This window comes from Haliotis cracherodii, unplaced genomic scaffold, assembly GCF_022045235.1.
Source record: "Haliotis cracherodii isolate W230 unplaced genomic scaffold, xgHalCrac1.p SCAF_6, whole genome shotgun sequence".
In the NCBI taxonomy this organism is placed as follows: Eukaryota; Metazoa; Mollusca; class Gastropoda; order Lepetellida; family Haliotidae; genus Haliotis; species Haliotis cracherodii.
This window is the reverse complement of record NW_027266319.1, coordinates 51349151-51479113: the sequence shown is the minus strand read 5'-3', so window position 1 is coordinate 51479113 and position 129963 is coordinate 51349151. Positions and strand designations below refer to the sequence as shown.

The window sequence follows — 129963 nt, the reverse complement described above, 5'->3', positions numbered from 1 at the left end:
AACAGTGTGAATTACATTTTTCATATATCAAAATCATTTTTTTAACCTGTTATGTCTAGAATCTGACCGGGTTTAACTACAGTCAAGTTAATTATGTTAAGATGTGTTTGGTTGGAGTGTTATCGGTTTTCTTGTGTGTGTTTTTACTACTTTTCATTTTTTATTGACATGTTCTTCAAAGAAGATTTTTTAATGTTATAGAGACGTTTATATATGAATCAAACTAACCGAAATGTTTGGGAATACAAATGTAATGTAAATGAAAATTGATTCAGAATATGATTTTTGTTGTGTTTTTACTACATTTTTTCATACTTGATTTTCTGAATTTGATTTAAGGGGTGACTTCTTGTTGAAATATGGCTGGACTGCCTTTCAGTGTCGTAGTGAATACCTGCTGTAAAGCTGTTAGCTTATGTTAGCAAATAGATGTTTCATATAACTGATGTCAGCAAATAGATGTTTTATATAACTGATGTCAGCAAATAGATGTTTCATATAATTGACTTAACACACTTCACCAGGTGATGATAGAAAACATCCTCAGTTATCCAGGTATTATATCTCCATTCTATTAGGATACATACCCTGGACCCATTCACCATCTTCATCTCCCTTATCACTAACCACTGCTAACCTAGCACAGGATTTCTCTTGCTGATGACATCAACTCTCACTAACCTAGCACAGGACTTCTGTTGCTGATGACATCAACTCTCACTAACCTAGCACAGGACTTCTGTTACTGATGACATCAACTCTCACTTACTTAGCACAGGACTTCTGTTGCTGATGACATCAACTCTCACTAACATAGCACAGGACTTCTGTTACTGATGACATCAACTCTCACTTACTTAGCACAGGACTTCTGTTGCTGATGACATCAACTCTCACTAACCTAGCACAGGACTTCTGTTGCTGATGACATCAACTCTCACTAACCTAGCACAGGACTTCTGTTACTGATGACATCAACTCTTACTTACTTACAACAGGACTTCTGTTGCTGATGACATCAACTCTCACTAACCTAGCACAGGATTTCTGTTGCTGATGACATCAACTCTCACTAACCTAGCACAGGATTTCTGTTGCTTATGACATCAACTCTCACTAACGTAGCACAGGATTTCTGTTGTTGATGACACCAACTCTCACTAACGTAGCACAGGATTTCTCTTGCTGATGACATCAACTCTTGCTAACTTAGCACAGGATTTCTGTCGTTGATGACATCAACTCTCGCTAACTTAGCACAGGATTTCTCTTTCTGATGACATCAACTCTCGCTAACTAAGAACAGGGTTTCTGTTGTTGATGACATCAACTCTTGCTAACTTAGCACAGGATTTCTGTCGTTGATGACATCAACTCCCGCTAACTTAGCTCTGGATTTCTGTTGCTGATGACATCAACTCTTGCTAACTTAGCACAGGATTTCTGTTGCTGATGACATCAACTCTCGCTAACTAAGCACAGGATTTCTGTTGTTGATGACACCAACTCTCACTAACTTAGCACAGGATTTCTGTTGCTGATGACATCAACTCTCACTCACTTAGCACAGAAATTCTGTCGGTCATGAGATTGACATCTTGAACCAATGACCCATCTGAAAGACACTTTGCCATATTTAAAAAGTGTGACCTTGTACAAACATGCCCACCATACAATTAATCAATCAGAAGAATGATAATGATTGTTTCGCTTCAAGGGATGGGATGTCGTGTGGCTATCGGGCTTTCGCAGTTGGATTTGAAAAGGCATGTCACAAGTTGAGTCAACCACTTGGATTTGTTTCATCCATGACAGAACAGTAATTGTATTGCACGACTATTTGAAACATCACATCATTCAAACCAGACTCAAAGATATGCTGGCAAATGGGTCCAGTGCATTTATCATATAGAATGCAGATCGAGGATGAGATTACAAAGTGATTGGTCTGAGGATGATCATGCTTTTGTGCCATTGTAATGTCTATGAAACCACCATGGAATGCATCCTTTTTTATAATCCAACCCCAGGTATAGCCCCAAACCTCATCCTTGTCATGACAGGTGATAACACGCATCTGGCTTTACAAGATGGTTGATTTAGTGTCATCGTCATATCAAGCACTGGTTTGTCTGGTCCAGACTCATAGCTGGAATATTGCTGTCCGAAATGTTAAACAACAAACAAACAATCGGTAATATTCCAGCAATGAGACAACAGCCTGTGTATATTCTACTCAGGACAAGACAGATCAGTGTTGGACATTGTCAGCAAGGATCCACGCTGTGGAGGTAACATGACACTCTATGAACAAGTCACTGAGCCTGACCAGTTCCTCCAATGACCTACGGGGGCACGGGTGGCCCAGTCGTCTAAGGCGCCGCGATTCGCTGTGCAGAGTTGCGTCCCTTGGGCACGCCAGAAACCTATGATTGTGGGTTCAAATCCCAGTTCGTCCCAATTATGTTTCTAGGTTTGACAGCACTATACCCGTGCTCGTGAGTTTCACCGAAGTGGTAAATGTCTAAGACCTGCATCACTTCAGGCTTTCCTCCCACATTAAGCTGACACGCCGTGATATAACTGAAATAATGTTAAAAGCGGCGTTAAACCCAACTCACTCACACTCACTCCAATGACCTACATTGGTTACTGAGGACCTATTCTAACATGGAGTCCTTGTGATATAGCTAACATTGTTGCTGACTCTTACTCAAGGACGTTTAAGTCACTCACTCCACACTAATGTAGAGTTACATGGAAAGTGTCATTCTGTATTTTAGAATGTTACAGACATGCCCATCAATAACATGGACATTGAATGATATGGTTTATTTGCCTTCTTAGCTATCCAGTACTGAAAAAAGTATTTTGTGTAACCCAGATTAAATATTTTTGGAAATACGAGACTTTGAATTTTTTATATTAAGATAATAAACGTGTTACCAATGAAATAATTTGTGTCTTTCTTTCATAACATTCCAGAAGTAAAAGCTGTCCAGTGTTTCACGGCTCACAATTTTACACACTGCTATGTTCACACATAACCTCACAATTTTCTTTTATGTGTAGAGTGTGGTTAAAACCATTGTTGCGGTCGCCAAGCTTCTATTTCCAACTGGAGGTACGGGTGGCCCAGCCGTGCAGAGTCGCATCCCATGGGCACGCCAGAAACCTATGATTGTGGGTTCAAATTCCGGTTTGCCCCGATTATATTTCTAGGTTTGTCAGCACCATACCCGTGCTCGTGGGTACACCGAAGTGGTAAACGTCTGAGACCTGCATCACTTCGGGGTTTCTTCCCACATTAAGCTGACATGCCGTGATATAACTGGAATATTGTTAAAAGCGGAGTTAAAACCAACTCACTCACTCACTCACTCACTCACTCTATTTCCAACTGAAGATTCCAGGTCAGAATTTGTCTTCTGCAACCTATGCTTGTCGTAAGAGGTGACTAGCAGGATCAGGTGGTCAGGTTGGCTGACTTGGTTGACACATGTCATCGTATCCCAATTGCAAGGGTTGGTGCTCTTGATGTCAATCACTGGATTGTCTGGTCCAGATTTGATTATTTACATTTGCTGAGTGTGGCGTTCAACAACAAACAAGTAAACCATTTCCAACATCGGAGCCATAGAAAATAATTAAGTGTATTATATCTCTATTTAGATATGATTTTTTTATGAGGAAAGCTGTGCAGAGTTTCTGATAAATTCAAGGGACAAAACCCTTTCCACAGTCATAAGAAATCTCTGCTAAAACCATTGAGTCCATTGAGCAATTCTGACAATATCATAAGCATCTGTTTATGAATAACTATCAAGCTCTGATTATCCTGACCCACCGTTGCACATGTTACAAACACATGCAAAGGCAAGTCAAATGTTTACATGGATACAGATGGAGATAGAGACGTCACTTCTGAAAGGAATCAATAGAACCAGGGTTCCACAATGATAGAATGAAGATCGTATTATTTGATTTCATGTGTACATCATTATGAAATTGTGAATAGATAACTGAACAGAACTGTTAACATTAATGAAATGATAGAAGTGTCCTGTCTAGTTTTGCTCAGTATCTCTGTCAAACCTCATCAAGCATTTCTTAAAATGATATAGTCACACCACGGGTTATGGCTAAAATGGCCCAAAGGGAAAACAACGGATCTGGGAAATGGGACCCAGATAATAAATGTAAATATTCATACAATCTCTCAGGTGGCTTTTTGCAGCTTTATTTTTAACAAACAAGTTTATATGTGTGAACATTGCAAAAACTGTTTGCAAAATAGAATAGGTCTCTATTCTCACCTATATTTTGGCCAACATTTTAGTGTTTTCAGACTAGTTTGTACAGTCTCCCCCCACAACCACCAGTAGCTAAAGAGATGACGTAAATCCTGCTGGGGTATCATGCAGGAAGCAGAGGTACTCGAAGTCCCCATGATCCCCAGCTAGCTACTGGTGGCTATAGCCCCTGTTTTAAAACTGTATATATAATATTATGCTCAAATACGTTTCATAAATTGTTTCTAAATATAGTATGCACAAATATGTTTCAAAAATTGTTTCTAAATATAGTATGCCCAAATATGTTTCATAAATTGTTTTTAAATATAGTATGCTCAAATATGTTTCATAAATTGTTTTTAAATATAACTTTGCATTAATAACTCAATTGGGATTATATCAACTTGATCTCGTCGCTATATGGCTGAAATAATGCCGATGCGACGTTAAATCTTAATTCACCCAATCACTGACTGTACAAATTATGCTATACCTTCCTGCATGCTCAGACCATCTGACAGGCAGATTTGGCATGGCCTGTGTCGATTCCTTATATAGAAAGGAGCTCCTGGACATATAAAAGAAATACGGGGAAATACACCTTTGCACCACGCATCAACTAAATATAAAGAATGTATCAGCTTGTAGCTTCCGGTGTATTTGCTAAGGATACAGATGGCAATACAACTTTGCATTTAATACATGGCAGGCGATGTTCTTGGCAATCTGCCATCTGTCTTGAACTAATAGAACACCTATACAGAAAGGCACTAATAGAAATACCAGGAACACGAAAGGGCAGACAGTTCTGCATTTGGCAGCAAGTCGTCAGTGTGTCTTTATTTCAATGTCGCTTTGGACAGACAAGATGGACACATCAAAGGCAATATGGGACAGGCATCTCATTGCCTTCCAGTAAAGGGAACTTGCGTGGATCGATTTCCATGATATTAATCACTGGATTGTCTGGTCCAGACTCGATTATTTACAGACCGCCGTCATATAGCTGGAACATTGCTGGGCGCGGCGTTCAAAAACAAACCAAACAAACGAACCAGAAAAGGAAAATTGTACGGGAGGTGTTGATTTGCCATTGTCAGGGGTAAATGTTCTGGATAAATATACCAATACAGCTTTACATTATGTGAGTGAGTGAGTTGGGTTTAACGCCGCTTTTAACAGTATTTCAGTCATATCACGGCGTGTCAGCTTAATGTGGGAGGAAAGCCCGAAGTGATGCAGGTCTCAGACGTTACCACTTCGGTGAAACCCACGAGCACGGATATGGTGCTGACAAACCTAGAAACATAATCGGGGCGAACCGGGATTCGAACCCACAATCATAGGTTTCTGGCGTGCCTAAAGGAAGGCATCTCTGCACAGCGAATCTCGGCGCCTTAGACGAATGGGCCACCCGTGCCACCTTTGCAATATGTACATGCCAATCTATATTTCCACACGTGTAAGGTACCATTCGTCTGTCTTGAAAAAAATACTTATAAAGAACGGCGCACATACTAGTAACAATAAAGGCGAGAGAGCTCTGCAGTTGACAGCAAGATAGCAGTGTACTTATGTGTCCTTTTTGCTATTGTCATTGCGATTGATTTACGACAACCATTGTCTGAATGAACATTTAATTCCAAAGGCTAATTACCCTGGAGATGTGTGATAGTAGGGGGGTGCACACGATGGGGACGAACTAGAAGGCTATCTTGTCTGAAAGGTTCTGCATTGGGGCCTTGGAAGTCTGAGTTGTCATAGCGACTGATTAACGACACTACCGTTGTCATAGCGACTGATTTACGACACTATATGGATGACAGTTTCAACGGTGACTAATCACAGAAAACGAATGTATTAAAAATGTAGTGTATTCTAATATGTACTGTTGGGCTCAATATTTAGGTCTATATTTTCAGTATTCTTCTTAATGATGGGTCCGAATCCCGGACGGGACTCAACCCAAAAAAGGACTAGAATCTGTACTTTACTAAGAAAGTGTTATCCCAAATATAACATTAGTTACATTTGACAACCTTCTAAATGGCATCGTGTATTCATATACTTCTTAAGCTGAGCATTTTATATCCGAAAGCCCGGGAAAAAGCAAAACACACACACACACACACACACACACAGAGAGAAAAAGAGGGGGAGAGGGGGGGAGGGAAAGAGAGAGAGACACAGAGAGGGGGGGGGGGGGGGGGGGGGAGAGACTGTTAAATAGTCCCTGTAAAACTATGTATAGAAAAAAATTAGGATATGACTTGAATGAGAGTGAGTTGGGTTTAACGCCGAGAGAGATAGCTATATGAGGAGTTTCAAAGTAGATTATGAACATTAAAAGCAACACAAAGATCGCCAAACAAGGTCAATTCTTTGCATGCCTATGTCTTGAAATTCGACAGCCAAGTTTTCATTGCTAACGTTTGCCTCAGCACACATACCATAAGGAATACAAATGTAAAATGTAATGACTGCATCACTTGAACAATTCCCCTATATTTTGCACATTGTCTGCTCCGCTATCCCTCAAAAGCGCTCATATCCACCTTGGCACTTTTCAAGGGGATGTTCTTGATAGTAGAACGGAAGCGCTTGAAAACCTCAGATCTCTCGACATCCACTGGAAGCTCGTTCCATAGACCAGCCTATTTCCAGCGCTGCTGTTGTTCTATTGTAGTTCGAGCCTGGCTGTGTCCTCTGACATGTAGATATCAGTGCTCGTTAAGGTTGTGATACCTTTGGGAGTTCTTTGAGACACAAGGACGGTGGGGAAGCCTACTCGTGAAAGGGTTCGCTCGTCACGCCGAAGACCTGGGTTCGATTCCCAACATGGGTACAGTGTGTGAAGCCCATTTCTGGTGTCCCCCGCCGTGATATTGCTGGAATATTGCTAAATGCTTCGTAAAACAAAACTCACTCACTCAGTAAGACACAACAGCTGCAGTTGAACAATGACGTTCTTGTCAAAAACATACAATGTTACATTTATACCAGACAAGCGTGTATGTACTTGATTTCTTTGTATCTAGACGTCAAAATCGTTTGTGGAAATAATAGAATAATAATTGAATCCCACGTTCAGATGTAGCAGATGTCATCTTATAACACGTGTTGCCTTTCTGTCATGATGTCTTAATATTTATAATGTGAACCCTGTTATACATTGGTTAAAAAGCTGTCAGCAGTGTATACAAGCATTTATCCACAGAACACATTTATTAACATATACAATAAATCATAGATAAAGGAACCAAACTTGTAAATTCATTCCTCTGACACAGTGGTTGCTTTGTAAAACTGCTTTGGACTACACTATGTATTCATACAGACGTTAACATAACCGTCATGCTGTTGATATATAATCCCTTCTGTAATTATCTGGACAGCAAATTGGTTTTCCGAATATATGTATTGACGCTGTTCTATACACACGCACAAGATACAAAAGTAACACTTATCCAATGTTGCAACCATTAATTACGACGATAGAGAGAATTCTTCAAAGCTCCGAATAGTCAGAGATATATATAGAGAGAAAGAAGCTATATGAGGAGTTACAAAGTAGAGAGAGGGGGGGGAGAGAGAGAGAGAGAGAAAGAAGCTATATGAGGAGTTACAAAGTAGAGAGGGGGAGAGAGAGGGGGGCTAAATGAGGGGTTACAAAGTAGAGAGAGGGGGGGGAGAGAAAGAAGCTATATGAGGAGTTACAAAGTAGAGAGAGAGAGGGGAGAGGGGGGGGGGGGGGAGAGAGAGAGAGGCTATATGAGGAGTTACAAAGTACACACACAGAGAGAGAAGCTATATGAGGAGTTACAAAGTCGAGAGAGACTTATTCTTTATCAGCCTCATTATGTACGGTCCTTATTAGTGGTCGAAAACGTCGCATTTTCAACTTCCAAGAGTGCAGTTCGGTTGCATCTGGAAAAAGTCATTTTATGGCCAGACTGACTGTCACATGTCATGAGTTGCACGTGCATGGGCAAAACCTCTGGTTGCGTTCAGGCGTGTGTTTTGGGTAGCCTTTTTACCTTCAAGCTTTCACTTTTCATTGTGTTTAATAGTTTTCCATTTTCCCGGTTTCATTTTAGCATCCAATCAGTGTGACATTGGCACAAACAACAAGTTCTTCACTGTTAATCACATTGTCAACATACCCAGACCTATTGACCTATATATGCTTGTTGGCATATGTTCCTGTTTGATAGTTTGACACCCTACATACACAGGTGACCCTTCAACACTGAACTGAGCGAACTTCATAATCATGTATATACAATGAAACCCGGACACTCCTCTGAGTATTACCGACAAGTGAGATGAGGTGAAATGGGGTTTAACGTCGCGTCCAAGATTATTGCACTTATATAGCGACGTGCATGCACGTGTGTATGTGTGCATCTGTGTGTGTGTGTGGCTGCTTGTATTAGTCCGGACTGATGCCGATTTATAGTGCCAACACACTGAGATAGCATGCCGCAACTAAACACGAATACCCCACTCAGACACAGTATACTGACTCCGAGCCGACCAGTCCTTGTTTTAGCCCCTGAATGCCGAGCGCCAGACAGGGTAACAACAAGTTGGTTGGTTTGTTGTTTAACGCCGCACTCAGCAATATTCAAGCTATATGACAGCGGTCTGTAGTCTGGACCAAACAATCCAGTGATTAATATCATGAGCATCGATCCACTCAATTGGGATCGATGACATGCATCAACCAAGTCAGCGATTATGACCACCCGAAGCCATTAGTCGCCTTTTACGACAAGCATAGTTACCTTTTACGGCAAGCATGGGTTGCTGAAGACCTATTCTACCCCGGAACAAGTACCATCATTTAACGTCTTTTGGTATGACGCGGCCGGGGATCGAACCCCGGACCTTCCGCTCTCCGGGCGGACGCTCTACCACTAGACCACGGAGGCGGTCTTACAATAAGTAAGAAAGTAGGTAAATAAAATAAATAAAGACTGACAGACTTTTTGTTGTTTAACGCCGTACTCAGACAATCCATTGATTGACATCAATTGAGATACGATTACGTGCATCAACCAAGTCAGCGAGCCTGGCAATTCTTGTTGAAACCTTAAGAGAAATTAATTAAAATTTGAAGAGCTTTTTAAGCTAGTATAAACTCTGGAAATCGATTCTAATAATGGTCTACGTCACTTGTTTCTATATTGTATGCCTCACAGTATTTTTACCAGCACAAAAAATATCAACACTGCTCTCAGGTACATATTTAGAATGTGATAATTATCAACGAATAAACTGGCATTCACATGTTTGTAGCTATGGCAACTATACATTGAGTCTAACTGACAAAGTTATAAATATAACACACGTGAAGGATTCTATTGTTAGCTCACCAAGACAGAAGTAACGCGGAGCTGATACCATTGTTCTCTATCAATTGATCTTACGTTACATGTTATGACATAATATGTCCGTCTGGTTGGACTCGGGTAGGGTCGGAAGCGCCCGGGGAGAGGGGTAAAAATAAATTAGATGCATTTAAGTAAGATCCTACATGAAAATATTTATACTTCGCATCAAATAAGCTTCTATTTATCACTTTATCGTCATGATTACCAACTATGTTAAAAGCATTGCCACAATTGAAAAGAATATTTCATCGGCTACATAATTACACTATTTGGAGAATAAACACCCAGAAACAGCTAGGTATCTGAACTGCTTGAGAAATTACATGGCCAGTAGTCGGTTCATGTAACACAATTCAAGTTATTTGAACAACGATTGAACTTGATCTTTCATCCTTAGAGGTGAAATACAGTGCCTCTAGTTAGTGCGAATTGTAAAATGGCGTAACCTGTGTGTCTCTATATGGCTGAAAAAAAGCCTATGCGGCGTTAAATTGTAACTCACACACTCACTCGTACCCTTTGTACATGCCCCTGCATATCTATCCAATACAATATCGGAATGCAGAAAGCACAGTAAAATACGTATCCATATATACTTGCCAACTTTACACTTGGATTACGTGCAACGCGTTAAGTGAGTGAGTGAGTGAGTTGGGTTTAACGCCGCTTTTAACAGCATTCCAGTCATATATCGCGACGTGTCAGCTTAATGTGGGAGGAAAGCCCGAAGTGATGCAGGTCTCAGACGTTTACCACTTCGGTGAAACCCACGAGCACGGGAATGGTGCTGACAAACCTAGAAACATAATCGGGGCGAACCAGTATTCGAACCTATATGATCATAGGTTTCTGGCGTGCCGAAGGGACGCAACTCTGCACAGCGTATCGCGGCGCCTTAGACGACTGGGCCACCCGTGTCCCCAAAGCCAGAAGGAACACAATTGTCATTCTTGGTGCATCTCAAAAATAAATTCCAACATCCAGTGAAACCTCGGTTCAGACGGAACTGTTTACAAGGAATCCCTCCTGATTAACGATTCCTGGAAATGGAGAATTATTCCTGGGTGGTAGTGGGGGATAACAGGGTGGCGCGTACTATAAAATTATGTGTTTGTTTGTTTGTTTGTTTGTTGTTTAATGTCTCACTCAACAATATTCCAGCTATGTGACGGCGCTCTGTAAATAATCGAGTCTGGGCGAGGCAATCAAGTGATTGACATCATGAGCATCGATCTACGCAACTCGGATACGATGACATGCATCAACCACGTCGGGGAGCCTGACAACCCGATCACGTTAATCGCTTTTAACAAGCATAGTCTCCTTCTACAGCGAACCCGGATCTTCCAGGATTGAAGAGAATAAATGAGCAGATGGATATGTACACCGCTGCATCGCGGTACACCAGGCAAAACTAGACTTGCACAAGTCTCTAAGGCAATAATTAGTAGTTGAAATCATAATGTATCCCTATAAGAGACTGGCTTCCTTTAGGCTAAGGGCGAACCAGTGACTGATGGTGTGACTGCAGTGTTCAGCCATGAAATGCTGTGCACACTCAGTATATGTAGCTGTTGTAACCGCCCGAGCCCCTTTTTAATCGTCGGTTGGTTGGTTGTTTAACGCTGCACTCAGCAATATTCCAGCTATATAACGGCGATCTGTAAATAATCGAGTCTGTACCAGACAATCCAGTGATTGATATCATGAGCATCGATCCACGCAATTGGGATCGATGACCGTGCATCAACCAAATCAGCGAGCCTGACAACCCGATCCCGTGAAGCGCCTTTTACGACAAGCATAGTCCTCTTTTTGCTTGGTTGCTGAAGACCTATTCTACCCCGGATCTTCATGGGTCTTTTAAAAGTCGGAAAACATGACCCACGTACAGGAAGGCTTTTCTGATCTTGTAAGTTCTGTTTAACGCCGCTTTGAACAACATCCCAGCTACATCACGGCCTGTCAGCGTGATGATGGAGGAAAGCCCGACGTGATGCAGGTTTTAGGCATTTACCATTTTGACAAACCCACGAGCGCGGCATGGTGTTGACAAACCCAGAAACAGGGCAAATCTGGATCCGAACCCACGAAGATAGGTTTCTGGCAGCGTCGGGGACCCTACTCTGATCTAGAATAATGTGGTATTAATAACTGTGCACTCGGAGACAACGGAGAAAAGCTGGAACTTGAAAATAGGCGTTTCATTCTGCAGTTGACATTTTCACCGTAACCTTTTACAACACCGCATGGGTTCAGGTCGGTGTACTTGCCGGCCACCGTGCTGCACGCGTCATGTTAGCTGACGCAGTAAACGGACTATGCATTTGAATACACATAGGAAATACATAAGATCGTGTATGTTACTTCTTGATGTATGGGACCGACCATTTCATAATCGTGGGTTCATCGTGTGTGTGTGTCTAGGGGATGGGTGAGGTGGGTAGGTAGGAGGATGGGATTTTATCAAATGGTTTTACATGGTTTTGCTTCTGGAGCTGACAAATATCTAGTCTTGCATCCTCCCACCCACCGCACCCATACCTCCCGTAAATGAAATGGGCTGTCCCTTAGATTAAAATGAGGAAATAGGGTCAATATTCATTCTGATACATTCGTTGGCGGCCATACAATATTCATGCTTTGTACACGTGTCCAACACATGACTGAACACACAAAAGTACTTCATAGTACGTATTGGCCACACCAACTAAAAATTGAGAATATCCTATTTTCATTGAGATATACCTGCTGAATTAAGTACCTGGTTGGGAAAAATTACACATGTTAGTTAGTGGTAACACCTAATGACATAAAAGCTTCAAGCATGTGGCGAATCAATAGCTTGAATAACCGCCATGTCATTGCATAACAGCTGTCACTTCATTCCCCAACCCGTCTGCATCTGCAAACTTATATTTTGAGATTTCAGTATTTTGGGGGGGAAATTAAAGTTGAACCAAATTGTGCTCATCTTTAGCAGAGGGTGATCCAGGATTTAGGAAAGGGGGACGCGCACTATACCCATGTCACGAAGTAAACAACAACACATGACATTTAACATGAAGTGCCTGACGCTACGGGGGAGGGTGTCCCTCCGGCACCGCCGTCTATGCATGTATGTACTGCTTTAAAATGCACATGTCCATATATACACTGTATATTGAACCTTATTAATCAAACGTAGGTGTAGCTTGTAATGGCTGTCTGTTTCTTCAATTTAATTGTTTGTGAGGAATATATTTTAGAAATCAGTGCAAATAAAACAAATTATTGATTAACCGGCGTACAATTTCCTCAGCTTATAACAGCGAGAGTATAAAATTTATCCCGGCACTATTAACATAATAAATCATATACTGATTCGCGAGGCGAACAGATAGCATAAAATTGAAGCGACTTCGCTAAAATCGAATAGATCCGTCAGAGCGTCCACAATTCGACCGACGCAGGATGTCGCCCAGATGAGAGAACAAGTTGCATTGTGGGTCATCTAGAGGCGATCGATCTGTATGCTGTCAATATTTGCATAATAGCGCCTGTGAACTTGAAGTCGCCCGCATCCTACATTTGTATATCAATAGTGTAGTAGTGACTGTAGGAACACGAAAACAGCTTTGTTGATGAAGGTGTGAACGCTACAAACACCTCGTTGCATTGTATACCGCGGCTCACAGTTGTAAATGGATGGACTAGCATGGTCGACTGCACAGCAATAGCGATGTGAAATTGTTCTCGCTAGGGTCTCAGTGGATGTTCTTTCCAGGCGGGCACACGTTTATGTTCATAACCTGTAGGATAAACGTTTACAAAATAAACAAGGTACATTTTCACAACGACAGCTCTGAGGACAAGCGTTGTATTTGCCGGTAAGGACGCCTCACTCTGCAGCTGCCGTCAGCTGACCGGGCCTGGTTGACAGTGGATGTTGATGTCGTCGGTTGTCGTCATGGACCCTGCTCGAGTCTCGGAATACGAGACTGTAGGCAAACGTTGCACTGAACGGCTGCACCAGGGAGGTCAAGAAAGTATCAGGTACGTCAAACTGGGGTCTTTTTAAGCGATTTCAGCCATGTAAACAAATACCGGCTCGGTCCGCGCGCGGTACACTCGGTTTTGTACGTGCAAATCGTGCATTCTCAATGGAAACATGTCAAGCAGACGATCACACGCGTTGGCATGTGAAGAAACCTGAATAAGTGTTAAGGGATGCGGAACTATATTGTATTCGTGACTGGCGTAAAGTCACTTGTGAGGTTAATCTTATGCGAGCAACCAAAATATCCGATAAGATATGTCAAATACATTGTTAATGAGCAGAATATTTTACGTCAATCATTCATGTTCACATATAGATGTATATCGACCAAACCAGATCAATCGGAACTATAAACAAAGAAATGGCCTTTAATTTTAGGAAATATAACTCACGTCTTAATCCAAATGTTATTGATAATATACATGAGGTAATAGAAGTTGTAGACAAATATAAATACCAACATTGATTCTAAACTCGCATGGGATGCAAATACGGACTGCACGCACGCACGCACGCACGCACGCACGCACGCACACACACACACAAAGGGTCAACCGAGGTTGTATTTACTTAGTCTTCTAAGACATTTTAAATTGTCTAACGTCCATGTTTAATATAACATTTATTTTAAGTATTCTTACTTTCAACTTCACTAGCTGGTGGGAACCTGTCTGTTCGCAACAAAAACAAACTGTTCAAAATCTGTAACACAGCGAATAAAATCATTTGCATCTCGCTTCAGGACATCGGCAGTATTCATGAGCATCCAATAGTAAACAAAGCAAATAAAATATTAAGCGATATCGCCCATGTTTTACATTCGGAGTATCAACTTTTTCCTTCCGGTCGCGGACTACGATTGCCGATGTTGAGAACAAACATGGCTCGGAATTAATTCTTACCAGCTAGTATACCAGGTTTTATAATATGTTTGTCATAAATTATTGTTGATCATGTTATTATTTATTTGTTTGTGTGTTTATCAATAATCTGAGAACTTGTGAGATAATAAAGTGTCATTTTATCTATATACCCCGCACCTTTCTTAAGATGCATAACTGATAGCTATATGTGTTGAATTCATATCTACAGATTTTATATCTATAAAACTATATATATTTTCTTGACCGTATTTCCTATACTACAGGCGTTTGTAGTCTCATTTATACACAGTTACAGATGACACTGTTATAAAGATTAATTTAACCTATATACTATCAGTTAAAACTAATCTGTCTTTTTTTTCGGGTTTTAATAACCATTTATGCGTAAGCCCATATAAAGAAATAGTGTTTCTCATAACTGACTGTCCCAAACAATTGACTCGACCCTTACGTTTTTGGTTTAATATTTTGACACACTAAATTTCCCTCATTCACATTCAAATTCCAAAGTTGCACTTTTGACGTAACCCGCCTGCATGACGACCAGAAATACCGGTCGTGTTTTTTCCAAATTGGGAATTGCTTTGTGTTAGAGTTTTTATTTTGTAAAATTAAGAAGTTATGTTGAAGTGATTGAAAATATGTATTGATTTAAAAATATATCATAAATCATAATTTGACCAACCACGCATTTGTTTTTAGTAAGTGTTGGAAGGGATATTTCTTAGTGGCTTTATATCCATGGACAAAATAAGTAACCAGTGCTATGATTATTTGTAAGCATAAGTACATAATACCATGCATTTGAGTGAACAACACGCATAAATAAAACGAGCATGCACAATAACATTTACACTTTTCACAACAATTTAGAATTTCCTTCAGATCTCATTAAATACCACAGCGGAAGAACGTTTTTCAATTATATGTCATGTTCTTTAAATCCCCATGCTACGGACAAATGAGAGTCACGTCATAGACCTATACAGTTCTCAATGTTTCAGCTCTCTGAGCGTCCTGGTTTCTCAGTACCAAATTCATAAAACAAGATTTAAATTTATGTTTCAGAATTCTTGAGTGGAAAAAAATCTCGAATGTTTTTTCACAATAGTTCTTTTCAGTTTTAAGAAAAAACGATTTCTTATTTAAATGCCATGAACAAATGTGAGTACTGTAATTGTTATATATTCATCCTCATAATCGTTCAGGCTCCACTTTGAACAGGTTGAGAGAAGAAGCCGAATGGGAACGAGCCCCATCTTGATCTTCGATACACATAAGTAATAATATCTGCATTATCCACACTTTATAATAGGCTGCAGCGAATAGCTAGTATCGTCCACGTGGAAGACCTCACAATATACTCGATATTCCCCAGTCAAGGATGGATGGATGGGTGAGTGGGTGGTTTGGTGGGTTGATGGGTGGGTAGGTAGATAGAGACCGATCAGAATAACACCCCGCAAATAACGCCTTCATGAGCGAGAGAATGTCTGTGCTAAGTTTGTGAAAGGTGAGATGAAGCTGGTGACGTCACTTTCGAACGGCTCGAATGGATTCAGGATATTTATGATAAAAGCAAGGAGATATTAGGCATTTGATAAACGACAACGATTCTTTTTTCACCTGTACACATGTTTCGTCTTGTGTTGATGTCGAATAAACGTACACACACCGTTAGTTTATATGGCCGACCAATATGTTTAATTCCCTGGACATATAGTGTTGGCATCACCGCGGGGCTCGGCAAGTTCCGCTGACATTCCGAAGGTCATCGGTATCTGTCGGCTGTCTGTGGGGATGAGGACGAGACACACTGCGTTGTCTCTGACCTTTACACACCCAACGTTATGGACAACACACTTAGGGATATTGAAAACTCGGATAAAACATTTACACAAAGACTTGGCTTCCATCTGAACAGGAATTCATGTCGTTTAACACCGCCAGGCCGTGCCTATCTCAGGGGCAAGGTAAAGTCGAGTGGATAGTGTATGTACAGGTCATGTGGACCAGAGTTTGATCTTGGTAGTATTATCTTTAAGCAGAGATTTTTTTTCTTTCAATGAGTTTGGGTCACTTGGTAATATATACGAGTATATCAATGAAACGACGATGGTTTTGTTTTGCTTTTATCATTCAGGTAATTATTATTATGTTATGTTGTTTTCAACGGCAGCGACCCGTGAAGATCCGGGTTAGAATAGGTCTTCAGCAACCCATGCTTGTCTTTAAAGGCGACTCTGTTTGTCGTAAGAGGCGACTAACGGGATCGGGTGGTTATGCTCGCTGACTTGGTTGATGCATGTCATGGTATCCCAAATGCGTGGATCGATGCTCATGACATCAGTCACTGGATTGTCTGGTCCAGACTCGATTATTTTCGATTATATATCAGCTATGTGACGGCGGTCTGTAAATAATCGAGTCTGGACCAGACAATCCAGTGATTGAGATCATGATCATCGATCTAAGTATTTCGGATACGATGACATGCATCTACAAAGTCAGCGAGCCTGACCACCCGATCCCGTTAGTCGCCTCTAACAAGCATAGTCAGAATATGTATATCATGCTTCTTGTAAGAGCCGACTGGTAAGGGGATCGGGTGGACACACTGTGGCTTTGCTGATGGCGTGTGATCGTGTTAAACCACTGGTTTGTCTAGCTCATTACATACAGGCCGTCATGATATAATCTGAATATTTCACTCACTCACTCACTCACTCACTCACTCACTCACTCACTCACTCACCCAACCACCCACCCACTCACTCACTCACTTACTCACTCACTCGTGCTTGTTGACCACCAAGATGCTGAGATTGTCTCGAGACAAAGTCGCAGATCTTATTGTCGATTTTTTACGATGTGATCAATGATGTATGCTCTACTTGGTACCCGGAATCAGATACGTAGAGTCGAGGGTGTGGTGTATCAATTATTTATATCGTGATTACTTGCATTTACAGTGGCTGAGAATAATTCTGACAGAATTGGTGATTAAAGGCACGCTTAGTCAACACATAATTGTGCTGTGTTGTCAAAGCTATTAAGTAAATAATTCAAAAGGACTTGGTGGATTAGAGGTTCCAATAGCTTTAGCAAACTGTGATAATATGCGTTATCAAGGGATTATCATTGAGTTCCATTAATTGAGCGGCCACGTCATAAGTACACCAACCACAACACTGGCCACGCCACAAGTACACCAGCCACAACACTGGCCACGCCACAAGTACACCAGCCACAACACTGGCCACGCCACAAGTACACCAGCCACAACACTGGCCACGCCACAAGTACACCAGCCACAACACTGACCACGCCACAAGTACACCAGCCACAACACTGGCCACGCCACAAGTACACCAGCCACAACACTGGCCACGCCACAAGTACACCAGCCACAACACTGGCCACGCCACAAGTACACCAGCCACAACACTGACCACGCCACAAGTACACCAGCCACAACACTGGCCACGCCACAAGTACACCAGCCACAACACTGACCACATCACAAGTACACCAGCCACAACACTGGCCACGCCACAAGTACACCAGCCACAACACTGGCCAAGCCACAAGTACACCAGCCACAATACTGGCCACTCCACAAGTACACCAGCCACAACACTGGCCACGCCACAAGTACACCAGCCACAACACTGGCCAAGCCACAAGTACACCAGCCACAATACTGGCCACTCCACAAGTACACCAGCCACAACACTGGCCACGCCACAAGTACACCAGCCACAATACTGGCCACTCCACAAGTACACCAGCCACAACACTGGCCACGCCACAAGTACACCAGCCACAACACTGGCCACGCCACAAGTACACCAGCCACAATACTGGCCACTCCACAAGTACACCAGCCACAACACTGGCCACGTCACAAGTACACCAGCCACAACACTGACGTGCAACACGTCCCTGCCATCCTCCCCTCCCATGCTATGAAGCAGATGGCTTCTATGGACAACGACCTTATCGATTGCCTGGTTTGAGGATGTCCTTATATAAGGAGTACCAATTATCTAGCGCACTCACAAGACCCAAGGCCTATCTTTCGTCAACCCAAGCCTCTTCCTGTGAACCACAAGAGCCTCAAATGTTCTGAAATAACAAGAATGGTTACATCTAACAACATGTGAAGGATGACACTCGTTCTGAAGAATAGTTGGCGTTGGGCTGCTCTGTAGTGTCCGATGTCGCTAAATTTGGCTCTTTGGAGTTTTTAGGATTTCTAGCCCCTTAGTAGAGTATGGACAAGAGGCTGCATTCTATATGTTGCAATTAGTAGATACCAGGGCCCCGTTTCACAAAGCGATCGCAGCGCTGAGACGATCGTAACTCATATACTTTAACATAGACTTATGACTGTCGCAGCGCTACGATAGCTTTGTGGAATAGGACCCAGGTAGGATGAAATGCACACCTTTGATCGGCAATATGACGTTGAATCGAGTAGCAGCTCATATATGCAATTGCATGGTGGTTGAGCTGGTTTTAACTCCGCTTTTAACAGTTTCGAATAAATCATGACGTGTATCCCAGTTTCGTGGAAGTCCTTCCCTTGGCTGTCCCAAACCACCTCCACAGGTGCTATGACGTCATCGTTTGAGTCGAAATGGGTTCCGGCTAAGTTTTCTTCATATTTTGGAGTAGATGGAGACTGAAGGGGGTTCTGAAGAAGCAACAGTCGTGGTTTGTAGTCCTGGCAATGACTGATTTGTGCACTGGCGCCTTGTCTGGTGGAAGAGCTGACTTTTTCTCAGCTTCCCGCGTCTCTTAGTCTTCATTTCATCCTGTAATTGCATCAAACGTGCAACATACTGTGCTCTGCATATTGTCTGGCCTTATGGGTGGAACTGTTTCTGCCTTCCTTGGAGGTGGTGATGTCAAATGCTTCCACTGTTTTGATTGTTGTTTGGACTCGGACTGGAAGTGATGAACCCAGGTTTCATCCAGTCATATATCGTTTCAGGAACCTTTCCGAATTATTACCACCCAAAATATCCAAAGCATTGTTATTTCGTGCTGTGTAAATATGGTGAATTAAATTATTAAAATTGGGTTTCATTTGTAAGATATACATGATTTAGTTATGGCTTTGGTAATGTATGGGTGGTGCAAGATGTCGGAGACTGTGGTGCTATTATTTATATATTTAAACAAAGAACAAGCAAGAATGGTCAGATTGTATATAAGATTCCCCAAGGCTAGAATCATATTGCACCCACAAATCCTTACTACAATCTGAAAAATATCTATTATCGATTAAGACTGTGAACTTAAGATGAGCTCCAACAAAATTTAAATGTTCAAATCATTTTGAAATACATAAACATAGAATGGCTAGTGACCCTAACTTTGCTGACAGTCCATCCACTTTTCAGTAAAGAAGACTCAGATGATGAATGATATGCACTATTTATATGTCCAGCTTATATTAACTCAAGGTCAAGAAATTTGCCCTCGTATTATTATCAATATCCTACCATGCACAAATGACGACAGCATTTTATTCCAGCAATGTTTAAAAACCAATATGAATTGAAGCGCTCTGTCACAATGTGCATAATATTATCCAATCATCTGTACTATTGGCCTCATGTCCAGACTAAACGAAATAAATTGTGTTCCGTTCCTTTCTGGGTCGGCTTCATACAGTTCATCCTGCAGTTTTGATCAGACGTCAGAAGCTTTGGAACCCAACGAGCTGCTACTTTCTTCTTCGCAAAAGTTTCTGCTGTGATAATAAAATGTACTCGGTCGTGGGAAATGCCTGCCGTCATCACTATGCCATGGATTCCCTAGATCATTTCTGGACTTGATGACGTTGCAGGCCTTCCATGACGTCTTCAAGGGCTCTCCCTGCCACGCTTAAACTCTGCTCCCCACCTCTTTACGGTGGCATAGGGAGGGGCATCCTTCCCAAGTGTTCTAACCAGTATCTTCATGTGTAGCATTTTGGTATTGGCCCTTTTACTGCAAGGAATTGATCACTGCGCGTTCCTCAAGTTTGTCCATTGTTCTAAGGTCACAGACCCCTGCGTTTTACTGACCTGTTACAACGATACAATTTGCTCAACTTACTCATGTTTTGTTGGTATGACACGATGCAATGTCCACAACAATAGATTACGCAAGTCCTTCCATGTGAGGCTCAGAACTTATCAATCACCCCTTGTATGTGCGTGTAAAGGTAGTTGTTGTTTGTTGTTTATCGCCGCACACAGCAATATTCCAGCTAAATGACGGCGGTCTGTAAATAATCAAGTCTGGATCAGACAATCCAGTGATTGACATCATGAGCATCGATCCACGCAGTTGGGATACGATGACATGCATCAACCAAGTCAGCGAGCCTGACCATCGGATCCCGTTAGTCGCTTCTTACGACAAGCATAATCACCTTATGACAATTTGAAGACCTATTCTAACCCGGAAATTCACGGGGACACCCATTGTCTACGATCATAATCGATGTGAAACCTGATTTCAAGGTGTTAAAAATGAAGCAGGGCCGGTGTGGTTGATATGAGCAACGATCCACGCCGCTGGGGTACAAGGACACGCTAGCAACCAAGTCGCCGAGCCTGACCACCCGATCCATTAGTCATCTCGTACGCCAACCATAGCTTGCTGGGGATGATTCTAACCTTGAACCCTCACGGTCGTTGTGATACATATCGTTGGATACATACCCCATATAGAGGAACCCCAGATTCCCTCTGAGCATGTTCTAGCCTTGTCAGTAGAGCTGTAGTTACCGTATCTCCTCATCGGTTCCTCGTTTAATATGTTGTTTCTTTCTGTATGTCACAGGGGCGGTCGGGTAGTCTAGTGGTTAAAGCGTTCGCCCGTCACGCCTAAGACCCGGGTTCGATTCCCGACATGGGTACAATGTGTGAACCCCAATTCTGATGTCCCCCGCCGTGATATTGCTGGAATATTGCTAAATGCGGCGTAAACCCATACTCACTCACTCACTGTATGTCACAACCAGACGCTACGAAATGCAAACCTAGCGAATTTGCCCTGTAGGATTTACGGCGCACTTCTACATCTCCGATTGGCTAAAAATCGCAAAATATTTTTAGAATCTATGTATCTATATATCAGTCTCTTTCTCTATCAATCATAACCAAATACATATACTCTTTTTCATCGAAAACAAAAAACGGTGAGGTTTTCGCCATTTTGTTTTCCAAAATCCATATTTTTTTCACGATCTAGAATCCTTATTTAAAGTGCACTTTGGATGACAAAAAGCATACGGTAACCGCAGCAGGGTTTGTCGGGACCCTACCCATACACGTGGCCTTCAGGAAAGTGTTAAACGTCTATGACCTGCATCTATGACCACGCCGTGGTAATCAGAGGGTCCAACCCCCTCCTCCCCGATATCCCGAATACCAATATCTAAGTTTTCACTCTGAGTCTCATTTGCTCGGCCCTGAATCCCGAATACTGCTCAACACAAATCTCAAAACAAAGGGTAGAAAAGGGTGCAATTTCAAGTAAAATTACTGGAGTAATATAAAAAAGGTAAATACAATCTAGACCATCTATTAGCCTTTCCAGAATGTTCATTTGTTCAGGTTTCAAATTTTTAATCGAGAATTTGTCAAAATATGTTTCGAAGCGTATTCGCCAATTTGAAATTAGTGCCGTAAAGCACGAGAAAGCTTCCTTCAGAATGGTCATTCCATTGGTCGGTCAAAGTTCGCGCAAGGTCGGTCTGACGTGACCCGTGATGGGATGTCCTCAGATCTTTATTTAGTGGTAGCGAGAACTAAGATATGATTTTAATTAGATTGATATATAAAGGAAACTTTGGCGCACACCATTATTTTGTTTTAAATGTCGAATCTGTGTACCAAATGGTCTCGCGTACAGAATACCCTCTAAATGTACCCCTGAATCCCGCGCACGAAAGGGGGTTTGGCAGCCTCATAACCGACCCAACTATGTACCTCACGGTATTACATACACGTAATGGGGCGGTCGGGTAGCCCAGTGGTTAAAACGTTCGCTCGTCATGCCGAAGAGCCGGGTTCGATTCCCGACATGTGTGCAATGTGTGAAACCCATTTCTGGTGTCCCCAGCTGTGATATCGCTGGAATATTGCTCAAAGCGGCGTAAAACCATACTCACTCACTCACATACACGTAATACAACCAAGTTGTAGGTGCACAGTGCACACGGTCTGTTTGGGGGCGGTTGTGTAATACCGGTCGATACTGTGTGACTACAAACATTAACCCCACAACTTTTTTGGCTTTCGAGCCTCTTAAACCGCGTGTCTGCTACAACTTCAAACCGCTACTTGCTAAACCGGTCTTATAATGTCAGTGCGACCGACGCCTGACCCATAATTAGTTCCGACTATATGTACTTATACCCGACTTCTAATCCAGACAGACATGCGACTTCAATCAGAACTTATCTAACCCCAAAGCAACGTATGTGTCCGAATCAGTTGGTATAAGCTGGTATATTAATCCTTACATCCTGCGGGGAATGAATGGATCAAAATTATTCTTTTAGTTAATATATTTGTATGTGTGTTGCATTAATTCCAGCGTTTCACAAACTTCTAAAATACCAAGATAATACATATATTACTGATGTTAAATTTTAAGAATTTTCCTTCTTCTATCCCGTAACTTGCCGAAGGTCAGTGTAAAATAATTATTTGACTTTTTTCAATTTTCTTCTCTCCAAAAGGTCTGTTAAGGCGTTTCTTGCGACAAGCATAAGTTGCTGGGGACCTATATTCTTACCCGGAATCTCCATGGGTTGAATAATTTATTATGATCTAATTGGGGAGTTTATTTAATAATTTATCATGATTTAATTGGGGAGTTTATTGAATAATTTATTATGATCTAATTGGGGAGTTTATTTTATCATGTATTGTGATCCAATCGGGGAGTTTATTATGACCTTAAATATGTTAGGGTTTTTTCAACCAATTCAACAAAGTGGGTTCATGTATTTAGAAACATAAATATTGTAACCTATTCATAATGAACAACTCATTAAAAATACAAAACAGAAAGAAGAAAAACAGAAAAAACTTCAGACTTCGAAAAGAGAAATGGTTGTGGCCTCATTCACAATTTCTTTATATCGACGTCATGTTGTTTTCCCGTACTTTTAGTACACTCGCAGGTTAAAACCCCCAATACTTTCACCCATCGTTTGATTAATGAACATTGTCACCGACTCACCAGTACAAAATGTAAACAAGACGATCCTGCCACTCCTACTATCAAATGTAATTTTGTCGGGTTGTTTTCGCCGTGTGTTAATAACATATTCTGCCATTTTATTAAATGTTTAAACAACTGCAATACATTGATTCTCAGAAATGTTCAACTCACATTATGATATAAAAATGTTTCGTCCCACAGGGAATCCCCTGATTGAGAATGTGAGTATTTTTAGAAAGTTCCCGACTATTGGCCTTGACCTTCACTGAAACGAGGTTATTCCCGCCATTGATCCAATCCGGTACTGTTCCGACTTCATACTTCATACTTCTATTTGATTTTCAGTATGGCCGATTACCTAATCACGGGGGGAACTGGTTACATCCCCGACGATGGGTTGACGGGTGCCCAGCTCTTTGGCGGCGGCGATGGGATGACTTACAAGTGAGTAGACATCATATATATTCATTGATCGTTACGTGATAGACACGTGGGCCCAAACTGGACATGTGGAAAGTTTGAGTTCCGAATGTAAACAACACAAACACAACGACGCATTTGTTGCTAGAATGTTCGTAAATAATGTAATCATGATCATGGAATATTTCATTTATTCGGACCGTATACGAATCAGATTTAGTTTCACTAAACATTTCCTCGTCGAAGTAAACAACTGGTTCTAAAAATAATTGGAATGGACGTGACTCACTACCAACATTGCACTTAAGACCCCACCTGGGCACTCCTTGTTTATTTGCTTGTTGCGATGGCACAAGCAGTTACATTGTTTGAGGTTGCGTTTATATGTTGGTTCAGGTCGAACACAACAATTACTGCCCTCTTTCTCCCCGTAAGTGTGTAGCTAGTCCTGCACCAAGACCGTGGAATATATTTATTTTATGAAAAAATAATAATCTAGAAATGCATATACAAAAGCAAGTCTAGCCGGCTCAAGCTAGCTCTATTCCACATCAGTATAGGGAAAAAAAATAAATTTTCGAGTCAAGAAGGATATTGTGTAATATAAGATTTCAGAGACTAAATGTTAGTCTAGTGTGAAGCATAAAACGTAGGCTAGGCCTAGTTGTCCAGAGAGACAGAGTTGTAGAGAGAACCCAGAGCTTTTTTCAAAATCGATGTGTTTAGCTTTTGTTCCACATTCTCAAGCCCCTAAGTTGTGAAGTCTTGTCATTTTCCAAATCTTACACTGTGTGTAAATATTGTTGATTTGATACATGGTATCTGCAGATTTTATCTTATAGTTTTGATTCTTCCACTATAAAATTTCATGTAAAAACAATTTTAAGACCATATGTTTTGCATGTGCCTCCTGTTTTCAAGTCTATACATAACATACAATTTTGAAATGAATATGCATCGGTGGAAAGAAAAAATATCTACTTTTGAAGCAGACCTAAAGAGTATTCTTTCAATAAGCTATTCATGTTCCTGAAGAATTTATGTTCGTGCAAGATTTCTTGAAAATGTACCAGAATAAACCTGTCGTATGAGATCTAATCACACTGAGTCTAGTCATATAGTCGAAATGGAACATAATCTGAGACTGAAACGATATAATTATTTGAATTAAGATTCAAAATATCAACATCGTTTTGTGACCATTCCATTGAACGTGTTAAAAGCGTTAAGATTTTACAAAATTATTAACATGTTAAAATATTTATATTTCTAACATGTTCAAGTTTTTGACAAATGACACCATAATGAAATATATTTACTGGATATGATGAAGATTTGGTCATGTAACAGGGTTTAAAAACAATTAATTAAATCCTGAGTACTTATTTACACTATTCCAGTCATTAATCAGTACAAATTGATATGAATATTGATTATGATAAGTTACACTTGAATGGGAATATGGAAAGGTGAAATCCTCCCCTCTTTGCTAAATGATAATTGTTTTGACAAAACTTTTTGAAAGATTGGCAATGTTTATTCTAAGGCCCACAGAAGCATTTCCCGTGTTTTATCCAACTTATGAACCTTCTAACTGCAAGAAATGACAGAACATCTACATACCTTATGGTGTAACAATACAGTGTGTCGCAGTACAAGAGTAATTCGAGCAAAGCGTGCAAGAGAAAAAACACATGCAGCATGGCCCAGCTGGAGTCATGATATGTACAATGGATAACTTCTCATCACCTGTCCCGGTAGCTCAGTGGGAAAACAGTGGGTTAAAAATATTAATACAATGTGTGAGGTTGCAGGTTCGATTCATGTCATAGAATTTTCATGTAAACAATTGTGACTTTTAACCAATCATCAAACACAATTGTGTTTATGTCAAGAGGCAAATTTATAAAACGTTAATTGTAAAACCTATGTATTACAATTGAAATGTAAAATCTCATAGCAGGTGACCCATTTCAAAACCTAAGTTTGGAAGAGAACCCCTTCAAAACCTCTGTTTGGAGAATGAACTGGTTACTAGGTTTAGCCGAGGTTGTCCGGAACCTAATGCAATATGGGTAATACAGTGATAGGTTTATAATCTGGGTTAGAACTGGTGCTCAGTAATGTAAGCTTATAATGTAAGAGGTGACTGAAAGTGATCAGTGTCATGGTTGACCAACCCTAAATCAGCCTAAATCTTCAGTAGATGTCTTAGTCGTTATGTGGACAAGTATCAGCTGACCTCACTACACTGAACAGAATGTTACTAGACTCGGGCTTCATGCTAGAACTCAATTTGCAGACTTCAAATTTGTAAACAGGCATCACCTCATTAGCAAAGAAACCCACAAATGTTTAATTGCTTACCGCTGCTTATGTTCCTAGGTTTGTCAGCACCATATAAGATGGGTTTCACAAAGGGGTAAATGCAGATATACATCACTTCAGGCTCTCCTCCAACATCAACCTGATTTTCTTGATGTAACTGAAGTTCACATCAAGTTGGCTTCAAACCGAATTCAAGGGGCACTTGTGGCCCATTTTATCTAAGGCGCCTTGATTGGTTGTGCAGAGTTGCATCCCTTGCGCATGCCAGAAACCTATGATTGTGGGTTTGCCCTGATTATGTTTCTAGGTTTGTCAGCACCATACCCATCTTGTGGGTTTCTCCAAAGTTGAAAACGTCCGAGACCTGCATCACTTCGGGCTTTCCTCCCACATTAAGCTGACATGCCACGATATAACTGGAATACTGTTAAAAGCGGCGTTAAACCCAACTCACACACTCAAACCCAACTCACTCACTAATGCTTACAACCTTGCTGTTTAAAGTGATGACAGTTTTCTTATGTTTCAGTGATTTCCTCATATTACCTGGCTTCATTGACTTCTCGGCTAACGATGTGGTAAGTAGATGAATTGCTACCAATTAATGAGTCTTCAGGAAAGTAGTCGTCGCAGCAGGCTGACAATCAATAACTCCTGGCGCAAAGTTTTGATTACCATGATTATCATAGTTTTGTCACATTTGCATTTTTTTCACAATACTAAAATTGGCTCCTTTTCACTGCTATTGATGTTCTCATCAAATTTGTCAAATGCAGGTATTACTCAGTATTTCTGTCACGTCAAACTTACCCCTTAACATCTGTGTCAAGCATGAAGATTCTGCGGGGCATGGATTGTCTGTCATTTGTAGGTTAAAGTTTAATAGCATCAAAATCCTCTAGCCCAAGGGACCCGTGAAGATTCCAGGGTAGAACAGGTCTTAAGCAACCCATGCTTGCCATAAAAGGCTACTAACGGGATTGGGTGGTCAGGCTCGCTGATTTGATTGATGCATGTCATCGCCCAATTGCCTGGATCGATGCTCATGATATTAATCACTGGAATATTGCTGGTGAGTAGGACTAATCCTCATTATTTACATTTTAATTATAAAATTATGGAAAAGTGTGACAACTTACTTAGCATTTCTAAGGGTCAAAGGCCTGACAACTCAAACAGACCTTCTGCCAAATTGAAACTTTATCGGTCTATGACCAGTGATTGACAGCCATTTGAAAAATGTTCAGATACTTTATTCAGGGATGGGAATATGTTTGGTTTTAAGTGTGCCACACAGCTCCCCTATTGGTGTTAAGGCGTGCCCTTTGAGATTTGAGTTGCCCAACCACAAGAACAGGTTTTCTGGAAAAAAGAAATTGGTTACTACGTTTATAATGAACACGCTTATAACAAATTGACGGAAAAAATAAAATGTTTTTTATCCTCTGGCATTTGCTGTATATATGCATATAACGAACTACGGTTATAGCAAACGAAAATTAGTTCTCCCTTGACTTGGTTATAACCGTAGTTTACTGTGTCAGATTTTTTTCATTTTTTTCCATGTATTCTGTCTAGTATAAAGTACAGTCAAGTCTCGTTAATCCGACATTGTTGGTTGCACATGATTGTGTCGGATTAACAAAATTAAGTGATTTGTGATCGAAAATTGGACGTCTTCCCGATAGATAATAACCGTGTGTACCTTGTAATAAAATCATTAAAAACAAAATATTTATATTGTTATGTTGTTTATTCATTCATTCCTTAATTTATAATTAATGACATTGCAAAAATAATAATAATTTTCCCATTTATACATAACAATAGAGACATTACTCACTGAATTTATCACATCAATGACACAAGTTTCCTCATGTAAATGTGAGTGCTACTGTCTTAACAACTTGCTTCATTTACTTAAATTGTCTGTCAGTGTTTTCTGTATCTCACATTTTGAAGGCACATTTCTCAAAGTCCCCTGCATTTTTGTAATTTTTGTTAATTGTTAAGTTAATCTCTGCAGCCAGTGTGTGTCAAAACATGCGGTTGTGTACTCGCGGGCAGATGACCACGGAGTATGCTGACCACTTTGTCGGATTAACGAGACTGATTAATGAGTGATTTCGATAATTCGTGGCAAATCAGGTGTGTCGGAGTCGGAGTGCGAGAATGTCGGATTAACGAGTCTAAATAGCACTGAATCAATCGGTTCCCATTTTTCTTTTGTCGGATTATCGAGTGTCGGATTAACGAGACTTGTCTGTACATTTATCACTGGCTTCAAATAATACAAATCGTCACAAGGTATATTTATGTAACAAAATGTGATTAAGTGTACCCATAATACTCCAGGATCTTATGTTAACCATGCCATTCTGTATTTAACCGTGCCATTGGCTAGCTAATACAAGGAATTTTGAGCCCATTATTTTGATCTTAGGCTACCCAAGCTAAGTTCTGTTTATAGTCTGTTAGTCATTACCCTAAAATGGGTGTGGCACTACTGCATTTTGTCATGAAATAGCAAAATGTTCCAGTTCACAGTTTTTGAATATACAGCCATGCAACAAAAACATTTCTGACTTTTGTGAGTGCCGTCTGTCGAATAATGATGATTGTGCCATGGATCGGCATTAGTGGCTGTGGATGTAACAATCAATATGACAATCTTGCTGCGGGATAATTGATTGCTGGTCTTGGTTGATGAGCTGTGTAGACAGGAATTCTCATATCTGCCATAAAGCACACATGGCATGTCCTAGGGAAGAAATGGAGTTGTTTGAAGTTGTTGCTCTTCCAGATGTTGAGATGGTGTGTTTTCACTTGGACTACTTTCACAGGATGGGATTTGTTAGACTTTTGAACTTATGTTTTTTTGGGTTTTTTTTATGCAACATTGTTTGGACCGATGTAGATTGTCACATCGTTATCGTTCTTGATAGCAGTAAGTGGTCGAAATTAAGCCTGAAAGTTAAGGGCTCCTTGGCATAGTTGTAAGGTCACCAGGTCAAATTGAGGGATTCCTCGATTCAAATACTATAGCCTTAGTAGCAAACTACCCCAAAACATCCTGTGTGGCCTAGTGGATAAAGCACCTGCCCAGGGGGAGGAAGCTTGGTGGTTCCATCCCCTGGGGGTGTTATGCCAAAGATGTTAAAAGATGCTACTCTTTGTTACCCTGCCTGGAGCGCGGCATTAAAGGGCCGGTATGTTGACAGTTCTGGGTTTTTTAAATCATGCATGAATTTCCAAGTTTTATATCACACCTTTAGTTCATGCACGATTCAGTTTTCAAACAAAAAGAACAGAGCTCTTCACAGTGTAGCTGAAAACGCAAGCTTTGTACCGAATATCTCACTTCAGTCATGTTTTTATTAGAGGCAAATCAAAGAGAAAGTTTGTCTGTTTTTCTTACGCTTAGTTACAAAATGCTAATTGGCAGCTTGATGGATTAGAAGCCAGTTATTATCAAAGCCTAGATTACAAAATAGGTGCCTCAGTCGTATGAAGCCAATCACGTTGCAGATTTCCCAGGAAGAATCACTTATTAACCTGCTAAGGAGGCTACTCCCATGGTGTGGTCACTGGAACTGAAACTTCTCTTGTGGAATAAAGCAAGCAAAGCCGAGTAGTCAGCTATTGTTTGCAAACAGTGCTTCAGAAAGTCAACATACTGGCCTTTGAAGGGGATAAAACAAGGACTATGATAGTCAGTATAAAGTGTCTGTCTGCGGTATTTATGTTAAAACTGTAGCATGGTATCTCAGTGGGCTGGCACTTTAAAGCAGGCATTACTCCAGACTAATACACATGGACAGTCAGACACACACCCACACGCACACGCACATTGCTGTGGATCTCCACGTAATTTCCTGGGTGGGAGTAGGTCGACTTTACTTGAATGTCAATGAATGTTTATATGATATCCTTTCTTTTTTTTCCAAAAGTGAATAATTAACAAAATGATGTTTCCTTTCCAGGACCTGACATCTGCGTTGACCCGTAAGATCACCCTGAAGTCTCCACTAGTGTCCTCACCAATGGACACGGTCACTGAAGCTCAGATGGCCATTGGCCTAGCAGTATGTTGTCTCTCTCTTTTTTGATGTACCTATTATTTCAAGATTGTCATACCTTACATGTCATTAGCAGAATATGTTTGAAGTATCCAGTGGGAGTTTCCTATATTTTGTGTTTTCAGGGTCTGTATGAGATTCCCTGACAATGTAACCAAAAAAATTGGGATCCTTAAGTGTTTCGACCCCACTTAATTTGGAACACTGAATAGTATCAAGAAAATGGTAAACATACAACTCGTATACTACTCTGGGTTCTGGGCTTTTTCTCCCAAACTGTCAGTCGCGATGGTGAAGCGCCTCTCCCACTATAGAATTAGCTGTTAACTATGTCTTTTAATGCCAGAAATATGGGCGGTCGGGTAGCTTAGTGGTTAAAGCGTTAGCTGGTCACGCTGAAGACCCAGGTTCGATTCCTGACATGGGTACAATGTGTGAAGCCTATTTCTGGTGTCACCCGCCGTGATATTGCTGGAATATTGCTAAAAGCGGTGTAAAACCATATTCACTCACTCACTAATGCTGGAACTTTTTTCTTCCACAGTTGTGTGGTGGTATCGGAATCATCCATCATAACTGTACCGCTGAGTTCCAGGCAAATGAGGTCAGAAAGGTCAAGGTAAGGTCAACTCATTTTCATATCACAAAACAAAAATAACGACGCATGGGAGTAAGACCGGACGTGCTCATAGCATATTGAGGTAGCTAAAGGCATGGGATCTTCGGTTTCCAAGTTTTACTGCATTTGCAATATGTTTTCACGAACCGATTGTAATGTTAGGGACCAGTTCAAAAGTTTGATGGGGTGAGGTGATGGTTCTGCAAGTTTTCCATCTGACAAAGTCAACTTTCCTGATTTCTCAATGTGTTATACAGTCTTTGGGTACCATTGTACAAAACAGCCTTAGCGCTCCGACTAATGTTAAGGTATGGCAGTATGATCAGCTTAGTGCTAAGATTGCTTTGTATTTTCATTCATTTGCTTTCAGGAGCATCCAATCTTTCCTCAATTAGGGTTTTATCCTCGTCGGCAATTGTCCATCTCATGCAGTGCGTAATGTATAATGACAGATTTGATCTATAAAAACCCTACAAACGATTGTCAACACTAAAAAACATTCTGAAAAAAACCCAGAGCAAAACACGAGAATGTGTGGCAAAAGAGGCCACTAAACTTGGAAATTCAACAAAAGAAAAAAAAAATTTCCGACTTCAAACTTGTGAATTGGTTCCTGATTAAAGTAGCTGGAGACTGGACTTATTCTGTTTCAAAGTTGTGCTGCATTGGACAGATGTGACATGAACTGTCATCTGATGCGGTAAAGTCAAAATGGTTCATGATATATGTTCAGTGTTCCTGTTTACGGTAAAATTAAGCTTGACCGGTAATTCATGTGACTGCAAGTCCCTGTGGACCGGCAAATAAAGTACCTTATAAATCCTTGTTGTTGAACAAAACTTCAGCGATATTCATGTATTCATTAGTGCAAGTAAATAACATTTTGCTTTGCTTCAATGATAAATTTAATTTTTGTGACTTAGTTTCGAAGTATTAAAAAAAAAAATAAAGAGAAAATTGTGAATGAACTTTGGGTGAATGACATGTAGATCTAACTAAGTTATTTCAGAGATGACATCATTGCATTGAACATGATATTGAAAGAATTAAAACCAGGTAATTTTCATAATGTTTTTTTATTCGTTGAAAGCTAGCATGTTTGTGGTGGGTAGGTTTTAGGGCATTGAGGCACCGTTCTGGTTTCTAGAGATAAAAATGTAAGATAATAAGAATATTTATAATATTACAAGGCGGCAGTTCTTAGATTAGATACATTTTGATAGGTTGTTGATTTCAAATTTGTGGTGAGAGAAATTCAGTGCTAAGTTCGTGCTACGGGGCTGGAGCTGGTGAAGTCACTTCCTTTGCGAAGTTTTGAAGTTGAATGTGTATATATCAAAATAGAATGGTGATAAAATTTCTTGAAAATTTCCTGCTGCTGAATGCATAGTGAAACTTGTGTGTGTATATTTTCAAATTTATGATCAAATTTTAAAACTTTTTCAACATATGCTCCATGACACTTTTTCATGGATAGCAACTTCATTTATTCTTTGTGTGATGTTTCAGAGTAACTTCTTGCTCCTTCACCAGGTGAAGTAGCTCTGAAACATCGTAAAGAAGAATAAATAAAGTTGCTATCTATGAAAAAGTGTCATGTATTCAGACCGCCTGGGTGGTCTTGTGGTAGAGCTTCCACCCGGAGAGCGGAAGGTCCGCAGTTCGATCCCCAGCCACTGACTTGATTGATGCATGTCATTGTATCCCAATTGTGTAGATTGATGCTCATGATGTCAATCAATGGATTGTCTGTTCCAGACCTAATTATTTACAGACCGCCGTCATATAGCTGGAATATTGCTGAGTGAGGCGTTAAACAACAAACATATATAAATCCAAAACATATTCTAATGTATGTCGATATTTTCTTAGAACTAATGGAAGTCAATGTTTTTATCTAAGTACTTTACCTTTCCCTTTGTGTTTTTCAATATTATTATTGATGTCACCATGGCAACATCATCACGATGCTGCAGTCACGGCAGTCATATTAGTTGGACAACTGTACTTTTTCTTTGACTGTTACATGTCAGTATTAGGTATTGGCATACTAACAACTATTCTTCATTTTCTTTGTCCAACGATGGAAGTAAATTGTATACCCTAATGCACTCACCAAAACATGCTTTGATCTTAGCATCAATCAAGAACGTCTGAGGGTTTTCTCATAAAAGTCCCCAAGTAGAGCACGATGGCTTCTGAGTCAGACCAACATGTGAACGGCTAATAACGGTATCCTTTGTCATTCCATTACTGATCCCAACTTACTTTTCCATTAGATGTTTTTCTCGTTTCCCATTATCCACAGTAATAATGACATTTTGATGGGGACGTGACTGGGGATGTTTTTGCTTAACATGACGTACAGCTCGGTGAAATTGATACCTCTTAATTAGTTTTCAGGGAAGTATTACTTATATTCCTGTACCGAAAACATGGTATTGATTTCTTGTACATAAAAACAGACTCTAATTGGATGAGCCAGCACGTTGCCATGGTGATGCTAATCCATAATACTCTAATGCAGAAGTTGCCTTTTGGTCATTTATCAGGAAATTAACACACTTGACATCAATTGCTGGTGATATTTCTGATTTATTTGCTGAGAGGGAAAATATGCTTGTCAGGAGTTGATTAGGTTCCTTGTTAAAAAAATGTCCACATTGATGAGTCAGATGTTCAGAAGGGTTCACAAAGTATATGATCTAGATTACCAGTTGTCGGACTTTCATATTTGTGGAAGCCTCGGTGGCTGAGTGGGTTAGATCGCTGACTTTGTGTGTCCGAGGATGACATCAGGGATGTATTTAGACCTGGTCGGGGATAGTTATTGACAAATTTTAAAGTCACAACTGAAAACAACTGTGCAGTATCCGAGTATCAAGTATCAGAGACTTGTGAAGATCCTGGTTAGCATATCTCTTCGGCAAACCATGCTTGGCGTAAAAGGCGTCTGTGCTTTCCATGAGAGGCAACTAAGGGGATCGAGTTGGTTGATGCATGTCTTCGTATCCCATTTGCATGGATCAATGCTCATGATGTTAATCACTGAAATATCTGGTCCACACTCAATTATTTTTCATACTTCCGTCATATAACTATGATATTGCTGAGTGCGGCGTTAAACAACAAACAAACAAACAAACAGTGTATCAGATGGGGAAACAGGTGACCTAGTCATCACACTAAACACATCACTGTTCCAGGTTCCTGACCTTAATTACCATTGTTGATTTGAATCCAAGATGTGACATTATTGTGATCTTTTGTTGCATACTGCTTAGGTAAAGTTTCCTTACCTGAGTCTCACTGGGCTTTCATTAAACTGACAGTTTGTTTGTTTGTTTGTTTGTTTGTTTGTTTGTTTGTTTGTTTGTTTAATTTTTGCTGCAATCAACAATATTCTAGGAACCATATATGACTGCGGTCTGTAAATATATAAAATTCAGGGATTTACGTCATGAGCATTGATCTCCGAGATGCCAACCATGTCTTGGAATACAGTATTTCCAAAGCCATTTTTTGTGTTTTTTTCGCCTCATGAAAATATAAGTGGGTCCCTGGACAACAGCTTGAATTAAATGCTTTCAAAGATAATTTGTAATAATTAAATACCAAAGTTAGACAAAATACATTTTTGTTTGAAATGTGGCCCCGATGTATGTCACTGATGAGATTGTCGCTCGCCGTTCAATTTCAATTTTCAAGTACTTTTTCAATGTTTGGATTGAAATTCAATTTCGAGATTTAACCATACAAACACAAGCAAATATTACGGCTTGCATGTGCTACATTACTATGCTTCATGTATGTATAGGTTGAGTGAAAATGTCAAAGCGAAAACCAGCATCATGGAACTCTTAACATTACTCTTTTTCACATGAAAAAATTATCATTTACTTCAAAGCTTCCATTAGTATTGGCATCTCTGCTATCTACTCATTTGGGATACAATGACTTGCATCAACTAAGTCACCGAGCCTGACTACCCGATCCCATTAGTTGCCTCTTACTTCAAGCATGGGTTGCAGAAGACCTATTATACCCCAGATCTTCACAGATCATTAAACTGACAGTCCTTAACATGGCTGTAATAATATTACAAGCAGCATTGCCAACTCACTCACTCACTCTTGGTATAGAGGGCTCAAAATCGGGAGCAGTCAAAACAGCCTCATGTCAGAATGGCCTCCAAAGTTAAAATGAAAACGCCACGACCCATAGTCAGGAGCCTCAACAGAAGTCAAAATGGCCAATCTCAAGTATGATGTCACATTATGAGTTTTATGTGGGGCCGTTAAGACGATGGTTTTGTGACCATTTGACTCTTTTGTGGCTGTCTTGACTGATGAGCTTTGAGGCTGTTCACACATGAGGCCGTTTTAACAACAACCCCTGAAAATGCATTTAGATTACTATTGTTTTTTACAGAAATATGAACAAGGATTTATCCTTGACCCAGTGGTCATGTCCCCAAGTCATACAGTTTCCGATATTGTGCAAGCCAAGAGACAATATGGCTTCTCGGGTATCCCCATCACTGAGAAGGGACACATGGGGGAGAAGCTGGTTGGCCTCGTCACGCAGCGGGACATCGACTTCTTCACCAGGGACCAGTACCACACACCCATCTCAGAGGTAAGTCGTGTTGCTGGGTCGGAGCATTGCCAGCACAGCCACCAAAGGTGCCACAATTCCTTATAAGTGTCAGACACACATGAACATGGGTTCAAATCCCAGACTCACCTGGACTCACCTGTGTGGCTTGTGGGTTTCACCAAAGTGGTCAATGTCCTACATCACTTTGGGCTTTCCTCACACATGAAGCACACATTCGTTAAATGATTGCAGTACTGTTCCAAGGAGGATTTTAACTAATTCACTCACTCTATAGATTTTCATCTATCGATTTTATATGTTGACATTTTCTCAAAGACCATCGATGTGTTTTACCCTCAATTATTTATACGTTTATCAAAGGTTAGTGATGTTTATGCCTTGTTACCATGTATGCAGACAACAGATGATAAAAATATTCAGTGGCAGATTTCTTTCAGTGTCTCGCTGTCGACCAGTCTATTTGCAGTACGCTGTTTTAGTGTTCAAAATAAAAGGGGGTCCTGGCATCCTAGAGGTCCCCTCCGATGATATTTGAATCTAGGCTCCCCCTAAATGTTTAGGGGCTGGATGGTCCGAAGAAATAAAACAAATAAGAATAAACAAAACTGGCTTTGGCTGAAATACCAATGTTAAGTTGTTAGTTGTGTTTGCAATGTCAACTTTTGGCCTTACACTTTTTTCGCTTTACACCGACCTTGAAAATCGAAAATTCAGAAAAAGATAAAATCAGAATAATACTGGGTGTTACTTTTGGTACCAAAGACACTAAGACCAGTTTGAAGTTCAAAGTTACAATGAAATGCCTCTCAGCTTTTAGATTTATAATATTTATACAAACCCTTACCAGGCCAAGATTATTGGGTTTTTCCACCTACCAATCCAAATCAATCCCGTACCATGCATTGTATTCTTTTATTGATGAAATAGAAAAACTATCATGGCCTGATTTTGTGGAGATGCTTGTCGGGGGCTTGTGGGAGCTAGCAGCTGCATATGTGTGATAATTGTTGGTAACCATGGTAACACATTGATATAACTAAAGGTGATGACCCCCTATGAAGACCTAATAGTGGCCCCAGCAGGTGTGACGCTCAAAGAGGCCAATGGAATCTTACAAAAGAGCAAGAAAGGTGGGATTTCTAACAGAATGAACAATAATGGGACATTGTGAAAACACCTTTCAAGTTGTCTGTATGTTTATGTAGTGTTCATCGATACATTATGCAGTTTAAGAGAAAATAATGATGGTGTTTTTAAATAATAGCAGCTTCTATGGGCTGTTTTTTTTATGGTATAACAAAACAATTGGAGAAATTAGTGGCCTCTACCAAACATATGTACTCAGTGTTTTTTCCTGAAATCAGTCACAAACTAGCCTTAAAAAATCACCATGACTGAAGAATTGGGTCATAATTAGTTCTTAAGAATTGTTTGTGATAATCATTGTCTATTTTGTTTTGTGTACATCAATATCACTACAGTTCAGGGTCGATTCAAAGTCCCAGCTTCCCAGTCTCTCTTGTTCAGTGACAAATGTTGGTTTGCTTTTTGACCAAAAGAAATACAATCTATGCTGTTGAAAGTCCACTATTTCAATCCATTCCCAACGTTCTGCTGGCTTAAATATGATTTTTTAGGCTAAAAAAAATAATAATCTTGGTCCTCAGGCACCGCCCTATCATCCTAAAGTTCACTGCACGTTTCATTTTTATTTCCATTTTATAAAAAAAACACACCAAAAATCCTTAAATATTCCAAGTCCAACGGTAGTCATATAGTGTATTCCAGTATTTTACTCATCAAGGAATACATTTATGTAGGGAGGCCCTTTCCGAGGGTGGATTGTACACAATTGTTTATTGGTTACATACTAGTTTGAACAACCCAAAAAAGAAGACACTGCCCGCCCGCACTACAATTTCAAAAACCATTGCCTGAGAACCAATTCTTTTATGTTTTTAAGCCTTAATTTGACACAGTCATAGCTGTTTCATGTACATTTGTGTATTGGAAGTCTACAATGTCTGCAGGTAAACTCCCCATTGTGAATGATCGAGATGAGCTGGTGGCTCTCATTGCCAGAACCGACACAAAGAAGAACCGAGAGTTTCCACTGGCATCCAAGGACGAGAAGTAAGTGGGGTGTGGCACGCCTCACAATGCATAGAAACTTAACATAACAGGCCTACTCAAGTGTCAATTCAAGATTTAATTCTCTGGCAATTTTCAAAATGTAATATTTACAAAATTTTGCAATGACCCACAGCTTGAGTTACCACCTGTCACAAAATAACATGCTGAATCTTATGGTACTATTAGAATGAGGGGGCACGGGAGGCCCAGTCGTCTGAGACACCTGATTCGATGTGCAGAGTTGCGTCCCTTGGGCACGCCAGAAACCTATGATTGTGTGTTCGAATCCCGGTTCGCTCCAATTATATTTCTAGGTTTGTCAGCACCATACCCGTGCTCGTGGGTTTCACCGAAGTGGTAAACATCTGAGACCTGCATCACTTTGGGCTTTCCTCCAACGTAAGCTGACACGCCGTGATATAACTGGAATACTGTTAAAAGCGATGTTAAACCAAACTCACTCACTTATAGAATGAATCTACATCAAATTGTCATGCATGTTAACCCATGTTACCTGTGGCGGGAGGAACATAGAGGACTTTAGCCTTAAGTAGTGCAAATTAAGTATTGCGATGTGTTGATACGTGAGGTGGGCGTGTCATGACACCCCTAGTGCCGAGGATGTTTGCATGTTAGCAAAGGCAGATGTGCACATGAAGGGAAAATAAGGTCACACAATGTAGCATGTATTTGTTACAGTTCTGTTGGCAACATACGTAGATGCTTCATGGGGTATAATTTTGAATAAACTAACGTTTGTTTGTTTGTTTGTTGTTTTACGCTGCACTCATCAATATTGCAGCTATATGATGGCGGTCTGTAAATAATCGAATCTGGACCAGACAATCCAGTGATTGACATCATGAGCATCAATCCAGTTGGGACCAATGACAGCGAGCGAGCCTGACCACCCTTATACCCTTGTGGGTATCTGATTGGTCAGTAGGAGGGACATAGAAGGGACATAACTCGCAATATCACACTCCAGCCTAGTCTGGCAAGGGGATTTTTGTAGTCAGTTAGCTCCCTTGCCTTGTGGTATCAGCTCTACTCATTGCTTCAGTGTCAAGCAATGGTAGGGTTCACACAAAGTCCATGTACGGAGCTTTGTTCATTTGACTTCCATGAGTAATAAATGGCCTCATTTTGTTAGCTTACTGAACATGTTTGTCAGTACTGCACTGCGTGTCGGCTGTGTGTAGTCACGGGTGATAGAGGAACATATTCAGACCTGTATTGACAATGGATGTGATGGTGTGCATGTTGTTGCAGGAAGCAGTTGTTGGTCGGCGCTGCAGTCAGCACACACGAGGAGGACAAGGATCGCATTGACCAGCTTGTGCAGGCAGGGGTGGACGTGGTTGTGTTGGTAGGTAGGACAGACGTGGTTGGGTTGGGAGATAGGACAGACGTGGTTGTGCTGGTGGGTAGGACAGACATGGTTGTGTTGGTGGGTAGGACAGACGTGGTTGTGCTGGTGGGTAGGACGGACGTGGTTGTGTTGGTAGGTAGGACAGACGTGGTTGTGTTGGTAGGTAGGACAGACGTGGTTGTGTTGGTAGGTAGGACAGACATGGTTGTGTTGGTAGGTAGGACAGACGTGGTTGTGTTGGTAGGTAGGACAGACGTGGTTGTGTTGGTGGGTAGGACAGACGTGGTTGTGTTGGTAGGTAGGACAGACGTGGTTGTGTTGGTAGGTAGGACAGACGTGGTTGTGTTGGTAGGTAGGACAGACATGGTTGTGTTGGTGGGTAGGACAGACGTGGTTGTGTTGGTGGGTAGGACAGACGTGGTTGTGTTGGTAGGTAGGACAGACGTGGTTGTGTTGGTAGGTAGGACAGACGTGGTTGTGTTGGTAGGTAGGACAGACGTGGTTGTGTTGGTAGGTAGGACAGACGTGGTTGTGCTGGTGGGTAGGACAGACGTGGTTGTGCTGGTGGGTAGGACAGACGTGGTTGTGTTGGTGGGTAGGACAGACGTGGTTGTGTTGGTAGGTAGGACAGACATGGTTGTGTTGGTAGGTAGGACAGACGTGGTTGTGTTGGTGGGTAGGACAGACATGGTTGTGTTGGTGGGTAGGACAGACGTGGTTGTGTTGGTGGGTAGGACGGACATGGTTGTGTTGGTGGGTAGGACAGACATGGTTGTGTTGGTAGGTAGGACAGACGTGGTTGTGTTGGTAGGTAGGACAGACGTGGTTGTGTTGGTGGGTAGGACAGACGTGGTTGTGTTGGTGGGTAGGACAGACGTGGTTGTGCTGGTGGGTAGGACAGACGTGGTTGTGCTGGTAGGTAGGACAGACGTTGTTGTGCTGGTGGGTAGGACAGACATGGTTGTGTTGGTGGGTAGGACAGACATGGTTGTGTTGGTGGGTAGGACAGACATGGTTGTGTTGGTGGGTAGGACAGACGTGGTTGTGTTGGTGGGTAGGACGGACATGGTTGTGTTGGTGGGTAGGACAGACGTGGTTGTGCTGGTGGGTAGGACAGACATGGTTGTGTTGGTGGGTAGGACAGACGTGGTTGTGTTGGTGGGTAGGACGGACATGGTTGTGTTGGTAGGTAGGACAGACGTGGTTGTGTTGGTGGGTAGGACAGACGTGGTTGTGTTGGTGGGTAGGACAGACATGGTTGTGTTGGTGGGTAGGACAGACGTGGTTGTGTTGGTGGGTAGGACGGACATGGTTGTGTTGGTGGGTAGGACAGACATGGTTGTGTTGGTGGGTAGGACAGACGTGGTTGTGTTGGTGGGTAGGACGGACATGGTTGTGTTGGTGGGTAGGACAGACGTGGTTGTGTTGGTAGGTAGGACAGACGTGGTTGTGTTGGTAGGTAGGACAGACATGGTTGTGTTGGTAGGTAGGACAGACGTGGTTGTGTTGGTGGGTAGGACAGACGTGGTTGTGTTGGTTGGTAGGACAGACATGGTTGTGTTGGTGGGTAGGACAGACGTGGTTGTGTTGGTGGGTAGGACAGACGTGGTTGTGTTGGTGGGTAGGACAGACGTGGTTGTGTTGGTGGGTAGGACAGACGTGGTTGTGTTGGTAGGTAGGACAGACGTGGTTGTGTTGGTAGGTAGGACAGACGTGGTTGTGTTGGTAGGTAGGACAGACGTGGTTGTGTTGGTAGGTAGGACAGACATGGTTGTGTTGGTAGGTAGGACAGACGTGGTTGTGTTGGTGGGTAGGACAGACGTGGTTGTGTTGGTGGGTAGGACAGACATGGTTGTGTTGGTGGGTAGGACAGACATGGTTGTGTTGGTAGGTAGGACAGACATGGTTGTGTTGGTAGGTAGGACAGACATGGTTGTGTTGGTGGGTAGGACAGACATGGTTGTGTTGGTGGGTAGGACAGACGTGGTTGTGTTGGTGGGTAGGACAGACGTGGTTGTGTTGGTGGGTAGGACAGACGTGGTTGTGTTGGTAGGTAGGACAGACGTGGTTGTGTTGGTAGGTAGGACAGACATGGTTGTGTTGGTAGGTAGGACAGACATGGTTGTGTTGGTGGGTAGGACAGACGTGGTTGTGTTGGTGGGTAGGACGGACGTGGTTGTGTTGGTGGGTAGGACGGACGTGGTTGTGTTGGAACTGAGTACAGCCGACACCCACGTGTTTAGACGTAAGATAGATGGTCACACAGACTTTGAGTACTGTTGTCATTGTTTTTGTTTTACAAGCTATTGTTGTGCTAAGATTAACCTTTGCGGTGATGATGAGACAAATATGAGTATGAAATATGCAGGACTGCACGGTATTACTGGTATACTGCAATACTCTTCAACTGATACATATTGCAATATTTTTTCAGTGTTCCAGCATATGATAAAAAAACTGTAAAAGTTTTGTTTTTATGTACATCGTTTAACCTAAAATCTACACAAAGGTGGAAATGTGGAAGTGACGTTTCTTTTACGATGTTTTTGCCCCTGTAACCATAACTAGAAAATGGGGCCGTCCGACATGCTGAGTAGTATTGTCTTCAGTGTGTAGAAAAAAGGATCTGCATGGACAACCAGTGTTGATCACTTCAAACACTTTAGCTCCCAATATATCGCAATGCGAATAGTAATACAGATAGCTGTATCACAATATATTGCAATCAAATTATTTTTCCTACAAAGCCTTAGTAATATGTACATTTTCTGTTAACAGGATTCCTCACAAGGCAACTCAATATTCCAGATCAATCTCATTCGCTACCTTAAACAGAAGTACCAAGATCTCCAAGTGATCGGAGGCAATGGTAAATACATTCTAGAAAATAGTCATTAAGACATATTCCATCTTAGGATGTGGAGACCGCCTCCGTGGTCTAGTGGTAGGGCATCCCCCCGGAGAGCGAAAGGTCCGGGGTTCGATCCCCAACGGCGTCATACCAAAAGATGGTACTTGTTGTTAACCTGTCTGGCGCTTGGCATTAAGGGGCTAAAACAAGGACTGGTACGAGCAGCCACACAAACACACACACGTACATGCATGTCGCTATATAAGTGCAATAATCTTGGGCGCGACGTTAAAACCCCATTTTACCTCACATCACCTCACCTTAGGATGTGGGCAGTATTTTGTGATCACTGTGCCACTCTGTCATGTATGGAAATTACCTTGTGTTCAAATGAAGTAATGTAAGTCAATACATCACCCTAGTGATGTGGTGCAGCTGACAGTCATACACTGAAGACCCCATCTTCCAGAGGCAAGGGAGTGAACTGACTATAAAAGTTCAGTTTCCACCCTTGACAAACTAGGCTGGAATTATGGAGTTACATTTTGGCTGGACTAATGAGTTTATGCATAGTCCAATCAAAATCGTTTACCGAAATCATGAGTGAGACCCGTGAAGATCCGGGTCAGAATAGATCTTCAGCAACCCATGCTTGCCGTAAAAGGCGGCTATGCTTGTCGTAACAGGCGACAAGCGGGATCGGGTGGTCAGGTTTGCTGACTTGGTTGATGCATGTTATCCATCCCAATTGCGTGGATCGATGCTCATGATATCAATCACTGGATTGTCTGGTCCAGACTCAATTATTTACAGACCACTGTCATATAGCTGGAATATTGCTGAGTGTGGCGTAAAACAACAAACTAACCAACCGAAATTGTGCCTAATGAAGTCAGGCGTGCCTTACTATATCATCCATGTTTCCATTTCTGTGCCATCGGCCATGATATACTTACATTTCATTTTACAGTAGTCACAGCAGCACAAGCAAAGAATCTGATAGATGCTGGCGTCGACGGTCTGCGAGTCGGCATGGGTAGTGGCTCCATCTGCATCACACAGGAAGGTGCGTGGACACTGTTGTCATCTGCTCAATCTCATTCAAATGAGATCTCTTACTCTGATACAATACTTCTCTGGGTGAAGATCTGATGATTCCTCCATTGAAGGTTCCTGTCAGATGACATTTTGAATCAGCCAATCAGCATCAAGGCTTCTAAATTCTTGGTAGGAGTGAGAAAGCATTCAGACCATGGGAGGGAATAATTGTGGGGGGGGGTTGTTTTCTTTTGTAAAAATCGAAATATCCAAATTGAGCCCAATCATTTTAGTAATCTGACATCTGGTTGGCTCAAGAATCTGTGCATCCTCCAGTTAAATTGGATGGTCCAAAGGGCTACATTTGAAAGTGCATGTTGATCTTAAAAACTATGTTGCTTGTTGCAGTGATGGCTGTAGGTCGTCCACAGGGTACTGCAGTCTACAAAGTTGCCGAGTATGCTCGCCGATTTGGAGTGCCAGTAGTTGCTGATGGAGGCGTTTCATCAGTGGGACATATCATCAAAGCTTTGTCACTAGGAGCCTCCACAGGTAGGTGTTGGGACAGCCAGAGAAGGGCAGATCCGGGGAGGCCCAGATGTGTTTAGGGACAGATAGAGAAGGGCAGATCCGGGGAGGCCCAGATGTGTTTAGGGACAGATAGAGAAGGGCAGATCCGGGGAGGCCCAGATATGATTAGGGACAGATAGAGAAGGGCAGATCCGGGGAGGGACAGATGTGATTAGGGACAGATAGAGAAGGGCAGATCCGGGGAGGCCCAGATGTGATTAGGGACAGATAGAGAAGGGCAGATCCAGGGAGGCCCAGATGTGATTAGGGACAGACAGAGAAGGGCAGATCCAGGGAGGCCCAGATGTGATTAGGGACAGATAGAGAAGGGCAGATCCAGGGAGGGCCAGATGTCATTAGGGACAGATCGAGAAGGGCAGATCCAGGGAGGCTCAAATGTGATTAAGGACAGATAGAGAAGGGCAGATCCGGGGAGGCCCAGATATGATTAGGGACAGATATAGAAGGGCAGATCAGGGGAGGCCCAAATGTGATTAGGGACAGAGATGGACATATCTGGAAATGAGTCGAGAGATACAGATAAAATCAGACGTGGGCCCACATGCACAAACTGATCTTAGCGTTCAAACTATCGTAAGTCCATGTTAATGTATGGGAGTTAAGATCATCATAGCACTAAGATCACTTTGTGCAAGTCAACTGTCTGGCACAACCAGAGAGAGGCACATTGTTATGTGGCAGCAGAGATACACACTTTTGACATTGGTCCTTGCACAGTAAAATGACAGCTGTTCAGTTGTCCGTCTCGTTGCACTAAGCGATGATGGTTCAGATTCATATGGTAAATTAGATCCATGGTCCTCGTTATCTGTTGCATGTTATTCTTGCAGTGATGATGGGCTCGTTACTGGCTGGCACAACAGAGGCTCCAGGAGAATATTTCTTCGCTGATGGCGTGCGGTTAAAAAAATATCGTGGTATGGGATCTCTGGACGCCATGGAGACTCATCGGAGTAGTCAGAGTCGATATTTCAGGTGCAGTTGTAACCTGTTGCTAAGAAATTCAGTCCCAAATATAACATTTGTTACATTAGACCTCTTTCTAAAAGGCATTGTGTATTCATAATAATGTAATAATATGCCTAATGATGTCAAATTGTTTAGAATATAGACATTAAGGATTTTCATCACATTGACACACTATGCTATGACAATTGTAACAAATTTAAAAAATAATGATCTTATTCTATAGCAAATACTTATAATGATTTGACTGTTTTTGGCATCTATACCTGGGTCTTCTAAGTGACATTAGCAACATGACACCAGTTGTTAGGGTAATACCATCCACAAATGCCTCACAAGATTTGAAACAGTTACTCAAAGATACATGTATTCCGAAATTATTATTCGTGTCACTGTGCACCTGCTTCATGATGCTTAATCCCAATACCTGAAGATAACCATATATATACTACTCAAAAGAAGTTAAGGAACTCCTGAATTTTCCACATGACTAGAGTTAATTTGTCATGACTAGTGGGTGCTGCAACACAGCCTTCCAACTGTGGGAGTACTTTACCTTGTTTCAAGTTGTGTTTATTGCGATATTTATTGACACTATTTGCATGAAACTGTATGTTCCATGTGGTCTGGCTAACAAGCAATCTCATTAAAATCAGATCTTAGTTCTCGCTTCCGCTTAACAAAGACATGAGGACATCCCATTAGGGGTCACGTCAGAACGACCTTTCATCCGACCAATCAGAGCGTCGCTTACCAGATCATGAAAGTGACAGAATGTGATTTCTAATCATGCAACCTCGAAAACTTTAACAAGGGGTATTCCGAACGATAGTTACGGGCTTAACAACTGAATCCATACAATCTAGACCATCTATTAGCCATTCTAGAATGTTCTTTTGTTCAGGTTTCATATTTTTAATCGAGAATTTGTCAAAATATGTTTCGAAGCGTAGTCGCAATTTTGAAATTAGTGCTCTAAGGCACGAGAAAGCTGCCTTCTGATTGGCTGATTGCCGTCAAAGTTTGCGCAAGGTCGGTCTGACGTGACCCGTAATGGGATGTCCTCAGATCTTTGTTTAGCGAGAACTAAGATCTGATTTTAATGAGATTGGCCAACAAAAGGTTGCTATCATTAACGTTCTATTGTGCAGTCAGTTTGACCATTTTCTTTCATTCAAGGAGCTAAGGCAATGCTATTCCGATCAGTTATCAAACAGGATTATTAAAAAATGTAAATATTAATTATTTAATATTTTAATCGATGCTGAATCGATTCATGATCAGGCTTATCATATATATCATGTATCATTTGTCTATTTGTTATGGTCGATGCATTGGTGAATTGTGACGTTGTTAAAAGGTAAAACATAGAAAGCTGAATGTTACAAGTGTACCAGAACCTATGTGCTTGTACTTATGACTGTCTTTTCTGTTTCAGCGAGAGTGATAAAATCAAAGTAGCGCAAGGTGTTTCAGGGTCCATTGTTGACAAAGGCTCCATCCAGAAGTTTGTTCCATATCTGATAGCCGGGATCAAACATGGCTGTCAGGACATTGGCGCCAAAAGTCTTTCCATTTTAAGGTTGGTTTCTTTAGTTTGAGGATAAGCACCTATCCCACAAATGCATTTCTTTGAGATTTTCTGGCCTCAATTATATTATGGACACATTTGGCAGCATGTATTTGATTTCTGAGAAATTTGGGAGTTCAGAATTGGATGGTAGACACTCGTGTTTCTATGCATCTGTGTAGTGGGTAGACAGTTTGTGCATGTGCAGATGTTATGTCAAGATTAACACATGGATTATACTTGTTTACAGTGACCAGAATTGTCATCAGGATAGCTTTGTGTTGGCTTAGGCTATGGCTCTAGTGCTAACATCTTCAGCTTTGTTCTGTCTGTTTACTAACACTGCTTGTTTAAGTCAACCACGTCAACATTCCTCCGAACGTCCCTGCCGTTCTCTGTTTCATATCTTGATAAAGAGGATGGGGGTTAGCCTAGTGATTAAAGCATTAGCTCTTCACGCCGAATACACAGGTTCAAGTCCCTATGTGGATAATATGTGTTAAGCCATTTTTGGTGTCCCTGTCGTGACGTTACAAGAAGAGTGCTAAAAGCAGCTTACACCCATACTCTCTCACTCACAACAAACAAACCCTGTTTTCAAGATGAACCTACCCAGGTTTCTCTAAAAGTGAAAAAGAAATAATTTACAAAAATGTTATCCTATGACTTGAGCTTTACACCTTTTCTAAGAGCAAAATAACAAAATGATGTCGCAAAGTTTCTTTGTATATGACCTCCAACAAATCACTTTGTTTCTTTTTAAATGTTGACAGAACATGAAATAGAATCCAGTTATTTGTTGACATTTACCACTTGGTAAAACATTTGTGCCTGTTATTTGTTGTTTTTAGTTTGTTTTTCTTTCTGATTGGGGGGGATTTTATTTCAACATACTTTTGGACACAGTGCATGACGATGATGACATTGTACATCATTTGAAACACTGTTTGGTACTGTGTCAGTGAGTTTGATTTTACGCCGCTTTAACAATATTCCAGCAACATCACGGCTTCACACATTGTACCCATGTCGGGAATCGAACCCGGCTTTTCGGTGTGACGAGCGAATGCTTTGTAGTATGAGCCTGTTTGGGACAGGCTCATGCTACATGACATAGGGTTCAGATACTGGAAGCTGTCAGACATACTTTAACTTGAACAATTGATCAGGCTTAAAAACGCTACAGATCTAAATTCTTCATGTATGCAGATCTAACTCCATATGCTTGACAGTTCCCATTTCGGCAGGTCTCAATTCTATTCTTTGACAGGTCTCAATTCTGTTCTTTGACAGGTCTCAATTCTGTTCTTTGACAGGTCTCAATTCTGTTCTTTGACAGGTCTCAATTCTATTCTTTGACAGGTCACAATTCCTTTTCTTTGACAGGTCTCAATTCTATTCTTTGGCAGGTCACAATTCTGTTCTTTGACAGGTCACAATTCCTTTTCTTTGACAGGTCTCAATTCTATTCTTTGGCAGGTCACAATTCTGTTCTTTGACAGGTCACAATTCTGTTCTTTGACAGGTCTCAATTCTGTTCTTTGACAGGTCACAATTCTGTTCTTTGACAGGTCACAATTCTGTTCTTTGACAGGTCACAATTCTGTTCTTTGACAGGTCTCAATTCTGTTCTTTGACAGGTCACAATTCCTTTTCTTTGACAGGTCTCAATTCTATTCTTTGGCAGGTCACAATTCTGTTCTTTGACAGGTCACAATTCCTTTTCTTTGACAGGTCTCAATTCTATTCTTTGGCAGGTCACAATTCTGTTCTTTGACAGGTCACAATTCTGTTCTTTGACAGGTCTCAATTCTGTTCTTTGACAGGTCACAATTCCTTTTCTTTGGCAGGTCTCAATTCTGTTCTTTGGCAGGTCACAATTCTGTTCTTTGACAGGTCTCAATTCTGTTCTTTGACAGGTCTCAATTCTTTGCTTTTGCATGTCTCAATTCTTCGCTTTGGCAGGTCACAATTCTGTTCTTTGACAGGTCTCAATTCTTTGCTTTTGCATGTCTCAATTCATTTCTTTGACTGGTCTAAAGTCTCTCCTTTTAGACAGGTCTAATTCCTCTTTTTTGACTTAATATATATCCATTTCTTTAACGGCCCTAAATTCTTTTCATTGACAGATGTAACATCTTTTCTGCTTGAAAGGTCTAAGTCTCTTTCTCAGATTTGTCTTAATCCATTTCTCAGGCTGGTCTAAATCCTTTTCTTTAACAAATCTTAATCTTTTTCTTTGACATGTCCAGAATACTTGCTATTCTCATACATTGTGTATTTTGTTTGAAAAGTTGTGTGAAGAAATATTCTGAACAATGTAAGGCTTCACATTTTTGTGGACCACATGTGAATGTTAGCCCCAAATGTTCCAACACTAAGTGGTAGATATGTTTTTATATCGTATGTCACACATTGCCATGCTGTGAAAGACCAGGCTAGAACAAGGTGTTTTCCTTCTCTCTACAGACAAGGGGGATACTTTAGTTTTACAAGACACGTGGAGGAGGCAGAAGATTTCTTTGCCGAAGTTTGGAATTATGAGAAGTTGTGTATTACTAATTCACATGTTTGTCCTGAAGTAATTAAGTGAATGGTTATGCTGTTGTGGTTTCTGAGATTCCTTGGTTTTTAGGATGTGCATGTGCAACTGTTTTGTAAAAGTTGTGGCTAACTAAGACGTCATTGTTGCATGCTGTTTCGGTTTGGATTCTGCTGTTTGGAAATTGTCCCCATGCTTGACATCCATTCCTCAGTGTAAGAGCAGGCTGACATAGGGAATAGGTTAGTTACAATGCTGAGGGTTTGTTTGTTTGTTTGTTTGTTGTTTAACACCGCACCGCACTCAGCAATATTCCAGCTATAAGACGGCGGTCTGTAAATAATCGAGTCTGGACCAGACAATCCAGTGATTGACGTCATGAACATCGATCCACGCAATGGGGATCGATGACATGCATCAACTAAGTCAGAGAGCCTGACCATCCGATCATGTTAGTCGCCTCTTACGACAAGCATAGTCACCTGTTTCGGCACTGAGGGTATGTGTCATTGTATCACAGCTGTGTTTCTGTTGATCATGCAACCACTGGTTTGGCTGGTCCATACAATCTCATTAAAATCACATCATTTACTCTGATACGATATCTATCTACATCAATGTTTGATGACTCCTCCATAGATATTTGCATCAGATGAACCCTGACCGAACCTTGCCCATTTAATCTAAATGAAAGATATTGGTTCTTGACGGCCACGATTCGAAAATTTCAATCTTGGTTGAAGAAAACACAAATGTACGATCAATAATTTGCCAATTTTGGTGTAGATGCCATGGCGCTCAGAAGTAACAGGATATATAAACTATATCGAGAATATAATAGCACTCTCGTTATGGAAGAGAAAAATTTGATTTGAGTGAGATTGGTTTACAGGCGTCTGTGATATTGCTGGCATTCATGTATTTGAAATGTTATTGGATGTTCTTCACAAAGTATCTGTCTTTAGTGTGTTGAGGGAGACCCGTGAAGATCAGGGTAGAGAATAGGTCTTCAGCAACCCATGCCTGTCGTAAAAGGCGACTATGCTTTTTTTAAATGGCGACTTACAGGATCAGGCGGTCAGGCTGGTTGACTTGGCTGATGTATGTCATCGTATCCCAATTGCGTGGATCAATGCTCATAATATCAATCACTTGATTGTCTGGTCGATACTTGATTATTTACAGACCGCCGTCATATAGCTGGAATATTGCTGCGTGCATCGTTAAACAAAAAAACAACAAAGCATTGACTGGAAACAAGATTATTTTTAGTTGGCCTCAAAGAACTATTTCCTTCGCTTATAAAATGAGTGATGACAACTAGTGGTGTCTGTATTTGCTATTGTTAGTCTCCAAGTAGATGAGGTATTGTTTGTGGCTGAAAATATACTTTTGATATGGGAGAAACTAATATATTCCTAGAAATAGAACAAAAGTTCTGTATGACTATTGATGAGCCAGAGTTGAAGTGTAAGTGCGAGATATGAAGGATTATGACATTGAAAGGGTTGAGAAATGCCAGAGTTGAGGTTGTAAGAGTGAGATATGAAGGATTATGACACTGAAAGGGTTAAGAAGTCTTCAATAGTCCAAAGTATTATGAATACCACAGACCCTTTCCTTGGCCATAGCTTTCTTTTGGAAGTGATGCCACAGTCTAATTCTCACCTATCCCTACTGATCACAATGTCTATCGCTTGCGAGGGTATTTGTCATGACGGAATGGAGATATGGTGAACTGGATGAGGATGTGATGTATTATGACATTGGAGTGTGAGACGTGTGACTATTGAGAATATTTGTCTCCTCCTTTAGAGCTTTCTATCTGCCTTCATTCATAGACTGAATTGGATGAGTTACTGTCAGTAAATATTACCACTAGCTCACCAGTCATGTTGATAACACTACTCATATATGGACGCATAGGAAAGAAAGTGAAAATCATGAGGCACAATTTCAAGATCTTCTCAGAATTGAACACTATGGCATGATAAGAAAAGCCGTATTTGGTGTTAGCATACCTGTTGTAGAGTCTTTGTCTGTTCATTCATTATACAGAATGCTTGATTAGAATGTTTATTTTGTAGGTCGATGATGTATTCAGGTGAACTCAAGTTTGAGAAGAGAACGACATCTGCTCAGATAGAGGGAGGTGTGCACGGCCTACACAAGTAAGTGGCTCTCGCATGTCGTACAGGGATTAACCTATGTCGGAGGAATCAGGATGTATTTGGGGTGTGCCAGCAGGCTGACCACTGCACAAACAGCAGATGAAAAACAGTATGTGTAATACCTTGAACGCATCATGGATAAGGATTGCCTTGTGTGAACCAAAACTTGTGACCGAGTGGGAAAATCTTACTCTCCAAACGTTCTCTTGAAAGAAATGTCAGATAAAGTTGAGGTATCTGAAGTGGATATTTATGTTAATGTGTATAGGTTGCAGTGTTTTGGGTTTTGTAAAACCCTGCATTCCTTCCTATCATAATTCCTCCCTAGATCCATTAAGGAGATTAGCATTGTGTGTCTTTAGATAGTGCAAGCACTAAGGCTAAAAAAAATAATAGACTTGGTTCTCAGGCACTGTCCGCATTCAGGTTTACGTGTCCTATTCAAGACGTTAGGGCTGGGATGAGTCCAAAGTGACTACCCGGGTGCCCACCCCACTATTACCCAACCCTACCCGGGTACCCGTTGTTGGTCTCAAGAAATAGGTACAAATGTCTGATTGGGAATAGTTTGTCCATAGCCATGGCAAAATGTATTTAGATATTCGTATAAAACAATCTGGTCATGCATACACTGAAGTTGACTGGAGTTTTATCTTCATTCAAACATATAAAGTCAGAAGGAATATGTGCAGTCAGAAAGAAATGCGAACATTAGTCACTTATAGTGTAACCGTGGAAGTTCTAGATATTTTTGGCATTAAACAATATATCACGTGACTAACCATGGGTCCTGGTAGTCCTGTGGGTATCCAGGTCCTACTCAGGAACCACCAGACCCAAGTACCTGAGTTACCCGTCCCAGCCCTACAAGACGTGTCCTATTCTTTGCACATTGTTAAGATTTCTGTTGAGTGAATTATTCTTTTCTTGTTGCAGCTATGAGAAGAGGTTGTACTGAGCCATATTGCCTTCCAAACTGTCACGATTATCTTGCTCAACATTGCCATGCCGACATGGGCCACAGTCAGGGTCATCTCCAGGACATAGCAGGGAAAAGGCTTTTACCAGCGGATCAATTTACTCGAGGCATCTCTCAGCATTATTGTTTAATTTGAACTGAAAAACTGAGTCGTGCAGATCTGTGTTGGAGTGCTTGACAAAGTACTGGTTTCCTGACAACTAGTGACAGAAGCTGCTAGTTTCCAGACCACTCCATCTGCTTTCAGCCTGTTTCGGTTCAGGTTTTACTCTGATGCAATACCGCTCTATGTGAAGAACAGTCATAGGAGGTCACGTGAGGTGAACTAATCACCAATTCAGTAACAGCTGAAGTAGAGCAGCATATCTGATTTCTGTATATTGAAAACAAACATTAACAGTCAGTTCCAAAAGGAAAATAATAAAGGTCCAGCAGCTGTATTTCCTACATCCTCTCATTTCTGAGTGCCATGACATCTACACTGATAAGGGTGTACTATCAAGGGTGTATGTGTGTTCTCTCTAGGTTGTTTTTTTTGATAAAACACATATTGAATTGAAAAATTGTTTTTGAAAGCTGACATATGATTGCCTTAAATGGCAAGTAAAGTCAACTTTGCATATTTTTATACTTTAGGGCATTCTTAATCACAAATGCTTGACCAAAATGAATTTTGAAAATTGGAAATTATATAGCATAAAACAGACGATAAGAACTGACATGTGAAATCATCGCCAAAACGAAAAATTCCACCAGGAAGGGAGAAGATTTCAGCACTCTTTCACTTGGATATTTAAGTTCTTTCTAAAAGATGATGCCTTTTTTTCTCTCCTTGAAGTTGACTAAACGTATTTACAAAAATTGATATTTGCAAAAATATCACAATCATATTTTTCACTTTTCTTGCCCTTTAAGAACCCATTCATCCTTCATTTGCATTGGACATTCACCTGACAAGTCCTCTCATTGAGGGTTTCTGAGGTCTTCACACAGAGGGTTATCATATCAGAGTAAAATAATCCGACTTTGATGCCATATGCACTGCCAACAGCAAACGCCTGGAGTATGGATAGAGCCAAGCCTGACAGGAGACTGCAATAATCTGATCCTCACTTCAGACCAATGTATTCCAAATATAATCATGCTTCTGCCATTGAGTGTTCAATTTATTCTTATCTTGCTTTTCATTAGCATTTTGACAGTTACTTGTAAGGCAAAGCCAACAGTAGAGACACTTTTTGTTTCCAGCAACATTTAGTGGTTGGTGACATATTTACACTGAATGCCATTGAATGTTGCTAAAGGTTACAATTCTACATCAGATCATGGTAGTGAGTAGTCTGTCAACTTCACATTAGATACTGATATGCGGTACAAGTGTAGGCTGGACAAGTAAAGCAATTGTTTTTCTTGATATTAACTACTGATATTAAGTGTAGTATCAGTTTGATTTTTCACTAAATGCTGACATTGAGTACATTTCTTTACTTAAATACTATTATCAAGTGACATGGATATAATGTTTTACAGTTTGGGATATGGAATTTTGTGTCAGTTTTTTGCTGGAGACGAATGATTGTTTCTGCTGGTCTTTGCCTTCATTCTGTTATATATTTTACACAATATGCATTCCTTGCTGTAAAATGGGTTGCACAGCAAGCTGTAACTGATGCCAGTAACACTGTGAAGTGATAGCTGTATCGTTGCACGTCATCTCACATCATCGATTGTCCAATATATCTCCATTCTATTACCATACATGCCCTGGACCCACAAAACTAAGAATAGCAAACTTGCCTTAAAAATCATTCATAAAAGTCTTCAGAATCGGTTAAATGTATCAAGAGCATTTTTTAGGAAGCCGCAATTTTTCATTTAGATCTGTGCCAACCTCTTTCAAAATACTCGGTTTGATTGGTTGTTGATTTGAATATGAGGAATTCTCTCCTTTGTTAGTGATAGAGAGATTGAGCATGTGGCGTCACTTCACACACTAATCTATGGTGGCAAATGTGTTAAAATAGAATGGAGATGCAATATATTTGATAATCAAGGATGGTCGTCTTGTGAAATATTGCTATTTTGTATTTATATCTACTCCTCTTTTATATTACAATTTATGTTAATGATTGTGTCACAAGATTGCTTGTTAGAGCTGTGCAGAGTGCCAGTTGAAAATGCCTTCCATTTTGTGTCACGGCAATCGTTCAGTTCTCAGTTTCAGGGTATTTTTACAGATGCTATGCTCGTGTTTTCTAATGTACGTCAAATAATTTCCTGTCAAGTTGGTTGAATCTTGGAGTTCAGTATGATTGCCAATTCCTCAATGTATTCTGATCATTTTGTGCCATGGGGCTGAGGACTCCTGAATGGGGTTTGGGTGAGTCCCATTTTGCAGTGTGTCCCTTCACATGGGAACAAGGTTCTCGATGATACATGAGGTAAACGAAGGAGCAACCACTTTACAGGTTTTCTATTTGTAAAAAATTCATGATCGACCAAATACTCATCAAAACTATTTTCTTATCGGTCTGGATTTTCTGATCTTTGTTTATCTCACTGGAAGTCACTGTCGATGATGATGTAACGATTTATATTCATGAACATGTCTTGCCTGTTATGACAACCTTGGTGACAAAAGGTTACGGTAATCATCTTCTCATTCTTGTGATGCACACTGAAGGAATTATTTTTGTCCAATCTGACAAATGTAGATCTGGTTTCCTACCATGAGAACTGACATCTTAGAGGTGTCATTCACCTAATTCTCAGCAAATATTCTCACTTTAAAACTTGTAACAACCCAAATATGAAAGGCCTTATCAGCCTCATCCACTATATGGTTTGATTGTCTGGTCCAGACTTGATTATTTACAGACCGTTGTCATACAGCCGGAATGTTGCTGAGTGTCTTTCAAACACACACATAAACAGGTTATGGCACCTGTAGTCAGTTCACATTTTCATAGTCTTCAGAGACATTAGAAACCAATGAAGCTGATGCTAAGGGGATGATCCGCCTCAAGTCACCTTCTTGCAAAGTGTAGTTTGGTTTCCATGGCAACCATATTTAAAATGGTATCGTAGGCTGTAGGCCTTATGTTTTCACTTTAATTTCATGAAGGTTTGTATATGAATAGAATTTAATAGGTCTTCTTTGGTAAAGTCTTCTTCCTTGTACACAGTATTTTGATTTTTTAGTTCCAGTCCTGAACTGACAATCCCTAGATGGCTGGCCAATGTTGTCTGTATTGTATGTAAACATATGTTAGTGTAAAATTGGCGTCCTTAACCACTGCAGAGTCCAAAACACAATGTAGTTGGTGATAATCCCAGCATCAAAGTGCAAATACGATATTTATTTCTTTTTCATAACTTTTTTTGAAGTTTTTTTAACTTCCAGTGTGGATTTATGTGACTTTTTCTCCAGGTAAAAACATACCTGTTTTGTTGTGTATGATTGCTATGGCACAATGCTGTCCATGGACAATTATGTGATGTCAACTTCTGTTTTTATGATGAAATCATTTATGTTTATCTTCTTGGCAGAGAATTTGCTTGAAGTTATTCATCGTTTCCGCAAGAAGTACTCCTATTATGTCCTCTGCAATATGTCAGTGGGTTACCTTTTATCGTTTGTTTTAAAAAGTTGACAAAAATTAATACTGTGTTGTAACGAGGATTCCAAATGCATGACCATTTCTGAACATCTTTCAACATACAAGTCTACATTCCTTGACATATTATATAAATACTACAAGTCAGTATTATCATGAAGAAGTTCATTCATCGAGAAAGTTGAAATTATCAGGATTTTTTCAGTATGATATTTCCTATTGAATGGGTTTATTTTTTTCAGAAAGCTTTGTTTCAAATCGTGGCTTCGATACCATTGAACTCTCTTTGCTAGTAAACCCATCGTCATTTATAACAAATGTGACTTTACTAAGTTAAAAAGCTGAACAACATATCTGAGGGTCAGTTTGTCTGATGATTTCTGATGATCATGTCTGTTGCATTTTACATAGTTCTGTTGATAGAAGGATAGATATATCCTGTACTTGTCCAGGGATTGCACCATTGTGTTGCATATCAGTGGCATAGTCCTACCCTGATGATGAATTCTTATTGTTATTGATGCACCTGAGCTAAAGGACATTGTATTAATGCCACAGCATAATGACTACTTGTTTGTCAAAATTGCAGCATTCATATCTTTGGTGGTGTATTTACAGGAGATTATGTAGCTTCAAGACTGCCGTCCAAGCCGAGATAGTGGAACATTGGGTCATCGTGCCCTGACTGCGTGAACCTTTGTTCATGCTATCAACCACTGATCCACCATGCCCGGACTCAATTGTATACAAGCAATTCAGAACAGCTAGAATATGGACCACTGCAACATTAATCAAAATGCCATGCATTGCATGAAACCTGACTGTTGATTCAAATATGGGCAATGCATTGTTAAATATAGACAAGGACAATTTAACATGCGTGCATCCACTGGAAACTCATGAATTGGTTTGAGTAATTTGCCGTTAAGTATTTAAATACTAGTATTCAACACCAGCTCAATTTTTAATCAAGCAATCTGACAAACAATTTTCAGTTTGTTGTGGCCTGACCATGTAAGGGTGGCATCACTGAACAGTACCATATGAACAAGTGCTGTCGTAAAACTGATGAACGACACAGGGAGCATTCATTGTACTGTACAGATGCAGTGCTATAGAATACAATGCTTAGAATAGTGTACATAGATCAAGTTATATGCCTTCAAGTATATGTTGTTTCATACAAGTGATGTGTATCTATTTTATGGCAGTATTGTTCATGTTCCTGAAGTTTGGAACAAATCATCTTAGAGCAAATTGTGTATATTTGCCCACTGTGTACAAGTGATTGTATACTCAACCTAAAAAAAAGTTACAATAAAGATAGTTAGAATGTTACACTATTTTCTTTTCCTTCTTTTGTCGGGAGAACTTTATTTTCTTTTTCTTTTTTTGTCTAGCGCCACACTCAGCAATATTCCAGCTATATGATGGCGGTCTGTAAATAATCAGCGAGCCTGACCACCCAATCCTGTTAGTTGCCTCTAACAACAAGCATAGTTGCCTTAAACGGCAAGCATGGGTTGCTGAAGATCTTTTCTAATCCTTTGTGAGAACTACTCCAATCATTGCTGCCTGAGAAAGTTGATATTGCTTGGCATTGGGTAGGGCGAGTGTTGTATTGCCATTCTCTGAGCAATGCTTGTAAAAGATATTTAAAAGGACCATTTGCCAAGTATTGATGACCACTTGCGGCAGTTAAGACTGTTGACCTCTGTTGTTGCTCGGTATTGATAAAGTAAGCTAAACCAATAAAGACCATCACAAAGCCGTGAAAACGTGGAAGGTGTCAACTCGACAATGTTTGAAGCGCTCCTAAAATCTCCATATATCCTGAACTGACCATACAACTGTAGTTTGGTGTTCATACCATTGACCACTGTCGAGAGATGTTTAATCATAACGCAACCCACATGTGGGGTAGCTTGGTCTGGTGGTTAAAGCGACAGCACTGCGCGCTCTTGCCATGAGTTCAGTTCCGCGCATGGACACAGTGCTGTTCATCTAACAATTAGTGCCTTTGAAATATACGTACTGCGGACACCAACTGAATTAAAGAATGGCCTTTTGCAACTAATAAAAGGGTTAAGGCAATTCTTTACTCATTTTAATTCGCTTGATTATTAGCCTTGGGTTTTCTGCACTACATCCACACATTTACTGAGCTTCTATCACAGTCCACTAGTTTGATGTAAGCCTTCTAATGAAGGACCTCATTTCCTTCATACATAGCCTGCTACCCGTTTCCTTTTTTCTACCATACTTCAAACTGTTACTAAATGTAACGTAAATCTACTATATCCCGGGTCAGAGGCTCGGTCAAAGGGGAATACCTCTAATGTAACTATTAAATGAGAAATATGAGGGCAATGTTATATCTCTAAGCTCATAAATATTACCATATAGTTGTAATCGGTAAAACTTAATTTCATGTGATGAAAATCAGGTTTTAAAGCCTCACGCATGCAAGCACGCACGCACGCACGCACGGCAATACAGCCATTGTGCAAACGCTCTTTTTAACGCTCGACACTATAAACTGCATAATTTGCAATACAAGTTTTTATATGTGTGTTTTAGTTTCACACCGCTTTTTGCAATATTCAAGAAAAATTGCTTCGGTGGATCGAGCAATTGGCATCGCATCTTGTACCCATGTTGGGGGAACTGAACACTGGTTACGGCGTGACGAACGAACGCACCACACCGCCCCACAAGATTGTAGGGCTGTCACCGTGGGCTAGTACAGGGATCCCCGGCCGTGTCATACCAAAAGACGCTAAACGATCATACTTGTTGTTACCCTGTCCGGCGCTGGCATTAAGGGACAAAAACAAGGACTGGTCGGCTCGAAGTCAGTATACTGTGTCTGAGTGGAGTATCTATGTTAAACTGCGGCATGGTATCTCAGTGGGCTAGCACAATCAAAACCGGCATTAATCAGGACTAGTAAAAACACACGCACGCAAACACACATACACACACCACGCTATATGAGTCCAATAATCTTGAACGCGACGCTAAACCCAATTTCATCCCATGACCACCACGATATAGTATATAAAGATACTATTGTAACAATAGACCATGGCTCACTTGACAGACCTATGGCTAATGCATCAAGTAAACACATTGTTGAACAAGGACAAACCTTTATGGATAAGTAACGTCTCTATTACATAAGGCGACGTTCCGGTGCAGATTTTTACACCTTTCTCACCGCAAGTGATGTATAGCGAGATGAAGTATGGGATAATAAATATGGATGGTGGATGTTTATTCAATTATAGATAAGGTTGAAGTACAAAGAGAGGTTGATGTGTACACGGTATAATACAATAGTGATTGATGTTGATACGATTGATAAGACTGATATGGGTAAGGTTACTTGGGTGTGGCTTGATAAAGGAAACAATACAATCATAGGTATGGGCATAAGAAGACAGGATCACAGGAACCCAGTTAGATAAATAGGACTGGCATTGCTATCTTATCCATAACAACTTGTCCTTGTTCATCACGCCAACTTCTAACTGCCGCTCAAAGAAGAAACACAGCATTGCTTCAGTTTGGAATACAAATATTCAGAGTCCGTGTGTGGCTTAATATATTAACTAATGATATAAGTTTGTAACCCTTCGCAGCTTTCAAAATGCCATGTCTGTCGCCTTAACTCTCTGACTGACCCAAGAGCAGTGAAACAATCCTATTCTCATCTCCATTCTACACTCACTCCTTAAGAAGTTCCTTAAGAAGCTCTATGTATGATACTCTATCCCTGCTCCCACTCTACATGCATACATCTTCTCGTAAGACTTTATTGCAACCTATATTATTCGCCGTCCTCACCATCATTGACAGCATTCAAATCACCAATCAAGGTGTGTTTATTCAAGAAAACTAGAGCTGTTACATAAAGGAGTGCACATTTCAATTCAGGTGTATCGGAGTGTGAGACTGTCGGATTAATGCGTCTATATAGCACTGATTTAATCGGTTCCCATCATTAGTGTCGGATAAAGCCGACTGTCGGATTAAGGAGATTTGCCTATACTTTGTGATAATCGCCGCCGCCATATAAAGCTTTTAACTTTGTTTCGGGGACTATATACGCCAGTCTAGAGCGCAGACATTTGCCATTAATCCCTTCATCTCCATCCTCGCTAATCCAATGCCAGTTATTTTATTTCCATTATATACTTGTAAAAATAAATATCCCATACCCCCTCCCTTTTAACATTATAATGGAACTGTTGGACTATTCTTGACCCGATGCCGCTGACATGTTCACAATAGTTCCATGGATACATTGACTCAGTTTCAATATTCTGTAATCTATCTTTTCAGAATCAATAATTAAGAATAAACACCATAATAATTATATTCTTTTTAAAATCCTGGATTCGCCCGCCCATGTGCCGTATAAAAATGTACTAATGTCACCGTTGTAAGGAGCGCGATTCATTCCATTCTCATTTCATCTAGCACCTACTGAGACTGCATGAGCGTCCACATTAAAAAAACCAGAGCGGCAACGAAAAAACGTTGCAATACGATACTTTCTTGGTTAGGGACCCACTACTGGATGAAAAATACCCACGTATGTTCTAAATGAAAACGTTAAGCCTAAATATGTTTTTTAAAGCCTCTTGCAACGTTTTTTTCTTAGAGTCGACAATTTCATTGTTTCAACAGTTTGAAGCATTAATATTTTTTCGACCATTTTCAGGGACAATTATTTTTTTCCCGAGGTGTATCGGCCAATGCATACTCCTGCGTACAGTTTTGTAATAACTATAAAAGAAAAAAACGGTTATGTGACTTTAATGACTTAAGCAAAGCGTTCGACTCTATGTGGCGAGTCGGGTTTGGGCACAAACTACTGTCCTATAATATTTCTGGAAAGTGTTTCAATGTTATTTATAATAAGTATAGAAATATCAAATAATGTCTCCTCAGTAAAGGTAACTACTCTGAGCTCTTCCCATGCTCAATTGGGGTGCGAAAGGATGAACACCTGTCACCCATACTATTCACACTTATGTCAATCTCATTAAAATCAGATCTATGTTCTCGCTGCCGCTAAACAAAGATCTTTGTTTGGCGATAGCGAGAACAAAGATCTGATTTTAATGCACACCACTCACTACGTTATGTGGGGACACAGGACCTTTCCCGTTATCTGTATGCATTAAGTGTTCTTTGTTATAGGTCAAGATAAGTGCAATCAAAATCTGCGAAGTTGTCCTATATAGTGTATAAATTATTACTAAATGATGTGACTTCTGGTATCTGTAAACGTAAATGGGTTATTATTGAACTATTAATAATAGAAGATCTGGGATTTGGTTATGTTTGGCTGTCACAATGCGGACTCGACATAAGTAACCATAGTTCCTTTATATCCAAAAAACTTAAAGACCAATACTAGTATTTAGAGGTCTGGCACAATACAATTACAAACTCATCAAAAACCTTATCTTATAAGATTATTAAAGACTGTATATCATTTGAGCAATCCTTAATATTTGGTAAAATATAGACTGCCACTATTGTACTTTAGATTATCAAATCATCGGCTCCCAGTAGAAACTGGCAGATGGAAAAAAGTACCATTGTATGAAAGAAGCTGTCCACTCTGTAATAAAATGGATATTGGAGATGGATTCCACTGTATTTCTGTTTGTACTTTTTTCATTAACGAACTCATTAGATATCTGCCAACATACTTCACACATCATCCCAATGTTCTGAAGTTCCGTTCTCTCTTCTAAAGCCAACAAATTTTCTGGTTAAAAATCTCAGTAACTTTATCAATTGTATTTTAAAACGATTTAAGTCCTCCCGGTAATTTCAATATCTCTGTATTCCTGTCATTATTGTACCCAATGTCTCCCCGTTCGCAATCTTGAAAATACACATTATGTACATGTATTGTAACCCTCGTATGCCGTGGTTCACGGTCAGGGTGGAAATAAAGTTCTGTTCTGTCGCGTGACAACATTGGTGTTACCGCTCACTTCGGGTGAGTACATATTTATTTACCTTTTCCATCTATGTTTATCATAATTTTTACGTATCACGACTAACAAAATTAACCGAAACGGACGTAAAATAGTCACTCTCGGCAGAGCGGTAATGACAACCAGAAGGCTCGGTGTTTGTGGCCCAGGCAGGGGACATACAAATATTAATGGAATTTTTCAAAGTGTTATGAAAAGGAGAGGTGTGAGGGCCAATGTACATTAAAAGAAAAGAAACTATGGCAACGAAACTTGCATTGGCCTATAAGAAATTATATTTCCTATCATTTCCGCTTAATGTAACTGACAAGGTAACAGTAAGTAGCCTATGCGACTGATAAATGTGTCCTATGTACCTTGGTTTGTTTCGGTCATGGTAAATTAAACAAAAACAAATTATTAAACAAAATGATACAACTATACCCCGCCTAAATAACGAAATTCGTGAACATTTTTTAACATTGTTTCATCCCTGTCGTTTCATCTGCCCTTTGTAAGTTTCACAACAGAAACGACGGGAATTATTCCACCGCTAAATGTTCAATCGAAGTCAAAACATCCCACTTAACTACAAGCAAGAATTAGCCCACCAATTAATTACTAGTATATATCCTGTAATTACCTCACAATTTTTGTGATAGCATGCATGAAGTCTAATACACTTTTATAAAATTTATATTCATAATCTGCATAGACTGCTTATGATTATTCTTTTCGGGGAATTTTGTTTTTCATTTTTGTGAGAAAATGTGAACTATTTTTTTTCCTTTGAAGTGTTCGAAACGTATAAAATTACTTATTCTCACAATATTTTTTGTACGTATTTTTCGATCAAGGAGATCTTTTTTGTACAATAATATATGTTCCATGATAGTAGATCAACTGTTTGTTTTGCATGGAAAAGTGAGCAGAACCTTAGTGTTGTTATATATAAATCAAAACCAATCCGTTGTTTGTTTGTAACATTAAGAAACCACATCATCCTGATAAAAAACAACACAGCATTGGTCTGAACATTTCAGTAAAATTACTTCTCCCTTTCAAGCCAGCCAGCCAATATCTCGCGTCTGTCTGCGCTTTCATCCGGGTCTTTGTCGTTCGCTAGGGAGGTCGCCATATTTTGCTTTGTGGAGAGGAAAACAGCCTAGTGGTTTGAAAACTTCCTGCTTTTAATAAGCGTTCTCTGCTCTTTTAAAGTAGTTTGATTGATTCGATTTTACTCTATTCTACCATTTTCAGGTTGTTTTCGACCCTGACAACTGCCAAGCTGGCTGAAATGGCATTGCGTCGTCCGTTTGATCCTGCGGCACATGAGTTGGATCCCAATTTCCGACTCACCAAATTTGCTGACCTAAAGGGATGAGGGTGTAAAGTCCCCCAAGAAGCTCTGCTCAAGCTTCTTGAGGGACTGCAACAGGAAAGCAATGCCCAGGATGCGGAGTCGCAATTCCAATACATGGCGCCCGTTCCGAGGATTGGTAAGATGCATTTATTGATGATTTTTGTCCGTAATTCATTCGAGTCTCATTTCCGTCATATCTCAACTCCGACACCCAGTTTGGGGCATTTATGTAGTATTGTCAGATACAATGTTTCCTCGGATGGTTGCTTTGTTAACCTTGTGAGGATTTGATCGATGGTACGTTGCCTTTAATACCTGTGGTAGTGCTGATGTCACTTATCTAGGTCACGAATGAGCTCCACCCCGTTCAGACCTCTTCCAACCAAGATGGCGTCGATAACCGGGTCTTATTGTTTGACCACGTGGTGTTGTCACATGGCGCGAAACTGATGATAGTTCAGACACATCACATGGTTGCCATATAAGCGTATCACGTGATTGATGGGCAGGCATAACACTCGCCGATTAAATTACAAATTGTGACCTAGTTAAAATAAGATATAGATTTCTAAATATAATTACTATAAAATATTTAACAAAAAAAAATAATAAATTAGTTGGGACATAACAGAACAGTTACAACATAATTGTGATAATTAGAATGGACAACTTGCTGATTCTCTGTAGATCTACATGGGCAAAATTGAAATGATCTGTAGGTATGAGGTACAAATTAATATTAATATATGAAATCAATAATTTTCACAATATCCACAGATTACGCAATCAGAATACAGTCATTGAAAAAACATCTCAGTATTGTCAGCCTCCAGGGGAGGTTCAATCATGATTAAAAGAGACTGCCATTATACTTCTGAATAATAAGAAACAAACAGTTGTGAGAATGTGCAACTTGCTTATTTTGGAAAAAGCAGCCCCACTGATAAATGAGTTTTAACATTTTTAAATGATTTGGGTTGAAAAGATTTACATCCATGTCAAAAGTCTCACATACTTTTTTCAGGCATTGGAATGGACGCATCAGTCACGCCTCTGCGTCATGGTGGTCTCTCATTGGTTCAGACGACAGATTTCTTCTACCCTTTGGTTGATGACCCCTACATGCAGGTAACAGAAAAGGAACACCGACATTACCTTTAGTTGTGTATAGATGCTGTCAAGAGAGGACAACTCAACTCTAAAGAATGGACACACCGACTTAACTGCTTTGCTCTGTTTGTAACTATAACAGCCAACTATCTCAAACTTGGCTCTTACAGAAGGTTTTAGTGTTATTATATGAAGTATTATTGATGATCTACACTGAACAGAATTCTACTTGAGCTTCGGACAAGTGGCTAATGTTGGAGACTGCTGATGTAAATATACCAGGTTTATTTTTTCCAAAATTACCTTTTTACAAAGTAGCAATATTTTGCTGCCAATACTTTTTGGTGAAGAATTTTAATTATAGATAGATCTTTATAGAAGTCCTCCCACAGTTGCAGGATATTAATCAGACAAAGCCTAAGAAGTTAAATAAAAGCTATGCTGACAAATACATACCCTATTTTAAAGTATAATGTCATTATCATGGCATTTGTTTTTAGTGATAGTGAAATTTATGTTGCTTTTTTATGTCAACAAACTGAAAGCCCTTAAGGAAGATCAGTACCTGACTACCTGCAAATACCTGACAACATGAATTTCCTGTCACACCATCAATTGTGATGTTCAACACCACTCAGTCATGTTGGGGGAATTGCTGTGCAAAGTTGCCTCCCTTAGGATTAGGTTTACCAGAAACTTATGATTGTGGGTTCAAATCCAAGATTTCCCCCCCCCCCCTGATTTTGTTTCACTATACTCATGCTGGTGGGTTTCGCCAAAGTGGTAAACGTCTGAGACCTGCACCACTTCAGGCTTTTCTTCCACTTGATGCTGATTTGAGTCACAAGATTGAAATACTGTTCAAAAAGAATCATTGTCATTTTGTACAAAAACATTTACACTATCTCTCTACTTTCTACACAGGGCAAGATTGCTTGTGCCAACGTGTTAAGTGATTTATACGCCATGGGCGTAACAGATTGTGACAACATGCTGATGTTACTGGGTGTCAGTAACAAGATGTCTGAGAAGGAGAGGGATGTCATTGTCCCAATGGTGATGAGGGGATTCAAGGTAATACCTATACAAGAATAGAAATACAAAAAACACTATTAAGTGCAAGAATCTGGTGCTCATTTATTCAAATCCCAGACTTGTGCTAATTCCAAATAATGTGTTTGTCTGCTGGCACTATATCAGTTGGGGCGTGTTTCACCTGACAATTAGATGGGTCATTAAAACAAATTGCATGACTTAAGGCTTTCCTCCTATATTATTCTAGCATGACATTATATGAAAGTATGTTAAAACTAACATTAAGGCCAACTTGCTTGCTCTAAAGATACCAGGATTCTATAGAAATCTAAGTATTGAATAGGACCTAAACGTCAGAAGGCTAATGAACATTTACTTGACAAAAATAAAACACCAATTTAGAACAATTTTAAATAATGTGACTTGTCACAGTCAAATTCCAAGTTGAGTGTGCAGGTATGATGTAAATTTGCGTCCTTTCATTCAGGAATATAGACCAAAGGAAAAGACTTGTATTTCATATCACCCTCAAGCCAATCAAACCAGCTCGTGAGATGCTGGATATGTTTGATCTGTAGGTTTGCTAGTCAGGGTTGTCTGCCATGTTTCCTTTGTTTCTGTGCCCAGGACTGTGCTGAAGAGGCTGGATCACAGGTGACTGGTGGTCAGACTGTCATCAACCCATGGATGACCATTGGGGGCGTCGCCACATCAGTCTGTCAACCCAACGAGTACATCATGTAAGTTACAAGACAGTATGCTGCCAGGAATCATTTGAAAGAAACCTTCTGGTTTTCCTAGGGAATCCATCTGTGGTTGATGAGGTGATGGCAGTTGATACTAATATTGTGGTTGTAAATGGTGCAATATAAAATGGTTGGTATGCAATGTAATCTTAATAAAATGATATCGTGAATATGATTCAAGAAGACAGTTGAGTCATGTTATCAAACCTGTTTTTGAATATTTGGATTTTGCAACATGCTGGTGTCCAAATAGTATGAATATCCAAATAGTATGAATATTCAGTAGATAATAAACAATAAGTGAAGCAAAATAAAGATTTATAATCTTGATAATGTCGCGACTTATTTGAATTCAATAAATAACATTACACCAATCGGTGAGAATTAATCATCCACATATTTTTCAAACTGTATTCTTCTAGTAACATATCCAAAATTGTTGATGTTTTCCACATTACATGTGACCATGTCAGAAACATTTTGTCCCTCGTTGTGTATATCATTCAATCATATCAATAGTTCTTGTCACATTTTAAAATGTGTTCTGTTTTAATCTTCTTTCAAGCTTTCTACTTGCTTGAAATTTTCAGATCTATGTATCATGTGTGTAAAGGCAAATACACTATATATAAAATATATTAAGGAAATCAGTTTTGCTTAATCACTTCGATAAAAGTCTGACACTGACAGTTTTGATGTTGTGGGACAAAATGGTAGATTCTTTGTCATTTCAGACTTTCTGATTGGTCAGTCATGTTGTTTGATTGAGAGGTAGCAAAAGTTAATTAGTCGAGTCTTTCACAAAGCTCACCTGAATTTACAATGCTGCATTAGTATAACTGATTACCTCCCTTCCTTCAGGCCAGACAATGCTGTGGTCGGGGATGTGTTAGTGATGACGAAGCCGCTGGGTACACAAGTAGCGGTCAATGCCTACCAGTGGTTGGACCAGCCGGAGAGATGGAACCGTATCAAGCTGGTAGTCAGCGAGGATGACGTGAGGAAAGCTTACCAGCGGGCAATGTTCAGCATGGCAAGACTCAATCGAACAGGTACTTACCTTAGGCAACCTAGAAGTACTTTGTTGAAAACAGTTTAAATAGACATGTCTACCATAAAATGGGATAATTTTCACGGCTGACTGGTAAGTAATAGAGGAAGGAAACAGATACTTCTTAACATTTGATCAAACCCCAATGAGGTGATTATTCTTTGATATAAAAACTAAGCATATGAGATATCATTCAACTTTGTTGTCAACTTGTGAGAGACTAGGCACTCTTGAAGGATCTATAGTAACTTGGAAATAGTGTCATGACAATTTTGACATGTTTATTTGTCTGATAACTAGCTTTTTTTTGTTCATACCCTTGTAAGTTTTGAACTTACTACATAAGGAAGGCTAAATAAGTGAAAAAGGCTTGCTGCTACATTTGGTGTTCTTATCTTGGTTAGAAGTCCAAAATATACAATTGTTGAAAATGATAAGTATAGTTCTCATTCACTGGAACACATCTGATTAATTTGATAACTGTTTCTAATTGTGTTGCTAATTTCTTGGAGGAGCTCTAACCATACCTCATGTTTGGTGTAAGCAAGCTCAGTTAACTTTCTTTCTGTATTGTAAGCTAAACATCCTAAATGGGATAATTCCTGTCACAAGTTGCATATGTTTTGCCAGGGTGCAGTGTCCAGTAATTTATCTGCACACAAGACGATTGACTTGAGCTATGTTGTGTTGCAGCTGCACGCCTGATGCACAAGTATAATGCCCATGGAGCCACTGACGTCACAGGCTTCGGACTGCTTGGCCACGCCAACAATCTCGCCAAGATCCAGAAGAACGAGGTTGGGTTCGTCATCCACAACCTGCCAATCATTGCCAAGATGGCGTCAATCAGCAAAGCATGTGGAAACATGTTTGGTCTGCTGCAAGGACACTCAGCAGAAACTTCAGGTATGTATCACTATGTTGCCTGTCTGTCTGTCTGTCCATCTATTTGCAGCATTAGAAATTGGCACTAATCCTGTAGTCCTTGCAGAACTTCCCAATAGTTAAGGTATCATAAGGACAAGTAGAAATTTATCATTTTTAAGGGTTTTGCCATATTTTATCATTATAAGGTCTAGTGGACTGAAAATGTTAGTTTCTGCCGCTGAGTCGTCTGTCTTCCTGCAATAACTTAGGTGTGCATAAGAAATATTTGAAAAATCTTGTGTTTTCAAGGTATCATTTGATAGTATCATTACTATGGTATAATCATTACACAATGGCTTACAAATATATTTCAAATGAAACAGGTAACTCAAAGAAAGTTTGGCAAAAGACAGAGCAAATTTCTAATATGTTTTGTTGTGGAAAATTGGATTGGATAGAATTAATGTCTGCAGTTGTACTTTGCCCAAGTCAAAACATTTTGTGTGAATTGTGTTACCGATAAGCATTTTATTCCCCTGAGAGACGTCCTAATAATTAATTTGTTAATTTCCAGGAGGTCTGCTGATCGCACTACCCCGAGAGCAAGCTGCAGCTTTCTGCAAGGACATTGAAAAACAAGAGGGTTACCAGTCTTGGATTATTGGAATTGTTGAGAAAGGCAACCGCACAGCCAGAATTATAGACAAGCCACGGGTCATTGAAGTGCCCGCCAAGGACCGTGATGGGGAGTTATGGTAGTCATGGAAATGAGGAATATTCTGCACAGCATCATTATTTCAATGCTTGTTCTCTGTAAATAATTTGCAAAGTATTGAAATGAAGGGACCTTAAAATCAGTGGACATTTGATTTGCATTTACTCTTGCAAGCAGCTAGCTGTGCAGTTCTTAATATCCCTTTTTATCTTTCTGCAGCAGTTTTATCAAAAAGGTCAAGTTCGTGACACATACGAGTTAAACATTCCATCACTGCAGTTTTAAGTTTGAATACCCCAGCTCCATCTTGTATGTGATAGCACAAGAAATATACATTATGGAGAGATATTTTATACTTGATTAACAGGTTACAGATGTTTTCCTAATTTGAAAGCGAAATTGATTTTTTGATGATATTTTCTGTCATTTACACTTCCTGTACTGGAACAGGTTTTATGAATACTTTTTAGAATTAATTGTCTCATTGTCATTGCTTCCATGCTCGAACCAAGTAGATGTGAGCAAATCCACTTGGTTTTCAGTGTGTAAAAGTTGTCATGTCTATCAGATTCTCATTCCTATCTCTATGAAGCTTGTCGGAGTAATTCTTCTTCAAAGATTCTGACATGGCAGACCTCGATAGGCAATGACAGAGTGACTTGCCAACTTTTTCATATCATTATCATGTACACCAAAGAAATAAGAATAAATCTTGTATATGTAACTGATGTTTGTTGTACATGAATTCAAGGACAACAGTTGACCAGTTTGAGATTCACATGTTGAGCTTGGGGCAAGCGTTGCCGAGTCCTCTAAGGCTCCAAAAATTGCTGTGCAGAGTTCCTTCACTTATGGGTGCCAGAAGCTTATGATCACCAATCCAAATCCCAGGTTCCCATGATAATTGTTTTTGGCTTTTCAGCATCATACCCATGTCTTATTCATTTCACTTGTGGCACACCTTTAAGACCTGCATCAATTAAGGCGTTCCTCCCACATCAAGGTGATATGCTATATTATAACTGAAATACAGCATTAAAAAATGTTAAAAAATTCATTAAACTCACTAGTGCTGAATTAAAAGATTATACCCCCTGACCAAACTAAGTATACCGGGGACATAGAAAAGGCTCCCTATGTCAGTCTGTCATGTTTCATCTCTGAGACATAACTCAAAAACATCAGATATATTTTTCTAAAACTGAAAACGCATCAGGGGAACTGGTGCCAATTGCTTTTCCTCTTCACGAGTTTAAAAGAAAATCCATTTTGCGTTTCCAAGGCAACAATTGGACATGGGATCAAATGAGCATAGAGGGTTCCTTACAGGATATACCCCAAAAACCATTAAATATTTCTTGAAAGTTGTATGCTCATCAGGTATACATTATGCCACCCAGTGGGGATGCAGGTATGGAATGGGAGCTCAGCAACCCATGCAGGAGATTAAGTGGATCTGATGGTCAGGCTCTGTGAGTTCATAATATCAGTCACTTGTTTGTCTGGGCCAGAGACAATTGTTTACAGGCTGCCATCATATTGCTTGAATATGATCGAATGTTGCACAACAAGCAAGAAAAAATCAAAATGTCTACCACAACAGTTAATTGTTTACTGAAGTCTTTCACCATCCTTTCTCAGAAATCTTTGGACATATCAAATTTCCGAAGGATGTTATTATCCCCAGCCACGAAGATGAAGGGGGGGGGGGGGGGGTTGTATAGGAATGGGCGTTGTCCGTCCATCCGGTGGTGTTCCGGATCAGAACTAAGAAAACCATGAGAGACATCTATACCAAACTTAGAACATACATAGGTCTGGTTGTGCCTCTTGATAATTTGAGACTTTTGAAAATCTTGATATTCCATGGCAACGACTTCGACTTAGACTTAAAGTGGCGGTATTGGCGGGTGATATGAGTATTTCATGCTTGTTGGCTGCTGCGTCAGGCAAGCTCGGAGGTTCGCACAGCTAAACAGCGCTTTTAAATCATTCACACTTCAATGAACCCTTCCAAACTGACGTTTAATTCTTAAGTAAGGTTTACATTTTGATGAATTCAAAGACGTTGGCGCTTTTTAGAATGAGGTGTTTTTAATGAGCTGAACATCAAAGTTTGTCTTCCACATGCCCAGTGTACCTGAACTTTACCAAATATGATTCAAAAGGTCAAGGTCAAAGTCGTTTTAGCAAGTATTACTGAAATTACTTTGAAACTATTCGGAACTGTTGTTTTTTTAAGAGCATGATTTGGTTCATTTACGATTTTAGTTAGTACTATAATGGAACCTTGTAACGGGATCGGGTGATCAGACTCGCTGACTTGTTTGGTGTATGACTTCAGGCTTCCAGACGACCTCAGCTGACACTACAACTGCCTTTCTACGGTAACTGGGGTATCATTGGGTGTGGACAGCACCCGCAACTCATTCTTACACTTCACCATGAATGCGGAAGGTTATACTTTCCCCGCTACTCGGAACATTCTGACCAGCAAAATACACCCCTATATCTACTGACCACATTCTTCACAGGGAAAGTCCAGCATAACATGGCTTTCTCAGACTGGAGCCCACGTGACCACGGACAGTTGTAGTGTGTAACCCATGTCCAGGCACCTCGGTCGTCTGGGTAATCTGTTCTGGCAGAATTATATGTTTACACTTATCCATGTCACTGGCTATCAAAAGTATATCAATTATTGTAGTGCTGATTTTAGACTATAGTGTCGAAAAGGATTCTGACTACTATAACGTGTTTGGTGTTAAAGAGGGCCTAGTATTTACATGTTTGCACACAGTCATTTCTGTATCATTGACATTTGATACACAGCATGTGTATGGTATGCGAAATAAAAGCTATAAGTATAAGGATCTACACCGAAACGTCGCCATTATATTAAATAAAGAAGTTGTTATCCATAGATTGTGTATACTTTGTCATCCGTCAACTTCTAAGAAATGCCCATCAAACAGTTCATCTCTGCAACCTCTGGAAATGGGGTAGGGGGATTTTGTATTGAGATTAGATATTTTTGAGCTACAGTTACAAAATCAGATATTTTTTTATTTAAATCTATGAGCCCGATTTTTTTTGTGGCAGGAAATTTCATTTTTGTAACAGTCTGAAGCATTACTTCTGTTTTCAAGAATTTTCGGGGACAATTTTTTTCGATAACAGCCTAACAAATTATCTTTGCTTTTTCAACTTTAACCGTTATGAATTAGGTCAGGAGAAACATTATGTTTTTACAGACAGATCATCTGTATTCCAATACTCTGAAAGGACACAACATCACCGGGAACCCTTTTTACGAGCGGTCTCAGCCCTTTGACGATCGTAACGCCCGTAACGTAAACATACGACAATCGTAGCTCTGGAATTTGGCCAGTTTGGTGTCATGATATTAAGCATTGCTTACATTACTTCTTTCATCATACGTTGTAAATACCACATGTGGTAGGATAGTCGATAGTGATTTTGCATTCGCAACTTCTAATACACATATACATAATTACATTGAGGTATGGGACTTCTCGGGTATGTGAAGCAGTTAAACTAATTCAGATATTGATTCAGTTCAAAAAACAAGTTCACTCACTCACTTTAATGATTTAAATAAATATGTAACTGGTGTTCAATTCATCTTCCCGAATCAAGTTGGGGACAAGTGATACTAGTACAAATATTTGCCCCCCCCCCCCCCCCTGTCAAAAAAAAGTTAACTACGACCTTGCAACAGATATTTTCCATTTTTAGGGTGCTCACGTGATTTCATGCGCGAAGTACACGTTTTATTACTATATAGATCTTGATTATCGATCATATCGTCTTGACTGGGCGCCGTCATGTTGTTAGGAGCAAATGCAAGTGATATCTGAGAGACATAGAAGGAGCATAGCTAGTAATAGCCACTGGTGGCGCTACGACCGAGCCAAGAAATTCCAGTCAAGTTCGGCAAGGATGGAAACTCGACTTTTTAGAGTCAGTTAATTCCCTTGCCTTAGGAAGATGTTCAATTGTGCCAAATAAGCTTTCTAATGATTTTGTTTTTTTATTTTCTAAGAAACAATTAAAAATTTGAAATTCAAATTTAAATCGTTATGTTCTTTACACAAATTATGGTGAAATATCTGGTTATTTTCACCCTACTGAGAGAGGTATAATAGTTTGAAGGGGAACGAAAATGTCTTTCTTTACACGGCACCCAGGTACTATGGTCTGTCTTGATTAGTTGTGCACACAACAGACTGATCAATGTGTAAAGTCATGTATATAGTGTAAAGTAATTACTTTCAAGTATCCGTTATCAATTAATTTATTTGATAACAAAACTACACTACTCCCACACTTCATGCCAACATCTTCTCTTTAGACGCTAGTACATTCTATCCCTGCTCCCACTCTACATGCTAACATCTCCTCTTTAGACAATAGGGACCCGTAAAGATTCGCGGTAGAATATGTCTTCAGCAACCCATTCTTGCCGTAAAAGGTGACTATGCTTGTCGTAAGAGACGACTAACGGGATCGGGTGGTCAGGCTCGCTGACTTTGTTGATGCATGTCATCGATCCCTATTGCGTGGATCGATGCTCATGACATAAATCACTTGATTGTCTGGTCCAGACTCGATTAGTTACAGACCGCCGTCATATAGCTGGAATATTGCTGAGTGCGGCGTTAAATAACAAATCAACCAACTGGTTTTGAGAATACAGTCAAAACATACATTGTTACACACCAGTGGTCATGCTTGATTTTGATGGAATGCCGAAATGGTGTATGACAGAACAAGGTATGTCTGTCTGTCCATTGCCGTCACTGTACTTTCCTTGGATTACTCAACAGAGGGCATCGTGAACCTGAGGCAGCTATGACGCGAGTCAAGAAGTAACAACTATTATTTCACATTTTGCATTAGGAAACGCCACGGGTGACAAATATACACGCACAGTTCCTTCCGCGTGGCGAGATAGTATCACGAAACGTCGGCGATAGTGCCATGAAACTACAGGGCGCAAACATGGCGCGAAAGTGCCGCAAATATTTTAGCGAAACTAAAAGCGTACTTTTCTAATGAGTCCGAACCTATCAATACCTATTTTACAACCTATATATTGCTCAGAATGAAGGCTCGAATGTCTCAATTCGCTTTTAAAAGGTGTATTATCAGTTAGTGCGTGTGGTTTCATTAACCATAAGGCTTATAATCATGGCTGATGCAAGCAACAGCACAAAGTTTCCACCAATACATCCGTCACAACTGTTTGTTTGGTACTCAACTATTCACTGATAATTACCATTACCGTTAGAACAACTCGTTGTATCCTTTATCAGTTTCCAAGACTTAGGTCATCGTAACAGAGTTGATTAAATTCCAAGGATATCGATACGGTCTTTTTCGCATAGCCCCGGGGTCAGTGTCTCTGTATAAGGACTGTTACGATACATGCTTTGTTTATTTGTTTGCTGTTTAACGCCACTCAGCGATATTCCAGCTATATGACGGCAGTATGTAAATAATCGAGGACCAGACAATCCAATGATTGACATCATGAGCATCGATATACGTAATTGGGATACGATGACATGCATCAACAAAGTCAGCATGATCAAGCATGGATTGCCGTTAATCAATTTTAGCCCGGATCTTCACGGGAGTAACGATACATACACCACATATGGACAGTAACTTTAGGATGGCAAAACCACACGATGTTTTCCATGTTAAGAAGCCGTGTCCGTTATTAACGGGATGGCAGTTGAACACACTGTAGCTTGAACACTCCAGTCAATAGCGTCAGACGAACATGTACAGTACGTTATGTCCTTACTATGTACTGTTTATAGATTGTGACATCGCCATACGAATATGTCTTCCCCTTATGACTCCTTCCCACGATGACTACTGCTTCAAAACATACTTAATGGAAATGACGGGGCGGTCGGATAGCCTTGTGGTTAAGGCGTTCGCTCGTCACGCCGAAAACCCGGGTTCGATTCCCGACATGGGTACAACGTGTGAAGCCCATTTCTGGTGTCCCCCGCCGTGATATTGCTGGAATATTGCTAAAAGCGGCGTAAAACCATACTCACTTACTCACTCACTCATGGTAATGACTGCTAATTACGCCATATATGTTTCCAGGTGAACTTGGATACGGAGATCGAGCAGTCAAAATGAGTGTAAGATCCCTTGTACATGAGTGTGTTATTGTTTACTGCTGTAATACCCTGTATAATCGTTGTTGTATATTGTTGTTTAATTGATATTCCGTACGCTATAAACCAAACGTCACACGGGATAATAACGCATTATCTTCTCTTTTCTTATCACAATACACCAATAATCGGTGAACCATTATAACCCCAGCATACAGCTGAAGAAAGTCGTCAGCCCTATTTCACTCAATAACTCTCACCACGATTATATATCAACACTGTAGTGAGTGAGTGAGTTGGGTTTAACGTCGCTTTTAACAGTATTCCAGTTAAATCACGGCGTGTCAGCTTAATGTGGGAGGAAAGCCCGAAGTGATGCAGGTCTAAGACGTTTACCACTTCGGTGAAACCCACGAGCACGGGTATGGTGCCGACAAACCTAAAAACATATACGGGGCGAACCGGGATTCGAACCCACAACCATAGGTTTCTGGCGTGCCCAAGCGACGCAACTCTGCACCGCGAATCGCGGCGCCTTAGACGACTGGGTCACACGTGCCCGCAACACTGTAGTGAGAAATGTTTGATTGTAAAAAAGACATAAGATTTCACTATTTCAATCAGACATTTCTGCTTTATGTGTCATAATCCTAAATGTGAGGCACTAATATGGCAACAAACAGATGATATTAATTATATGTTCCTGCACTTACCTTATTGTTATGTGAAACGTCTCCTCCAAATTAACATCAGGGCAAGAAATTCCGTTGAAAATCCTTTCCTCCAGGATAGTCTTCTAGATTAATAATGTACATCAAATACGCATTTCCAAAGGAATGTTCACTGTATCATAAAATAAACATCAGTTAGAAGTGTCCGAGCTAATGGTCATCTCGGTTTTAGCTGAATTGTTACCAGCTTGTCATAAGTAGACATGCTCCGGTTCAGTTATTGAATAAACGTCTCGTCTGCTTCCATTCATAGTGTCTGGAATGAACGCGCACTAACAACTCGTGCACCGGAAATGAGTCCCGATTGGTTGAACTCGAAACCATGACATCACGTGACGATGCTGGCGAACACCTGCGTCAGAGACCATATCGGTATATATTATATGCTCTTTGCCTTCGTGAAATCTACAAGGCTTCAAACTTGTAAATAGTCTAAAACGAGGAAGATATATTTATAGTCTATTAAAGACGGGGCAGTGGTGCGCGGCCCATTTCAGGTTAGTGAGTGAGTGAGTGAGTTTGGTTTAACGCCGCTTAAACGGTACTTAATGCCCCAGTCAAGGTAAAAGGAATTAGTATAAATTACCCACACAGTAGTATAGGCACCCTCGTATTTGCAAAGGCACAAAAGTGTGGTATTTGTTCACAATTCTCATTTTTGAAACAAAACCTACTCTCGTATGGCCCCTGAAATATCTGTAAGGTAAGCGGGTTATTGAAAGGAGTTAGTTTCCTGAATTGCGAAAGGCACCAATTCAGAAGTTGCCAGATATTTAAACATTTGTTAGTTATAGTCGGAAACCAACCCAACCTACATTTGGACGTTCATTTTTTGCCTTTGACTTTGCTTCAATAAAAAATATCCTAAATAGCAATATTTCTGATTATTATGCAAAGGTTCACATGTAAATCTGGAAAAAACGTATGAAACGAACCCCACTCTCCGTTGAATATACATGTATGTCCTGCATGTTTTCTTGGAAAATCAAGCAATAATTTGTTCTTAAATACGCCAAAGTCCGACATGCTACACTGAAAATGAAACACAAACCCTGAACACTAAGTGGAATAAGGTTCTCTGAAATCCTCAAAGTGAGGAACAGCTAACTGCATTCAAGTCCCCCCAAAACTCCCGCTATCAGCAGGGGTCCTCTTGCCGCTTCCCTGGTGTGTCACAACTGATTAATGACCACAAGCTATTCTGTAGCAGACGACATGTAGGTGAGTCCAGAAAATAATTGTCTTCTTATAAAATATTGATATTTGGTTTTTTAAACTACTTTCGAAACATTTAAATGTTCTGCAGATTAAAAAAAAGATATTGTCAATTTGTAGAAAACCCAATTAAATCTAAATTTATTGTACGTAACACAATGCGCTTATTAATGCTTTCAAAAGCAGGCAAGACATATTACAAAGTATAACTCTTTTGCCATGAAACATTTATCTAGTCAGTTGTGTACGAAAATATCAAAAGTACAGTAGAAATTGATGAATAATTAAAACAAATGTTCATAATTAACAAATCAAGTGGTTTTTTTACATGAAACAGAAACAGTATATACTAACTGGATTCAACATTTGACATAATAAGAAATATCTTTCAAGGGCTATAAGCGTGTTCATAAACCTTGCAGGTGCAATGGACATCATATTACTGACCAGTACTACAATTGGTGCACGTGGTTTTCTGGTGACACTCATGTAGATGCGAGAAGTTCAGTTAAAACAAACTATATAGAAATAGCTTCATCTTTGTTTTCCTTTCATGTAAATACTATATATTCACTTCTAACTTTGATGGCAAAGAGTAGTTAAAACATAAATAAGTACAAAGTAACAAATGTCATATTTGGGATAAAACTTTCTCTGTAAAGTGCAAATCCTAGTAGTTTTTGGAGTTGAGTCCCATCTGGGACAAAAATGGAAGTTCGACAAATGGTACTCACAAGCTTCGTGTACCACTCTGACAAGTATATATTGGCACGGGTACAACTTTGCAATATGTTCGCTACTTATTAAACCCACTAATTATAGAGTATAAAATTTTACCTATCATATTATTCTCAAAAAGGTTTGAGGAACCATTTTACATTGCTACGTTAGATTTTGAGGAGGTTATTGAGGCAAATAATATCTCCTTTTAATAATCTGAAGTGGCAGTCAAACATAACAAATGTTATATTTGGGATAACACTTTCTTTGCAAAGTACAGTATCTCCGGGATTCAAACCCACACTGTCAGAGTGAGGCACCAATCGCCAACACACAAAGTCAGCAATCTTACCCATTCAGCCACCGAGGCTTCTACAAAAATGCAAATCTGACAACTGGTAGTCTAGACTGGAGCAAATTTACAATATGTTCGCCACAACAAATAACGTTCAAAACTGTTTCACTGCCATGAACACACCATGTCATTTAGAAAGTGGTCAAATATAACAAATGTTATATTTGAGATAACACTGGTAGTCAACTGGTAGAATAGATCACGTACTTTGTGTACCCCTCTGACAAGTGAATAGCAAAAGGTTCTTTCAACACTTTACACTGCATGTGTATACAAGAGTTCCCTAGCGAAACTCTTAGAATAGCACCGATTAAACAGTCGGAACGAAGAGGCATCCATGAAAAAATGGCAAATGGTCGACACGCATATTGTATAGCCCAAGACTCCACATCACAAAGAGTCATCTACAAAGCTCAGGACATATACGTATTAACCTGGTTAACGGATCACTTGGTATTCATAGTCTTTCTCAACTCCCTTGGGAGTCTACAACCCAAGCAACCTGCTGTAGGCTATATGGTTGGCAAACACATTACAAACTCTTTTCAAAAGGCACCCAATTGTAGAGATGGTGATTCCGTTGGGAAGACGTACCCAAAACGTACGTTATCACACGTACCCGTGGATTACGTAGATCAGTCCCTCTGGGTATATACTCACTTCAAAAAGACACGCACACCAGGTGCATATATTGCCTTTTCGTTTTCGGACATTTCGTAATTTGGGATGAGCGTTTCTTTTGGAAGTGAGTATATTTAGTTTAAAGTAACCTCGCTCTGGTAACGGAGTGTATTTAATTAAGGCACTGCGGCACAATGGAATACGGACACTTGCTCAAGATTCTTTGTGGAGCCAGGGTATTGTTTTGTAAGTAGAACGGGTCACCCAGCGGGCGATAAATCGCGCTTCTTGCTGCTCACCCACGAAACGTGAATGCGGTCCCCATGCTATGCACTTGACCATGTGCCAGTACGGGTAAGAAAAATGCAAATTGATTTTCAGACGAAATACAACGTTAGTTTAATATGAAGTTATAAGAAACTATGTCAAGTAATTACAAGGAGGCACTTAATGAATAATAGGTCACCTGATGCAAAGTGGATGAGACCAATCTGTTTGGGGCAGCAAAATATCTAATGAATGTTTGTCATGCGTCGTCTAGTCGCGCTGAATTTAATAGTTTCATTTAGCAGCGGGAGAACTTTGTAAGCTGGTCTTGCATAAACTTCTGTTCCATCGGCTAGCATGTGTTCCGTTTGTTCAAGATTGGTCTTCGTTCTTGTTACCCCTTAAAACTACCCAGGCAACATTACTTGAACTTGTTACTTGAACTACCAGTTGGGAAAGGAAGATGGAATAATGTACCTATCGATGAACGTTTCTGTACATTTTGTAATCGCAATTACCGAAGTGATGAGCGAGTGAGTATCATTTCTGTGTGTAACTTGATCCCTTTATTACAATGCCACAGAATAAGTGCTCTGAACTTGCTAATTTCAGAAGAATAATTGTAACAAATGTGACCTAGTCGCCATCAAACACAAAAATGCTACTCTTCTAAGCTAAACATACTACGTACACAGTGTTGAGTGGAATTCTGTTCTATTCTATGAAGATCTGTGTGGAGAATTGGTCTTCAGCAACCCATGCTTGCTAAAAAGGCGACTAACGGGATCGGGTGGTCAGGCTCGCTGACTTGGTTGAGGCATGTCATTGTATCCCAATTGCGTGGATCGATGCTCATGATATCAAACACTCGATTGACTGGTCCAAACTCGATGATTAACAGACCGCCGTCATATAGCTCGTATATTGCTGAGTGCGGCGTTAAACAACAAAACAACCAATTGTTCTGTTCTGATAAGACAGATGATATTGGTCACTTGAAACGTAACTCATTTCTGGTGTCCCCCGCCGTGATAATGCTGGAATATTGCTAAAAGCGGCCTAAAACCATACTCACTCATTCACTCACTGAAACTTTACTGTTCTCTCAACGAGAAGCTAAAGAAAGGTTCGTGCCTGGATCGCTAACAATGAGAATGGGAGACATTTAGACCATCCCAATAATACTTTTCAGGGAAAAAGATGTCAATTATGATGGGGTCATGTATGTTCATTCAGCAGAGGAAGTTGATTTTACTCTTCCAGCTGCAGCGATACTTTCTGTGCGTCCAAGGCTTTAGGTCGCAAAATCAAATGAGGCCAGACTAATTTGCCAGGCTAATAATAACCCTGGTAGGCCAGTGCAATGTAGCCACTCGGTACTTCCCGTACATAATGTACTCGGCACTTTCCGTAGCCCCCAGACCCGTACATAATGTACTCGGCACTTTCCGTAGCCCCCAGACCAAATGAGGCGGGTTGTCCATAATATTGGGCCCGACCCAAAAGCACGTGATAGAATAGAACCAAAAACAAAAACAAAAAACAATAAAGCGTCTGCCACGGATACGCGTCATGGTACTTTCCCATATAACACAAGCACACCGCTTATTTATTATGGTAAATCCTGTATGCTGTCTTTAACGGCAAACGTATCATATGGGAAAACCTTGATACGATTCATCAACATTGCACTAAAACGATCTCTGCGAGCACAAAATTAGGCCAACTAAGAATGAGAGAAAGACTAACATCTACTCTCTGAAATGAACATATTTTACAGAAAAACACAGTTGTTAAATTATAGCACGGACTTGTATATAGGTCCGTGATTATAGTTATAAAATATAATAAAAATGAGTCCACAGACTTTCTTCATTTTCAGGTACTGATACTGCAGTAATCTAGACTTGCCAAACATTATAGACTTGCATGGGCTGTATTGGATATATTTGTTTCAGGGTCTGTTTGACAGACGAAGTGAGTGAGTGAGTGAATTTGTTGATTAACGCCGCACTCAGCAATATTCCAGGTATATGACGGCGGTCTGTAAATAATCGAGTCTGGACCAGACAATCCAGTGATTAACATCATGAGCATCGATCCACACCATTCGGATCGATGACATGCATCAACCAAGTCAGCGAGCCTGACCACCCGATCCCGTTAGTCGTCTCTAACGACAAGCATAGTCACCTTTTTACGGCAAGCAGAGAGACTAGGTGAGAGAGTGAAGCAGATATATTAAAGTGTCACACATGACATCATTTACATGACAACAATAAATAATTCTATCCACACTGAGTTACATCCTTATTGTACATTTTAAATTAACAAATGTGAACATTAGACATTAATATGAGATCATTTCACATTGGGTCAATATTCACTGAAACGTACGTAAAATGTCTTGCGAGACATGTCGGTAAGGTAAAAATGTCGGCCTCTTGCTTTTGTAGTGAAATGTCTTATATAAAGGCTAGTATTCATTGCGTCTTTAAAAAGATGTCTGATACTATTCATAAATAGACTCCGTATATGCAACACATTTCACGTTAAACCAAAAGATAAAATCACCGGTTTTTATTTTATTAAATTGACAACGCTTGTATTTACCATTCAATCCCCAATAGGTCCCATAGTAAAAACAAAATTATCACCGCCAAAGACGAGGCTCCAGGCGGAAAGGATATATATGTTTCCTCTTCTAAATAATGACTTTATTTAAAGAATTAAAATTGGAGTAGAAATACTGTATGCTGCAAGTTGGTCTCCGGGTTAATGTGATAAGAAACGTAATGATGTTGGTAATTGCTTTGTAATCTCCCACATGTTGAAAATCTCTGATAACATCTGGTAATTCATTTCCAAAAGTGAATCAAAATGATTTAGTTATTCTTTTAACTTACTTCTCCCTCATACAAACATTTATGTCTGAGTTAATCCAACGGGCGAGTCATTGCAAATGTTAATAATATTTTTTTTTTTTTTTTACTTTCCTTAGATGTCCTAGTTGATCATAGTTGAGTTGTGGTTAATATCATGTCATGTTTTCGTTCGTGACGGCAATAAAAAAAACGAGAGCACCTATAGAAAATACTGAGATAAAGCAGGTTCTCAGAGATAATATATAAGTGACAGGTTATATTCAGACTTGATTTCACATGCTCTGGGATAATGTATGCAGGGATAGGCAGCCCGTCACTCAGATAAAAACCGTGGTTCTAACACCAGTAGAGTCGATAATTTTCAATCTGAATAATTCGAAAATGATACAAAATATATATATATCCTGTTATCTTTTTTTCTTTGTGTTATCAATGACAAGAGAAAGTATGAACTGAAATATTCCTGGTGCCGTCAAAGTATTACACCGTTTCCGACTCATTTTGATTGGACTGCGTCGTTATTCAGCGTATGTTATACGTGTCTTCTCTTTGGTTATTGTGGATTCAACTAGTACAATAGCAAAGTTGGTCATGCTTAACTGGCGGCCAAAAGAAACTTTACCAGTTTTAAATCACATTTGTTTAAAAACTACAAAAGATAGATGCATGAAGTAAAATGTATTAAAAAGATCAACATCTCAATGAAATGAACATTTAAAATAACAGTCACACAGCATCCGACATTGGCATGACAGTTGCCCGAATTGAGGTGGAGTAGCAAAAACAAGCTATTAACGTTATGGACAAAGGGCACACGCATCTAAAATCGCTCTTCAATGACGTCACATTAATAGCGTGTACGACCACCCCCTGCTACAAAACACGCAAAAACTCCCCGGCGCACGGAAAAAGTCTGTCAGCTGATGACGTCACGTGGTCTACGTCGCCATTCTTCTTGGAGGGCCTGGATCAGTTCTTGTCGGTTGGTTGGAGTGAGTGAGTAAATTGGGTTTAACAGTGTTCCAGTTATATCACGGCGTGTCAACTTAATGTGGGTGGAAAGCCCGAAGTGATGCAAGTCTCAGATGTTTACTACTTCGGTGAAACCCTCGAGCACGGGTATGGTGCTAACAAACCTAGAAATATAATCGGGGCGAACCGGGATTCGAACCCACAATCATAGGTTTCTGGCGTGCGCAAGGGATGCAACTCTGCTCAGCGAATACCCCGAATGCAACATGCCGCTGTTCGTTCTCAACCATCAGCTCTGAACAGACAGAACCGACTTTTATCAGTGAAGACTACCGTCTGCAAGTCGCGTCGCTGCCAAGGACGTACAGTCGGGGCCCATCTCAATCTCTGACGACGATGTTGTGCTGTCAATAACTGTGACTTGTACGTCTGTAACTCGTAATTTCTTGAGCCCTGAGTCGCCTGGCCACTGTCTGTCGACTTACCATATGTCCTAAGGCATTCATCGCTGATGACGTTCCTGTCTTCATTGGGCGTAGTTACCCTGGGTCTGTCCGGTCTGTCTGTGACGTTGCATCAGGTTAGTTACAGCAACACGGGAGCAACCAAAAGTTCCAGCAATGTGGGCAGGGGTGGCCCCCATCTGTATCATACCCAGTGCCCGCTAATGCTGTTTGGGTGTCAGTCGTGACATTTCTGAGGTGTTTTTGTATTAGTATGAGTGTCTGACATGCCGTCCGTATCATTTATATACCTTATTGCGCGTGTAGTTTCGGCTGCCCAAGCAGGACGTTTTTCACTTTTTCGTATTTTCTACACACAAAAGGTGCCGTGGACGTATGATTCGAGTATTTTTTCCGACATAAGGTGTGTGTTGTGTGGCTGCTTGTACTAGTCCGGACTGATGCCGATTTATAGTGCTAGCTCACTGAGATACCATGCCGCAGTTTAACATGAATACCCCACTCAGACACAGTATACTGACTCCGAGCAGACCAGTCCTTGTTTTAGCCCCTTAATGTCGAGCGCCAGACGGTGTAACAACAAGTACCATCTTTTAACGTTGTTCCGTTTGGTATGACGCGGTCGGGTACCTTCCGGTCTCCGGGTGGACGCTCTACCACTAGACCACGGAGGCGGTCATCTTATGGTTGATATATAATTTCTCTATAATATTGCATAATGACCTATCGTTGTGTCGGTTTTACTTGTTTATAATGCTCCTTCAAAATGGCCATTGAATTCCTGAATCAGCTCCAACAACAAAAGCCTGATGTCATCATAATAGTGTAAATAAGGAGTAAAATTCTCAAAAAGATGCAGTATTTTGGTATTTCTGCTGGTAGACTGTGTATTTGATGATGTACATGGAATCTATTCCATGCATTCTGTCCAGAATCCCAAAGAGCGTACTGGTAATTCCAGCCTGCTGACAAGGTCCACAACACAAGAACAAGGCCAGTGTGAAATAGAAAGTAGTTTATTGTTATCACAAGTTGCAGCGAAAGTTGACTTTCCAAATGGAAGCACTACATAGTGTCCTGACAACAGTGGGAAGTATCTCTCACCAACTTCCCCCACGATGTTCCTGATGAACATTGTTGATGCTTCTAATGGAAAGAATAAATATCTGTATTATGTTCCTAGAGTAAACATGTCACAACAGTAACATGCGTGGCCCACTTCACAGAAGTGTCCAGCATTAAACAACCATTTGCACACTTGTTCGCTTCTTGTTCACTTGCTACACACGCAACTGCACAACACGAGACATTCGAACACCAATCACACAGACACCTCTGGGCACGCAGCTCTTAAGCCTACATACATGTCCTGGTTCCAAGTATCATGTTTGATGTTTTGTTTGGAGGTTAAATCATGTTAAATCAATTGTCTGGAAATATCCAGGTATTGCAAATCTTGCAAATGTTGCAATACATCAGGATGCTTGAATGATTAACTGTAAATGTTACAATAAATTGTATATTTATAATATTTATCCTATTTCACACCATGAATTTCTCATTATTCTTTCGATCCCAAGTGGAAATGTGCCAAAACAAAGGTTTCCAGCTTCTAAAAAACTATTCACCCCAACACACCTAGCATCACCATGGTCACCTCTCAACAATCTGGGTTATCATGCTTTTCATGCTGATTGACCTACACACGCTGAACACATGGTTTTCCCAGCCAACTCATTCTCTTTCTCATGCTGTGGTTACATGTTTTAAACACCAAGGGAATCAGACTGTACATGTATTACTATTCTAGGCCACCCGGATTGGATTGAAAAAGCATATTTTGTGAACAATTTGAGTTCATAGTCATTCATAGTCATGGCTTGGTTTATCAAGGTCAAGTTTCAATCCTGATTCTTAATCCAAAGTTTCTTCAGGACACTGCCATGCCATCAGTACCAGTATCATAATTATGAAGACATATACTTTATCAGCAACAAAGGGGCGGCATACTGTAACCATGGTAACAGAAGACGAGAGAAGAATCAGGATATATTGCATGAAGTGAAACATAAGACTGCCATTGTTGGGAGTCGCATTAAGTACCCTTAACTACTATCCAGAAAACAAATCTATTAAATTCTCTGACTTGTAAACCAGTGTCAGTGTGAGCTATTTGGTGTGAAAAAGTTTGGAGTGAGTCAGTGAGTGACCTGGGTGTAATGCAGCATTGTGTCAACATGTGGAAGGAAAACCCGAATCTGTGCTGGTAAATGTTTTTTACTAATTTGGTGAAACCCAAGTGCATGGGTATGGTGCTGACAAATAAGGAAACATAAGAACGGTGAAGGAAGGTTTTTGAACAGTCTTGGGCTTGATAGACTAATCTGAAAAAAAATACAGCCAGTTACTGGTTAGTATTAGATTGGAAATGTATTTGTAACTGGAACCAGGACATGTTCATCTTTCAGTAAGCAGATGCAGGACATGTGTTGAAAGAGTAATACCAGGATATTGAATGTTGACAAAGTCGGTAACAAACAGCTTTAACAAATTACATGGGGTAACACGACAGAATGACAAGCAGAGAAATGTGATACAAAATTGTCGGTGGGATCACAATCATGTTACATTCTGAAAAGGATTTTTACACATAATCATGGTATTTGTCCATTTCGGACATCCAAGCATCCCTGTATGAAGAACACCATCACATTAGCCACTGAAGAAACTCCCACATCCATCATCCACAAACATCACTCACTAAATGGAAGCTAGTTCCAGTTCCAAAGTAGAGACAGTCTTCAGAGGACCTTCAACAGCACAAGTACACATACAGCCACACTAGTTCCTGAGAAGAAGCCACTCCATTAGTTCCCAAGCAGACGCTGCTCCGCTAATTCCCAAGTAGATGCAACTCCATTAGTTCCCAAGTAGACGCCATTCCGTTAGTTCCCAAGTAGACACCATTCCGTTAGTTCCCAAGTAGACGCCATTCCGTTAGTTCCCAAGTAGACGCCATTCCGTTAGTTCCCAAGTAGACGCAGCTCTGTTAGTTCCAGAGTAGATGCATCTCTGTCAGTTCTCAAGCAGTCGCCACTGTTACACTTGGTTCCCAAGCAGACACGTCTCTATTATACTTAGTTCTCGAGTAGACACTGCTCTGTACACTGTCCACAGAGGCACAACAACATCATCACACATACAGCCACTTTTATCCAGTCAGGATATCCACACAACACAAAAGTCCACATTCTCTCCTGGCTGTGAGGCTGTCACCTCCTGCCCCGCCTCTTCATGGCGGCTGTACACTGTGGGCAGTACCACTTGCCTTTTGGTGCTTGTGTCAGACCCACACAGCCATAGTGGAACCACTCGATAGGACACTGAGAAGGAAACACAGGTTATCATAAGGGATGAAACAATTATTGTATGTATCTTTGACATTTAAAAACTTTGTGAAACCCATGAGCATGGGTATTGTGCTGACAAACCAAAAATGATAATCAGGATGAATTCTATGACTGGCAGAAATTAGGCTTACACGTTGTCACATGCACGAAGCTAGTGAACAATATGAACAAAGAAAACAGCGATATCACTATCGCCCGCCATGGGGCACATTTGAATTTTGATAGGCCCTTGGGTCACTTTATGTCATCAGAAAAAAAGATTAAATGTAAAATTAATACACACAAAATGCCCCTCTGGAAAATATAACTGAGTCTTGATAAGTATCTCTTAGATAAGCTAACTCAGTAGTTTCTGAGAAAACTTGTCACCATTGCAGCCACAGTAAAATAAGATGGACCAAGGGCTGTAACTATGTAAAAAAATAATTTACAGGACAAATTTTCGAACTCAGTTTTGACAAGAATCTCTTAGATAAACTTTCATTCATGTAATTTAAACAGTTTCTGAAGAAAACTTGTCCCCATTTCACACAGTATGCACCAAGTTGAAAAGCACGGAGCAAGGGCCATAACACTCCAAAAAAAATAAATGAGGGGACCAATTTTGACGAGGGATAATAATTGTTACTGTGGCAAGCCATCAGGTATGACGAGAAGAAATAACCTTGTCACCGAGCCTAACCACCCAATCCACTGAAGGTGCCTCTTAGCAACTACGTGGTGTGGACCTATTTTACCCTGGGATGCCATGGATACCATGGATACCATGGGGGTCTGAGGAGGAAGAACAGCGGAGTGGGCGATACTTACATCATCATTATCACAGCCCACCATGTCTCCGTACGACACCTGGTTGCACAGGCAGTAGCGTGGCTCATTGGGATCACTGCTCCAGTCATCCACCTGGAGGTCACTATTGTAGTCCTCTACAGGCTCTGGGACCACGGCAGGGGGTGGTGCCACAGGAGGCACCGGGGGTGGTATGGGTGCAGCCACTGCTGCCGGAGGGGCAGGCTGGGTGGTGTGCTGTTGGGCAAGGGCGGCAGCTTTTGTTGTGGGTCTGTGAAAAAATATATATTAAATGTTGACTAAGGTTTGCAAAGATAATCATCAAAATCATTAAACCATCGTGCTTGGACACAGCAGTGTTTAGGACATCTAAACTAAAGCCATATTTTTTATTTACTGGTTTACAGATTTTTTTTCTATCAATCAGCTTTGGTCTGTCAAAAATAGAAGCATCCCTATCTCCACCTATTGCCGAATGCCCCAAACTTTCCCACTAGAAACATCTACCATAAGCCATTTTGACTCTACCAATTCAATATTTATCTGTATTGATCTTTCATCTTTAATGTCATCTAATACAGCTCAACTTAGTCCAATGCCTTTAGCCACCCATATAACAAGTCACAATCACTTCGCGATTAATGACTTCACTTTGAGGAAACATACGCCTAATGCTGTACAACTTTGAAACAAACTCCATAATAACAAAGTTCTAAGCACTGCTGCTGAACATAACTTCCTTACTGGGGGGCCGTTCAGCTGTTCAGCTGTCACATGAACAATGCCACTCAATATGAGCAGACATAGGAACATTCCAAAACCTAGGCAAAATGTTCTTCACAGCATCAGGGATTTATACAGGATTACAAATGGGGCCCTTGAGGGGAACAATCCTTAATTTGCTCCAATTTTCAGTGAAATACAAGTCACACGTACAAAGCCATAAGTTAGTTATTTCAACACAACATGAATTGGGAAATGAGAAACTAAATTTGGGAATTTTTTACTGATGTACGCTGCAGACTTGGGGCCAAATATTGGCATCTAAGCAGGCCTTATTGAATCCCTAAGCTTAGTCAAAAACAATTTCTTAGTGTCACATTGTATTGTAACAACTACTTACAGATATATTGTAAAAAAACCTCTGGAGGGAGTTGATAGGACACAAAATGCCGGATTACTAGAGTGAGTGAGTGAGTGAGTGAGGTTTTACACCGCATATAGCAATATTCCAGCAATATCCAGACGGGGGACACTAGAGATGGGCTTCACACATTGTACCCATGTTGAAAATCTAACCCGGGTCTTTGGCATGAGGAGCGAACGCTTTAACCACTAGGTTACCCGACCGCTTCCCAGATTACTAGAAGCACACTAATTTCTGCATGGGGTTTAGCAGAGTTGCGCCGAGCATGACTTCACACCACTTCTGCATTTGAAAATCAAAGATTTCTTCTTTCAGAAAAAAGGTGTGCATACAAGACCCTGCCAGCTTCACATCTACTTACTTCTTTGTTCTGGAGGATCTGGGTGTTGAGTCTGGAGTGGTTGGAGCAGATGTCTGTGCAGGAAAGCTCAAGGACAAATCTTTGGCAACCACAGGAATTGGGCGACCCATAAGGTCATAGCTGGCTTTCATACTGGAGGTCCTCCGACCTTGCTGCATCTGTATGGCAAGGGGAAACATACACTCTCTACCATACACCCACATCAACACCTTCACACACCCACATCAACACCTTCATACACCCACATCAACACCTTAATACACCCACATCAACACCTTAATACACCCACAACACCTTCATACACCCACATCAACACCTTCATACACTCACATCAACACCTTCATACACCCACAACAACACCTTCATACACCCACATCAACACCTTCATACACTCACATCAACACCTTCATACACCCACATCAACACCTTCATACACTCACATCAACACCTTCATACACCCACATCAACACCTTCATACACCCACATCAACACCTTCATACACCCACATCAACACCTTCATACACCCACATCAACACCTTCATACACCCACAACACCTTCATACACCCACATCAACACCTTCATACACCCACATCAACACCTTCATACACCCACATCAACACCTTCATACACCCACATCAACACCTTCATACACCCACATCAACACCCACATCAACACCGTCATACACCCACATCAACACCTTCATACACTCACATCAACACCTTCATACACTCACATCAACACCTTCATACACCCACATCAACACCTTCATACACCCACATCAACACCTTCATACACTCACATCAACACCTTCATACACCCACATCAACACCTTCATACACCCACATCAACACCTTCATACACCCACATCAACACCTTCATACACTCACATCAACACCTTCATACACCCACATCAACACCTTCATACACCCACATCAACACCTTCATACACCCACATCAACACCTTCATACACCCACATCAACACCTTCATACACCCACATCAACACCTTCATACACTCACATCAACACCTTCATACACTCACATCAACACCTTCATACACCCACATCAACACCTTCATACACTCACATCAACACCTTCATACACCCACATCAACACCTTCATACACCCACATCAACACCTTCATACACTCACATCAACACCTTCATACACCCACATCAACACCTTCATACACTCACATCAACACCTTCATACACTCACATCAACACCTTCATACACCCACATCAACACCTTAATACACCCACATCAACACCTTCATACACCCACAACACCTTCATACACCCACATCAACACCTTCATACACCCACATCAACACCTTCATACACCCACATCAACACCTTCATACACCCACATCAACACCTTCATACACCTTCATACACTCACATCAACACCTTCATACACCCACATCAACACCTTCATACACCCACATCAACACCTTCATACACCCACATCAACACCTTGATACACCCACATCAACACCTTCATACACTCACATCAACACCTTCATACACCCACATCAACACCTTCATACACCCACATCAACAACTTCATACACTCACCACAGTCAACACCACAGACTCACATCAACACCACAGCGACGTCAACACCACAGTGACGTCATCACCACAAACCCTCATCAACACCACAGACCTACATTACCCTACACCCCAACATGAACACCACACAACAGACCCCCATCAACACCACACACTCACATCAACACCACAAACCCACATCAACACCACACAACAGACCCACATCAACACCACACCACATACTCACATCAACACCACAAACCCACATCAACACCACACAACAGACCCACATCAACACCACACACCCACATCAACATCACACAACAGACCCACATCAACACCATACACCCAAATCAACACCACACACCCAAATCAACACCACAAACCCACATCAACACCACACAACAGACCCACATCAACACCAGAACCACATCAACACCACACAACAGACCCACATCAACACCAGACCCACATCAACACCACACAACAGACCCACATTAACACCACACAACAGACCCACATCAACATCACACAACAGATCCACATCAACACCACACACTCACATCAACACCACACAACAGACCCACAACAACATCACACAACAGATCCACATCAACACCACACACTCACATCAACACCACACAACAGACCCACAACAACATCACACAACAGATCCACATCAACACCACACAACAGACCCACAACAACATCACACAACAGATCCACATCAACACCACACACTCAAATCAACACCACACAACAGACCCACAACAACATCACACAACAGATCCACATCAACACCACACAACAGACCCACATCTGTGGGGATTCTAGGTCACACTCACACCACACACTCACACCACACACTTACATCAACACCATAAACTCACTCCCACATTAATGTCATGCACACACATTCAAATTCATACTCTCACATTAATGTCATACACTCACATGAACACCATACACTCAACAGTGTATTTAAGGAATCAAAGTGAGTATTTATCAAGACTGAAATTTAAAATTTATCCCAAATTCTTGGTAACCATAACACCACAGTCAGCAATATTCCAGCTATTGCAAGGCAGCCTGAAAATAATCCAACCTGGACCAGACAAACCAGTGACTGAAAGCATGAGCAGGAAGCCACACCATTACAGTAAGATGGTCAAGTCACAGAGCCTGCCCACCCCATCCTTATTTAAGTGGGCTCTTACAACAAGCATTGTACTGGTTACCGGACCTGGAATCCCCACAGGCAACGCAGGCAGAGTGAGATGGTGACCAAGAACTTAGAGTAGTTGTATGTAGGATAGTTAGAACATGACCTGGGATATATATTGACACCTACTCTCACCTGTTGTGTGGCGGCGATGGCCTGAGACGCGGCAGCAGCTATGGCCGCATTGCTTCCAGCACCAATATGACCTGTCGGAAAGAACAAGGCTATTACCATCGATTCAATGTTGCAACATTGCACTCCTTGTTGGTTTAATTGACTTAAGTTGGTAGAAATTATCTCTAATCTCAGAAATCTGCTCTAGTCTGACTTACGCTGTGTTTTCTTGCATTGCATTCTATCCTAATTTGGTGTATTAGATAGTCAACAAAAGTTTGTTTCAGGCTGACAGTCACAAAACAAATGGTTCAGCTGGACAATGAGGTGAAATGGGGTTTACATTGCTCCAAGATTATTGCACTTACACAGTGACGTGCATTTTCAAGTGCGTGTGGCTGTTTGTACTATTCCGGACTTGTGCCCACTAGATAACCCAAGCCGACCAGTCCTCGTTTTATTCCCTTAATGCTCAATCTTCCCAAGACATGGGTGTCAACTGACTCTGAAAGTCCAGTTTCCACCCTTGCCAAACTAGACTGGAATTCCTTTACTTGATCATAGCACCAGTGGCTATTACGAATTCTGTCCCTTCTACGTTCCTCCTATTGACCAATCAGATTCCATCTCTCATATCACTTACATTTGCTTCTATATTGTAACAGAACAGGTCTTACCTCGCGAAGTGTATGAAATCACTTGAGCACAAATCTTAAAAACAAATCCTCCAGTCGACCGAAATCTGCACATTGAATTCCATGTTTTAACGAACCGGATCAAGCAATTTTGATTGGACAATGCATAGACTCATTAGTCCAGCCAAAATATAACTCCAGAATTGCAGACTAGTTCGGCAAGGGTGGAAACTGGACTTTTACAGACAGTTAACCCCCATGCCTTGGGAAGATGCTTAATGCTATGCTCCAAGGCAGGTAACAACAAGTACCATCTTTAAATGTATGATGCGGCCAGGAGATCGTGTTGATGCCATAATATCGTCAGCTAAACTAGACCCACTGCGCATGTCAGGGGCTGCTGGGTAAATCTTGTGAACATGTGCTGGCTGGCGTGACAGATTGTCTTGCATGAGTGTATGCGAGGCTAGAGAAGAAGCGAAGTGTCATAAACTAACCCCTGGTTCCATTCCCAGGGTTCTCGCGATCTCAAACTACCCGCCCTTGACTTTCATTAGCCTATTTGATTGGCTACACTACTCAGTCTAACGTTCTTTGATATGTATCACATCAAAATCCTTTCTGAGCTCACAATTCAGCATTAAAGCTATGAAATCAAGTGAGTGAAGGAGTGTTCGTCAACATTAAACTCGATCACACTTTCAAGCAGTATATATTCAAGTAATCATTGTAATGTACACACCTAAGTTATATGCAATTGGGGATGAGCTTGCACTGGAGTTGAACATGGCCATGGCAGGGGAGTTCCCGGCAGAGTCTGACCGGCGAATCACTTCCTTGGCTGCCTCTGTTGCTAGTTTTGAAAGCACTTCGGTGGTTGGCCGTTTCTCTGGGGCATGGTTGGTCACCAGAGAAGAGGTCTGAGGTAGTCGTCTCTCTGTAACAAGTCCAAAAGACATTTGCTGTATTCAATATATTTTGCAACCTCACTACTAAGTGCATGTTCATTTTAGGTCCGACCTACAAAAGGATGCAAAATTACCAAAGTAGTTTCCTATTGGGGAAATGACACAAGTTCCTTTTATATGCCAAGCCTTAACTAACCTCAAACTTCCCTGAAACAAGTTTTTGGGATCAGAAAGCGCTGATAACTGGAGAGTTTATTCAAACTGAACTATCATCAATAATAATTGGATGCTACTTTTTTCTGCACTTTCAACATGCAGTATATATAAATGTCCTGTTTCAAACATGGGTTAAAATAACATTTCAAAACTGAAAATATGGAATTGGTATCATTGATGATGAACATGTTAATGTGTGATTATCTACCAGACAAAGGAATTGTGGAAAAGTTTGAATTCAAATTACATTTTACTCATGAACAGGTTTTTTGTGACATCCTTCAAGCTCAATCATTGTACAAAAAACTCAAATACAGTAATACTATATTCACACACTCAGGGTGGATGAGGACCAAAAAGGATGAAAAATCAACTTGCCAACTTCAAAGTTTAAACACTTCTGACATATTTTCATAATGCAATACAAAATTCAGCAACATCAAACACAAGATGTCACAGATAACGCATCCTTATTATTCTTTAACATGATAAGGGATGATTTGTTCAAGATAGACATATGCTAGAAGCTACTTACTTTCTGCCTTGTGTGGATTACTGATAGGAGGCTGAGGCTTGTCCAACTCAAGAGATCCTAGAAACATGAATACCTTCATATTACCATGGTAACAGGTTAAGTAGGAAATTATGGCTATGCAGCTTTTCACATGATGTAACAACCCGTCTTGAACTTGACTGACAAGAAGTTGACATAAGCCATTCAGAAAGCAGCTTTCTCCGGCTGATTGGCACTAGTTTCAAACTGGCGACTTCCATTCCAGATTACCCTTTGAAAAATATTCCGACAAAGTTCTCGATTCAAAATTTGAAAACTGAACAAAAGAACATTCTAGGATGTCTAATAGATGGCTGATATTGTATGGCAGTACTTCCCACAAGCTATGCAAAGTATCTTCCATTCAAATGTCTTTCCCATTGAAGCGAGGGACAGTTGATGATTTTGACAGAATATCCTATGTTAACCTTTTTGAGGTTGCATGATTAGAAACCACATTCCGACTGTCACTTTCCTGATCTGGTAAGGTCGTTCAGCCCCTCCATTTCTCCAATTTAAATCCCCATCATTGGAGAATGCTTCCAACCAAATATTGTTGTAATCTTTCTCTTAGTTCCAGAGAAGAAGTCTCTTAAAGCAATAACGCCAAATTACCCCTATTTGGCCCCGCCCCTCGGCCCCTTGGTTGTGTCAACCCCACCATTTGTACAATTTTGAATCCTCACCCCTGGAGAATGCTTCCAACCAAATATGGTTGATATCTATCTCTTAGTTCCAGAGAAGAAGTCGTTTAAAGCAATATAGTCAAATTACCCCTATTTGGCCCCGGCCCTCAAGTCCCCTGGGGGGGTCAGGGCTACCATTTGTTCAATTTTGAATCCCCACCACCTAGGGCTGCTTCCAGTCAAATTTTGTTTATTTCAAATTTGTGGTTCAGAAGAAGAAGTTGTTTGAATAAATTGACGACGTACGGACGACGGGCTGACAACGGACGCCACGGTATGGCATAAGCTCTCCTTGGTCCTTCGAACCAGGTGAGCTCATAATTTATCAGTGCTTTCCATAGAATGTCCTCAAGTAGGTGTTGATGGATCATTTGACAGGAGGAAGCCATAATTAGGAATACATCCTTAAATTTAATCAACCAGTTGTGGCAGTGTGAATACTTAACCTAAGAATTTGGAATTTTGACTCTGTGATATTTGTGTCAAACATTTTTCTATTCACATTATGATATATATATATAACAAACACATCATGCATGTTTGTGTCCCAGGATAACAATGTCGTACTTACGCTTTTCTAATACTTCTGTGATTCCTGCATTATCTGCTTCTAGTTCCATCTTGAATTTGGACAGCTCTTGATCAAGCTTTCGTAAATGCCTATCAACCTGAACAAGCAAAACCAGGACCATATCAAAACCTATAATAACTCTATGTTCTTTGTACCGCAGTGGCATTGATCAACAGCTAGGGTTTGTCTGGTCCAGACAGGTTCTCATAATAAGTATACAATAATGCGGACACACTTACTTACCATGTTTACTCACTCATTTGTTATTGTTTATTTGTGGAACATAAAAAATAGCAAAGATTGAAAAAACTTCCTTTTTACATTTTAACAGCTACAATTGCATTGACTGAGTATCTTCAACAAAGCAGGGCAAAACTTTGTTCAGACACATCTGTGCACCCAACAGTTTACTTGACACTCACCAAGTCGTATATATGATTAGCCAACTGCACTTTTTCATCTGCATCTTCTTTGGCCTTATAGTAATCCTAAAATATATGTAAAATCATAACTGTATAAAATGTAAGTACTAAAAAAATGAAAATCCATGAATTGCTTGATTACATATCTTGGTCTTATGTGTTCAATAAATGTGTGTCCACTATGCAAAAGTGCATTTTTTGGAAAATATATATACATTCTGTGTCCCAAATAATGCACAAAAATTAATTATTCTACATGAAAGATATGATTCAGTTTTATCAGTGGTTTGAAAAGAGCCAGTCTCTTAATAAAAACTAAATTTATTACTTATCAAGTTATACCATGTCATATCAAAGAAAACATAGTTTGACGTGTCACTGAGTAGTATGGCTGGACCCTCCCACAACACCAGGAACCTTACAATTAAATATTGGGAATCATCTGGGCCCCACCTTAACTAATACAGGCAAATCCGTGATCAGACATGAACACATGAATTAGAAGATTAGTTTCCCTGGATTGGAGAATTAGATTGCATAACTGTCTACAATTAACTAGTTAGTGACATTTATTTACACTGGACAATGAAACCTTTGTTACAAATCTTTCTTGATTGGATGCCAACAACAAATTATTCAGATTCACATCAAACTGGAAATACTGTACCTGTTTTATTTTCTGAAATTGTTCTTCTTTCCATTCAGGCTTCACATTTGGTGTAACACATTTGGTGAAAAAAGTCTTGACCCTTTCTTCCAGACTGTCAAGGGCATCTTCAAAAGCAAAAAGTGATTCAGTGAGTTGGCTGAACAGTATTTCAGACAGATCATGTGCTTAATGTAGAGCGAGCAGAGAAGCAGTTATTCAACAGTTACCACTTTGGTGTAACCACAAGCATCGGCATGGTGTCAGAGCTCCAGATAAGCTTTTGGTGTTGTTGGTATTTTACCCATGCATTTTATAATCATTGGGAATCAGTAATTCTATCTGGGTATTCAAATTTCTGTTACCCACTAGTTTTTACACATGTGGGTATTTAAGTTAAATATTGAAAAACACTACTCATCAAGTCTCTGCAAACTGGTGTCATGTGGGTTCAAGAGCTTTATAGTACTCAAAAATACCACGATCGTGGAGTTTGGCAAGATTGACAGAATGCCCAGTTATAATTTCAAAATAACTTCCTGATTTGCTAATCGAATACGCAGGGTTACTCCACAATATTTTGATGATACGCACAAGTTTAATTTTATAGCGTATCTGTAATGTTCGTTGCGTATTTGATACGCTTGGATTTTATTTTACTACATATTTCTGCATTTCTGAAGCGTATTTTACGCAGATACGCAGCTTATCTGGAGCTCTGTGGTGTTGATAAATCAAGAATCATAATCAGGATGATTCTAGGATTTGAACCCACAACAATAGGATTCTACCACTTTGGTGAAACCCAGGAGCAAGGGCATGGTGCCCAACCAAGAAATATTATCAAACTGAAGGATGCAGCTTATTGCAGCAAATTGCCTTAGAAGACTGAGTTACCCAAATATACAAAAGTACTCAGAAGGTGACAATAAATCCCCCTGGTCCCCACAAATTCGAAAGAACAAATCATCTGACTTGTTTCTTTAAGTCAGACTTGATGAGAGAATTTCTGTCCAATCTGTCTGTCCGACAGTGTCCGTATACATAAGAAGTTATTGAGCTACCAAAGAAAATACCATGGAATTGGGATTCGGAACTCAGTATTTCTTTGTCAGGTACACACCAATATGAACAGAGTCAAAGTCAAACTAGTTGCCATGGAAATGGTAACTAAAATATATATATTTTAAAAATCCCTAATAGCAATAGGCACCAGATGACAACCTGATCTTAATGTGTGCAAAGTGTCATGAAGGCATACCTAGCGAGTATTAGTTTGAAAGACATGGTCCAGACAAACACAACACTATGAACAGAGTCAAACTTCTTGCCTGTTTGATATATCCTCCCAGTTTTGTTGAAAGATATTGAACGTTTTTTTAGTTGTGCTCCGGAAATGAAATCCACCCCCTTTAGAGACTAAGTCCAAATTGTTTCAATGAAAATCAAGAAAAACATAAACGCCAACAACCTGTAAATAGCAAAAGGCACCACTTCAGGATCTGTTTGATTTGTTGATATATCTGCCAATTTTTGTTAAAAAATATATAGTTTTTGAGTTGTGCTCTGGAAACAAAATAATGTATTGACGAATGTATGGACAGACTGACGAGGCGTCAACTATATCCCCCTGCACAATTTACCTGGGGAGGATAAAAAACTATATCCCCCTGCATAATGTGCCTGGGGAGGATAATAAATCAGTCCTTTATACATTTCTTTGTTTAGAAGTAGTTTCTGTCTCAGCGGCCAATTCAATAATGACTAAATGTGCAAACCAAACTGATATGGCTGAAAATTACTAAATATTGCATAAAACCAGAATCATTATTTTAACAGCTGTTAACTTCTGTTTGAAATTCAGAGGGAAAAAACACATTTTACAAATTCTCCAAAGTAAACCACGTTTGCACAAAATGACGCGATTACTTCTATAAAACTGTTGAACTGCCATTAAACAGATAAAGTGAAAAACACAAATACCATTTGGACTGACATCTCATTTTCCATCAAAACAAGCAGACAACACGGAAGTGAAATCAATCCTGCAGGGGCAGATAACTCTTCACTCACATTTGCCGGTCATAATCAAAATAAATAAACTATTTGCACTGATTCTATTGCAATCAAAGACTTACTTTGAACTTCTAAATCCATTTCACGCATTTCAGTTAGCCTCTCTCGCATTTCCATGGGCAGATTTTCGATCACTGAAAAGAAATGAGCATGAGAACTGAGTTTGCTAGCAGATGGTCAGTTTGGACAGGGTTCAGACAATTTTGGCTACGCAAATAGCACGTGTCAAGATAATTACGTTCACTTTATTTTATTCCGCATAAGAGTTTTACGTTAAATAGACTTACTCTCCAAGTAATCTTCCAGGTACAGCATTTTGTTGGTTCTCAGTCTACCCGCATGAAATACAAATGGCGTAGTTTGTGTTTTGGTGCGAGGCAATGTAACGATGTATCTGATTGGTCCATGAGAAATTATCTCATGCACGATTTCGTGATAAATGTGCAATTATTCATGCTTTATTACGATTATATCACAACTCTAGCTTGATGAAAAAAGCTTTACTGTACAAATCATGGTGCCTTAGATGATGACAACATTGACGTTATGGAGCAGTTGTTTCAAAGATCAATATTCGCTTGACAAAGAACAACCAATCAAACGAGGTTTTATGAAAGTAAATAAAAGGCGACCATGTGCTTGGAAATCCTAAAACTGAAACATGCAAGATAGTATGAAAAAGGATTCACCATGCAAGGTAGCACGATGGATGACTCCAGACAGAAGTGTGGGAATGCTTCTTTTCTGTGGAACTTTTACGGCTTTCATATTTTTATAGAAATATAGTTTAACCCAAAGGCATACATATATATATATATATACAAAGGCAGATATATGTGCGTGCGTGCATGCTTGCTTGCTTGGGTCCGTGCGTGTGTGTGTGCGGATGGAGGTTGGATGGGGGAATAACTACTAAGGACTTAGTTTTAAGAGTTGATCAAATGTTTACTCGCCAGGACTTATTTATTAATATCGTGACTTTGGGACTAATACCCCTATATCAACAAAACTTTTGGTAACTTTTATTTTGGCCTTATTACCCGCGGGGTTCCATTCTCCGAATTTAAAATAACGCCTTAATAGGTCTTTTCTTTTCTTTTTTTTTAAAATCCATAGGGTCTGTAGGCATAGGCAAAAGACCCTCTCTCAAAAGTGCAGTAAATATTTTTAATAACCAAAATGAAAGAAAAGTGTTTTGTAGGGGAGTCGAATGTACTGACGCACGCTTGGGACTTTGATCATACTCAATTGCATATTCCTTAGATGGGTTTACCAGACCTTCTGTGGAGGTGTGCTCAGATCTAAACGCTGAGAAGTATATCGTATCGAGCAAAGCCCTGCCCCCCCCCCCCCCCCCCACAAACACACACACACACACACACACACACACACACACACACCACACACACACGGGGCGGGGCGAGTCCAAATTATTTACTACCCGGGTATCCACCCCCCTATTACCCGACCCTACCCTCACAGAAGGTACGTAAAAACTGTCCGATTTGGAAAAGTTTGACCGCAGCTCTGGTAAAACGTTTTTAGACACATGTATGAAACGATCTAGTCATGCATATACACTGAAGTTGACTGAAGCTATTTTTTTATTAAAACGTATAAAAGCCAGAAGGAATAGGCGTTAGTAGTCAGGAAGAACTGCGAACATTAGCGATTTGTAGAGTAAACATAGAGTTTTAGATGCTTTTTGTCATTAAACAAAATATGACGTGACTCACCACGGGTCCGGGTAGTCCTGTGGGTACCCGGGTTCTACTCAGTACCCAGCCCTAACTTACACGTAACCACCGTTGTATGTATCTTTTTTTCGATGGCCTCAAAACACATGTAATACTTTTCATGACATACCCCATAATAAATTACCAGTCCCTAAATGTTTGCATTTGAAAATGTCCTTCACTAACATTTTGGGTTCTTCTTTTAAGCCTTCTTCACGTCACAGTCCTTATTTTTTATTCAACCCAAAGGTTAAGGTCAATACCGGGTCAAGGCCATTTATCAACGTGCCTTCAATGTTCGCAATGCAGACTGTGAGGACCAGTGTTTTTGTGCAGCGTTGTATGCGCAAAATTAGACATGACAGCATCGCTAAGAGCGTATTTAGGTTCAACAATACGGTAAAGAGCAAGCATGATTGGAGAATGGAGCTATTACTATTTTTGAATTAATGTCGACACCAAGAGAGGTGGCATACGATACCATATTAGTCGCGTATGATCATGTTGGCACGGAGCTGGCGGCAGTCAGCTGAAACATGGAAGAGAACTTGCTAAGTTCTTACTATTACAAAGAACGTGTCATTGCGTTTCATGTGTCACATGCATACCCATACTTCGTAAATTGTCTTCGTCATATAAATCTCTTATGAATTTATTTATATATAATTATTATTCGTTTAGCTCAACTGATGAAATCTCTCTTGCACACTACCATACTTAATAACCTTAAACAATACTTTATGACTGTAATTTGTACATAAATATATGTAGTGGAAACCTATCACATTTACCATATACAACTACATTGGGAGTGTTTCTCTTTACTCATAAATATCTTTTGCATTTATTTATATGCACCCCTTCAAACAAACCAGCCGTGATATTGCTAAAAGTGGCGTTAAACCTCACTCACTCACTCACTCACTCACTCACCCACTCACTCCTCTCTTATTTTCACTTTTAGGGGATATTAAAGTGCAGCAATTAATATTCAATTTAGTTTGGAACAAAATATATCATTACCTTAACATCCAATTACAATTTTATTTCTGAAACAAGTGTTATTTTTTTTTACTTTTCAGAGTTCCAATTTACAAAGAACTTGTTTGTACGATTTCCATGTTGCCCAAAATGGGAAAATGGTACCGTTTGCTGGCTGGGAGATGCCAGTGCAGTACAAGGACACTATATCGGAGTCTCATCTGCATGTGAGGGAAAATGTTGGCATTTTTGATGTTTCCCACATGCTGCAAACAAAAGTAGTGGGCAAAGATCGTATTGAGTACATGGAGTCTCTCCTTCCTGCTGATGTTCAGGGTTTGAAGGACAACACTGGGACACTGTCAGTATTTCTGAATGAAAAGGGTGGAATTTTGGATGACTTGATTGTCACAAAGACGACGGAAGATTATCTGTATGTTGTGTCAAATGCGGGATGCATTGAAAATGATTTCTCCAATATGCAGGTACTGTTGTTTTGCATTTGTCAACATCAGACATGTTGATTCCTCTGATTACTTACAACAGGTTGGTTGGTTGGTTGTTTTGTTGTTTTGTTGTTTAACGCCGCACTCAGCAATATTATAGCTATATGACAGCGGTCTGTAAATAATCTAGTCTGGACCAGACAATCCAGTGATTGATATCATGAGCATCGATCCACGCAATTGGGATCGGTGACATGTATCAACCAAGTCAGCGAGCCTGACCACCCAATCCCGTGGGTCGCCTCTTACGACAAGCATAGCTGTCTTTTACAAGTTACAACTGAACAGTATCGTAATGTAACTCTTTAACAAGGATAACAACATGTACTCCATTTGTGTTACTTTTGTTGACTATCCAGTTCTCAAAACTTTGATACATGAAAACAAACATGCGTCAGACATGAAGAAAGTCATTCAGCAAACTTGTGTCAAGAAAGCAAACAATTATTCAAAATCTCTTACTGCAAGAAAATATTTCACAAAATCAAATTGGAACTCACGCAGCCACTCACTCACTCACTCACACCCATTCACCCAGTCACACACACACACACACACACACACACACACACACACAGCCACTCACTCACCTACTCACTCACCCACCAATTCACTCATTCGGCCACTCACTCACTCATGTTACAAGATGGTGCTTGTTACCTTGTTTAACATTAAGGGGCTAAAACAAGGACTGGTCGACTCGGAGTCGGTAACTATGTGCGAGTGGGGTGTCCATGTTAAACTGTGGCATGGTATCTTAGTGGGCTTGCACTATTAAACCGGCATTAGTCCGCTGGTTCCTTGTCATAACCGTGATGATAAAACTGAAGATTTAGATGTCCCTAGTTTATAACACCCAGTAGATCTCGAACTGTGAAGATCCAGGTTAGAATAGTTCTTCAGCAACCCATGCTTGCCGTAAAAGGCGACTATTCTTGTTGTAAGGGGTGACTAATGGGATTGGGTGGTCCGACTCGCTGACTTGGTTGATGCGTGTCATCATATCCAAGTTGCACGGAGTGATGCTCATGACATCAATCATTCAATTATCTGGTTCAGACTCAATTATTTACAGACCGACATCATATAGCTGTATAGAATATTGTTGAACGCAGCGTTTAACAACAAACAAATAAACAATCATTGGATCTCATAGAAATTAGATCTTTTACTCCATACAGTACCTCTCTTCCTAAAGATCTGATGCTTCCTCTCTATGATGTCGCATCAGGTGAAGTTCTTATCAACACTGATGATTGTAAATTGTCTATGTGAATGAATGAAGTATTCAGACCAGCATCTTTCATTTATGTTTCTAGAAAACAAACTAAAATGACAGGTTCCAAATGGTAATAATCAAGGTTGTGCTATTGTACTCTTTTGGAATAATACTTTATACACCATGTTGTTTCTGATCACCATGGCTTCTACACCCATCTCCACTTTATTCCTTCTCATTCTGTGGGAGGGGGCACGGGTGGCCCAGTCGTCTAAGGCACCACGATTCGCTGTGCAGAGTTGCGTCCCTTAGGTACGCCAGAAACCTATGATTGTGGGTTCGAATCCAACTTCGCCCCGATTATGTTTCTAGGTTTGTCAGCACCCTGCCCGTGCTTGTGGGTTTCACCGAAGTGGTTAACGTCTGAGACCTGCATCACTTCGGGCTTTCCTCCCACATTAAGCTGACATGCTGAGATATGGCTTGAATACTGTTAAAAGCGGTGTTAAACACAACTCACTCACACTCACTCATTCTGTGGATCTCTCAAACTTCTTTACAAGGCATTAAGAAGTTGGAGAAGTAAGGATAAGAATTTATGGATGAACAACATCTTTATTACAAAAAAACAACAACAAAAAACCAACAAAATCTTGCATGATAACGGTGTTAGAAACTACACCGAAACGTTGCTCTTAATTGTAATAAATAAGTTGTTCATCAATAAACTCTTATCCTTACTTGGATTTCACAAAGCCTAATTCATAGCTAACTCCTTTTCCTTTTGTATATTTTTCAGAACAGGGCAGAAGCATGTAGAAAAAAAGGGCTTGATGTCAAGGTGGAGAAAATCCAGAATGCATTAGTAGCTGTTCAAGGCAGGTGTTAATTTTTACCAGACTCACTCTGTTTAACACAGTTCCCAATAACCAATGACACAATAAATGTATCTAGGATTCCGAAATTATTGCCCGTGGGAGGCAAATTGGGAAGCATTTTTTATTTTGTTCAATATTAGGATTTTTTTATGTTTCAGAGGCATTTTAACATTGCATTGTTACATTACAGTCAATACATTATGTCAAATTCCGCCTCTTACACTTTTTTGGTCCTTTTCAGTTATCAGTTGAATATAAGTCCCCTTGATCCAAGTTATTACCATATTTACATGAACTAGCAACTTGTTAGTTCCCATTTGACAATTTCTGCAGATTTGGGGTGGAATATTGGCTTCTCAGCACATCTAGATAAGTACCTGTGGTGTCGTGAATGCACAAGCCCGCTAATCGTGTAAAGTGACAAGTGTCCATTCTTAGTCAACTAATGACATGAGGCAATGTATATGACCTTCACCTGTTACAGCAGAGTGTAGAGTAGGGGTGCGTTGCAAAGTGCCAATCGCTAGTAAGCGATGTACAACGATTCGCCTTACAACAGGGCGCTAACTTTCAGCCACATGCAATCATACCAATCGCTGTGGCTGAGTTTGACAGTGGAACAAGATATTCTTCACTGGATCAGGGGCGGTCGGGTAGCCTAGTGGTTATAGCATTCGCTCGTCATGCCGAAGACCCGGGTTTGATTCCCGACATGGGTACAATGTGTGAAGCCCATTTCTGGTGTCCCCCGCCGTGATATTGCTGGAATATTGCTAAAAGCGGCGTAAAACTATACTCACTCACTTGACTGGATCAACTGGGAAAGGAGTCAAAGCAGCTTACACCCCATCATACTCAGTCTGCTCCACATCTTCAAAGTAGTCATAAATTTCATCAGTTCGTCATCGAGCCTCTCCTATTACGTTCTTCATTAGGACAAGGCAACCAAGTAGTAGTGCTGGGCATCATTCGACACAGCGATCTTCAGGGCTCCCAGGGTCAATGTTCCTTGGCATGGTTAAAATAAGTTCTTGATGCCAGAAGGGCACACTGATAAATCATGTACCATATTGGTTGGTTGGTTGGTTGGTTTGTTGCTTAATGCCACACTCAGCAATATTTCGGCTATATGACGGCGGTCTGTAAATAATTGAGTCTGGACCAGACAATCCAGTGATTGATATCATGAGCATCAATCCACACACTTGGGATCGATTACATGCATCAACCAAGTCAGAGAGCCTGACCACCCGATCCCGTTAGTCACCTTTTACGACAAGCATAGTCACCTTTTACGGCAAGCATGGTGTTGCTGAAGACCTGTTCTACCCCGGACCTTCACAGGTCTGTACCATGTAATGATGTTTATTATAGGCACATGAAGCCAGTGATAAGTGTATTTTAAATAAACAACACAAATACATGTTTTAAAACCCAACATTGAAAATATAACTTATTTTATTTCTGAGAGGTTTTTATTTTTGCTTTGAATAGTCATGTTAGGCATCATAAACATTCTGTTAATTGAAAGATGTTAAAATAAGAAGGTAAATGATTCAGGATGTGTGCTAAGGCCCCCTTGCTGTAAGAACTTACTCTTTAGGAACGTGGACTGAGATGCATAAGTATGTTGCATCTTTGAAGAAAATTGTGTTAGTTAGAAAATTGTGTTAAATACACAGGATTCTCAGATTATGTGTTTTGAGTAAATTGTTTTTGATTTGGCTTCTCTTTTCACAGGCCTACCAAAGAAAAAACAGCAGTATGCTCCCAAACCATGGAATATGTACACATTATAAAAAGAAATATCTACACAAATTGCAAACACAGACACAATCCACGTAAAGTTTGCATTGTTATATTCGTAAGAATAAGAACCTGGCTCATTTTCAGTGGAGTCTGACACACTAAATCATGCAGCTTGTCACCATTTGTTGGGGTCCACATGATTTACTGTGTCAGACTCCATTGAAAATGTACGGGGTTCTAATACAAAGCAGACTTTATGGGGATTGTGTCCTTGTAATTTAAGAATTGTAATTCTATTTAAAATGTGTACATATTTAATGGTTTGGGAACCTTTTGTTGGTTTTCTTTGTAGGCCTGTTTCAGAGAAAACAATTGTATAACTGGAAGGGCTGACTGAAAAAGTGTTCTGTCTTGAACAAAAATCCCACCCCTAATATGAAATGATTGTTTCCTGAGATAAATAACACTGAATGATTATTTTAATTCAAATTTCAGGACCCAAAATGACAAAGGTCCTGCAACCCGGTATTAACCTTGACCTTGGCCAGTTGCCCTTCATGACCTCAGCCTTGACCTCTATATTTGGTATTCCCGACTGTCGAATCACAAGGTGTGGTTACACGGGCGAGGATGGTGTAGAGGTAGACAATCACATTGGAACTTGGATGTAGTCCAGATGGGCTTTTGATACAAAAACAGTGGTTATATTTTTGGCTTGTAAAAATTCAAACTTGTTTCTCATGGCTTGCCTGCCCCTAGAATTGCCTCGATCCTAACAGTGGCACGGGTGGCCCAGTCGTCTAAGATGCCGCGATTCGCTGTACAGAGATGCGTCCCTTGGGCACGCCAGAAACCTATGATTATGGGTTCGAATCCCGAGCACATTCTGACCAGAGGAGGATATAGTAAACACACAAAACTGTAGACAGTATGAAATCAGTGACATTGTTGAGTGCAGTAATGCAACACAAGCCCCGCCCATCCTGTTATCGGCCAAACAGTAAACAGTAGTTTATAAGTGGGCGTGGTTTATTTTGGGAGGGGTATGTTTATAGCAACATGAATGCAAAAAAATATTGCTTGGTTAGCCAGTCAAATGCCACGGGAGCACTAGTGATTTATTCATGTTTGAATTATTTAGAAATAAGGAAAACTAATAGAAATTGTTTTGAAAGTTGTGAGATTTCCCATGGATGATGATTGGCTTGGATTCAGAACACTTTGTTGTCAAGGGTGACCAAATGGAGATGGAAAATGCCAAGGTTTCAAAGGGGATATCTTTTCATAGTCTTCAGGAAGCGTTTTTACAATATTTGAACAAATTTTAAAGTGAGTACGGTTTTACGCAGGTTTTAGCAATATTGTGGCAATATCACGGCTTGTTACACCCCTTTCCATGTTTTTTTGTATAACTGAATTAGAACCAATAATTTGAAAAAAATGTGACATTCTATGTTTTTAACAAAAGGCATCATTGTACTTTAACTGCGATTGACATGAAGTATGTTTGGTTGGACTCTGCATGTGCTGTATTTCATCTTGCAAAGGAGGAGCGGTCGGGTAGCCTAGTGGTTAAAGCGTTTGTTGTCACGCCGAAGACCCGGGTTCGATTCCCGACATGGGTACAATGTGTGAAGCCCATTTCTGGTGTCCCCCGCCGTGATATTGCTGGAATATTGCTAAAAGCGGCGTAAAACCATACTCAGTCAGTCAGTCAGTCAGTCAGTCAGTCTTGCAGAGAAAGAATGGAACATGTATAGTGATTTTCTTGATGGGCAGAGATCAAAATCTAATAATTAATTTATTAAGGCATAAAAAAAGTAAGTTAAAAATCAATGCTTTTCTTTTTCTCCAAACAGTGTGTGAAATAGTCTCAATACCTTGCTGGCCAGGTTGGCGAGCTAGCCTTAAAAGTTACTTGCCAGTTTCAAGTTTCCCTACCTTAAATGTCGGACACTTTATTTTTCCAGGTACTTGATTCTGTGAAGGTATCAATAAAGTAAACCAAAATTGCAAATCATGATCAAATATTATGAAGGGGGGTAACTCTGATCTTGCAACCCTGATTCGTTTGAATATTCATTTAATTTCTTAATTTTTTATTTTTAGTGGTTGTATTGATGTACTTAAATGGGAGAAGTTTTATCAACAAAGAGTGTTCATAAATAATCACTGTCAAAATTTCAGTAGCCAGTCATTTAAAAAGAAAATCCTAAGCCAGAACGAAATTTTGCTTGCTGTGTGCTAGTGGGCAGGTGACTATTTTGCACACGCAAAGCAATTACTTATTGCATATCTTGACCTACAGATATCGGTGACCGATGACCGCGTTGAGGAGTTGCTGAAGCTGCTCCTGTCCTCATCCCAAGCTGAGGTCCGTATGGCAGGCCTTGGAGCTAGAGACAGCTTGAGGCTAGAGGCCGGCCTCTGTCTCTATGGCAATGACATCACTGAAGACACTACTCCAGTGGAGGCCAACTTGAACTGGGTTATCGGTATGTTGAAGAGCATGTTAGAGTGTTGATGGCACAGTGACACTTGTAAGGGCACAGTTAAGATAAGTTCCTGGTTCCTGAAGCACAATTAGAAAACTTTCAAAGAATATATGTTGAACATGGGTCCATGGAAGGACTCCGTGGCGGATTCTCAGATCTATGGCAGATTATCATATTATATTCTTGATTGGCAATTTCTATAGCGCTAAACGTTAATTATATTCATATATCACGGCAGACTTTCTATGATCAATATTGTGATTTTTCTGGATCATTTTTATCATTTTCCCTTTGGAACAGCATCATCAGTGCAGGGATTGCATATCAGTATGTTTTTTAAAAAATTGTCCCACAAAGTTCCATCATAGAAATCCATCCTCTTGTTTGTATGCGTTGATAAAATCATGAATATATATCTACCTTGTGATGATGTATATTATACGTACCCAGTGATAAAGGAGATTTAGCAAAAGTGATCTGGAAAAATATAATCATGTAAATATACTAATCATCCATGAATATGCCTGGAGTTTCAGAAATTCAATAGGATGTTATCAGTGCAAAAGAATGAACCATTGTTTAAGATACCCGCCTGCCGACAGTCCGAGACTATTTTGCAGCCAATCTGTTTTGAAAAGTTACACACCCGATTGCCGGGAGTTAAAGTCACCAAGTTGACAATCCCACCAGTTGATTGTTATTTTCTGAGAACTGACATTAAACAGTACTATTCTTATGTTTACCCTTTTCTTACTTTTGTTTGTTAGTCTAAAAAATTCTGGACTGGCACCATTTTTTCTGGTCTGGTAACTTTCCACAGTTGCCAGTCCGGTTGACTGACTGAAATATTTTTATAATTTTATACACTAAAAGGGGACAAAACTTCTAAAAAGTACAACTGTTTATTATCTAGCTCATGGTGAAGGGATATTCACTGATGCGAACGTGGATCAGAAGGATTCTTCTTGTTGGCACACTTTAGTTCCAAAGGGCAGCAACTCGTCATCTTTGACACACTTGACAACAAATACATTTCTATCCCAGCAGATGCACTTGTGTGGTGTTTGTTTTATTGAATTTGGAGATAATAATTATTTGTTCTGAGATGTTGTATGCTTTCTCCAGAAATTCTGTTTGCACATAAAAAGTACTTGAATTTCAGGGTTGGTCTTTCCTTAAAAAATAGCATAACAAAGTGCAAATGACCAATGATTCTTGATGACAGTCACGGTTGATCCCAAACCCTGTAGCTGACATCAGAGAAACATCCTCACTCACTCTGTGTATTACATTGCAGCCAAACGCCGACGTGAAACCGGGGGATTCCCAGGGGCGGAGGTCATTCTCAACCAGCTGAAGCTCAAGTCTAAGGGAATCTCCTGCAAGAGAGTTGGGTTCCTCTCCTCCGGGCCTCCAGCAAGAGGTGAGTGTTGAGAGAGTCAGGGTGCACCTATATCACGCTTCCTCTCCTCCGCGCCTCCAGCAAGAGGTGAGTGTTGAGAGAGTCAGGGTGCACCTATACCACTGTTCCTCTCCTCCGGGCCTCCAGCAAGAGGTGAGTGTAGAGAGAGTCAGGATGCACCTATATCACGGTTCCTCTCCTCCGGGCCTCCAGCAAGAGGTGAGTGTAGAGAGAGTCAGGATGCACCTATATCACGGTTCCTCTCCTCCGGGCCTCCAGCAAGAGGTGAGTGTAGAGAGAGTCAGGATGCACCTATATCACGGTTCCTCTCCTCTGGGCCTCCAGCAAGAGGTGAGTGTAGAGAGAGTCAGGATGCACCTATATCACGGTTCCTCTCCTCCGGGCCTCCAGCAAGAGGTGAGTGTAGAGAGAGTCAGGATGCACCTATATCACGGTTCCTCTCCTCTGGGCCTCCAGCAAGAGGTGAGTGTAGAGAGAGTCAGGATGCACCTATATCACGGTTCCTCTCCTCCGGGCGTCCAGCAAGAGGAGCAAATTCTAGAGATGGCACTGAATACCAGGCACTGAATTCTAAAGTTGGCATTGGAGATTATTTTTCAAATGTAAGGCTGCTCGCATTAATTTTATGATGCATTTTAGGCTGTGTGTTGACATTCGCTCTAAATTGGTGACACATTTATTTCATGATTTACAGTATTCAATTGGGCAAGTCTTTCTCAAAGAGCATACAATTTCAAATTATGTCTCTTTTGATCACAGCGGGTGCTGTCATCTTGGATGCAGAGGGGCAGAAGGTGATTGGTCAATTGACTAGTGGTTGTCCTTCACCTTCCCTGAAGAAAAACGTCTCCATGGGCTATGTGGAAACAGCCTTTTCAAAGACAGGGACAGCCATCAAGTTCAAGGTCAGACAGAAACTCGTTGATGGGGAGGTGGTGAAGATGCCGTTTGTGCCAACGAAGTATTTCACGAGAAAGTAACCCTGCACTGTGAGGATGAGGCCTTTGTCAAATGTGATTAAAAAATGATTAATTGATCAGACACTATTGATGGTCTTCATGGGTTTGTATGCAATTTGTTCCTCCACCTTCAAGAATACATCCCCTTGTTTTCAAGGCCAAGCTTATTATTATTGTATTCTTTTATTTTTATTATTATTTTTATTTTTATTTATTTTTTATTATTATTATTATTATTATTATTAAGGGATGCTATGAGATGTAGTTGTTAAGAGCCAAGATTGCTCAGCTGACATCATAAAAACAGTTATGTTTCTCGCTTGACAATGTGTACAACAACATGTCTGCACTACGCATTTGTGTTTTAATGGCAGGCAACAGTAGGCCTCGGCATCAGTTATAAATGGCGTCATTTTACTAGCTTATTAAAAATAGATAGCATCTCAACTACATCGGCTGTATATATTCAAGACTGATGGAGGAACGTAACGTCTACAAACCCATGAAGTATTGGTGGATTATGTTACACAATGGTCAATGTTATGTACAATGTGGAGACAATGTAGACCTTGTGTGATTCAAGGATAAGTCCTCCGTATATTAACAGCAAGGAGGAGAGGTGAAGGTAATAGAACATGGATATAATGAACTACAAGGGACCGGAGAAATCAGTTTGTTATATATGTTTTTGCTCGGAAATGTCCGTGATCTTGGAAAAAACAAAACACAATATAATTGCAGCATTGACTTGTATTAGCAGTGATCACTTCCTAGCATTCAATAAATAACATTTCATAACATTCATTTAATAATGTTAAATTCATAACATTTTTAGAACAGTCTTCATCAAATATCAGCCAAAGTATCGAATGATGTCATCTCAGTTGATTTTTGTGTGTTGAGGAAAATCTTGATTGTTTCTAGAGCCTTACTGGCATTGTCAGAGGAGGGTGTGGCTGGTTCCACTCAGTCGAAGGGCGGTGGGGTAGCCCCGTGGTTAAAGCGTTCGCTTGTCACGCTGAATGCCCGGGTTCCATTCCCCACTGTGGTACAATGTGTGAAGCCCATTTCTGGTGTCCCCTGCCATGATATTGCTGGAATATTGCTAAAAGCGGCGTAAAACCATACTCACTTGCCTAAGATCAAGCGGGACTTTGACACATGATCAGTCAGCACAAGCTGAAAAACAAACTACAAGCTCTTGTTTTTAAATCATGTCATTGGTAGCCTGTTACCTTTTCTGGGCAGGGTCAAAGTCAGTCGACACGCATGATTCGAGGATTGGACTCTCTCTTGTAAATAATGGTACTCAATGTTGAGTTCGGAATGTCAAATTCCATTGCAATGTCTCTCTTAGCTTTTATTCCTACATCAACAGTGTTTCTCAATACGCTGTACACGTCACTAATCAGTGATATTTGGGCTCGTCGGGGTTCAGATATCAGTTCGCTATACACGTTAGGTTGATACAGAGAGTTTGTTATATACATACATTTTATATGATATAGAGGAGATATATTTGGGATTTTGCAACAGTTCACTCTATCTGTGTTCGTTATATCCGTGTTCTACTGTATAAATTACAATTGTGCATGCTCCGATAACGCTGGATCGATGGTTCTGATAATTATAATGAAGTCATCTTTTACTGGTAATTAAGAGTTCCAGTCTGAACTTAACCAAATTTTGTTTCCTCAGTGTAAACTTTCATGTATTATTTTCACTCTGTCATTTGATGTGATGATATTCAGAGCTACCTCGCTAAACTTCCCACTGTCCTAGAAACTTTCAATGAGGAAATGGTGGGTATGTCAGACTCCCAAGGCAAGGGAGATAACTGACTAAAACATTCCAGTTTCCATCATTGCTGAACTAGGAAGGAATGTTGGAGTCATATTGAGGGTGGACTAATGAGTCTATGAATTTTCCAATCAAGATCGCGTAACAAAATCGACATCTTGTTAGTTAACAACATGGCGAATGCCGTGCAGATTTAGGTCAACTGCATGATTTGCATTGCAATGCATGTGTGCATTCAACTGGGCGTCAACAGTTATTTTCCAAATCTTTTCATGTTTTTATTCATGTGTTGTGGTACAATCCACACGCACTGGGTGTCAGAGACAGGGAATATGAAACACCACTTCGATTAACTTGATCACTTCGTCTTGACTGGGACAACCATTTTGTTTGAAGCAAATGCAAGTGAATCTGATTGGTCAGTACGAGGCACATAGAAGGGACAGAAATTGTAACAGCCACTGGAGACGCTACAATCGAGCCACAAACTTCCAGCCTAGTCCGGCAAGGAGGAAAGTGGACTTTAATAGTTACCACCATTGCCTTGGGAAGATGGTAAGACTCTGACATCATAAAGTCATTGTAATACTAGAATATTGGCAGGATGGGAAGGATATTCTGCAAAAATATTTCTCAAACTAAACTTGTGATCATATCATAACTATATCCATTCTTGGGGCTCATGGTGCCAGTTGTCTAAGGCACCAAATTTTGCCGTGCAAAGTTGCATCTCTGAGGTGTGCCATGGCCCTATGATTGTAATTCCAATACGTGGTTATGTTTCTTGATTATGATTATGTTTCTTGGACATTCATCACCACTCGCCCATTTCCGTAACCTGCAAGAAGACTCATCCCCTATCGATGAATGTTATGTGCGAAAATACGACAAACCAATCAGAATGCGCATATGATTTCAAGTTCTTCGTCAAAGAATCCCTCAGAAATAATTTCTGTTTTTACATATGTCTTGCATCTAAAAATATACCCAAGACACAGTTAAATGTGTTCAATCATACTGTATAATTTTGCATGTCCTGATGTGCTTTTAATTGCATCTAGGGGCGGTCGGGTAGCCTAGTGGTTTAAGCGTTCGCTCGTCACACCGAAGACACGGGTTCGATTCCCGACATGGGTACAATGTGTGAAGCCCATTTCTGGTGTCCCCCGCCGTGATATTGCTGGAATATTGCTAAAAGCGGCGTAAAACCATACTCACTCACTCACTCATTTAATTGCATCTGAAATATAAATGATATATGGGGAAATATATGTGAACCATTGCGCAACGAGTTGACAATTGTTTTTGGTATGCCCGTTTGTGCTAAGACGGAACCCGGTTGCAAAAATGGCTACGAGAGGGCACGAGTCGCAATTCGGCTTGTTACGGAATAACACGAGTTGGTCACGAATGGTTTCTTGGTATGTCATCACCATACTCGTGCTTGTGAGTTTCACTAAGAGGTTGTAATACCTGCGTCACCTTTGCCTTCCCACCCAAATTGGCTGACACACCAGGATATAACAGAATTATTGTTATTAACCAACTTACTGTTGACCTTGATGCTGGACAGCTATTTTGAAAAATGAGGAAAATTAAACTTTTTATGTGTCAGAACCTGTTAAATTCATTCCATTGAAAAAAAAAATGTCACAGATTTTTTGGGGAAAAAATACACTTGCAATTTTCTGGTGCTCGAGAAATCTTGAAAACCGATCCATTTTTCTCAATGAAACTTGGCATATGCATTGCTCATCAGCTGAACTGGTGCCTTTTGCTATTTTAAAATATTTCCAAATTTTATTTTTTACGCTTCCATGGAAACAATTTCTACTTAGTCTCAAACGAGGGTAGAACTTGTTTCCGTTCCATAACATGAAACTGTTCATCATATTTCAATAAAACTTAAAAGTATGCATTGCATATCAGTTTAACTAGTGCCTTTTGCCATTTTGAATTTTTTCTAATTTATATTTTCTTATGTTTCAATGAAACTTGGCATATACATTGGTCAACAGCTTAACTAGTGCCTTTTGCTATTTCTAAATCTTTCTAAATTTTATTTTGTTACATTTCCATGGAAACAGTTTGGTCTCAAACAACTCAAGGTCTCATTTCCGAGCCATAACTCTCAAACTAATGAATATTTTTGCATGAAGCTATACATGTTCAATGACCACATGCTCAACTATTGCCTTTTCATATGCAAAATTCTGTTTTTGATATCTTGTTTCCATGGAAACAATTTGTTTCCCACAAAATCTCTACAGCTAAAGAATATTTCTGCAGTGTATAATTTGCTATTATTGTTTTTGGATTTGCAGACACATTTACAGTAACAACTTGAACTAATGTATCCAAAAAGGCAGGAGAAGACACGTTCTAGTACCATCTTCCCGAGGCCAGAGAGTTAACTGACTTTGAAAATCCAGTTTCCACCCTTGCCGAACTTGGCTGGTATTATGGAGTTACTTTTTGGGTGGACTAACGAGTCTAAGCATAGTCCAATCAAAGTCATGCAACGAAATCGAAATCCTGTTCGTAAACTTTCGTGCAGATTTCGGTTGATTGCAAGATTTGCAATGCATGTGCACCGCCAACTCGTTACCAACAGATATTTTCCATTCTTTTCATGTTTTTAATCAAGGTGCTCACGTGATTTGATCTACTTCACAATGTAAGACCCGTTGTATCACAGTATATGGATCTTGATTATCGATCACATCGTTCTGACTCGACGACGCCATTTTGGTTGATTCAAATGTGAGTGATACGAGAGGTGGAATTTCATTGGTCCATAGGAGAGGCTTAGAAGGGACATAACTCGTAATAACCACTAGTGGGGCTACGATCGAGCCCCGGGAATTCCAGCCTAGTTCCGTAAGGGTGGAAACTGGACTTTGAAAGTCAGTTAACTCTCTTGCCACGGGAAGATGTTCTAGTACAGGACCAACCTGGGGTTGGCATCTGTGTTAAATATGCTACAACTAAATTGCCAAACATGATCTTGCATATTTTCCACCTAGGCGTAATCAATCAAAATATTTACTGTAATACATTCATTGTGCCAAAAGCAATTCTCATCCTGCTCCTGATTAAGTATATGGACATGAATAGATTATAAAATAAGCAGTTATAATGTTAATGTAGCTATGACAGCGGGTCCTGTAGGAGTATAATACCTGATTTATTGTTGTATTGTCAGATGACCATGAGAATCTCAGGAGTATATAGAGTGTTATTATCAGGGAGCCATTATATTTTGCATGTTAATGGGAAGAGATTAATAGTGACTTGTGGAGATTACAATGTTCTAGACTGTCCATGGCAGCATATTTAAACCCTAATAGTGTCCATTACTCAGCCATTTGTTGTTGAAAATGTAATGAAATTTGGTGAGTATTTGGGACGAAGAACAGTTTTTCTATTTTTGTGTGTCAGAATCATATTTGCTGAAACACACCATATATGTCTCTCCATAATAATGTTGAAGTGTGACTGACTTTGTTGACACATCCAGCTACAATGCACTATATTTTTAAATTAGCTTGTGCTGAATTGATACGCACATTATTATCCCCCCTGGTGCTATGTGAGGGGATATAGTCATCTGGTCTGTCCGTCCGTATTCCGTTTCCAGAGCTTTACTTGCAAACCGTGTAAAATGTTCATTCATACTTGGTACAGGTCTTAACCAGGGGCTAAAGTGGTGCCTCTTGCTCTTAGGAATTTTTCAAAATCTCACTTCTCCCTGTATCCATATTAACAAGTTAGACTTTTCTGAAACGGAGGTAGGTGTCGTTTCAGGTACAGAACTTAAAAAATATTCAAGATTTTTCATCCAAACTTGTACATGTATTGATCAGTGGCTGAAGTGGTGCCTTTTGCCGTATAGGGTTTTTAAGAATTTATATTTTTCCGTTTCCATGGCAACAAGTTTTAATTTGATAGCGTTCATAGTGGTGTGTACCTGACATGGAAATACAAAGTTCCGAATCCCAATTCCATGGCATTGTTTTGTAAGCTCAATAACTACTTTTGTGTACGGACAGACAGATTAGATAAAAATTCTCTCCTCAGCATGAAGTGAAATAGTCCATTTCCATTGAACAGGGGAATGTGGCACAGTGCCTGTGGAGTAACTGTTTCAGGTGTATTCGTTCATGCATTGATATTAATCATTGATGTCTATGGCCCAGAAAGGTCAAACTGTAAATTTGGAATTCAGGTGATTCCAAGACATGAGGTGTGACCTTCCACCTATGTTATAAACGACTGAACAGATTCTGCAGATCTGCTGGTTCAATTGTCGGATCAGGATTCTTCTTAAGATAGTTGGCAGCACAATTATACAGAAAACAAACTGGTTTAAGTGAGCGAGTGTAATGTACTTACTAATTTCATTTATCTTTTTCTTTTGTCTCTTATCATTTCACATATGAAATTTTTATAGGCATACTTTATTGGAGTATGCAGTGTTATTTGTGATAACATATGCCCTATGTTTACATGGAAAGGCAACACTGACAGTTAGATAGACAACCCACAATTCAGGCTTCTAGGCTTAATATTCAAATTTGTGTCTAACTATGCCTTACATGTCCACACAACATCAATCAAGAAGAAACAGTATTACTTTCTATGTAGTGAAATGGTCTTTTCAGTTAAATTTTAAAAATTTGTTAGTTATTTATAGAATTGTACATACAGAATATTTTACTACCGACTTCGTTCACCTGACTGAAAGTCAGGTGAGCTTATGTCATGGCCTGCTTGGCCCGTGGTCGGTGGGTTGGAATCTGTGAACATCTTCTCAGAAGAATCCATTGGACCAGTGAAGTTTGCATGCTCGTTCCCACCAGTGATGACACCTGATTACTTCAAGAAGTTTGAATCTGATTTTGTATAAGGCTGCCATGCAATTTGTCTCTCTAAACTTCTTTTCTGAAATTACAAGACCGAAGGATCTGAACTATGTATGTTTCTCCTGATGATTACATCATATTTGGTTCAAGTCATGTAGAGTTTTGTACTTGGCATGTATGCTCAAAATATTTGATTGCTGACAGCAATTTTTGATTAGTGGCAGTTGTTGTTGACTACAATATACCCAGGTGAGCTGCAGTGCTGTGGCACCATGGTTTAAGAATCTCACAGGAGTCAGTGTTTTCTAATGGAGGGACACATCTCCTTATCATTATGAAGAGATAGAGATCTTGAGATCTTATATTATAAGGGGGAGACACTGAGATATTTAATACAGCGAAGATTTTGAGATTTTAAATTATATGGTGCAGATATTGAAAACTTACATTATAAAGTGGAGATATTGAAAACTTACATTATAAAGTGGAGATATTGAAAACTTACATTATGAAGTGGAGATAATGAAAACTTACATTATAAAGTGGAGATATTGAAAACTTACATTATAAAGTGGAGATATTACATTATAAAGTGGAGATAATGAAAACTTACATTATAAAGTGGAGATATTGAGATCTTACATTATAAAGTGGAGATAATGAAAACTTACATTATAAAGTAGAGATAATGAAAACTTACATTATAATTTCTTCTTGCGTTACGTCAAGTTACTTTAGTGTAACAATTACTCTGTTGGCAACCTGTTACAGACAAACTTCCCATAAAAAAACAAACAATTTGGTCTGGCATAAATAATAATTTATTTGAGAGTGTGTATTTTTTAGGAGATTTATCTCATCATGCTCAAAGTTCCTTTTGAAATTTGCGTCCTACATCTTGGCATACATGTATTGACTAGTGTTGTTGTGGATGTTTGTATTCTTTAAAAAGCAGTGCTTTATTATTCTAATGACTATCAGGACCTATGAATCATAAAACCTGAGTTGTAACAAGGCCATATTATTCACAGTTCATCATGACATTGTATTATTTACAGGTAGTTGTGACACAGCATGCACTCACTATGAGCTGCGGATAATCTCATTAAAATGAGGTCTTAGTGCTGGCTACCACTAAACGAGAACTAAGATCTGATTTCAATAAGATTGGACCAAGGGATAACTCAATAGTTTTTCACCCTATTACAACAAAGTTTACACCTCAATATTTATGATCAGATTGACCTGGTTTTCTAAGTAAATACAGGGAAGGAGCAGAGTGTTCAGATGAATGCACTGTTCACACACACACACATTTGAGAAGTTTATATCGTTGATGTCACTGACTGCACAATAGGTCTTACATGTATTGTTCTATTTCTACCAAATCTGTCTCTCTTATACCTTGTTGTTACATAGGAACAGCACTGTATTGTGTACCTTTTTTACTTGATACAGTTTAAAGAATTACATTAAACTGTTCAGCCATATATATTTCCTGTTCACAATGCCCTTGTCAAATGCTAAGGCCTGTTATTTGTATTTGTTTGTTTTATTATATATTTAATCTAGGTGGTTGAAAACAAATATCAAATTCAAAATTTTAAAGAAAATGTCTGTTGTGTAGCCTGGTGGATTAACACCACCTGCATCCTGAAGACCTGAGTTCAATTCTCCACGTGGGTAAAGTGTGTGATAGGGCTGGAACGGGTAACTCGGGTACCCGGGTCGGGTGGGTATCGAGGACCCGGGTACTTACAGGGCTACCCGGACCCATGCTTATTCACGTGATATACGACTTTATATGCTTGAATAAAGATAAAACTTCAGCCAACTTCAGTGTATGCATGACAAGATTGTTTTATACGAGTATACATTTTGTCTAGGGCTCCTCCAAATCGGACATTTTGTACTATCTCTAGAGACCTACAGTGGGTACCCGGGTAGGGTCGGGTGAAAGGGGGGTGGGTACCCGGGTAGTTAATTTGACTCGTCCGAGCCGTAGTGTGTGAAGCCCATTTCTGGTGTCAGAACAGCCATAAAAAGTTAATGGAAAATGGAAACCAAAACAATGACACTAATGTAGATAATACTTGGCTTGGCTGAATGGACACCATGTATCAGGGCTGATAATTCTATTCAACTACCTGCTTTCATGTGCATGAAACTGTTGTCTGTCTCAATTCATCTCTTGCTAATGATGTAAATTATTACTAATCTACACACACCCCTCATTATGTCTGTGTCAGGTGGCACCAATAACATGGTATATTGCCACATTGTAGCCATATTCATTCCAGCTGCATTAAACAAATCATTCTAACAAGTGTTGAGTTTTGTCCTTCCATTGATATCAGACAGCATGAGTTATTGGCTTGTGGATAAATCCTCCAGTACAAGACACTAAGATATGACTTGGTTGAAGAGCACTGTATGATGCAGAGACACAGAGAAAGCAATAAAAGGGTGCTTGAATAGTTTGCCATATAATAGTTACCAGTCATAGACATAGCACTATTTCAAGGAGAATGCCGGGTTGTTGTTTTTTTTTAAATGTAGACTACTATTTAAGGATCGTCTGGGGACGCCTGGGAGGTCTCATCAGAGTTTAAAATACAGTGCAGTCAGTCAGTAAAACATGTCTTTCTCAGTTTGGTAAGATCGTGAGAATATGAACTGGCGTACAAATAAATAGAACACACAGCAAAATAAAAACAAACAAAAATGAGTTCAATAACAAGGTAAAAACTATTTATTAGGCCATGAAGGTTTTTTATCAAACTAAGCGGACGTAATGGTATTACAAAGTTTAAAAAATGTTTGATTGTTTGTCGTATGTATTTTTTTCTAGCTATATGGTATTTTTTATAATTAATACAAGAACACAATTATATAGTTATTATATAAATATATAGTTTAGTACCATTCTCCCGGGCGCTCCCTGGCGTTGCCCGGACGCTGCCGGACATCCCCGGCCTTTTGTTGGACCGAAAATGTGCTTTATCCAAAAATAATTATTCTTGAGAGATACATTGTTTAGGCATATTTATATGGAACTATTTATCTGGCACTCAGCAATATTCCAGCTTTATGATGCAGTTAGGCCTGTCAATGATAAAGTTAGGACCAGACAATCCAGCGCTTGACATCAGGATCATGTCCTTTATGTATGGTGCCGAATTTGCTGAGCAGAGTTGTGTCCCTTAGTTGGCTAGAAACTGGTGTGTCCGCCCTGATTGTTTCTGTGTTTGTCAAGACCATTAGGAGTTTCACCAGACTGGTCAGTGGCTAATACTCATATCACCTCGGGCTGTGATATACCTAAAAATAATGTTCAGTGCCGACAAACTCACTCATTGTGGGGGCGGTCGGGTAGCCTAGTGGTCGCAAGGCGTTCGCTCGTCATGCTGAAGACCCGGCTTCGATTCCCGATATGGGTACAATGTTTGAAGCCCATTTCTAGTGTCCCCCGCAGTGATATTGTTGAATATTGCTGAACGCGGCGTAAAACCATACTCACTCACTCACTCATTGTGTCTGGTCATAAGAGATGCTCCTGGGTGTGGTCAGAAATCGTCATCACCAATATTGCAATAAGAACGTCAATAGTTACAGTTTTTAATTTTAGGTTACTGTGGTTCGTAAGTAAAGCCCCATTCACATGGACACTTTTACTTAGGTGAGTATATATACTTACATAAGTAAATTTACTTATGGTGGCATGTGAACGCATTTGCTTACGTGAGTAAATATACTCCAGGAGTAAAGCGACATGAGTACAAGTATATTTGCTACACCTGATGAGGTCTAGTAAAAGTATATTTGCTACACCTGATGAGGTCTAGTAAAAGTATATTTACTCATAAGTATAAATGCTCCTGGAGTATTTCTGGTCATGTGATCTCTCTTTCGCCTCTGGTTGACTATCTTCGACAGCGGCATGGCCTCAAATGATAAAAGTCCACAATTTATTTATGAAATGATGTTTACTTTTGCCTTGCATAAACTTCATGTGAACGCAATGTAAATATACTTTTGCTTACATGAGTAAATCTTGTCCATGTGAATGGGGCTTTAGTGTATATAATCGAAGTACGAAAGCAGTGCCATTTAACATTTGATACCTTTATTAGCCTAGTTTTAACGAACATACATTTTTTTAATCGTGACGTATTGTCAATGGACGTATGTGGTTGCCATGGCAATAGAAAATCTAATTTAGTGCGATACCGAATGAACTGCAACGTCGCATGCACGCTGTAAAAACAGACCGAAACTAATGCAATACTTACATAGTAGAAATAATAAGTATATGAACAATAAAGTCATTCCTGTCGGTAAAGACAAGATATGTTTTTGGATGACAACTTCTTTATTCTATTATTATGCCACGTTTCCGTTTAGATCATCACCGTTGTCAAACATGAAATAATAGAATGCAGTTGTCATCCATAAAATATATTGTCTTTACTGTTACTTATCAACTTACTGTTACTGAACAATGCCAATCAAACAGTTATTTGCGGATTGGATCCAAATAGTTGGATTATCTGGTCCAGACTCGATTATTTACAAACCGCCATCTTATAGCTAGAATATTGCTGAGTGCGACGTTAAACAACAAACAAACGAAATGTGTAAAGCTTCATTCATATTACGCACGACCCCCAATAACCTATCGTACTGTGAAGCCGGTGTCCTGTCAAAAGAACTACATCCCATAAGATCTACAGCTTAATACAACAAAAGTTATGATCTAGTGGTCAGGGCGGTAGGTGTTAATTACCTTTATGTTATTGGACTGGCCCGCTTTTACTGCCGTAAAAACAGTATGGTATATGATGTATATATGCTCTTTATCCACCTTCTTACATATGTGATAACATAACATTCATACATAAATTTAATGAAGCCAAACTCGGCCATCTCTGCATTTAAGTTGTCATATACGAAAATCGTTACAAAGTCAGCCAAGTTTAGCATCGTAGTTCACGGCATCGAGGTACTGCAAAGGGGTTTTCTCTTGTCCTTGCAGTTGAACTTTCAGTCTTTCAAGACTGTGCTCGTTCTCTCTGGACTCGCTTTCCGGGGAAGGTCATCCGAAATCAATCTGGCTCAAAATGGCACGTTCACACTTCTCAATGGAACTGATGATGGCAAAAAATCTGAAGAGATTTTGGTGATGATAATGCAAGGATTTGTTGAGTCGGGAATTCAATCCTTCTATGTTGTTGATTGTTCTTGGTCCACTTGTCAGGTAGTGGTTCCATAGACCGATAGGAACAAAGCACCATAGTCAACCCATGTCGCCTCAACAGTCACTGACCTCCTCACTGCATGGCACACCCGTGAAGATCCGGAGTAGAAGAGGCCTTCGGCAACCCATGCTTGCCGTAAAAGGTGACTATGCTTGTCGTAAACAGCGACTAACGGGATCCGGTGGTCTGGCTCGCTGACTTGGTTGATACATGTCATCGATCCCTATTTCGTGGATCGATGCTCATGATATCAATCACTGCATTGTCTGGTCCAGACTAGATTATTTACAGACCGCCGTCATATAGCTGGAATATTGCAAACCACCACTGCATGGCACCTCGGGAGTCGCTTCCATTGCTTCTATCCATGTGTCCTGCACCAACCAGAGGAAGTCCAGCTGCTCTCCCGTTCCATTTTTGGACCTCGGGGTCTTCTGTGTATAATACTGCTAGGCCAAAAGTTTCGTCTTCCTCCAGATGGCTTGTGCAAAGTAGAAGAAGCACCCTTACAAATCTGGAATTAAAGGTTGGCTGTTTGGATTGCTGGAGCTTCAAAATCAGTCTAGCTTATGACAGGAAGGGAGGGATGTGGGAGGTCTTAAACAGTTCTTGTTTGCTGAAGAAGCGGTCGTATGCTACTCTTTGATGTTCTGGGAGCAGGCCGACTACCAGAAGGATCATTGGTGGACCCTTCCTGGCATGCAGTCGCGGGCAAGGTGAGATGACCCATACATATAAATCGCCTTAGCAGACTAGGTGGAAAAGAACACCATCTTATCTTCGTCGCCGTCAGTGAGGAGCGGGAATCTGTGCCCATCCTTGGTCTGGGTTCTGGAAGTCTGCACGTGTCTGAGGAAGCGGTGGGATAGTTGTTCGTTTGTGTCTGCACATGCCGCTTGAGACACTCGAAAGTGATGGTAGTCGCAGTGTCTCTGTGTAGGTGGCCTAGTTCCCTATAAGTCTGTACCGAAAAGTCTGGCAGTGTCACGAGCGAGGTGACGGTCCGAAGTTTTTCGGACATTACCAACAGTGGTACATTTGCCTCTGCACTGCTTGTTGTTTTGAACTGATTCTGAAGTCTTATATGAAGCTTGTAATTGTGATAAATAAAACTGATTAAGCGTGTATTGAACTGCGATGTATGCGAACACACCAGGACACAATAATCTAATAAATCTACAATTTTGTACAGTGTTCAACTTGAAAATTCCTGCACAAATAATAAATGTAGAAATTGTGACTGTAAATATGTAGATTTGGCGAGTTTCATCCATCCCCGCTGAAAGTAATGCTGATCATTAAGTCGCTATGTATCAGTTCACTTGCTTATAAAAGTGTTAGCATAAGTTGAAAATGTTCGTTAGGTAAACAAAATGTAAGGACAGATATCTTTATTCAGTACAATACAGGTACATTATGATATGGAGCATTATGGCACAGATGAAAGGACGTTATGGTAAATGGATAATCATAGCACAAATGTGGTGGGTCATTATGACACAGATGAAAGTACGTAATGATGGATGGATTATTATGACAGATGAAGGTACGTAATGATGGGTGGAGCATTATGGCATAGATGAAGGTACATTATGGTGAATGGATCATTACGGCACAGATATGTATAACCACGGATGAAGTACATTATGGTGAATGGACCATTGACTCAGATGAAGGTACGTAATGATGGATGGATCATTATGACACAGATGAAGGTACGTTATGGTGAATGGATCATGACACAGATGAAGATACGTTATGGTGAATGGATCATGACACAGATGAAGGTACAATATGGTGAATGGGTGATAGGAACAGAAGGTACGTTATGGTAAATGGATCATTATGACAGATGAAGGTACGTTATGGTAAATGGATCATTATGACACAGATGAAGGTACATTATGGTGAATGGATCATTATGACACAGATGAAAGTATGTAATGATGGATGGATCATTATGACACAGGTGCGTAATGATGGATGGAGCATTATGGCACAGATGAAGGTACGTTATGGTGAATGGATCATTATGACACAGATGAAGGTACGTCATGATCAGTATTCACAGATGTTTCCATATCTTCAGTCTTCTTTTTAAAGGAAACGAGGAAGCGATCACCGTAAACCGCAGTTGACCTGTCAACATGTATGAACCTTGACATCTGCTATTTTCCCACACTTGTTACACACCTGCAGTATGTCACATGATCTCGCGTGGGAATGCACTCTTCGTGACTTGAAGAAATATCGGATCCGTTTGAAGAACCGTTGAATCTTCTTGAAATGTACCTTCTTTCTACGTCGCAGGACTAATTCGCAGTGTTTTTCCTCTGTCGAAGACATCATCTCACAGTTCTGCAAGGTGAGTTGGCTGCTTGCCTGGCTGTTGTGTCCATCACACCTGCTTCTGTCCATGCTGGAGTCAAGGTCGGTCGTTCTGGGGTCAAGGTCATCCATGATATCACGGTCATCTGGGCAGTACTCTTCGAGTTGAAGCGACGTGATCTTTTCGGTGACGACTTCGTAGTCGTTGTTGGTCAGGAAGACCTCGTCATCTATGTCGTCAGGAGTGACGTCATTAGAAGCGGGCAGGAGGGTGCATGGCGCATTCACGTTGAGGTCGTGAAGTGCTTTCTTCATACAAGCATGGGAGGCTTTGTTTTTGGAGAGGAATTTCGTCAGGTCGGCAGAGTCTAGGCCCGGATACAAGAAGTAAGTCATGGGCTGGCGCTTCTTGCTTGGAGACTGGATTATAACATAAAATCATCAGTGTCACATTTGGTTGGGTTTTAAAAAGAAAAGTATTTTTATGACATTTTCGGGATCATTTTATTTTTACTATAAAATCTCAGGCCGTATCTCAGATAATTACCCAGATGTTACATGCACCCACTCACTTTTGGATAGAATCCCTTCTGTTGTTGAGACAACCGATCGTATGCAGTTTCTTTGACAATTATCACGTCCGCGCATCAATTATTTGCATAGCTTGATGGGCTATACAGGTGGGTGTTTTTACTACTAGAGGGGAATCATGGACAGCATATACATATATAGACAAGCACAAACACGGATGAATGCACAAGAAAAACGTTTTTTCACTTACCAGCGCTGGCGAAGTTTCATCATGGATCATGGTGGGCAAATGGTGAGCCTGGAGCCTGGAGCCTGGAGACAGAACGTTTGCTTCTTGATACCAATTCATATATACTTATATCTATCGCTAGACTATAACAGACTTGAAAAGTCGGAAAAGCACAGCTGCTTTGGTTTGGTTGGTTGGTTTGTTGTTTAACGCCGCACTCAGCAATATTCTAGTTATTTGACGGCGGTCTGTAAATAATCGAGTCTGGACCAGACAATGCAGTGATTGATATCATGAGCATCAATCCACGCATGCATGGACATGCATCAACCAAGTTAGCGAGCCTGACCACCCGATCCCGTTAGTCGCCTCTTACGACCATTGGGTTGCTGAAGACCTATTCTAACCCGGATCTTCACGGGTCGGGGGTGAGAATGGAATGGTCTTGTTCTGCAGTCTCGAATGACTGGGTCAGGGATGAAGGGAGCAGGGGTAGGATTAACGTTAGGATCAGAGTTAGGTAATCAGAGAAATGGGACGACGGAAGTTTTTGTAATAGCGAAAAAAATCATTGTGGGGGTTCCTCAAATAAAAAATGTTTTCTTTCCTTACACACTATAATAGTGAGAGTGAGTGAAAGAAAGTAGCTACGGATTTTTTTATGAAGCTGGATGTAATATTTTCAGTCAATTATCACTATTTCATTAATAAATACACAATGGTTTCAATTAAATATGTAATGTTATTTCGTTACTAAATACACCCTATGATACACATGCGATGTAATATTTTCAGATAATTATGTAACACTATTTCATTAATAAATGTACATTGATTGATTGGCATTGTTATGAACGGAGCGATTGCTGCAAGAACTAAACAATGTTCCCGGTAACATTATTATTAACATACTATATTAAATATTATAATCTGCACTACTTGGATGTAAAAGACACATTTAAACAGCGAAAACAAAGAAGTAAACAACACTGTACCTAGAGGTGTCTTGTTCCTGTTGTAGAATGTACAATTCACACGTGGTGGTCAGCTGTCCGGTACCGGTCAGACAAATGTTCGTTATATACCCAGGGTTAACCGGAAACAACTCAGATGTGATTACACGGCATTCAGCAATAAACTTCCTCATTAACACCGACCCGCCTTGAAGCGGCTTAATCTCCCCCGTTGAAGGCTACGTGAGACAGTGATCACGCATCTGTTTTCATAACTATGCAAAGCTGAGACGAGGTGCTAGTTGAGAGCCATAGTGTTTGTTTCTCCATTGAAGTTAGGCATGGTCAATTTGATATATGTTTAAATACTAATTTAGTGATGACCTTCAATCTGCCGACACGTGGATACGCAACGTTGAGTTGAATCAACACGCAGTTTTTCCTCTGTTTCTAAAATACATATACTGATATTTGACATTTTACTTCAATCACCAATCATATCTTACCAAAGTAAAAAAATAAATATTTTTTATTATGAAAAGCTTTGCCACGTTTTTAACAGTTCATGGACATGTTATATGATACGTATACAAGGAGATGTAACTTCATAATCAAATCCCACATGTCTTATCAAATATTTAACTATATATTTGTGTGTATGATATTAAATTAAGTCCATACGTTTCCGGGGATTACATATTTAAACAAACATAACAGGATGAAATTATATGTGTGTGTAATAAAGGACACTCTAATAAAACGCTTCTACTTGCGTATTGTCACTATTTCCATTTTTCCTCAAACAGAAATTATTCCAGCAAATACATGGGAAAAAGTCTCTGGTTTGCTGTAAATGGTGGGTGTCCTGAAAATCTGTGTTGTAAAAACAATGTTCCACTCCTTCGTTTAGAGAAAAAAATATTGTTTGTCTTAAAGCAAAGACTAAAAACAATATTCTTCCACGAAACACCACAAAACAGGGAAAATCTTCATCATACATTCCTCACCACTCGCCTCTTTCTATAGTCTACAAGAAGACATTCGACTTGTCCCGGAATGATACGAGTGGTCACGAATGCTTCGACGTAGAGGTTTTGGGGGAAAACAAGCAAACACAAATCTATGACGTGAATTTATTATACAAACATAGATTTATTGTTTTTCAAAGTATCGGTTTTTAAAATAACAATATTATTTGTAAAAATGTTGGAAGAGAATTATTTCATTAAGAAGTAAAAGCGTGACGTCCCGCCCATATCGATCTTCTTTGGGGTTGTTTTTCAAGTACAAATGTACATATAAAAATTTAGGTGTATAGTTTAATAAAACACATCCGAGTGTTTGTACGAAGGATGCAACCGAGTGGCGTCAGGGTTATAAACAATCTCAGTCTGCTTTGTCTTGTGGTAGCGAGAAATAAGATCTGATTTTAATGAGAATAGGTTTTAAATCTCATAAACCTCAAGGAAGTGTTTTTTATCTAACTTATTTTAGTTAGCACAGTCGGGATTTAGGAAACAATTTCAAACTGCGGATAATATATTTGTTATCCAGTCTTTAATGCATATTTTGAAACTTTACACAAAGGCATTTCATACTGTATGGAGAGTAGGACTGGTCGAAAATGCAAAGCATTCGAATTGAAGGCCGAAATCTAACGTTAGTTAAGAATATGTACAGTAATATTAAATCAATGGTACAATCAAATAATGCAGAATGGGAATATTTCCATTGTCAATCAGGTGTCAGACAGGGCGAAAATCTATCACCATCACTGTTTTCAATATTTATAAATGATCTTGAACCGTATTTTACAAATCAAGGATGTGAAGGGGTTGCATTGGATTGTGTATCAGAAAATGACATCACAGTATGGTTACAATTTCTAGTATTACTCTATGCAGACGATACATTCCTGTGTAGCGCTTCCCCATTTGGGTTACAAAAAACCCATTGGACTCATTTAATCAATTTTGCCTAAAATGGAAGTTTAATGTAAATATCTCAAAAATCAAAATTATTATTTTCGGTGAGGGCCCAGCCAAATCCGCCAAAATAGGATTTTATTTTTTTGGAAAGATACTGGAAATTGTTGTTAATTGTATATACCTAGGCATAAATCTTCACAGAAATACAAAAACGTTTCTTTTGTATAAAGTTACCAACAGCAAACGCGACAAAGGCAATATACTGTCTAATAGAATGAGCAAGAAACGTTAACCTGCCGTTAGTTTGTCTATTGAAGGGGGCACGGGTGGCCCAGTCGTCTAAGGTGGCGCGATTCGCTGTGCAAGGCTGCGTCCCTTGGGCACGCCAGAAACCTCTGATTGTGGGATCGAATCCCGGTTCGCCCCGATTATATTTCTAGATTTGTCAGCACCATACCCGTGCTCGTGGGTTTCACCGAAGTGGTAAACGTCCGAGACCTGCATCACTACGGGCTTTCCTCCCACATTAAGCTGACACACCGCGATATAACTGGAATACTGTTAAAAACGGCGTAAAACCCAACTCACTCACTCACTATAGGGAAGACATTTCCTGACTGTCGCTAATCGCAACAGTTTCACGATTGTATCGCCAAAACCCAATTCACTCACTCAATCACTCAATTGTCTATTGAAGGCCTTTGATGCGACTCGTCACGATGAGGCTGAAATATTGCCGATGTGACGTTACATATTAACTCATTCATTTCGCTGTGATGGTAGTACCAATTCTCCTCTACTGTTCCGAAATAAGGAGTTTTTTAAAAACAAGATCTGATTTTAATGAGATTGTAGAGAAAATGCAACTGAAATTTTTAAATTACTGGTCTGAGGAATTCAACACCGAATAAAAAAAATATTATGGATTATGGGAGACTAGGCAGGGAATCCCTTAAAATTAAGGTATTTAAACGGATGATCTCTGGCCTCAATTAAAGAATTTTACCGGGTCCACAACGTTATCTCAGATTGCATATAATTATACGACACAAGATTATGATGCAAATCAAACATCTTATAAATGTATAGAAACAGAAATACTATGAGATACTAGAGATACTATGATACTATGTATGATAACGGACTGTCAGAATGGCCATTTATTTGCTCAACGCCATGGGTGGTTTCAAAGGTCCAAAGAATTCTCAAAGATCAATTTATTAAAAAGTGACGAGAATTTATTTTATGAAGTTCAAAAGGTTTATATTACCAACATTTGAAAATGGTCTTTTACATCCAAACAATATATATTTACCGATTCTAAAATTTTGCGCATCAAATCATTATTTGAAACAGGCGGTTTGTGTGCCAGAAACATCGACCAAAGAGTAAACCAAAACATTTGAAGATTAGATCAAGAACGGTGTGACAGGATGCATCCGTCTATGTAATTAAACATTTCTCCATTTTGGTCTTTTTTGGCTTCACCCTTTTGGCGCTTTTCTTTACATACTTTCTTGATCTAGTTTTCAATGTTTTGGCACAATCTTTGGCTGATGTTTCGAAGTTTATTTCTCTTCTTATAAGAGGATGTTGTTTGTTCTTATCTTTTGGCCCTGATTTAGAGAATACCATCTTTAGGCACATGACATTCTATTTCTTAATAATATATTAATAAATATTGATGAATGGCATACACATGAGTTTTTTTTCTTTCCTTGGATTTGATAACGACTAGGTGACAGCAATACAGCAGGATAAGCAGCTGATCCCATTCTTATCTTG

At 40.1% G+C, this 129963-nt stretch overlaps 6 protein-coding genes across 8 annotated transcripts; 3 read left to right on the top strand and 3 right to left on the bottom strand.

The window, feature by feature from the left end:
* The first annotated feature begins 13227 nt into the window (after nt 1-13227).
* On the top strand, nt 13228-57070 carry LOC139444625 (inosine-5'-monophosphate dehydrogenase 1-like). Of its 2 annotated transcripts, XR_011651844.1 has the most exons (17): nt 13228-13726; nt 24197-24295; nt 27129-27177; nt 30583-30684; nt 31223-31297; nt 35729-35935; nt 36960-37047; nt 37948-38050; nt 39323-39419; nt 42201-42291; nt 43244-43339; nt 43720-43863; nt 44733-44877; nt 46307-46450; nt 48908-48986; nt 51068-51151; nt 52088-57070. XR_011651844.1 is itself a non-coding variant. In XM_071225538.1 (16 exons), the coding sequence occupies exons 1-16, from the start codon at nt 13617-13619 to the stop codon at nt 52107-52109; spliced, it is 1656 nt and encodes a 551-aa protein (XP_071081639.1). In that variant the 5' UTR covers nt 13228-13616; the 3' UTR covers nt 52110-57070. The 2 variants fall into 2 exon arrangements, 1 of the variants encoding a protein (XP_071081639.1); XM_071225538.1 differs by lacking the exon at nt 48908-48986.
* On the bottom strand, nt 40514-41515 carry LOC139445309 (uncharacterized; the record flags this gene model as incomplete). The annotated part of the gene is made up of 1 exon (XM_071226433.1): nt 40514-41515. A coding segment is annotated over exon 1 (1002 nt), but the record flags the coding sequence as incomplete, so codon positions are not given.
* A 5767-nt stretch (nt 57071-62837) lies between the features above and the next one.
* On the top strand, nt 62838-69341 carry LOC139445722 (inactive selenide, water dikinase-like protein). The gene is made up of 8 exons (XM_071226926.1): nt 62838-62920; nt 63010-63248; nt 64137-64240; nt 65147-65296; nt 65885-65997; nt 66865-67055; nt 67748-67960; nt 68496-69341. Exons 2-8 carry the CDS (start codon nt 63047-63049, stop codon nt 68678-68680), a joined length of 1158 nt encoding a protein of 385 aa, XP_071083027.1. The 5' UTR covers nt 62838-62920; nt 63010-63046; the 3' UTR covers nt 68681-69341.
* Nucleotides 69342-84028: 14687 nt separating this feature from the next.
* LOC139444874 (inhibitor of growth protein 3-like) lies at nt 84029-98709 on the bottom strand. Of its 2 annotated transcripts, none has more exons than XM_071225872.1 (11): nt 98628-98709; nt 98403-98474; nt 96286-96392; nt 95619-95684; nt 95197-95293; nt 93922-93978; nt 93005-93199; nt 91643-91719; nt 88738-88895; nt 87251-87500; nt 84029-86413 (listed from the first exon to the last, which is right to left on the bottom strand). In XM_071225872.1, exons 1-11 carry the CDS (start codon nt 98653-98655, stop codon nt 86303-86305), a joined length of 1218 nt encoding a protein of 405 aa, XP_071081973.1. In that variant the 5' UTR covers nt 98656-98709; the 3' UTR covers nt 84029-86302. The 2 variants fall into 2 exon arrangements, with proteins under 2 accessions (XP_071081973.1, XP_071081974.1); XM_071225873.1 differs by having other exon boundaries at nt 91649-91719.
* Nucleotides 98710-100366: 1657 nt separating this feature from the next.
* LOC139444927 (aminomethyltransferase, mitochondrial-like) lies at nt 100367-119246 on the top strand. Its single transcript, XM_071225945.1, has 7 exons — nt 100367-100475; nt 101159-101542; nt 103582-103660; nt 105905-106050; nt 107718-107904; nt 109202-109327; nt 110087-119246. Exons 1-7 carry the CDS (start codon nt 100371-100373, stop codon nt 110305-110307), a joined length of 1248 nt encoding a protein of 415 aa, XP_071082046.1. The 5' UTR covers nt 100367-100370; the 3' UTR covers nt 110308-119246.
* A 5105-nt stretch (nt 119247-124351) lies between these two features.
* Nucleotides 124352-125348, bottom strand: LOC139445810 (uncharacterized). Its single transcript, XM_071227037.1, has 2 exons — nt 125319-125348; nt 124352-124957 (listed from the first exon to the last, which is right to left on the bottom strand). The coding sequence occupies exons 1-2, from the start codon at nt 125346-125348 to the stop codon at nt 124352-124354; spliced, it is 636 nt and encodes a 211-aa protein (XP_071083138.1).
* Nucleotides 125349-129963: the final 4615 nt, after the last annotated feature.

Bases quoted from the DNA above. Each gene is read 5' to 3' on its own strand.
- LOC139444625 (XM_071225538.1), top strand. From the start codon at position 13,617: ATGTTGATGTCGTCGGTTGTCGTCATGGACCCTGCTCGAGTCTCGGAA. The intron at 37,048-37,947 runs GTGGGATTTCTA...CAATGTCTGCAG, and splicing joins CTTACAAAAGAGCAAGAAAG to GTAAACTCCCCATTGTGAAT. The intron at 42,292-43,243 runs GTAAATACATTC...TTCATTTTACAG, and splicing joins CCAAGTGATCGGAGGCAATG to TAGTCACAGCAGCACAAGCA.
- LOC139444874 (XM_071225872.1), bottom strand. From the start codon at position 98,655: ATGCTGTACCTGGAAGATTACTTGGAGA. The intron at 98,475-98,627 runs GTAAGTCTATTT...ATTTCTTTTCAG, and splicing joins CCTGGAAGATTACTTGGAGA to TGATCGAAAATCTGCCCATG. The intron at 96,393-98,402 runs GTAAGTCTTTGA...TTGCTTTTGAAG, and splicing joins AATGGATTTAGAAGTTCAAA to ATGCCCTTGACAGTCTGGAA.
- LOC139444927 (XM_071225945.1), top strand. From the start codon at position 100,371: ATGTTCGCAATGCAGACTGTGAGGACCAGTGTTTTTGTGCAGCGTTGT. The intron at 103,661-105,904 runs GCAGGTGTTAAT...TTCAAATTTCAG, and splicing joins TGCATTAGTAGCTGTTCAAG to GACCCAAAATGACAAAGGTC. The intron at 106,051-107,717 runs GTAGACAATCAC...CTTGACCTACAG, and splicing joins CGGGCGAGGATGGTGTAGAG to ATATCGGTGACCGATGACCG.
- LOC139445810 (XM_071227037.1), bottom strand. From the start codon at position 125,348: ATGATCCATGATGAAACTTCGCCAGCGCTG. The intron at 124,958-125,318 runs GTAAGTGAAAAA...GTTATAATCCAG, and splicing joins ATGAAACTTCGCCAGCGCTG to TCTCCAAGCAAGAAGCGCCA.